The sequence below is a fragment of the Pelodiscus sinensis genome, chromosome 4 (genome assembly GCF_052426305.1).
Source record: "Pelodiscus sinensis isolate ZL-2025 chromosome 4, ASM5242630v1, whole genome shotgun sequence".
Taxonomy (NCBI): domain Eukaryota; kingdom Metazoa; phylum Chordata; order Testudines; family Trionychidae; genus Pelodiscus; species Pelodiscus sinensis.
Genome location: NC_143055.1, coordinates 35,671,547 through 35,815,725, shown reverse-complemented (window position 1 = coordinate 35,815,725; position 144,179 = coordinate 35,671,547). Strand labels below are relative to the sequence as shown.

Below are 144,179 nucleotides of genomic sequence, written 5' to 3'. Positions count from 1 at the left end.
CTCTGTCTGAGTGCTGGAGGGGACACCAGAATAGGGCTTTAAACTGGATACAGTAACAGATGGGAAAGGCTGGGATACAAAATTAGTACATTCCAATATCTGTTAACAACTGAAGTTGGAGGGGAAAAAACTCACCAGTATTTTATGAACCCTGTTTCAAAAAATTGCCAATACCTCTTTCCCACACATCTGCTCAGTACTTACCTCAACTTATGACAAATACTCTTCTCCTCTTTTTTCTAAAGTAAGGAAAGGTAGTTTCTGCTGCATATGCTACCAGAACCACTGCCTCTCTTTAACCCAAGTGAGATGCTCACCTGAGCCTTTACCAATACAACTTCAGAGTGTTTACAAAAAACTTGATTTTGCATCCAATTTGTTCTATCTTTAAACAATAATTTTTAGTCTGCAAAATTCAGCACATTTTCATATTTATCATGGATAAGCATAGAATTGCCTAAAGGCAGTACATCTTTAATTAATTTCAACCATGTGAAAAGAATCCTAGATCATTAATCATTTGCCTTTCACTGTATTTACTGGGAGTTTTTCAGTCCTGTTCTTTGCACAAATATTCATACTGAACATAGCCTTCTGTTTGCAATAGAATGCTTACAAATTGTCCTGATCCAAGCTAATCTGCTGCACCCAACGAGGATTCAACCCCAGAAAGAGCAAGATTGTTTGTGCAGATGTGGTAAGGACCACCATGAAGACCTGTGTCAACTTTACAAGTCCAATCCCTGAACTGAATCTGGCCTCTAATATTTAATCTACACTAATGTCAATCTGTAAAGTGCTATATTTAACATTTATTAGTTGGGCAGTGTAAATGAATTTACCTGGGCACGCTATTTACTGCATAGAGAATGCAATGCAAAACTATCTATACATGTTGCATATTCAAAGCATTTTACAAATATTAAATCATCCTTCAAATAACCGTTTGCACGTGGCAATTATTATTCACCCCATTATAGTTTTCTTAGGGAAAACTAAGAAAAAAAGAGTAAACAACTTGCCTATGTTAGGGTATGTCTACACTACCCCCCTAGTTCGAACTGGGGGGGGTAATGTAGTCATACAGAGTTGCAAATGAAGCCCGGGATTTGAATTTCCCAGGCTTCAATTGCATAAAGCCGTCCAGCGCCATTTTTAAATGCTGGCTAGGTTGGACCCCGTGCCGCGCGGCTACACGCGGCACAGACTAGCTAGTTTGGATTAGGCTTCCTATCCGAACTAGCTGTACGCCTCGTGGAACAAGGTGTACAGCTAGTTCGCATTAGGAAGCCTAATCCGAACTAGCTAGTCTGTGCCGCGTGTAGCCGCGCGGCACGGGGTCCAACCTAGCCAGCATTTAAAAATGGTGCCTGACGGCTTTATGCAAATGAAGCCTGGGAAATTCAAATCCCGGGCTTCATTTGCAACTCTGTATGACTACATTACCCCCCCCCCAGTTCGAACTAGGGGGATAGAGTAGACATACCCTTACTGCTTTGATTTTGGGAATTACATTCATTTTAAGGTTTTGAGAATTTTCTTGTAGAGTTAGGCAACCAATTATTTTGTGACTTCACTACAATCTGGCCTATGGAAAGGGATTCATTTAAACTTGGAAAATAAAACATATAAAAATAGTATGGATTGATTTGTGGAAGTATTTACTCAGAGCTAATTTCAAGGACCCTAGTTTGAGCCCACTTCAGCTCAGTGGAAAGTCTCTCATTGACATAAGTGGAGAAAGACCATATTTAAGCACAACAGTGAATAGATCTCTCCACTGGATTTAATTTCATTTGGTAAGAGTAGAGATAAACAATTACGAAAATATAATCTGTGTTCAATGAACTCTTCGATGTTTGCATATCCATGGATACACTGACTCACAATGCTTTGATTAGCTATGCTACCACTCAAGATAGTGGTACCACTCAACATTTATGAAACAGATTTCTAAGTCTGCTGCAGCATGTCATATCTAGTAATACTGCTTTTGGGGTGGTTCTTTTAAGGGTGACAGAAAACATAATACAGTGCCCCTTAACTTGCGTAAAAAGTGGCATTGAGTGAATAGATGTAAGTCCCACACCTCACTGATTTTACTTGGTTAGCTTGGATTTGAACAGGACCAGAGGGAGCTAACTCATAAGAAGATACCAGAAGCTTATTCACTGAGGAGCATGGTTATATAATATTGCCAGGTATCCTTTTATTTTTATTGTTTACCAGAAGTCTGCCCAAAAGCGGACATGTACAGTGTCTGGTCAGATGTATTGACCAGAAACCAAAAGTCAGGTTACCATACCATCCTCTGCTCATTCAGAACCACCTCCTGCCTGCATATTGCAAGCAGGCAGGCTCCATATCAGGAATTGCAACTCCCCTCGCAGCCCCATAGCAGGGGAAGCCCTGCTGGGTGGGAGGGGAGGGAAGTGGAGAGGATCAAGTAATGAGGAAGGGGAAGGTGGGACAGCAGCAATGGAACAGGAAGAGGAATGAGTGGAGATGGAGCCTTAGTGGAAGAAACAGAGCAGAGGCAGGGCTGTGGGGATAGAGGCAGAGTGAAGGTGGGGCCTTGAGGGGGATGAGACAGAGGAGGGGCAGAGGAGAGTCAAAGGTAAAAGACTAGTACAGTTGACCTCTTCTCTGGAGCAAGGAGGAACTAGACTCAAAATTGTAACTATGACTCAATGCACTACTCATAGGTACCACAAAGATCAACAAGTGGTCTTTGCAGCTAACTCTAAGGGTGCTTTAATCTATCCTGGAATAGAGGCTGAGTAAGCTCTGAGGGTATGTCTACACTACAACGTTAGTTCAAACTAACGGACGTTAGTTCGAACTAACATTCATAGGCGCTACACTAGCGCTCCGCTAGTTCGAATTTAAATCATTTTACGAGGATTAAGCCTAGTTCGAACTTACTAGTGTGTAGCCCCTTAATTCGAACTAGTGGGAGGCTAGCCCTCCCCAGCTTTCCCTGGTGGCCACTCTGGCCAACACCAGGGAAACTCTATGCCCCCCTCCCAGCCCCGGACCCCTTAAAGGGGCACGGGCAGGCTACGGTGCCCGTGCCAGGTGCAAGCCTGCCAGCACCCAGCCAGCAGACCCTGCACCTGGCAAGGCACAGAGCCACCCACCCGATGTCCCCCAGCCCACCCCCTCTTCCCGGGACCAGGCTGGCGGCTCCCAGGAGCTTGCCCGGGACCGCAAGAGGCGGGCACCTTCCTGGGCTAGTGCACCTCGTCCACGATCTCCGCACTAGGCACAGGAAAGTGGCTGTCTAGGGCAGGAGAGCTGCCAGCCTGGCCACCCAGGAGCAGGTGTGCATGAAAATCAAGGGGGTCCACTGAGACCCCCGACCCTGAGCCCTGAGCTTACAATGGCCGTCCTGGGTCAGACCAAAGGTCCATCTAGCCCAGTAGCCTGTCTGCCGACAGCGGCCAACCCTAGGGACCCTGGAGGGGATGGACCGAAGACAGTGACCAAGCCATTTGTCTCGTGCCATCCCTCTCCAGCCTTCCACAAACTTCGGGCAGAGACACCACTCCTACCCCCTGGCTAAGACTACTCCATGGACCCAGCCTCCATGACTTGATCTCACTTCCCTTTAAAATCTGTTCTAGTTCTAGCCTTCACAGCCTCCTGCAGCAAGGAGTTCCACAGGTTGACTCTTTGCTTTGTGAAGAACAACTTTCTCTTACTAGTTTGAAGCTTGCTACCCATTCCTTTCCTTTGGTGTCCTCTAGTCCTTCTTTATGGGAACTCATGAAGAACTTTTCTGTATGCACCCTCTCCACCCAACCCCTGCTTTTAGAGACCTCTATCCTGTCCCCGCTCCATCTCCTCTTTTCTAAGCTGAACAGTCCCTGTCTCTGTAGCCTCTCTTCATCTGGGACCTGTTCCCAACCCCTGATCATGTTAGTTGCCCTCCCCTCTTCCAGCCTTTCTCTTCCCCTCTCCCATCTCCTTTTCCCAGTCTCCCCCAGTTTTGTTCAATAAAGACAGAGTCAATGTTGGAAGAAACGTTATCTTTATTTTGTACATCAGGAAGGGGGGCTAGGGAAGGGTAAGTGGAAGGAGGTGAGGGAGGAATGGGGTACGAGCCCCCGATGGGGAGGACTGGGTTGGCTCTGTGGGCTTCTGGGGGTGGAAGCTCTCCTGCAGCCCCCCAATTGTCCCCTCTCCCCATTTGGCAGCCTGCGGCAAGTGCAGCCGGTCTGATGGCCGAGTGCTGTGATGTGCCCAGTGTGGGCACTCCGGGCACTCCAAGCCAGGACTGGTTTGCAAGCGGGGCACCCTTGAGAACTGTCTGTTCGGGGTGGGGGTCGGGTCGCTTTAAGCGCAGCCCTCGGCTAGCCTGAGACAGCATCTCCACACTCTAAGTCCTCCTCTGATGCCCTGCCAGCACTGCTTCCGGCCATCCTTAAGCCCTGTTCAGGGTCCACTTAATGTGGACATGCTAGTTCGAATTAGCAAAACGCTAATTCGAACTAGTTTTTAGTTCTAGACGCGTTAGTTCGAATTAGCTTAGTTCGAATTAACTAATTCGAACTAAGTTAGTTCGAACTAACTCTGTAGTGTAGACATACCCTGAGAGAGCTACAGGCACCTTTGCACTCAATTCTTGTAGTAAGACGACCTCAGAAGCAAGAGAGAACTTTGCCCAGTTTCTTCATCAGTGCTAGTCAGCACAGGAGGAAAAATAATCTGGAGGAAGTAACAAAGGAGGGAGAACAGTGTTGGCTATATAAAGGTTAAATATGGGGTCTGGATAACTGTGACTATGGCAGAGGCAGGCGCATGGTACAGGCGGACACTATTTTTACTGATTTATAAGCTTGGTTTGATTCTTCTTTTCCTGCTTGCTTGGGATAGAGAGAATGCAGCTGTACTCAAGATGTAACTTTTAATGAATGGCCTGTGTATGAACAATGTTATCTTCCTTACCACTTATCTGCTGTGAATTATACATTCAGGGTCACATATCCTATACCCCTTGTAAGCTTCTGTTTCCAGAAGTTTTGCGATATGAAATCTGCTGACATCAGCTAAAATGCTGTAAACAGGGGTGGGTATAATTATATTCACCACATGGTTATGATTATACATTATATGTGTATTCACATTACTAAATTAGGGTATGTCTACACTACCCCACTAGTTTGAACTAGCGGGGTAATGTAGGCATACCGCACTTGCAAATGAAGCCCGGGATTTGAATTTCCCGGGCTTCATTTGCATAGCGAGGAGCCGCCATTTTTAAATCCCCGCTGGTTCGAACCCCGTGCAGCGCGGCTACACGGGGCTCGAACTAGGTAGTTCGAACTAGGAACGAGGTGTACCGGTAGTTCGGAATAGGAATCCTAGTTCGAACTACCTAGTTCGAGCCCCGTGTAGCCGTGCTGCATGGGGTTCGAATCAGCAGGGATTTTAAAATGGCGGCTCCCCACTTATGCAAATGAAGCCCGGGAAATTCAAATCCCGGGCTTCATTTGCAAGTGCGGTATGCCTACATTACCCCGCTAGTTCGAACTAGCGGGGTAGTGTAGACATACCCTTAGGGCCTAACGAGTGATTTAATTGATAAGTGTATTTACATACTAAGATAAAAGGTGTACTTGGGTTAAAGGTGTACTGGGTTAATTCATTGCTCACTCACATCCCTGGTAGGCAGGATCTGAGACAGAACAAATATCAGCAATAAAGATGCTCTTTTACCCCATCCACCTCTGGGTCACCTGTTCTTTTCTAACAAACAGCTTGTTAGGAATTTTCAGTCGAGGGTGGGTTTTGGTTTTTTCATTTTATGAAATCTGAAATTTACAGATTTTCCATGGGAAAACCTAAACAAAATTAGTTTCAGTTTGTGTCAGCATCAATCTGCCTAAGCGGCTTTAGTATCTCATGGAACTCTTTTTTCATATCCGCATCTCTGTGACATCACCATGATGTCTACCCTCACCGAACTGTCATGGAACATCAAGAGAAGTATGTGACGCACACAGATATGGTAACTATGGGTGCAGGTGTGCTGCAGAACCTCAACTTTTACATGGGGTGCTGCTGCTTCCCTGAGCCCAGAGTCCACTGCCAGTCCTCTGCTTGCCCCCACCTGTGGCCCCAGCCCCTTCCCCTGTAACTCTATCCAGGTCCCCTGCTCTCAGAAACAAGGCCTTGCTCTTAGCCCCAGCTTTGTGATGGGAAGTTGGACAGAGGTAAGTTAAGTACCCCTAGTATTAAAAATGTTCCAGTTCCACTGGTGAGATATCATAGTAGAAGAAATCTGATTGAGGACCCGTACTCCAGAACGGGGAACTGAGTCATGTCCCATGAGAAAGCACAGGAAGACTCAGTTCATCACCAAACTGAACCAAACCAGAATGAAACATCTCAATTCAGAAGCATAGGCATATTTCAATAAAAAATATCAAAATGAAACTTTTTGAACCAAAATTTTTCAGAACCTTCCTCTCCACAAAATTTGACATTTATCTCATGGGACTCTTTTTGCACATCCTCATCTCTGTGACATCACCATGATGTCTACCCTCACTGAACCATCATGGAACATCAAGGAGCACTAATAGTTTCCATTATCTTAGAATGATCCTTTTGGTCACTAGAGCTGATATACATTACCTGCTCGTCTAACATTCTCAGCACACATAAACCATGTAAGCATAGAATTCTTGTGCCAAAGCCAAATGTCATGGAGGTGTTTCAGATGTGCTTATCCAGCAATTACACAACTTTCTACTTATATACAGATTGTGATAAAGGTCTGCCTTCCATCAGCTGCTCCTCTAATATTTGCGGTATGTGAGAGAATCAGTTTTTAAGATACCTTTGGGGCCCATTAGTATCTGTTTAACATTTTAATTTGAGAAAATCTTAGAGCAGGAGCCTGAGGTGTCCTTTACATTCAGAAAGGTTTTGAAGCTTATGCTAAAATGGATAGGTTCTGTTCCTTTATCTATTTTTCTCTTAGACTATCATGAATAGTATACTGCAAAGAGGTGAGCCACTTACAAGAATTCCCCACAATGTGGGGTTTTTTATTATTGTATAGTATTTGTTAATTAAGCCCTTAAGTCTGCGTTTCTCAAACTGTGGATCCTGACCCTCCGGGGAGTTGCAATCAACTTAGAGGGAGGTCACAGTATCACAAAGTTTGAGAACCTCTGCCTTAAGTGAATACTACATTATATTAAAACAGCTCACTTTTCTATTACTGCTTTATATGGCTTATCTGTGGAAAGCAGGATGTCTGTGACCTAGGAATCAGGAGTATTTATCACAAATGCATTCACTGCAATTTTCCCCATTCCATTCTCTTTTTTATGGATATTCCTCAGGTAGACATACTCATATTTTTCCTTGGAAATGTTGTAAAATACTCCTACCAAGTCAAGCTGTGTACAATTTTTCAGATGAAACTTTATTTTCCATGAAAAAGTGCAAATTTTGGTCTATACAAATATTTCATAAATTTTTGACTACCTTGCAGAATTGTTTCAATCAGGGAGGATTCTGAAAAAGTAAATATGTTTTGATTTTTTATTTGAAAGGACCGTTTCAAATTAGAATTCCATTTTATTTAAACAGAAAATCAAGTTATTAAGCTCTTCTAAATGAAAAGAAACATTTTGCTTTTACCAAGACATTTCAACTTGAATTAATTTTTTAAAATTTTTATTTTACCAAAAATTTTGAATATTTTTTAAATTTTGGGTCAACTGGAAACAATTATAATGGTTTTTTCCAATTTTTCAGTGTGCCCACAGAGTCAAAAGATCAAATCACTATAGTCAACCAATTTGTTCCCCCTTAATTGGTTTGACACATTTGTAGTTAATAATTTTATATAACAGCTATATTTATGACTCCTACATTTAAATTAAATTGCCATTAAATTCACTACTTCATTATGGCCATATATTCCTGGCATATGTATAAATAAAATAGTCAACGAGTCATTTGGACTTAGTCAGACAAGGGCCATTCTTTAGCTGAGACCAAACTATGAGCAACAATGTCAGATGGGACTTCAGATCAGATCAGTCCAACCAAATTCATTGAATTTAACATGAAGGATTATATCTAAACTTCAGATCATAAAAACCTGTGCATTAATATAGTCTGTTACTTAAGTAAAGTGTACAAGGTCCCTATGATGAAATGTGCAGGAGGTGTCTAAAATTATAGAATAGAGATTTCACATATAATAGAAGAAATAAGATCATAAATAGGGAAAATATCCACTTAAATTGTGTTATAGAATAGGTCAGCTCAGCAGGAAGTACAATTTGTCTAAGAGGTAATTTAAAGCCTTCTTGCTTTCTTTACTTTCAAGCACTGATGATTTTAAAGATTTTCTGTGCCTTAGATGTGTACGGCACTGTCTCACAAAACTGCTTCATCATCAAGGGAAAGTATTTAAAAATGCTAAATATACAATAATGGTAGAGACTTAAGAATGACACATTTGGTCTGTTATAACAAGCCCATCTAAAAGCATAGAAATCTTAGAGCTATTCTCAGCTCATACATATTATATACATTCCTGCCTCATATACAAGAAACTTTAAAACAACTTTCAAGAACTCCTGACATCCCTAATGTATATGAGATGTGTTTTCAACTTCTTATTTGTTGTGATTGTGACAGGTTGGATCACAGAGGCCCTTGAGACTGATCATAGCACTAAGCCCATCAACCTGCCCTCTGGGGTGCTCCATCACCTTGGTCTGCTGAGCCAGAAGCTCTGGTCTCCCCCAGCAATGGCATAGAGTTGGAATAACAGTCCACAGCAGAGTAGAGCAGCCCCTGAGAACAGCTCAGCTCTAGGAAGGCACCATTACAGGTACTTGACAGCACCCAGATGCACAGCCCCAATGGGAATGAAACCCTAAAGAAACCTATTTCACAATGCATAAAGTTTACGCAGAATGTGAGCTCATAAGATGTTTGCTTCCATTATCAATGACAGACATACACAGCTATTGTCCCCCGAGGTAACATTATTTACACTGGTTTTAATAATAAACAAAGGAGATTTTTTTAGTATAAAAATTAGTATTAATGGGTATGTCTACACTTGCAGCCTAATTCAAAATAGGGATGCAAATATAGGCATTCGAAATTGCAAATCAAGCCCGGGATCTAAATATCCTGCGCTTGATTTGCATGTTCCTGGCCAGGCGTCATTTTTTAAATTGACAAGCCCGGAATACACGCAGCAGTGAAACGGGCGTTCAAAATAAAGCCCTAGTTCGAAATACCTGTTATTCCTCCTGCAATGAGGTTTAACAGGTATTTCGAACTAGGGCTTTATTTCGAATGCCTGTTTCACTGTCGCATGTAGACACCGGCAGTTATTCCGGGCTTGTCAATTTCAAAAAATGGCACCAGGCTGGGATCATGCAAATCAAGTGCGGGATATTTAAATCCTGGGCTTGATTTGCAATTTTGAATGCCTACATTTGCAGCCCTATTTCGAATTAGGCTGCAAGTGTAGACATACCGTAAGTGGTTGCAAGTGATTGTAGACAGATCACAGTAAGATACAGAGCTAAAATAAAACAAAACACACTAGCTAAGCAGACTACACTAAGAAAAGCTTTTACAAATAATAATTGCTCACCCTAGTTCTTATTCCAGGTACAGTTCTTCTCAAATCAGAGCTGATCTTTTTTCTTATGTCGGTCTGGTAGCATCATTCCCCCTCTTTGCAATTATATTTCCAAGTCTTTTCATATGCCCTCTTTTGGCACGGAACATTCTATGAGGCCAGATGAAGACAATCATTGTTCACTTCCCATTCCTTAACTAGAAGTTTTTGTTCAATTATTCCCAGTCCTGTGGAAAATATCAAATTCAAAGTGGATTCCAGCATCAGGTGCCATAGTCACGTGTCTGTGTAGGACCAACCATAGTTTAGGTTTACAGGAAAAAGAAAACTACCTACAGATCATTATCTTGAGCACCGGGCTATTCAATTCCTTAAAAACCACTAATGAATTTCATTAGAAGACCTAGATTAATAAACAGGTTACATTTCATATTTCTAATGTCACATACAAGAATGTTACATTCACACAATAGAATATACACATTCAACAGGTTACAAACTCTTGACTGATAAGTTACATACTCTGTTTTGCATAAAGCATATTTGAGTTTGCATATTCATATTCAAACATATTTCCATAAAAATATGGGGGCACAGGGTCACAATGATTATTCAAAGTCTGAAATAAATTAAATTAATAAAAAGGGCACAAGTAAAAATATTAATTACAAAAGCTTAAGTTAATTGCTCTGCAACTATTATCTCTATTTTCCCCTTATTTTCTCCTGTTTCTTTGTACTTTGCTTTTTTTCTGAAGATGTATTATCTGTGTACAAATGAAATCTAAAAAACATAATAATACATTTGTAACCCTTCTGCCAGGTAGCACCAGTAGCAGGCAGGTCCCAGTTCAAGGGGTTCCTTTTCATCTATCCAACACAGAATTGACTCAAACCCCCACCCAGTAACCCCTGGGTGCCTCTGGGAAGCAATTCTTCATCACTTACAAGCACAGAGTCTGAGAATAGAAATGAAATTTTTAATGAAAGAGGGTGATAAGTTACATGGCACTAATTTGGGAAAATACCACAAACAGAGTTCATAACCAAACCACGAGTAAATGTCCCAGCTCAAGTAAGTTGGGCAAAGTCCTTTGCCTCTGAGGCTCACAAGTCCAGCTATGTAAGGGTCCCATTCCTATGCCCAACCCTTCTCTGCACTCCACTCACAGTTGCTGCCCTCTATCAGAGCAGATCAGAGTTCAGAGGTAATCTGCAGAGTTCACCTCCAATCACGAAGGGAGGGTAAGGAAGCATCTTACCCACTCAGCTGGTCACTCGCCATCCACCTGCTCGCTCCTTTCTGGAGCCACTTTGCTGGCCACCTGCTGGCTACTCCTACTGACTGCTCCCACCAATCACCCGCTAGCCACTCACCTCTGTTCCTGCCAGCTGCCCTGCTGGCTACCTGCCGGCTGCTCCCACCAGCTGCCTGCCAGCCACTCCTGCTGGCTGTTTGCTCCTGACAGCCACACTGCTAGCCACCTGCCACAGCTCCCACTGGCTGCTCCTGCTCGCACTGGCCATTGCCCCACTGGCCGCCTGCCAACTGCTGCCACTGGCCTTGTGATAGATTTGGCTCTGTGCCACACCTAGTGACTTCAGCTGTACATGATTTCAGCTCTTGGCCTGCAGCACACTCCAGCCAAAAAGTTCCAGCATCCATTGGAATAATTTTAAAATTATAGAGAGACCTCTTATGGATTCTGTTTTAGTTCTATCATTAGAATGGGGCAGGGGAGGTGGAAACAGGTTGAACCAGTCTTACAGTTCACTCCTGGAGGGCATGTAGACTGCTGTTTCAGAGTTCTTCCCTTTCTCCCCCTCTCCCTCATTTGACTTCACAGTGACTGGAAGAGGGAGCCTTGTCCATCTGAGATTCTTTACAATGACAGTGTCTCTCCTTTGAACTGAGTTAAACACAGTCTGCTTTCCTGTGTTAAACACTGTCATTCCCAATTACTGCAAGCATTGGTAGTTATATTTTACAATTCCTACATTTAGAGTTAACATGGTTTGTGACCCCACAACAGCCAAATTAGTTACATTATGCAAAATACCATTATAACAATTGAATATCTATCAGGCCTATAATAACTGACTGAACTGCATTTACATAACCACCCCCAGGATTTCTTTCACATTCCAGCATGAATTGTATTTACGTAACAACAGTTATGTTGTTACCTTACAGAGCTAAAAAAACTGAGGGAGTATAACCACACCCAGGATTCCTTTCCCATTCTAGCTGGTGTAATAGAAGCATTGATTCAGACCCTGGTTACACACTAATATTATTATTTATTACTTGTATTTCTATAGTGTCCAAGAGTCCCATTCCTGGACCAAGATTTCTTCTCCTTCCCCCACCCCCTTGCTAGATGCTGTACAGAAAGACATTCCCTGATCCAAAGAGCTCACAATCTAAGTATGATTCAAGAGATCAGACATAAGCAGACAGGGTAGTGCAAGGAAACAAATGAGACAAACAAAAAAAATTAAATGGCTTGTGCTGCCTGATTTGTAAACAAAAATGGACTCGATGTTGATGTACTTAATATCACACAATTATGCTGATGTATTAGAAATCAATTGTAAACACCTTGGCATATTTAACTTAATTATTGCACTAAAAAGCTATTTTTCCTCATTCTGAAAGTCACATCTGAAAATGTTAAAAACTATGTGATCCAGCTCTGCTTTTGTAATAAGCATAAGAGAAAAATCTGTACTTGTGAGAGCAAATAGGCCAACTGACTTTAAGGAGTGTGGCTTCCTTACCAGCATGGATACTGTGTCTCTTAAGCTCTGTAATGGAATGTGTAGCAGCTGACAATATCAGCACTGATAAAAGATGGACATACCTTGCTGCATTTTTCTAGGAGAATAATGACATCCTCTGCAGCAAGCTAGGTGAATTGGGGTTATCTAATAGAAGAATTCCTCTGTAAGACAGACACCAAATAATGGCATGAAGAACCTTACTATCTATTTCTGATTTGGTAGAAGATGTATAACTATTTTGGGCCCTTTACTCGGTTAATCTATCCAGGCACTTACAGGATCTCAGTCACAACAGTATCTAGCCCCTTTTTACATGTTAAATAATGTATTCCTGTAACAACAATATGAGGTAGGGAAAGTTTATAATACCCATTTTGCAGATGGGGATTTGAGATTATATGATGTAACACATTTGACCTGTTGATATAGAAAGTCTTCAAATTCCATTATCAATCCTTTGAACCATCTAAGTGCCTCTCGCCCAGAGTTTTTAAATCTTTATGAGCTACCAATAACACAGAGGAAGCTACCAGACCCCAGTACGCCTGTGGATCTTCTCCAAGCAGGGCCTCAACAGAAATTGCTTACAGAGGATAATAGGTAAACAGCCTTAGCACCAAGGCACTTTAAGCCTTTCTCATTGAGCAATTCCTATAGGAAGTGTGAGATGGAGCAGCAGGGAGAGAAGCGTATCTTTATGTTAGATAATATTCCCTCTTACTAATACACCTCCCCCACCATTTTTGTATCATTCTTCCTTTATAGATTTAAATGTGCTAGGAAGAGGTAGCATATTCATACAAAGATATAGTAGCAAAGAGTTGCTGACTTATATTATGAGGGATTTTTGGCAGCCATACTTTGGAAAATTTTGTTTCTCTCTTGGAACCACTATACACAGAGAGAAAGCAAAGGGTGTCTGTCTTGGCTGAGTGAATTTCTTCACTGAGGGAGGTTCTCTCAATTTCTTTGTCTCAGGGCTCATCAGATGATTCTGAAATGAACAAATAAGAGAAATATAAGACTGATCTCTGGCAATTATACTGCAGGAAATAAGGAAAGGTAGCTGGACTAATAGCAGTTTACAAAATGTAGAAAGGAAATGCCTGAAGGTTAAAAAAAATCTGTGGTTCAATTAAATGCTAGAACAAGTTCTGCAGAGAAAAGGAAAAGGAAAAGCAATGCTGGAGTTGTTTTTTAGGCTTTAACAAGGATTAAGAAAAATATAACAAAAATAAAAGTAAAAATCTGTACTTCTTAAAAAACAATCTAGATAATCCCTGCATGTGGTCAAGCACAGACTCTCTGGCCTTCCCAAATATGATTACACTAAATTTTTCCCCCAATGCAGAAACTAAATACACTCTGTGTTGGAACTGTAAGAGCAAGGCTCACAAAGGCGGACTGCCTCTTTTTTCCCCTCCCCATACCTTGCTGTGAAATCAAAATGGTTGCTGCAGTCAGGGATGATTGCAACCCTTTGATCCTGGGGCCTGGTTAAATGTTACTGACTCATAGTTTTCTGGGGAAAAGCTTGAAAATGTGACTATAGAAAATCCTAAAGGCTCAAAAATCAGAAGGCAAATAAAACAACCCTGAAATGTGTGATTTGGGGTCAATCTCATAATTTTTGTGGCCTCACTAGCAATTTTTTTTTAACATTGGTAACTGGCAATATTACAATTTGGGAGAGCATTTAGCTTTAAGCATGTGTTTAAGTCCCATTCATGTCAATAAGACTTCAGCAGGATATAGAAGTGGTCAATCAAGTGCTTAATTTTAAACATATACTAAGTAGTTTGCTGAATCAGAACCTGAATCAGAACCTTAGAAAGCAGAGCCATTTCTGCACTTCTATCACTTGTTTATACCTCCCAATACAATTCCTTTCATCCCTTCCTTCAACAACAATCATCCTGGTCTATTTCTCTCTCTCCCTGGCATGTTCCCCCAGCCTTCATGGCATTTCAGGACACAAGATACTAATATAGTTGGCCAAACTGTTAGGGTACGTCTACACTACAGCGCTAGTTCGAACTAACTTAGTTCGAATTAGTTAATTCGAACTAAGCTAGTTCGAACTAACGAATCTAGAACTAAAAACTAGATCGAATTAGCGTTTTGCTAATTCGAACTAGCGCGTCCACACTGATTGGACGCAGGGGGGCATTTAAGGGCATCTGAAACCGGTTCTGGCAGGGCATCAGGTCAGCAGTTGCTTTGTGTGGCTGCTGTCTGAGGCTATCTGAGGCTCGTGCTTAAAGGGACCCCCCTGGACAGCCGGTTCTCAGCTTTTCCTGCTTGCTTGCCAACCTCGCCGAGGGACAGCAAAGCGTCGGTCTCTGTCCCCGTCTGTGTCGGTGCTTCCCTTCGGGGGGGACCGCCACAGGTGGCAACATGGAGCCACGGCTCGCCCTGCACCTTCTGGTGCACGTTCTGGACTTGCTCGAGGCTGCCTGGCACCACCTGGGGAACGTCAGCCCCCTGCCTCTCCGCCTGGCCGCCCTGGGGGCCGTGGAGGAGCCGCGGCGGCGCCCCGGCACCGGCGTGCCCCGCCGCGTCTGGCGTCTGGACACCAGCAGTGACTGGTGGGACCGCATCGTCCTGGAGCGCTGGGACGACCGACAGTGGACCCAGAACTTTAGGATGAGGAGGGACACCTTCCTGGAGCTCTGCGAGTGGCTCGCCCCTGCCCTGCAAAGAAGGGACACTCGCATGAGACCCGCCATCCCCCTCCAGAAGCGGGTGGCCATCGCCCTCTGGAAGCTCTCCACGCCGGACAGCTACCGATCCGTCGGGAACCAGTTCGGCGTGGGGAGATCCATCGTCGGAGCGGTGCTCATGCAGGTACGGTGCTCGTCGGCCACCGAGCCGGGGGAGAGGGGGGCTGCGAGGAGGGGATGGGCCGCCCCAGGGACAAAGGGGGGGGTGGGAGGAGGCGAAAGCGCCCCGCACCGGAGGGGTCGGGCTGTCCCGGTCGTACTACACGCCGCCAGGGGGGTTGCTTCCGGGAGTGGGGCGCGGGGCACTGCCAGGACACGCACGCTCCCAGCCACCCGGGCGCCCCAGTGATTGGCGCTTTGCTGTGTCTCTCTCCGCAGGTGGTCAAGGCCATCAACCGGGTGCTGCTCCGCAGGGTGGTCCACCTCGCCGACCCGGACGCCGTCATCCGGGGATTCGGCGCCCTCGGCTTCCCCAACTGTGGGGGGGCCATCGATGGGACGCACATCCCCATCCGTGCCCCGGAACACCAGGCGTCCCGGTACGTGAACCGCAAGGGGTACTTCTCCATGATCCTGCAGGCCGTGTGTGACCACCGGGGACAGTTCACGGACATTAATGTGGGCTGTTCCGGCAAAGCACACGACGCACGGGTATATCGCAACTCCTCCGTGTGCCAGCAGCTGCAGGCCGGGACCTTCTTCCCCGACCGCCACATCAGGGTCAGGGACGTGGACATGCCCGTGTGCCTGGTGGGGGATGCCGCCTACCCACTGCAGCCGTGGCTCATGAAGCCCTACACGGGGCACCTCAATCCCTCCCGCCAGGCCTTCAATGCCAGGCTGACCAGGGCCCGCATTGTGGTGGAGGGGGCCTTCGGGCGACTGAAAGCCCGCTTTCGATGCCTCCTCACCCGTCTGGACCTGGCCGAGCACAACATCCCTCCCGTGGTGGCGGCATGTTGTGTGCTCCACAATTTGTGTGAGTGGAAGGGGGAGGCTTTCCTGCCAGCCTGGATGTCTGAGGCTGACCGCATGGCTGGACACTACGGTCAGCCCCGCACCGCCGCCATCCGGGAAGCCCAGCGGGGGGCCGTCCGGATCCGGGAAGCCCTGCGGGAGAGCTTCCAGGTGGAGGAGGAGGAGGACTGACCTCTCCCTGCATGCCCCACTGGGGCCTTCTTCCACCCTACCCCCCCCTTCCCCTTTCCCCTCCCTACCTACTGTCAAATAAAGACACCTGTTTTTCCAACAAAAACGTCTGTTTATTTCACAGAACTGGGGTGGGGGGAGGGAGGAATGAAGGTGGGAGAAGGGAGGGGGAAACCTGGGACGAGGGAGCTGGAAGGGAAGGGGAGGGGAGGGGAGGGAGGAAGGGAAAGGAAAGCTCAGGGGTGGGAGTCCGGCTGCCTCTCCCATCTCGCCACACTGCGGGTCTGGGGGCGTCGGTGGGGAATGGTTGTGGACGGGCGGGCAGAGGGGACAGGGGGTGTGGAGGAAGCAGGAGCGGAAGCAGAAGCGGAAGCAGGGGGAGCAGGGGGAGCAAGAGGGGGAGCAGGGGGAGGAGGAAATGGAAAGCGGTCCAGCAGGCTCTGGAGGTGGCCTCGCAGGGCACGGCCCTGCTCCTCCAGGGCCTCCAGACTCCTCCGGCGCAGCCTGAGGTCCTCCTGGACCCAGTGGTCCTGGACACGGAGCTGTCGATCCAGGAACCGGAGGTGCCGCCTCTGGTAGTCCTCCTGGTTCCTGGCTGTCCTGCTTGCCCAGGCGCGGGCGGCTGCTGCAGGCGGGGTGGAGCGCCCTGCAGGCCCAGGTGCTGCAGCTGTGGCACAAGAAGACCAGCGGTCAATTACCCCAGGGGCCCAGGTGTGTGAAACCCAGCCCCCCTTTGCAAGGCCAGGGCCCCTGCAGGATCCCCAGCTGCTGCTCCGTGGTGGGCAAGGCCCATGCGCACGGTCCCGGGGCTCCCTCTCGCCCCAGCCCCCCGTACACATAAGGGGAACACGAGGGTACTCACAGGTGGACGCCTCCCCGGCCTCTGACGATGCAGGCAAGCGGGTCTGTTGGGTGCCTCGGGGGTCCCGGGTCCCGGGCAGGCTGGCGGCAGGCTCCTGGCTCTCAGAGCCCTCTTCCTCCTCCTCCGTGTCCAGAAGCGGTCCCTCTGCCCCGGGGTCAATCACGTCCCGGGGGGCAGGGACGGCATGAGGCCCCAGGATGCGGTCCAGGGCATGGAAGTGGGGGCAGGACTCCGGGTCGGCCCCTGGCAGGCAAGCCCGGGAGTAGGACTGCCGCAAGTCCTTAATTTTGCAGCGCACCTGCTCCCGGCTGCGCTGGTGGCCCCTGGCGGCCAGACTGGCAGCCATGCGTCCGTAGACGGCCACGTTCCGGTGGCTAGTGCGGAGATCGTGGATATTGGAGGCTTCCCCCCAAACCTCGATGAGGTCCACGATCTCCGCACTTGACCAGGCGGGCGCCCGCCTTTTGAGCCCCCAGGCAGGCTCCCGGGAGCCGCCAGGCTGGTCCTGGGGAGCAGTGGAGGGCTGGGAGCCCTCGGATGGCTGGCTCATCCAGTGGCAGGTGCAGGCTGTGCAGGCACGGGTGCTTGCAGCCTTGCAACTGGCACAAAGTGAGTAGCCAGCCCGTGGCCCTTTAAGGGCTCCGGGGCCGGGAGGGGGGCAATAGAGTTTCCCTGGTGTTGGCCAGAGTGGCCACCAGGGAAACCTGGGAAGCCTTAGCCTCCCACTAGTTCAAACTAAAGGGCTACACAGCCCTTAGTTCGAACTAGGCGTTAGTCCTCGTAAAAAGAGGTTTACCTAGTTCGAACTAAGCGCTCCGTTAGTTCGAATTAAGTTCGAACTAATGGAGTGCTAGTGTATCGCCTAGGAAAGTTAGTTCGAACTAACGTCCGTTAGTTCGAACTAACTTTGTAGTGTAGACATACCCTCAGTGATGCATTGAGGAGGAACAGGAGTATGGTGAAAATGTGGCTAAAGCAGAGTGGATTCTGCAGGCCAAATGATACCCTTACTGATGCTTTCAATACTCCACTACTTTGAATGGGGCTTGAGAGAGACCTTACTGAAATTTAATAAAGAAGGAACAGAACATAGCTAGTTCTCCCTTGGGCTACGTCTACACTACAGAGTTTTTGTGTAAAAACATCTGGAACTATAGTGAGATCCTGGTATTACATGACCAGAATGCAACACTCTAGGCCCTAGTACAAGCCCAAGAAACAATTTCTACCTTCCCCCATACACACTTTTTCATCTACTGTCCATGAGCCCACGCTGCTCCATTTACTGGCCTTCACTTGTTGCTTCATCCCTGTGCCATTTTCTCTTGGAAACTGACTCCCACAAACAGAAATCATGATGTATGGGACAAGAAACTCCTGGCTATCAAAGCTGTCTTTGAGCAATTTCAGTACCATCTTGAGTGGGGCCGTATCTGCCCAAATCTGGACTAGTAAGAAGAATTTGGAACATCTACAAACGAAACTGCCAATATAAAATTTACTGGATCTTTTACCTTCTCCAATTTAATTTTATGGTTACATATTATCCAGGGACTAAGAATGGGAAGGCAGATGCTCTATCCTGAAAGAAAAAATACCATGAAGTGAAGCCGGAAATTCTCACCACTGTACTTACATCTTCCCAACATGGTCCGCATGACTACCACCCATCATCTGATGATCACCATCTGTTCCTTGCATCCAAGTGACCCATTTGTAGCCCCAATGTGCTAAACTCTAAGAAACAGCACTGTGTTCAAGTTTTCATCAACAAAAAGACCTTCTTTATCATGGGGGTCATTTTTTTATTCCTGAGTACAGCTCCTGGCTTCAGTTGTTATAACTGTGTCAATTCACCCTTGGTGGAACATTGTGGACCATTTACAACCTGGAGCCTGACCACTAAGTACTTCTGATGGTCTACCCCATGAACTGATGTAAAATCATGTAGATCATGTTATCTCTGCACCCATACCAAAAAAAATATGAGTCAAGTCTGTGGGCCTCCTTCAGCCCTTCCCCACACTTATGTGTCCTTGGTCCACTCTCTAAACAGATTCTATTGTAAAGTTTCCACACTCTAAAAGGAACTCAGGTATCATAACCACAGTGAACCTCCCTACTAAGATGTTCAGTTTATTTTCTGACACAATATTCCATCTGCCCACGAAACTGCACAGATCTTCCTTTCAGTACCACAGTATGCCTACATGTGTCATTTCAGATCAAATTGCACAATTTGTTTCTTGGTTCTGGCAGCAATCCTTCTGCCTTCTCAGTACCAAGCCTCTCAACTCAACAGCCTATTATCTATAGATAGATGGCCAAACAGAAAAAAAATTAATTATACCCGAGAGAAATATCTCTGATGTTCCCTGAATTTCCATCAGGATGATTGGCTTCCACCGCTGTGTTTGGCCAAGTTCACATACAACAACTCAAGTAAGTAGAGAAGGAACAGATTAAAGCATTGATTTTTTCACCACACAGCATCTGCCAGGATATCTGAACTAGAACAGAGGGAGAAATCAGCTGTGCCAACTACAAGGATCATGTCCCTTCTCCTGTGAAGGGAGAGAGAATCAGTGATCAACTTCTGATGTGCAGTCATAAGTTGGATCTTGATCTGACCCTAGAGCATTGCAACTGTGAGCTGATCCATAGTCAGAACTTGTGGTAACTCCATGATCAAGCCCCAAATGTTAAATAAGAGTGTGTAATGTGTGTATATGTATTGCTTTACCATAACTATGAACACATAGGAACAAACCAACCCACATCCTTCTAATCATTCATTTTGCTACTAGTGCAGGAAATGGTTTGGAAGAACAAAATCGAAGATTCAGCACACAATATTAAGAATCATGAAAAATATTGAATAGAAGGTTATAGGATTTGTAATAGGAATCAGGCATCCTACTGTCTCTAAAGTTATTGATAGACTCCTGATTTAAAGAAAAGCTGAATGCACATTATTTCAAAGCACACACAAAACTGCATTATCCATCAATTAACCAACAACTCTAAATCTAATTTTGAACAATTGCAGAGAATGGCCAGATGACAAAATACTGCCATATGTTTGTCTTGTGTTGTAATATGACATTTCTTTGCTGAATTTGCTCTCTATAACCAAATTATAATGTTTACTTTTGATCTAAACAATGCATACATTTCTGCATTTACTGCAATAATATTGCATGAGCTCTAACAGCATAAAGTGACACACAGACATAGAAACAATTTGTTTTTATATGATATTGATTTAAAAAAATGAACAAAGTTTGTGCTCATTCCACGGAGAACAGAAAGAAAACAAAACTAGATTTTTTTCAAGTTATGCATACAACTGCACCAAATCAGACTAAAAACACAGAATATAGAAAACGTTTGTAAATATTTTTGCAAAGGAAGGTTGTTGATCTCCGTCATCCAGTTTACCATTAATCAGGTTCTTAATTTCATCATTGGAGACCTTCAGGATATGTCTACATTCAGGCTAGCCAACAGACTTGCTGGGCCTCTATGCAAGATGGGAGAGGGCAGGGCCTCAGGCGACAGGGGCGGGACTGGGACTAACTTCCTCCAGCCAGCCCTTTAGCACCACTGGAAGCACATCACATGGGGCTCCAGTGGCGATCTCAGGGTTCTGCCTGCTGCTGCAGTGGTTGGGAGCCGTAGGCCCTTTTAAATCACCAGGCTCTGGACAGCTTCCCACTTTGCCCACCCCACTATTGGGAGACCTGTCTACACCCATTCCTGGCCCATGTCAGCTCATTTAGTCTTACAGGGCTCAGGCTACCACATTGTTTAATTGCAATGTTCACGGTAGACTTGTAGAAATATGTTTATGAAAGATTGTGATTTGGAGACACTACCCCATAAGGGGCTATGTCATGAATGTGGGACCTTAGAATTATAGAATCATAGATTAATAGGTAGGAAGAGACCTCAGGAGGTCAATGAGTCCAACCTGCTGCTAATAGCAGGACCTATCCCAACTAAATTATCCCAGCCAGAGCTTTGTAAATCCAGGACTTAAAAACCTCTAAGATGGAGATTTTGCTACCTCCATAAGTGACTCATTCTAGTGCTTCACCACCCACCTCGTGAAATAGTTTTTTTACCAGAGTATCCCAAAATAGCTATCCCATGTCTTCACAGCAAACCTGTTATTTCAGGCTTGTTATTCTGATCTCCCTGTAAACCTCATTCTACAAAGAGTAAGAAACATTTTGGAATAACACTTTATTCTGAAATTTGGTGCTGTGTAGACAGTGTCAAATGATGAAATAAGCTATTTCAAAATAGCTCAAATTATGTATCTTATTCCGAGTTACAGTGCTGCGTAGACACTCTCTGAGAGCAAAGCATGCTTTGAATTCTTTCTAATTACAGGTAAATGCATCATTACAATCTGGTAATTGCCATTCATTATTTGGTGGTTTAGTAAATGAGAACTCCTCAAAGAACACCTAACTTTAGCAAGAATGTCTTACATTTTGTTCATTTTCAGACCAAACCAAATAACCCTTGCTATCAAGAAAAGATTATTATATGGTAGATTTTAAATGGTCACAAAGTGTGATAATTTCACCAAAGCATCTCAAGTGAATGAACTCTTTTTCCATTCCTAAATCCAGGATACTAGAAGCCTGTAGCTAGAACACTATATATATATATATATATATCATCTGAGTGCTGGAGCTTGGTTTTTTACCATGGACATTTTTGAAATAAAAAGCATGTTCAACCTAGAAAAATTAACATTTTGAACTTCTGATTTTTTTTCCCTGAAACAAACAATTTGACAAAATATACAGGAATTCATAAAACATTCCAGAGTTGGTGAATCGCATTTTTTCCAAAAAAAGTTTTGGCCAAAATATTTCATCTTCCTCCTGCCTAAAATACTCCACTTCTTTGCCATTTCATTTACATTTTGTTTTTAGTATTCACTATCATAAAATAGCATAACCCTTAAAGAATGAGGTTACCAACCTTGCAGTCCTTTTGCAAGCTAAATTAATACTGCAGCTAAACAAAAATCCTTTAATAACATGAATACTTTCCAAATATATGGAGCTACAGAACCACATCCTGCTATCAATTACAGCCATATATTTCTAGAGTAGCCACATTGAATCTCACAGATTTTTCATGATTGCTATTTCCTCTCCTGTGTGTTCTTCACATCCAGAGTACAAGGTATTATGACTCAAGAGAAAGTTGTTTCCTGGCTGCCCAAATGACAGTTAACTGTGAAAGAACATTAAAGAGCCTGTGATTCACTATTTGCTGAATAGCTTTTCCCTAACTGCTGTGTCTGATATTGAGGTCAGCCAGGGAGAGCTTTTTATGGCACTAATTGACTTCTTCCTCCTCTATTACGGATGGAGATGTAGCTGTAAAATGACTGGATTAAGCAGTTCTTCCTGACTGACATCAGAAATAGAAGTGTCTGCTGGGGAAGAACAGTAAAAATCCATGCATGTCCTTAAAATCCTCCATTCTCTTAAAATTGTTCTTTGGTCTCATCTCTCTCATTTAAATTGTATAGGCTGGGGAGAAGACTGGGACTGTGATGAAAAACCTCAGGAATGGAGACTGGGGATGACTGTATATGGCCCATTCATCTCAAGACACGGTGGTAAGCAGCGGCAGTGACAATCTATGAGTTGTGCTTGGATCTGCAATTTCTTTCATGGCTTATGCATCAAATATTGGATTTGCACAGTCGATTACAATAGCTACATGCCAGTCTACTTCCATGATGATTAGGTGAGAAATATAGAACTAGCAGTGTGAAAGACATAGGACTGGGACAGAGAGAAAAGATGGATGAGGTAATATATTTTATTGGCTTAATTTTGTTGATGAACCCCAAAACCTTGTCCTCACTAACCTCATCTCTCTAATATTCTAGGACTAACATGGCTACAATAACACTGTATAGGACCATACGGCATAATATAGGTCTGCGTCCAAGATACTTTGAAAAGGACAGGAATAGAAGGTGGGAGAATGAAAGTCTTTGTGCTGGTAGATTACAAACACTTCCAGAACCTAGAATCAATCCCAAGATTCCTCTGCTGTCATAAATATCTGTAGAACTTATGAGCACAGTGTCTTACTCCCTTCTAATGCTGGTCCATGTAGAAGATTGTATCAATTCCACTTTTAGCTCAAGTGTGGTGCATCTAAAGGCTCCAGACTGCTGATTGTCCTTTGATGGATCAAGGTAAGATGGGCATGGGATGGAACTTTTGTTTTTTCCATTTGGTTTTTAAATATGTAGGAAATTACCCACCAAAGCCTAACATTGTTCAAGTTGCAAAGTCAAAAATTGGGAAATGCCAGAATTAATGTTTCATGGGATTGATTTAGTCTATAATGTTCATGTTTAATACTGTAGATAAAGAAGGAAGTCTACGTGGAGAAATTGAAAGAGTAACATGCTTAAGACATAGATGTCTTTGTGAGAATTATGACTGTTTTTAGGAAAACATTCTTAGGTTTTTAAAGAAGGATTTATATGCAATAGTCATTTTTACATAATCCATAAATTTACCACACAGTGAATGTTAAAGAGCTCTGACCTTTTGCAATAGACATAAATATACTTAATAATCCTGCTGAAAAGGATGTAATTTTATTTATGACATTTAAAAAGGGTTCTATGGGAGGAATAGTTATAAATCATGAGATCATCTAGCAAATTGCACATCTGTCTTCAATTTCTTTTTCAAAAATTAAGTAATATTAATAGATTGATTTTTTTACTTAATCAGTTCCCTCAATTTTGTAATACTGTTGATTTCAGAAAATATTTCTTTCCAGCAGCTGCCCTAAAATTTGGAGGACTTCAGAAGATTTCCTAGATGTCTCTGCCCCTCAGTAACCATTGTTGGTGATGCCAATTATCACACCAGAAATTAAGATGTACAGGGACTAGGTTCCTAATTCTGCTATCAGATCCCCACACCTGTGCTTTGAAGTAAACACTACTGAAGTAAACAGGGCTCCAAACAGGTGCAGGGATCAACATTTATGTGTTTGAACACAGTGTTGGGTCCTAGGAAATTAAATAATATCACAACCTAAATATGCCCATGTAAGAAACACATACCATTTTGGCAGCTTGCCATGGTATTAGTGTATATGGTACTCAACCTAATGTATGATTTTATGTAATTAAACATCTTGGTGCTGATCAGAAAACTATGAAGTCAATGAAAATTTTATCATTGACCTCAGTCAGGTGAGGACTTCATCTCCAAAATCCAGGAGTGAACAATTTCCTTGGAGGAAAGAAAAGACTTGACACAGATGGGACACACCATGGTTAAATTGGAGAGGTAATTGGTAATTATATAATTACCCTTTTTGTTGGGAGAAATCTTAAATATAACCTATTTCAAAAGATTTGTAATTGTCATGTGTCAATTAATGCTTTATTCCCTTTCCATAATCTTCATTGTCCCTTGTAAAGCTAAAATAACTTTCCTGATATCTGTCATGTTATCTAGTAATAGTAATGCATCAGCCATAAAGCAACAAAACTGAAGTTTGTTACTGAGCTCAGAACATTATTAGTATCATGGCTGAGATACTCATGTCTTGCACTTCAAAACTGTATATTATCCCATCCTGTCTCTCAGTAGAGACTTTTTCTCTCAGACTGATTTTCTCTCTGCAGAAAATAGGAGTGGCCACTTTCCAGAGATCCCTGCTGTGTTGGTCTCCTTTATTGCTCTGTTGACTACTTCCCTGAAATTTCTCTGGCCTTGCCTAACAAAGCCTTACCTCCTACATCTAACTCTGCCCACAATACAGTGCTTGAAATTCTGCTTTATTGCCTTCTGCTGTAGAAATACAGCATGTACAGACATTGTGTTCCAGATTCCACATTTGGTGCTCTCCCTACTAGCTATGCATTTCCAGGAGCATTCTCTCTGCTCTTCTGCAGTTCGGACAACTGGCTTTAAGAAGCTATGTGTAGTTCTGACAACTGGCTTTAACAAGCCAGAATGCCACAATAATTTTCTGCCTGTTGGCTACTTTTTGTGAGTAAAAAAAACTATTGGCTATGACTTCAAGTAACTACCAAATTATTAAAAAGTTTTCTTTTGAAAAAAAATGTTGTCACTGGAAATGTTGACATTAGGTTGTGCCTGCTGACATAGTGTTATCAGAAAACTATTTTTGCTTCAGAACACAAAGGTTATGTCTACACAGCAGAGTTCTTTCAGATTAACTGAAATAACATGGTCCACATCTACACAGAAAGCAGTTATTTTGACATAATGTCAAAATAATGGCGAGCTGGAGGACTTCTTACTTCAACGCCTGTAACCCTCATTTTACAAGGAATAAGGGAAGTTGGAGGAAGAGTGCTCTAACTCGGTCTTCCTGCAGTGTAGACAACACCAAAAGCCAAAATAAGCTATTTCGACTTAAGCTACACAATTGATATAGCTCAATTTGCATAGTTTATATTGGCGTTATCCCTGTGGTGTAGACATGCCCTTATAAGTTTTTACAGAATGAACCTCTCTAGTCTGGCACACTCTGGTGTGGTAACATCCATGGTTTGGCATGATTTTAGATATTCAGATTTCCACTTATCCTGGGTACGATCAAGTTTCCAGCGGTCCCATAATGTTTGTTTACAGCCAACAGACCTGACTCTCAGTGTTCTGTGCTGTGATTTAGCTCTAATTTACTCCTAAATGTCTTTTAAGAGTCCAGTAAGCCTTGGACATTATGGTCATGCTCTAGACAATATTGATATCCCCATAGTCTGGCAGTTTCAATATTGATGTCCCGTAGTCTGGTTCAGAAACAATCAGGTCCCAAAGATGTCAGACTAAAGAGGTTTAACCTGTTGTTTAAAGGAACATGGTTAAAAATTCACATTTCCATTCGAATATGTACCTGCTGTTGTTACAAATAACCCATAATATGGCTATGTCTAAAAAAGATGAAGGAAAAAATGCTTTCCGTCTTCTCCCCTCCAGTTTTTCTTTGTACATTTGATGGTATTTTGGGTTAAATCCTAACCCCGCTGAAGACACAGCAGATCTGATAAACACCTAGTTCACATTGTCCGTCTGCTGTGTACATTGGACAAACATCTCAGACACTTCGCCAAAGGATTAATGCCCACAAAACAGATATCAGACAAGATCACAAAGAGAAAACATTTTCTTGCCACTTTAACCAGAAAGGACACTCTCTAAATGACTTAGCCACCTGCATTCTGCTACAAAGACCTTTTACATCTGCACTTGAAAGGGAATCCTCTGAACTGTCATTCATGTTAAAATTCGACACTTGTCAACAAGGACTTAACAAGACTTGAACTTTCTCACCCATTACCAAGACAGTTTCCCCAATTATCACCTGTAATACCATTAACTCACAAACATCCCACTCTCCCTACCTTTAATATCAGCAATTCACAGACACTTACCTTCCTTCCTCCCCCTTCCCACCCCCCCCCCCCGCACCCCCCTTCTGTTCTGCAATGTGATTTGTCCTTTTCATATTTGTTCATTTTTTTTAATTGTATCCTTTGGTATATATGGTTGTGACTACTTTCTTCCACTATTTGATCTGAGGAAGTGGGTCTGGCCCACGAAAGCTCATCATCTAATAAACCATCTTGTTAGTCTTTAAAGTGCTACATTGTCCTGCATTTTGTATATACTGATAGGCTTAACAGAACTTTAGTATGGTCACTCTAATACAAATATGTTTGGATGGCCAAAAATGCAAGGTGCTGAATAACCTCAACTCTTATTGACTTCACTGGGAACGCGAGGTCACTTAGCACTTCACAGGGACAGAAGTCCAAAACTAACAAGACAATTGAGGCACTTAGAGTCAAAGGTCAAGCTGCAACTCTGACTACACTCCCCTCTATTATCCAAATGATTAATGGAAATATTGAATAGTTCCTGACAACCTAGGACAGAACTCTTTAGGCTCCCACTAGATATACCCACCTGGTTCACTGATGATAACTCTTTGAGTACAGTCTTTCTACCCATTGTGCACCCCATCGAAAATGCATCTAAATCATATTTCCCATCTTTGTATATGAAAACATCATGTGGGACTATGTCAAAAGCCTTGCTAAAAATCAAGATATATTGCATCTAGCACTCTCCGCAATCCACTAGTGACCAACTAGGTTATTTTTACACTGTTGATTCTTAATAAATCAGTGCTAATTATTCCCTATTACCCAATTATCCTGTAGATGTTTACAAATTGATTGTTTAATCATCTGTTTTAGTATCTTTCCAAGTATCTAAGACAAGTTGACCAGTCTATAATTATTGGGTACTCCATGTTCCTCTTTTTAAAGACTAGGACTGTATTTGCCCTTCTCCACTTCTCTGAAATCTTACACATTCTTCATGATTTCTCAGTGTTCATTGCTAATGGTTCTGAGATTGCTTCAGCTATATTCCTTAAATACCCTATGGAGAATTTCAACAATGCCTAACAAAACGAATACATCTATCGTATTTAATGTTCTTCCCCTAGGTCTTTTTACTTGGGGTTGGCTTTTGGGTGTTGTGCCTCTGGGGTACACCCGTTAACATTTTCAAGAGGTGCTTTTGCAACTACAAAAGCTAGACACTTAGGCTGCATCTAGACTGGCATGATTTTGTGGAAATACTTTTAACGGAAAAGTTTTTCCGTTAAAAGTATTTCTGCACAAGAGCGTTTAGATTGGCACGGATGCTTTTGCACAAAAAGTGCTTTTGTGCAAAAGCATCTGTGCCAGTCTAGACATGCTTTTGTGCAAGAAAGCTCCGATGGCCATTTTAGCCATCGGTCTTTCTTGTGCAAAAAATTACGGTGCCTGTCCACACTGGCCCTCTTGCACAAGTATTCTTGTGCAAGAAGGCTTATCCCTGAGCAGGAGCATCAAAGTATTTGCGCAAGAAGCACTGAATTCTTACATTAGAACATCAGTGCTCTTGCACAAATTCAAGTGGCCAGTGTAGACAGCTGGCAAGTCTAGATGCACCCTTAGGATTCTAAAATACTAAAGATGAGATTCTCACATAATTCCATTACTCCAGGAGTTGGGACTTAAAAAAAATGAATCAACTATCACATGTGTGAAGATAAAAAGTAGGAGTTGACAATACTGCGAGCTGGTTAGGAGTTTTCCACTGGAACACTTTTCTGATGGGAAATTTGGCTAAAGGAAAATTGTGATTTTCCCCTGTAAAATGGTTCCCAGTTCTCAGGTTTCCTGGTTCCTCTGGAACCTCCCAGTCAGATTACCCTGGAACCTGAGCTCCCTAAGCGCCTGAGCTTTTAGTCCCTTGACAACTCAGAGGCTATGAGAAGCTGCCATATTTCCTCAACTGCCAGGTGGGCTTCCTGGGCTCTGGTCAAAATGAAGAGTTAAAACTACAGAATTCATGTTCTGTAGGAGAGTTCTAATTTTCATTCTTTTTCAGAACAATGAATTTCTGGATTTCCCTGCAAAACAGGAATTCATTGGCCAGCTCTCACTGTGACTCACTTTCTAGAATCACAGTTGAATGCTTAATCAGAAATTTTCTCTTCCCATCTCAGTTTTTTTGTGTGCTCAGACTCATTATTTTCAAAGTAATGTTAATGGAAAGCATGAGAGATGGGCAAAGCCTCACAAACTTTGTTCTGTATATTGTACTTTGTTGTAACCAAAACAATCTCTGTAGTTTCCTAGCTGCAGTAAATGGCTTTTGAGATTGATTAAATGTCTTAGCCTTGGTTCAGTTATTAATCATTATCTCAGTACCTATTTATTGTGCTAACCATAGGCTACAAACAGGAGTGATTATCCCTTAAGTCACTGCACTGAGCTCAGCTGGAGACAATGCCCATTTGTTTGGAACCAACTCTATCAAATGCAGATTCCCCACAATTTTAACATGTCAGTTTCTATTTGTTCGTATATAAAATGCATAGGCCTCATATCATGAATAATTTGCACTTCAGAGAAAATAAACAAGGTTTCCAATTGTTTGTTTGTTACAGCATGGATGGGGAGAGGTCTAGCACATATATTCCATCTAAATTAACACAACAGGTCTCATCCAATGTGCTGTGCTCATTTTACATCAGTGTAACCTTTTTATTTCAGTGTAGTTAGAGTGGCTCAACATTGGAGTAACACTGAAATGAATCAGGGCCATTCGTCCTAGTTTATATAAAATTCCATTTTGTTCTTTTTGAAAGTGCACCGCTGCAAATTGATTTAGGTTAGCTATGTTTCAGCTTGATTAAGTTTGTTTCTAAAAAAAAACCAGGGGAACAGATACTAAGATGGTATAAATCAGTGTAGCTCCAATGATTTAAAGGTAATATGTTTCATCCAAAATGCTTTCAACGCAGTAGGTGCAAATCTAGCACATATGTTCTAATCTATTCAAATTATTTGTAATTTTCTGTCAGTAAGAGATATGTTTATAGCATGGTTAAAATATATAGGTTTTTTTTTTAATTTTTATGTTTTTTCCCATTCAATGGCACATTTCAAAAAGGGTAAGGGTTCAATGCTTGGTGTTCACTGACATGCTTTATTGAAAACAATTCTACTTTATTGCAAAATGAAAACCTTTTTTCAGAGGATTCTTTCTCTAATGCTTGAAGGATTGACATTATGTTGAGCATTCAGTGGTAAATATGCCTCCCTGGAAGTGAGAGAGTCCATAAATCAATATACTGTCATGCTAAATTTCTTCAGAAAGCAAGATAGGCTGCCAATTCCTCTTAAAAAATCTAATTATATTCTTCACTGCCTAAAATTCCCTAGCCACAGGTTAGAGAAGGCTTTATGAGCTGCTGTGTGAGCAAGTGCACCCCTAAAGAGCACCTTGCTGTGTTTACAACAGTCTCACACTCCTCTATTCTAAGTAATCCAGAGTGAGGCTTAAGTAGTAGTTGGAGGAAATGCTGCACAAGTTTAAACTATTTAGTAGCCAGTTAGAATCTCATTAACAGAAAGTCCTATTGAAGTCAACTTCAGTGGTAACTAAATTATGTTGCAGATATGTCCCCTCTCCTTGTATGACATGGTAACTTACATTAACAATGGTGAGTAAAGATAGGAGAACAGTAAATATATCAGTCAGCTATATACAAGGCCAAATGCACCTTTTGAAGCCAGTGAGATTATATCGTGGATGACTTTGACCCATAAAAATAACAAATAATAATAGTACATTATAAGGCATGATTCTACTCCCATTTAAATTGGTAGTAATTTTGCTGTTCACTTCTAAGACAGCAAGCTCAGGCCCATAAACACAAGTGGAACCCTTCTGCAAGTGTTGCTAGCAGTAGCAAGGACTGAGTTCAAATTAATAAATACCATTACTGTGAGCTTCCAACCAAAATGTTGGGGATCAATAAAAACTTTCACAGGGGGCACTTAATATGCAAAACATCCACACACCAGAGCTGAGACTGTGTGTGAAACAAGGAAGATGTTATAAAGGAGAAAGGAGCCAATGGGTTCATCTTTGGAAAACGCAACAACAAACTGTGTAAATGAATAAGTAAAACACACTATCCCACAGTGATTAGACAGCAGTTTGTCAAGTTGTTTCCCTACTTCATGGGGAACAGCTAATAAGGCAATATCTCTTTATCTCATCACTTCCCTCTTCCTTGTATATTAAACCCGCTCACTGATTGCTGTCATCAGCTAGTGTAGCCCCAGAGTCTTGAGGTGCCCTCAGACAAGCCTGCCTCCAGCTTTTTGGGAAGTTCTGTTAGCTGCTGTCCTGAGGCTCCAGGAATTTAGAATTCAGCTTTATTTTGTGGTTAGGATAATAGAAGCCTCTCCAGAGTTCAGCTAGCATCCTCTGCAATTTTAGCAAGAAGCCATCTCTGTTTAATTTTGTATTGATGAGTCCTTTCAATATCACAAAATACTGAATGAAAGAGATTCACTAGTATCTACAACCATTGAACAGAGTCTTTGCAACAAGACAGGAACCATTTTCCTATCTCTTGCTTCATTTCTACTACCCAATAAATTCTTAGTTTGTGTACAGTTATGGTGACACCCAAAGTCTCACTGGAGGAATTTTGGGAGGAAAGTTTATGCAGATTAAGTTCACTCTATAGTAATACTTCCCTAGTTCAGCAATAGATGGGGGAAAGGTGTTACTTCCTCTTGTGCACTGTCTATCTGGAATTCTGGATAAATATCTTATGCAAATTAAGGAACAATTCTCCCCCCGGTTCACCACTAGATAAGAGCAAAGAGCTCCTTTCCCCTCAGAACTTCAGGCCTTAGATTTCCTCAATAGTAGTGGAATGACAAACCAGAAAAAAAAATATTTTTAGTCTTCCTTGCAATTATACCTGAAAATGTTGTTGTGAAGTTTGTTAGTCTTCTCCTGCACTGTTCAGCATTCTGAGGATCAAAGACACTTGTTTATTGTGGATTGTCCTATCTTTCTGTCTTCACATATTTCTCATATTTTCTTTCCAGTCTTTATCCCAAACATCTGCTCAAATGAAACTTGCAAACATGGGTTGGAGTTCTTTGGAACCAAATCATATCAGTGATATCTGGAGGCAAATTAATGTTGTGCCATATTTTAGCCAAATATGTTTGCAGCATAGATGTGCTACCTGTTGTAAAGATCATCTTGTTATGAAAAGATCATTATTTTGAACTTCAAAGGAGTTGTATGCTCTTTAGAGTGCACTCCTAGCTAATAGTTTTGAAATGAAGCTACAGAAATTATGAGGCTTTTGAGACACAAATGATCTACTCCCTTAGCCTTATAGTATGTAAAGTGGATGAGAAACATGATTCTACAGTCTTCACTGGTCCACAATTTGTATCATTAGTGGATCATCTGCTTTGGAAAATCTGCTCTTGCACCTCTCTCTTCTGTATGGCTGATCTGCAAAGATTTCTGCAAACGTAGGACTAGAGAAGAGATAGTGTTAGGATTTACAGAAGACATCTAAGGTTGTGTCTACACCGCAGCGTTATTTTGGAATAACAGCCATTATTCTGAAATAACAATGCAAGAGTCTACTCAGCAATTCTGTTGTTTCAAAATAAGTTTGAAATAATGGACAGCTTATTCTGACTTCTGTAAACCTCATTCCATGAGGAATCATGCCGGTTCCGAAATTGCTATTTTGAAATAGCTGTAGTATGGATGCTCCACTGCTACTATTTTGAAATAGCTCCTCCCCAGGGTCATTCAAAGTAATTACTCCCTAGTGCTTCCAAGTAGCACATCCACATTAGGGAAGCCTGCCTTGGACTAATTTCAAGGCTTCTCTGTAGTATAGATGTACTATTTTGAAATAAGCTATTTTGGAGATTATTCCAAAATAAGTGCGGAGTGTAGACATACTATTATAAGTGAATCGAAGTGGTCATGTGTATTTTTTACACCATCCTACACCGCTTTGTGACCATGTTAGAGGCACAATCTAGTACACTGAACAGGATCTACTTCTTCCTCAAATACTTCCCCTAATCACAGTGGAACCAATCATGGAGTAACAATAAGATGCCACTCAGCATGACTTAAGGCCACCGAATCTGGCTCTGTTCTTGTCAAGGAGTTTCATCAGTTATAACAACTAATTTAAATACAACATTTTAGAATTTTTAAAAGTTACACTTCTTAATGTTCTCCACATGGGTCAAACATCTATAGCATCCGATACTTTAAATTCTTCAACAGTAGATTGTGAACCACAGGTTTTCAAATGTCCCCACCTACACAGATCATAATTTGCTAAGAAACTATGTAATTAAAGTACATCTGCCCTCTTTTGCGTGACTACTTTGCACATTGTGATTGACTCCTACCCTAAATCACACAGTATCTGACAGTTTGACAGCAATAAACAAGTTCCTAAATTTAGTTTTCAAACTGTTTCATACCTTTAAAAACATAAAATAAAACAATATATGGTTTTCATTTGTTTACGAGTCAGCTTTTATAACTTGTATTCATGGGGATTAGTATCTTACTGCCCACTAACATCAAAATAATTTTTAGTGATTTATTGTTCTGTTCAGGACCAGAGTGGTTGAAACTAATCCAAAAGAATTAAGATTTGATTATGGATCAATTGCACAATTGATGAGTCAAATTACTCTGACAATATAAGAAGAAAATAAGAGCATAAGAATGACCATACTAGGTCAGACCAAGGACCATCTAGCCCAATATCCTGTCTTCTGACAGTGGCCAATTCCAGGCATCCCAAAGGGAGTGAACAGAACAGGTAATCATCAAGGGTACATCTACATTACATACTTATTTCAAAATAAACTATTTTGGAATAATAACTCCCAGACCGGAAGGGGTACTTCTCCATGGTCCTGCAAGCTATTGGGGACCACTGAGGCCACCTCACAGACATCAATGTCTGGTGGTCATGGAATTGGCGAATAGAGTATGCTTATTAAGTTTGCAGATGATACCAAGCTGGGATGGGTTGCAACTGCTTTGGAGGATAGGGTCATAATTCAAAATCATCAGGACAAACTGGAAAAATGGTCTGAGGTAAATAGGATGAAGTTTAATAAGGACAAATGCAAAGTACTCCACTTAGAAAGGAACAATCAGTTTCACACATAGGCTGTGTCTACATTGGCATCCCTTTCCAGAAAAGGGATTGTGACTGGGTAGGCGGACCCCCCACCCAACCCTGCACTGAGAGAAGCCCCGAGGAGAGGGGCAGGGATCGGGAGGGGCAGTTGAGCGACGGGGGTTGCGCCGCCAAACGCCGGGCGGTAGCGCGGGACACCGGCGCGGCCGGCAATGGTCGGTCTGAGTTGGCACCCAGGGATGACATCAGCGGAGGCTCCAGCCAGGACACGGAGCAGGGCGGGGGCCGGGACGCCCGGGTGACGTCAGACCGGAGCGCCGGGGAGCAGGAAATTCAAAAAGGCTCCAGCCCAGGCCAAGGGGAGGGGAGTACCCGGCGCAGAGAGGAACCTGCGGACCGGCGAAAGGACCCAGCCTCCGAGGAGCCCGGGCGACCAGGAGAACCCTGAAGCAGAGGGCGGAGGGTAAGCCTGTCCCCCCGTTGGGGGAACCGATAGGGACCTCAACCGGGAAGAAGGGACCCAGGGCGCGGCCGCAAAACCCCGCAAGTGGAGGGTTTGGGGGAACTTGACCCCCTCCACTGACAGGGGACGCCCGTCCCCTTTCTCAGGGCCCTGGGTCAGGGCTCGGAGTGAGGGAGGGCCCAAGCCCCCTTCCCGGTCCCCCTTCCATTGAGGTCCGCGTAGTTGCGTCTCACGCCGTCGACGCGGGCGCGGCGCGGAGGCCAGAGGCTCAGGCGGGGGAGCCTAGCCCCCGCTTAAGACGGTGTTCCACCGGAACTCGGGGTGGCCCTTTAAGAGGGCGGTTACAGGGATGCTAATGAGACACATCGCAATTGCAAATCCACGGAGGATTTAAATATCCCCTGCGGCATTTGCATTTACATGGCTGCCACTTTTTTCCAGCTTGGGGATAAGCCGGAGAAAAGCGCCAGTCTAGATGTGATTCTCCGGAAAATAAGCCCTTTTCTGGAGGATCTCTTATTCCTACTTGAAAGTAGGAATAAGTACTTGAAAGTAGGAATAAGAGATCCTCCATAAAAGGGCTTATTTTCCGGAGAATCACGTCTAGACTGGCGCTTTTCTCCGGCTTATCCCCAAGCCGGAAAAAAGCGGCAGCCATGTAAATGCAAATGCCGCGGGGGATATTTAAATCCCCCATGGATTTGCAATTGCGATGTGTCTCATTAGCATCCCTTTTCCGGAAAGGGATGCCAATGTAGACACAGCCATACAGAATGGGAAGCGACTATCTAGGAAGGAGTACAGCAGAAAGGAATTGAGGGGTTATAGTGGACCATGAGCTAAATATGAGTCAAAAGTGTGATGCTGTTGCAAAAAAAAGCAAACATGATTCTGGGATGAATTAATAGGAGTGTTGTGAACATGGCCTCCACCGGGAACTCACTCCACAATGGCGAGGCATCTCCCAGGCAGGATGAGCACTGAAAGACGCAAGTGGATGGGCTGGCTGGAATAGACGGGTACAGGGTGTCAGCATTTCTAGCCCCCAGGGAGGAGATGCCAGGGGGACTGTGTGAAAGAAGCTATTTGCATATATTTGCATATGTACTTGTATGTATATGCAATCACCCATAAGTTGTGTCCCTCAGTACATGCTGAGAGTATCACTGTGGCCCCGGAGCGTCCAAAGTTGAGTAGCCCTGGTCTAGACTGTGTTTGGTCCTGCCATGAGGGCAGGGGACTGTACTCGGTTACCTCTCAAGGTCCCTTCCAGTTCTAGTGATCTATGATTCTGTGAAGGCACACGACACCCACATTGGCAGGAACTCCAGAGTCTTCCACAAGATGCACAATGGAACTTTTTTTCCCTGACTGCACCAACACAGTTTCCACTGTGCCTACACCTTTAAGGGTTGCAGGGGAAGGGGAACTGTATTCTTTTGATGAGTGTGGACAGAGTGGCCACCAGGAAAGCTGTGAGAATCCCTGGAGGCCACTTATTTAGAAATAACCAGAGTTGCACTGTCTACACACACCCTATTTTAAATAACTATTTTGAAATCGGTGTTATTCCTTGTGAATAGATTTTACACATTTTGGAATAAGAAGACCATTGTTTCGAAATTATTTTGAAATAATGGGCTTGCTATGTAGTCTCTCATCTTGTTATTTCCAAATAACATTGGAAATAATGCTGCAGTGTAGACATACCCCAAAAGTGAGCTATCCCCTGTTGCCTAGCTTCTGACAAACATTGTGTCTAATAGTAATTGATGGATCTAACCTCCATGAATTTATATAGCTCTTTTTTGAACCCCTTTAGGGCACATCTAGACTTGCTTTCACTTTCAAAAAGATATGCAAATACGGTGTGAATTTGTATATCTTCTTCCAAACACTTTTTTGAAAGAGGTTCTTTCAAAAGAGAAAGTAGTCTAGATGCAGTTCTTTCGGGGGAAAAAAACCCTTTTTCGAAAGAACCGTTCTTCCTAAAAAAAATGAGGTTTACATGGTTCTTTCAAAAAAGGGTTTTTTTCTTGAAAGAACCACATCGATATTACTTTCTTTTTCGAAAGAACATGTTGAATTTTCATATCTTCTTTCAAAAGTGAAAGCAAGTCTAGATGTGCCCTTAAAGTCCTGGCCTTCATAACATTCTATGGCAGGGAGTTCCATAGGTTGATTGTTCATTGTGTGAAGAAATACTTCCTTTTGTTTGTTTTAAACCTGGTACCTATTACTTTCATTTGGTGACCCCTAGTTCTTGTATTATGGGAACAAGTAAATAACTTTTCCTTATGTACTTTCTCCACATCAGTCATAATTTTATAGACCTTTATCATACTCCCTTAATTGTCTTGTTTCCAAGCTCAAAACTCTGAGCTTCACTAATCTCACCTCATATGGCAGCTGTTCCATAGCCGTAATCATTTTATTGCCATTTTTGAGCCTTTTCCAATGACAAGATATCTTTTTTGAGATGAGAGGACCACATCTGTATGCAGATGCAAGATGTAGGTGTATTATGGATTTATGTAGAAGTAATAAGACATTTTCTGCCTTATTCTCTCTCTCTTTTTAACTGCTGCTGCACATTGAGTGAATGTTTTCAGGTAACTATCCACAATGACTCCAAGATCTCTCTCTTGAGTGGTTTTAGCTAAAATAGTCCTCATAATTTTGTATGTATAGTTGGGGTTATTTTTTTTTCCAATCTGCATTACTTTGCATTTATCAACATAAAAAATCATCTGCCATTTTGTTGTCCAGTCACCTAATTTTGTGAGATCCTTTTGAAGCTCTTCACAGGATGCTTTGGACTTAAGTATCTTGAGCAGTCCGATATCAACTGCAAATTTTGCCACCTCACTGTTTAGCTGTCTCTGAAGATTATTTATGAATATGTTAAATAGGATTGGTCTCCGTATGGATTCCTGCAGGACACCACTCTCCCTTCTGAAAACTTACCATATATTCCTACCCTTTGTTTCCTGTCTTTTAACCAGTTTTCTGTCCATAAGAAGACCTTCCCATTTATACCATGACAGCTTACTTTGCTTAAGAGCCTTTGGTGAGGAAACTTGTCAAAGGCTTTCTGGAAATCTAAGTACACTATAGACACTGGATCTCCTTTGTCCACATACTTGTTGACCCCCTCAAAGAATTCTAGTTGACTGGTGAGGCATAATTTCTTTTTGTAGAAATCATGTTGATTTTTTCCCCAACATATTATGTTCATTTATGTGTCTGACAATTTTGTTCTATATTATACTTTCAGCCAATTTGCCCAGTAGTGAAGTTAGATTTACTGGCCAATATTTGCCAAGATGTCCTCTAGAGCCCTTTTTAAAAATTGGTGTCATATTAGCTATCCTCTAGTCATTTGGTATAGAAGCTGATTTAAAGGGTAGGTTACCAAACACCGTTATTAGTTCTGCAATTTCACATTTGCGTTCATTCAGAATTTTTTGGCGAATGCCATCTTGTCCTGGTCACTTATTACTCTTTTAGTTTATCAGTTTGTTCCGAAACCTCCTCTAACAACACCTCAATTTGGGACAGATTCTCAGTTTTGTCACCTAAAAAGAATGGCTCAGGTTTGGGAATCTCCCTCAAGTCCTCAGCCATGAAGACCAGTGCTGACATTTAGATTCTCCACTATGATTTTATTGTCCTAGAGTGCCCCCTTTAGTGTCTCAATCATCCAGTGGCCCCACTGGTTGTTCAGCAGGCTTGTGCTTCTAATGTACTTTCAAAATTGCTATCTACCAGTACTAATGTACTTTTTGGAATTTTTGGCTAGTTATTCTTCAGATTCCTTTTTGTCCTTCCTAATTATATTTTTACACTTCATTTGACAGAGTTTATGCTCCTTTCCATTTTCCTCACTAGGACTTAATGTCCACTTTTTAAATGATGCTTTTTTATCTCTCACTGCTTCTTTTACTTGGTTGCTAAGCCACAGTGGCACTTTCTTGGTTCTTTGGAAGAAAATGCTTCTTTGTGATATATTTAAGTTTGATCTATCACAGGCAGAACTGCTAGTGAAGGCTACAGTTACGACTGTTAAATGCTTTCAATCATAAGACTCCATTTTCAGTTGCTTGAATGTGCTTAAGGCTATGTCTACATTACACTTCTTTTTCGGAAAAAGGTATGCATATTGCACAATTGTGCAACTTTTTCCAATTCTTTTTTCAGAAGAGGCTTTTCCAAAATTTGGCCTGTCTATACTGGGCCAAATTTCGGAAAAACCTCCTCTTTCAGAACAGCCCTTCTTCCTCATGAAACGAGGTTTACAGGGCTTCCAAAAGAGCATGTCTGCTCTTCCGAAAAAAAAATTCAGAAGAGCAGACGTGTTCCCTGGATGTGGCAGAGTTAAACTCCATAATGTATATATAGGCTAAGTGTCCTATTCAGGGATCAAGTGGAAACAAAATTTGATCATGAGATTAAAGGCAGCATCATAGTGAATATATAAAAGGGGACCAAATTAATGTTGCATAGTCAACTTTACCTGTGGTATTCCCTAAATGCTGAGTTCCTGATTCTGCAACTTTAACTTTCTTTTCATGTCATATTTGCTTGTTTATAAAGTAATTATAGACAGCATAGTACAAATACAGAGAGGGCAAAGCCCCTTTCCTAAAGACCTTGCATTCCTATGTGTATACATATACGGGGCAGATATAGGGCAGGGCGAACGGGGCGGCCGCCCCGGGCCCCGCACTTAAAAAAGCCCCGCACATGCGCCGTGGTGCCACCGCGCATGCGCATGCGCATGGCATCACGGCGCATGCGCTGTGGCAAAGGGGGGGGCCCCGTGGAGTTACGCTGCCCCGGGGCCCCACAAAACAGTCATCTGCCCCTGTACATATATGATACACTTGAAAGAGTTTAGATATGCAGAGGACATTGCTTGTGAAGAAACCAGTGATCTGAAAACCTTTCTGATGTAAACAGTTTCCAAGGTGGTGTTGGAAGGCTAGTCAGAGTCTTCCTATCTATGTAAGGAAGTGTCAAGCAGGCAAATTAAGAAAGAATAAAGTCAAATTCTCCTACCCTTGTACAAGTTGAGTAATATCTTACTCCATGAGTATTCTCACTGGGTGAGATTCAAGAGGCACAGCACAAAACTTGCTTTAGATCCATTCACCTGGGCAGCAGCTTTAAGACACTTTTGTCCCTTCCCATACAAAATTTATCCAGCGGTCAGAATAGTCCTCAACATAATTGAGACTTTCACACTCTCTGCTCCTTGTTTCCTGACCCTTCCTTTCCCCCTCCTCCCTTCTCCCCTATATATTTTGGGTCTGTACATCCTAAATTCAAAACTCCGGTCATCTGAAGAAGGGGCTGTGTCCACGAAAGCTCATGATACTATCTACATGTTTTGACAGAACTGTGTAGCACTTTAAAGACTAACAAGATGGTTTATTAGGTGATGAGCTTTCATGGGCCAGACCCACAGATCTGAGGAAGTGGGTCTGGCCCACAAAAGCTCATCACCTAATAAACCATCTTGTTAGTCTTTAAAGTGCTACATAGTTCTGTCTTTTGTTTCAGCTACACCAGACTAACACGGCTGCATCTCTATCACTAATCTACATGTTTTGTTAGTCTATAACGTGCTACCAGACCATTTGTTGTTTTTTAAGTTTAGATATTGTCTAAGTGATGGCAGCCTGTCCCTGAGTGCATATAGGTATTTTTACTGCCCAGAATGTCTGCAGTATTAAATGCTGCAGTCAGGCCTTTGACATGCCTAAACAACTTCCAACCCAGTCCCTGGCATACTCTGTATGCCAGCCCTTGTGAGGAAGTCCTCAGAAGACACCCTATGTTAGTCTTCCTGAAGGCATGTGTCAAGGAAATTGTCCTCAGGCTCGATTCAGTTCTTTTGGGGTCTCTCTGTACTTCTGCAACCCTCTTAGCCATTGTACAGAGCTAAAGCAGGGGTGAGGCTCTCACCCAGTGACTTCAATGATAATCCTGATATCAAGATATTAGGCATTGGGAGTAACAGTATCAGAATCTGTACCTAAATATATTGTTTCATTTGGATATTTTTAGTTTCTGTCCTACATTAGGAGGGACAATAGCACACAAGAATTCTTTTTTTATTTTTATTTATTTGTTTGTTTTATTTATTTATATATTTTAGATATACCAAACTTTTTTGAACCTCAGAAGGTTTGGTTTCCAGTAAGGGTTGCCAGCTTTCCTGACCAGATGCCATTTGTGGCAATGGTGTCCAGTCTGTCTGGATGTTGACAATCCTATAGTTTGTATGAGTGTTTGAGCTTTTTCTTGTTTACTCATCCCTCATTAAAATGTGAAGTGTCAACAAAAACCTTTATGAAAAAATATTGTTAAAAGTACAAAACATAAGGAGACAACAAGAATATCCCTACATCACCACAGGTCTATCCACAAAAAAACACAGTACCATATCTGAAACTGAATAAATCACTGCTGTTTTGGTTTGATGTCTGAAATGCAAACATAAAAAAGTTTGTAGTTTTCAACTAAACTGATTTCTCCACATACACTTTTTTTCTTACTAAAACAAAAAAAATTCATTCAAGCCAAATAAATGCACATTGACAAAACAACATGTCAATTCAACTTGACTTTTCAAAATGAAACACTCTGTTCCAAAGCAAAATGTTGAAATGGTTCATTTTAAAATGTTGACATAAACCATTTTGACTTGTTCTTAATTTGTTTGCTTATTTTTTATTTGGCTGAAACTATTTGCCAGATTGGACTCAAATTGTATCCTTAAACACTCTAAACTACATTTTTCAGCAAATGTACTATCTGTTTAAAATAAATAAATCTTCCAACTCTAATCTAGAGGAAACATACTTATAAATTTGAATTATATTTTCAATAGTCATTCATATAAATATATATAATTTTAGCCCAAACTCCAGGCTGTCCATGTCTCCACCTTCTCTAGACTGGTGTCACTCCTGGATCATGGACTCCTCTTATATGAATTTTCACAATATAGTGATCTACCAGTATTTGGTTAGAACTAACCATTTATTCTTTTATCTATTTTAGTTAATCTGGTTTATATGATACAGGTATGTCTTATGAAATGTATATAATTTAACTTTTTGTCAAGGCAGGACTACGAAAAAGTAAATATCCTTAAACTGGGAAGATTGAAAACTATTCTGCGGCTGTAGCAAAGTTACAATTTAGAATGTCTTTAAGTTGGACATTTTTTCCAGTTTCCTCTACTCTTTCTTCCCCTCCCCTCCCTCTCTCAGCTTAGAAACTGTAGCTCCTTTCTCAGCTGCTACTTTATTTTTATTCTCTCAGACATTTTGCAGGTCACCAATGTATCAATCTGATTGAAACATGGTCAGGAAGAATAAGAAAAATCAATTTTGTAAAACCTCTGTTCACACTCTTTCATGCACATTTTTATATCTATTGTAAGCTTTTAAAAGTCAAAACCTCTGAGTTTTCTATTGCTGTCTTATGCCTTTCCTCCACTCCTGTCTGTGCTGAGAAAGGGCAAGCATAGGCAACACCTTAGTCTACATTTACAGTGGGATACATTCCCTTTAGTATTAACCTATACTAATGCAGATTTTCTTACTGAGCACAGAACTATGCAGAAAACCATAAATCTGCAATACCATACATTTTCAAAGGCAAATTAATAAAAAGCTCCAATGAGGATCTGCATTCAACACCATGTTTCACCATCCCAAAAGCTTTTCTGTCCCTTACCATATCTAAGACATATAAGCACAAGTGCACTGAAATTTAATGTTGCTTCAAGGACTTGGTAGCTGCTGTGTGATCATTTGTTAAGGTCTGTTACTGTAATGATGATCAGAGTAGAAGAGATGTCTATCAATGTGGTTGGATGGATGGATGTATCTAGAAGACCTTTGGATCTACAACCTACAGTTCATTTTTAGCTTTGTCCGTTAGCAGAGTGAGGAAGAATGAGCAGGCCTCACGGCCCTATTAGATATATCTATATAAACTGCTGGTTTTGCCTGTTTTTTTGCACAAAGGGAACACAGGGGCTCATGATTTACTGGATTGTCCATCCTCAGTTATTACATTGAGAAGTTATTATTGTGACTAATGTACTCACTGACATACCATCAACAATTAAACCACCTGGTGTCCTCTCTCTAAGGTCATTTATTCTTACTCATTTATAGAGTGAAAAGGTGAACTTTTCCACTCCAGGTGTTTCATAATGGAAATCATATTACATAATCAAGACCATCTGAGGTATATGCACGTGTTAGTGTCAGATTAGCATAGTCCTAATATCAAATAATAAGAATGTAAATGTTTACTTACAAAGGAACATTTTAGAAACATAAAAAGGTAATATACTACCCAAATTATACCAAAGGATCTTTCACTTCTGGACAAAAGTAGATGTTTTACAACGCACAGTAACACCATTCAAAAGCTTAGAGCAGGAAGTGGAACACTATTCTTGCCAAAAGTGCTCTGAGAGCATTACATTTATTTGCAATTGAAAAGAGAGAGTAAAAACTCTGTGGGATAGGGGCGGTCTTTTGCTGTGTGTTTGTACAGTGCTGAGAACAACAGGGCAAGGCCTCTCGCTGCTAACACACTCCAGCTGTGTCTACACTGGGCCACTTATTCCAGAAAATCAGCCGCTTTTCCGGAATAAGCTGCGAGCTGGCTACACTGGCTCTTGAATTTCCGGAAAAGCAACGATGCTCTACTGTACAAAATCAGCCGCTATTCCGGAAAAACTATTCTGCTCCCGCTCGAGCATAAGTCCTTATTCCGGAACACTGTTCCAGAAAAGGACCAGTGTAGACAGTCCAGTAGTCTTTTCCGGAAAAAAGCCCCGATCGCGAAAATGGCGACCAGGTCTCTTTTCCGGAAAAGCGCGTCTACATTGGCCACAGACGCTTTACCGGAAAAAGGGCTTTTCCATAAAAGCAGCCTGCCAATGTAGACGCTCCTTTTCCGGAAAAACTGAAAACGGAATAGTATTCCGTTTTAAGCATTTCCGGAAATTCATGCCAGTGTAGACACAGCCTACCAGGAAAAAAAAATTCCACTCCTCTTTAAAGTCTGCACCATTGATTCAACACTGACTCAGACTTTCCCAGAGCAAAGATTTAGCTATGATGTAATGATTTAATCTAGTTTCCTGGCCATGAGAAGCTTCCCCACATCAAATTTCATAGCAGGGACAGGGATTTGAAAGGATGATAAATGGTGAGCTAAAATTAGTGGAAAGTGACATCTTTAATTCCTCCTGTACTATGTTTATTGCCTGTTGCTCTTGCAGGGTTCAAAGAAGTGAAGGAGAGAAAAGGGGACAGCAGGTATACTACATACAGAAATGCTTCAAATCTGAGAAAAAATATGTGGCTAGACTCTTGACTTTAGAGGCAGCTTCATGTCAAAATGTAATTTAAGGCTACAGAAACAGATTGCTTTTTAAAGAGCAATTTGAATTTATTCCCAATTAATGGCAAACTATTTTCTAAAGAGACATGACTTCTTCATTGCAGTCTAATCCTACCTTCTATTAACATCAATCAACAAGGTGCTATTTGGAATTAATCCTGATTCTTTTCTGTGTTTTATGGATATATTAAGAATGGGACTGTCAAAAAATTAAAACTAATCATCACAATTAATCATAAGATTTAAAAAAATCACTTCCAATCAGCTTTAAAGGGTATTTTTCAGCAAAAATAGAATGCCAACTTAAATTTATTATAAATATTTTGAATTTTTTTTACATTTTCAAATATATTGATTTAAATTACAAAACAGAATATAAAAGACCACAGTACTCACATTATTTTATTTTACATTACAAATGTTTGCACTTCAAAAAAAAGATTGAAGTAGCAGTATTTTTTCAGTTCAGCTCATACAACTATTGTAGTGCAATTTTTTTTATCATGAAAGTGCAACTTACAAATGTAGAATATTTTGATATTTTTAACACTGATTCAGCAAAAACAACACAAGATATTTAAATTTAGAGCCTACTTGCTGAAGCATCAGGGAGCATATGGAAGTTTAGCATATCTGGCAAATACATATCTTGCAATGGCAGTTACAACAGTGGACACCTGTTCTCATTTTCAGGTGATAGTGTAAATAGGAAATGGTCAGCATTATCTTATGTAAATGTAAACAATCTGGTTTGTCTTAGCAGTGGCTGAACAAGAAGTAGGACTGACTGGACTTGTAGGTGCTAAAACTTTACTTGTTTTGGTTTTAAGTGCAATTATAAACAAGAATTATAGTATGCTTTGATAGATATGCTGCACTTTCAGAATAAAAAGATTATATTACTATATGAGCTGAATTGAGATATACTGGTTCTTTTGTTCATCTTTTTATACTGAAAATATTTGTAATCAACAATAATAATATAAAGCAGGCACTATACACTTTCTTTTCTGTGTTGTAATTGAAATCAATATCCAAATATATTTATAATAAATTTAAATTGAAATTCTATTGCTTAAAAGTGCCATTAAAATTGTGTTTAATTGTGACTATTTTTAATTCTAGTTAATGCATGCGATTAACGCAAAACAAATTAACTGAGATTAATTGACAGCCCTAATTAAGAGAAATTGGTAACGTGCAACTCACACCTTTTAGAGTTCAAATGCTTAGTGAAAACCACATGCTGTTGGCCTTTTTCCATTTTAAATCTTAGAGCAACAAAACAAACAATTGATTTAAAAAGCTCTATATTGCCAGCTATCCTGCTGTTTCTACTAGTTCTTCTGTAATTTAAATGCTTTGGGGAGAGAGAGATTTTGAGTTTTATTTGTTGTAGTTTCAATTAATGAAGTAAAGCCAGGCTGATCGGTACAAAAAAGCCCAGGTATAATTATTCAGAGGCCAGGCTGTTTTTTTCATGCAGTTCAGATTTGTGTTTACATTTTAACTCTTGATCCGGCAACCAAATGAAATGCTTGTTGCATATAAATTCATATTCTGAAAAATCAACACCTGCGTTTGGGCACTAATGTTCAGTGCCTGATTTTCTCACCCCTCATCTCATGTTCAGGGGAAGCAAAGGGCCGCCTCCTTTAGTAATACTAACAACTATTTTTTCACTATAATTTCATTGCCTCACAACTTCACTAATGCTGTTAATCTGACCTGCAGTGCATCATACATTCCTGAATGGTAAGTGGTTTGATACTTAAATCTCTGTAAAACAGGAAATATACACTTAAGAAACACACTTTTACTATCCTTAACTCTGCCCTTTGGACCACAAGAGCAGCTGAAAATATACTTGGGCTGCACTATAGTAAGCACAGATGAAAAATGACTACATATATTTGTCAAACTTGACTATGTTAGGGTCTGTCTATATCAGGGGTGGGCAATAATTTTTGCCCGGGGGTCATGTCAAACATTTTTGAAGTATCTCTGGACCACCCTCAAAAGGGGCAGGGCCTAAACAGGAAAGGGTGGGGCTACCCCACCTCCAGACCATGATTGGTCTGGGAATGGCGGAGTCCCTTTGCCCCCCCTTCCCACTGGGCACTTATGCCTTGGAAGAGGCTTGGCACACTCTCCCACCCCTAGGCCAATCAGGACCTGGGTGTGGAGGAGCATGCAAAACCTCCTCCTGCCCTGCGAGGAGCACATTGCACTTTGAAGCGCCGCAGGCTTCTCGCAGGGCCAGGGCAGGGCGAAGGAAGTTTCATGCAGCTCCCCCACCCTCAGACCCTGATTGGCCTGGGGGTGGAGGAGAGCGCAAAGCCTTCTCCACTCTCCCCCCTGCCCTACAAGCAGTGCATGCTCCTGGAAGGGCGGTGCTTTGAAATGCCACATGCTGCTCATAGGGCAGGGGCAGAGCAGAGAAGGCTTCATGCACTCCCCCAGCACCAGGTCAATCAGGCTTGGGAGCAGGGGAGCACCAGGGCCTCCATGGGCCAGATCTACCCATTGGTGGCCCAAATCCTGCCTGCGGAGGCCCTTTTGCTCACCTCTGGTCTACATGGTAATGCTCAAGAAAGATAAAGGTGCCAACTTACAGCTAGTAAATTAAACTACATCAAATCTTAAAGTGGCCCTGATCTGTTTAGTTTAATTCACTTCCAGAACTATTATTTAACAGTAAACTAGCCTCATCCTTAACTATTGTGACACTACATTCCACTACAATTATTTATTATAATGGTGCCTAGGCAGCAGCTGAGAATAGGGTCCTCTTGAGCTAGGCACTGTACAGATAGAGTAAAAGGTAGTCCTTTGTCCTGAAGAGCTCCCCTTACATCTTTCTTCCCAGGTCAGTTTCCTCTGAACAGCAGGTGCCACAGTGAAAGAGGTTCCTCTACCCTATGGAACCTAGAACCTTCTAGAACCGCAACCTATAGGTAGAAGGCGGTTCTGCATGCTGAAATATAATGGTGTAACTCACAGCAGACTCTGCCTACTGCAACTTCTACCTGCTTATTCCAGAGGAGTTCTGAGGAGGGAGAATGCAACTGAAACCTGCCAGTCACAAATTTCTCTTCTCATCAACCCGGATGTGCCTCACCTTGTACAAATCCATGGACCTTGAATCTTGTGGAGTCAGAACCAGTGATCAGAATGAATGACATGACACAGAGGCAACACTTCCTTCTGTCCCCACCCAAGTGGGATCCATAGAAGCAATGCCCCCATTCATATACATAGCAGAAGGGAGAACAAAGTTCAAAGTATCTCCCTAGGTCCTTTCCCAAAGATTTTTATTATTATTTATCTGTTAGCAAACCTTCTTTCCGTGAGACCTAAGATCTAACTGCTGCTGCTTGCAATTATAAAACTGAATCAGCAATTACCATTTTCTATTTCCTTGAAGGCTCTTAGACGTAGCACTTTATATTGGTCTTCTATTCCCATTTTCTTCACGGCAAGGTAACATAAAGCTCAGCTCTGCTCTGCTGTGATAATTAAAGTCGATTGTGAGTGATTTGATAGATACGACAACAGAGCTAACCTTCACATTCCTTTATGTTAGATACATGAAAAACTCTGCACTCACTGTCTGAGTCGGGGTCTATTAATGAACTACCTGCCAATACAGTAGTTCAGAAAATAGTGTCTTATCTATGCCTACCTCTGTGTAATGCCAGAGATTAACAGGGAAGGAGGAAGTGTGCAGCTTATTGAAAGAGACCTATCACTGGAATGACAGCATGAGACAGGGACCTGCTCAAGCAGTTCCTGAAAAAGCAAAACAAAGTGAAAACCGGGAATTGAGGTAGTCAAAGACTGCCTGTCTTCTTCATAAGGCAGTATGCTACAGACTGATACCCTTTGGAACCAGGTGCAAAACATAAGAGTTTTGTTGACATTAAGGAATTTTAGTTCTGCTTTCCCATATGATAAACTGCGATAGTATAAAGAACAGACAAAATACAATGTTTCATTTTGTTTGGGCACATAGGCTCATAACCCCTTCCAGTTCTAGTATGTCGTCATAGCATCACAGAATATGTGCTAGCTAGTCAGACCTCTGGGCACCTTAGTCAAAGGAAATTTTCACCTCTTAAAGGAAGCATAAGCAACGGGGTACACGCATGGCCCCACAGTATGCTAACATCTTTATGGCTGACCTAGAACAACGTTTCCTCAACTCCCGTCCCCTTTCACCCCTCCTCTACCTACGGTACATCGATGACATCTTTATGATCTGGACGCATGGCCAAGAAACACTGGAGATATTCCACAGAGATTTCAACAATCTACACCCCACCATCAACCTCAGCTTGGACCATTCTACATGAGAGATCCACTTCCTGGACACCACAGTACAAATCAACAATGGAAAATTAGACACCACTCTCTACAGAAAACCCACTGACTCAGTTACCTACATGCTTCCAGCTCCCATCCAGAACACACCACATGATCCATCGTCTATAGCCAAGCCCTTCGATACAACCGCATCTGCTCTAATCCCACTGACAGAGACCAGAAGCTTCAGGATCTCTACCAAGCATTTATAAACCTCAACTACCCACCCAGAGAAATAAAAAAGCAAATTGAAAGAGCCAGACGAATACCTAGAAACCATCTACTACAAGACAGACCCAAGAAAACCAACAATAGAACACCACTTGTCATCACCTACAACCCCCAACTTAAACCTGTCCAACACATTATCAATAAACTACAGCCTATACTGGAACAGGATACCATACTCAAAGAGGCTCTGGGAGACAGACCCATAGTCTCCTATAGACAACCACCTAACCTCAAGATGATTCTTACCAACCACCACAGGACATACCACACTAATACCAACCCTGGTACCTTCCCTTGCAACAAACCCCGTTGCCAGCTTTGTCCACATATTCATTCTGCTGATACCATTATTGGACCTAACCAAGTGAGTTATAAGATCTAGAACACATATTCCTGCGCATCCAGAAATATAATCTATGCTATCATTTGCCAAAAGTGTCCGTCTGCTATGTACATTGGACAAACATCTCAGACACTTCGCCAAAGGATTAATGCCCACAAAACAGATATCAGACAAGATCACAAAGAAAAAACAGTTTCTTGCCATTTTAACCAGAAAGGACACTCTCTCAATGACTTAACCACCTGCATTCTGCTACAAAGACCTTTTACATCTGCACTTGAAAGGGAATCCTCTGAACTGTCATTCATGTTAAAATTCGACACTTTCCAAAAAGGACTCAACAAACACTTGAACTCTCTCACCCATTACCAAGATAGTTTTCCCAATTATCACCTCTAATACCATTAACTCACAAACATCCCACTCTCCCTACCTCTAGTATCATCAATTCACAGACACTTACCTTCCTTCCTTCCCCCTCCTTGCATCCCCTCCTGTTCTGCAATGTGATTTGTCCTTTTCATATTTGTTCATTTTTTTAATTGTATCCTTTGGTATATATGGTTGTGACTACTTTCTTCCACTATTTGATCTGAGGAAGTGGGTCTGGCCCACGAAAGCTCATCATCTAATAAACCATCTTGTTAGTCTTTAAAGTGCTACATTGTCCTGCATTTTGCTTCAGCTACCCCAGACTAACACGGCTACATTTCTATCACTATTTTGCTAAATTCTTGTAATTAAGGGCTTCATTCCTTTTCCTTTCCCTCCTTTTTTACAGGGGCTCAACCAAATGGGGATGTGTGTCTGGTTGGCTGACAGATGATTTGGAAAAATAGGCATCTATTTCTAGGAAATAAGCCTGAATCCCAAGCTATGAGATTTTCTATTAATCCATTTTTGTCTTATATTTTGATTAACTGGAATGTGTAGAATCCTCATCTGGCCTACGTCCTATACTTCTGGATGAATGACCAAGTGCCCAAATGCCTCCAAGCCAACCCTACTGGGTCTGGATTCCCATCTCTCTTGTTCAAATCCACGTTGGTTAGGTCAAGCTCTGCCTCATCAGTGTGGAGAAGATGTGATGCCAGGCAACAGGCCTGTAGCTACAGGCAGTCCCCGGGTTACATGGATCCGACTTGCATCGGATCCCTACTTACAAATGGGGTGAGGCAACCCCGCACTAGTTGCTTCCCTCCAGCAGACCAGGGAGACGCGGAGCAGCTTTTCTCAGCAACCTCAGCTTGAGAATAAAGGACTGAGGGAAGTGAGGTGTGGGAGAATAAAACTAAGCTCTGGAGAAATGTTTGGCTAGAGTTTCCCCTACAATATGTACCAGTTCTGACTTACATACAAATTCAACTTAAGAACAAATCTACAGTCCCTATCTTGTACGTAACCCGGGGACTGCCTGTATTTTGTGGGAAACCAGAACGTAGTATCAAGCTGCCCAAGTTGTGAAAGGCCAAACCCCAGCCCCTGATAGGACTGGGTGAGCATCCTTTGCCTCTCTGCAGCAGCAGAAGTATTTAATGCTTTGAATCCTCAATTCTTGGAGTGTTAGAGAAAGGCTCTAATTCCTGGTGAATTAAGCTATAGAATATCTATGTAATAGGCTGCCGGATTGACACCATCTGATTGGTTATCAGGATCAGCAGGGTAGCTCTTAATCCCAGCAGCAGCACAACAGCTGCTCAAAGCAATCACCTATGGCTATGATTGCTCCTGCACCTGCCCTTTTCATGTTATAGCCCACCACCTGCCATTTTTCATCCTAAGGAAACCAGTTCTGACTACTGTTCCTTGGAGATTGGGCTTTCACGTTTGGCTCTGACATCTGACCTTTGACTCCACCTCCAATCCAGGACTCTGAATCTTGGCTCCTGAATATGGCTAAACCTGGGCTTGGGCACCTTGCTGATGGCTCTGACCCTGGGCTCTGATTTCTGGCTACTAACTCCTCTTCTGTGCACTGAGCACTAGGCACTTCACACCATGTCCTAGTTACCAACAAGCAGTGACTGAAAAAAAAAAATCAGTTGAACATGAGTCCCCAGTGCATAGCTGTGACCATAAATGGAGGATTCTCAAGAAGAACTAAAGACGCTATTTTACATCTGTTCCTAGCACTATTTGCTGTGGGTATATTGTGTTCTGTTCTGGTGCCCATAATTCAAGAAGGAAGCTGATCAACTGAGGAGGGCTCAGAGAAGAGCCAGGAGAATCATTAAAGGATAAGAAAACATTCCTTTATTGTGATAGATTGAGTTCCTTAAATCTAGCTAGACTAATGAATAGAAGGTTTAAGTGGTGATTTGATTGCTCTCTATATGTATGTACATGGTGAACAAATATTTGATAACTGACTCTTCAGAGAGATATATTATACAATCCAATGGCTGGAAGTTGAAGTTGAAATTAGATAAATACAAACTAAAAATAGGCTTCTTTAACACACAACCCAACATACAATTAACCAAGGGTCATGATGTGCTCTCTGTTATTGGCAATTTTAGAATCAAGATTGGATGTTTTTCTAAAAGATTGTGTCCTGGGAATTATTTTGAGGGAGTTCTACAGCCTCTCCATGATTTACCTTTTTTCTTCCCAGTGTTCTGTTTTCTCTATTGTAGCACAAGTAGTTTTCCATTTGTGAAAAATTTCATAGGGTTCATTGTTCAGTACCATTAAGATCATATCTGGAGAGTGGTGAATCAGACTGAGATACAGGACCGATGGGAAACTGTTTAACCTGCGAAGACTCCAGGCTGTCATCAAGATAAAGGAGACTGTGCTACGAGATCTCCTTTTTGCTGATGACTGAGCCCTGAATGCTGGATCAGAGCAGGAAATGCAAGCCAGCATGGACAAATTCGCAGCAGCATGCGACAACTTCAGCCTTCTCATCAACACAAAGAAAACCGAAGTGATGCACCAGCCAGCTCCGAAAGCTCAACATCAAGTGCCCACCATCACAGTGAAGGGACAAAAGCTGCAAGCAGTGGACCAATTTACATATCTTGGCAGCACCCTCTCCTGCGCAGTGACAATTGACATCGAGGTCAACTGCAGAGTCGCCAAGGCAAGCTCTGCATTCGGCAGACTGCTGACCAAAGTGTGGGACCGCCGTGGAATAAGCCTTGCTACAAAGCTTAAAGTCTATCGAGCAGTAGTGTTAACTACCCTGATGTATGCCAGTGAGACTTGGACTGTATACAGGAGGCACACTAGGCAACTGAACCACTTCCACATGATTTGCCTCCACAGACTTCTGAGGATCCGGTGGCAGGATAAGGTGCCAAACACAGAAGTCCTTTCTAGAGCAGGTCTGCCGTCAGTTTACACCCTGCTGATGAAAGCTCAGACACGCTGGGCAGGCCATGTTGCAAGGATGCCAGATCATCGCATCCCTAAACAGCTCTTCTATGGTGAGCTGTTTCAAGGGAAGCGATCGCACGGGGGACAAAAGAAGCAATACAAAGATATGCTTAAAGCCTCTCTCAAGTCCCTGGATATTGACACCACCTCCTGGGAGACCCTGGCACAAGACCGATCAACATGGCACACGCTGATCTACCAAGGCTGTCAAACATCTGAAGCCAGAAGGACAACCATAGCACAAGAGAAGCGAGCACTCCATAAAGCCAGAGTTGCAAAAGCTGCAACAGTGGTGCCCACACATGTCTGCCCGACATGTGGCAGAACATTCCGTGCCCGTATTGGCCTTATCAACCATTTGCGGACACACCGTGGACAGTCCACAACCCGTTAGATGTCAAGGTCCTCTTCGAATACAATGGACGAACAACATCAACAACAACCATTAAGAGCATATCTGGAGAGTGGTGATTGACTATTGTGCCTATTGCATTAGCAGTGTTGCTAGCTCTCATTCTTTTATTGCCAGTTTCACAATATTTGTTATTTTTGTTACAGGGTCAGGAATTATGTGATTACCTAAGAATCTCAACATACTTTCTTCCTTAAATGAAAGGTTCCAGCCCTCATGTTTGTAGAGAAAAGCTTGTCAGAGTCCAAAGCCAAGAGTACAATAGGGTTGAAAAAATAATTAGATATGTTCATGGAGAAAAGGTCCATCAATGCCTATAATTCAGAATGAGCAGGGATGTTGTCCCTAGCCTTTGTCTGCCAGAAGCTGGAAACAGGTAATAGGGGCTGGATCATTCTTCTGTTCATTCCTTCTGGGGCACCTGATGTTGGTCCCAGTCAAAAGACAGGATACTGGACTAGATTAATCTTTGGTCTGACACAGTATGGCCATTCTTATGTAAAATTCCAAATTGGCTTGAAAATCGTGAGATTTTTAAAATGTCATTTTGGGGATCAGGTTCATAATTAAACAACTCTTCTTGCTTGATCATACATCATTAGGAACATCAATGAAAATTTCGCTTTCTTCCTCTTTTTCTCCAGAACGTCCTATTTGGCTTCTGTCTCTTTCTATGTTGCTCTTGTTCTTCTCTTAGGCTACGTCTAGACCGCAAGCCTCTTTCGAAAAAGAGCATCTAAAATACAACCAGTACTTTCACAAAAAGCAAGCCACTTTTTCAGAAGAGAGCACCCAGGCAATCTGGATGCTCTCTTTCGAAAAAGCACAGTTTGCATTACATAGCTCCTTTTTTCGAAAGAGCACTTTCGAAAAAATGCGTTCTTCCTCGTAAAACGAGGTTTTCCATGGTCGAAAAAACTGCCGTGTTCTTTCTATTTACTTTTGAAAGAATGAGGCAGCAGTTTAGATGCAGGGGAAGTTTTTTTGAAAAAAGACGACTTTTTTTAAAAAAGACCCTGTAATCTATACACACACTTACAGTTATACTTTTTCCCCACCTTTTTTTAAAAAAAAATCCTGTATTGGTGCATGTCTGAGTTAATAACTACTCAGGGTTGTCAAACAGGCTCAAATGGAATTATTGAATCCAAGATTATCAACCAGAGATTAGTACAGCACTATACAAAATACAGAAAAATTAAATAAAATATCACCCTTTGACATGATAAAGAGTTGACATTGTGTCTCTTCTTTACTGTAACTGTTGGAACATGCAACTAAGTTTCAACACCACTGAATTATATAGGGTTTTTTTAATAAAAAGAACCTCTTTGCCAAAAGAAACCTATGATCTCATGTCATTTCTATTCATTCTCAGTTTACTTGATGGGTGTGTGAAGGCAATTATTTAATCCTGAGAGGACTAACAATTGATCAATATAATATCTTTCAGTGGGTCTTATTTTCCCCCCATTATCATTTATCCTATCTGTTGTGACTACCATCCCTTACCAGCTTCCAGAGTTAGACTGTATATATCAATGGGTAGGTTTACCCATCCCTTTATTCCATCACTTTATAAATATATAAAGGGATGAACAGACCTACACATTATTAAATATAATATAAAGCACAGAATTCCTGAATAGGGCTATTTATTGGTCAAGGACCAGTATTGTGAGCTTTAGAATTCAACATGCTTTTTATTAACATTCTAAAGATTCTAAAGAATGGCTAGGGATATAAATGAATCAAATATACCAAAAGAAAAAAGACTAAAAGGGTTACTGTTTATTAACAGATAGTAATAGTATTGGCTATAAAACAGAAGAAAAGAGCATCTGTGGTAATTGCCTTTTTACAGTGTGGCTACCTGGAAAGAGGGGATCTTTCCCTATACAACTCACATCAATATACAATTTACAAGGACTATAATGATAATTGTACATTTTGTATGGAAAATTATAAAAAGGGACAGACAACAAATAACAGCTATAGAAAGACTTTATACTAATCACTCTCATTATAGCATAGGCATTCTATAATCTTCAGTGGAGTTACCTACAATTAATTCCAGTCTATATAAGAGGAGAATCAGACCCTATATGTAATTTAAAAATAAGCAATGGAGTGTTGTAAAAGAAAAATTTTACACCTGTAATTTGATCACTGATTGCCTATAAAGCAATTAGAACTAAGAAGTTTTACATCATTTGTGGGGTTTTCCCAAACTATCCATTTGGCTTTTGAAATATTCTCTCTTTTCCATCATTAGTCCTGAATATTATAAAACTTACAGGATCTCATCATCACTTATGGAACATAACATAAAGACAACCAGATTTTATTATTTGTTCAGCAAATTATTAAATCATAAACTAAAGGAAATAATCCTGCAAGGTACCAAGCTGTTCCTTCTTGCTTCTGGCAAGAGGTAGAGAAATTTGGGTCTTTGCGTTGACTACTAAATTAGATTTATAGTTACGTAAGGTATTATGATATAGATACATAGCTCCCATGAAATAGCATTCTGGGAAAGCAATGGGAATTGAAAACCTCCGGCATCTCACAGCAGGTGATCCATAAGATGCAGGACTGTGTCTGCAAACTCATTAGTAGATTCTTAACAATCTTTCTTCCATCACTTATTAGGAGAGTTCTAAAACATTTAAAGTGACTTTTAAAACAGAATTAAAGTTTTTATAATTGGTTAAAAAGAGATACTCACAATCTTTAGTTCAATTTTTGCTTATTTAAGTGCTACATCTAGCTGTGTTAGTTACACCTCGTAATGTGTCCCAAATAGAGGTGAGTGCAACGTGGCAGTTTCACTTCCCAGGGGTTCATGCAAATAGGGTCTGTCAAATACTTTTTGCTTGACTAAGCAACAACTATGGGGAGCAATAAAACCTAAAAGTGTTTGATGGGTCTAAAAGAATGGAGAGAGATTATTTCTGAAGGTACAACTACAGTAGAGTAATGAGAAGAAATGACAGAAAGACTTTTTGTTGTTGTTGTTAAACATAAAGTAAAAAAAGTCTCAGCTTTGGAAATATCTGATTAGGCTGTGGAATAATCTCCAAAGAGGAATACTGGAAGCCTCTTGCAGCCCCAAGTAGACTAGCCCAAATATAATAATAATGCCCACATTGACCAAGAAATAGACTAGATGAGCAAATTCCTTATTTTCTTTCATGGCCATATCTGAGTTCCAACCTCAGAGTACTGATTTTGCTGCCATGCTTGAACAGAACCTCAAAGTGAAAACCCAGTCATAACTTCTGAACACCATCTCTCTCTGCCCAGAGACCACACTAATCAACACAGTTCACATGGCTAATGTGAAACCAAAAACATTCTATGAAGTCAGTGGGAGCTGCAGGAGTTCATCAGACTACCCTGGTGAAAAATAGGTATTCAGCTCATTGCAGAATGATTGCCCTGATTAATAATTAATCAGATTCCAGTAATAATATTAGTCCTGGAACTTTTTTTTTTTTTTGCAGCAGTATTCATTTTACAAATCAAATATACCTTAACAAAAATGGTTTCTCTTTCCTTATTTTCTCTCAAACACACATAAATGTATATACAGATAACAAAATACTGGCATATGAAGGTTTATGCACCACATTATGACATTCTTCTCAGGTTGTCTCTTCATTTTATGTCACATAGCACAATGAGACCACTGCCAGTCCTGATCACTAGTACTGCTTTATTGTTTCCTTGTAGTCCTGTACATCTATATCCATCTGTTTTCTCTTGTCTTATGTTAAAATTGTAAGCTTTGGGGGCAGGAGTGGAAGGGGGGAGCAGGAGTGGAAGGGGGGGCAGGGCCCATCTCTTTTTGTTCTGTCCAGTGCTTTGCACAATGGGGTAATGGAGTATGCCTCAGGCTACTCATGCTATAAATACAAATAAAAAATTAATACTATTGTACCATAATGAGCATAGATCAACTCAACATAAATAAAATCTCAGTATTCAGATTTTGTGGAAATACATCCAAGACTCCCCATTATGCCACACCAGTGGGACTCCCATTATGCCTTATCATGGGTAATTATGATATGAGGCTGTCTTAAATGAAAAAAGAATAGCTGTGGGTACATGCGTGGGAAACTGAGAGGAAAAGGGCAGCCGAGACAGGAGTGTGGAGGCAGAGTGAGAAGCTTCCTGTCTCTGACTTTCTACAGGGCCGTTCCTTCCCTCTGTGGACCCCTGTGATGATCACAAGTTCTGCACCATCTCAGAAATGGACCCAAGCATGTGAGACATCTGCTACAAGTGATGAAGACTAATTTTTATTGTAAACACTTTAATTTAGCTGCAGCCCCTTATCCCCTGCAACCGTTATTTTTCAGCTGTGACATAGCCTATTGAAAAAATATCACAAACTTTCAGTAATAGTGATATTATGTCAGAAAAGCTTGACTAACTAAACCTCAGTGCATTTTCTATTTAACTCATTATCTTGTGACCAGATAATCTGCAGCCACAAAGTCGTTAAAACACCAAAACATAGTAACTCAGTGAGGAGAGAGTCAGCTACCCTTATAGTGAAATGCAAGAGAGCAGAGGAGTTAGAATATTTTAACATTAATATCAGCTACATTGTTTATGTACACCCCCTCAATTCCTCATAGCCTCCTCAGTATTCTGGCTTCATCCAACTATATCCATCCACTGCAGCCTGAGGGCAACACACATCAGTGGGACAAGACAGGATACTTTTGACTGAGGCTGACGGGGGAACTCTTTATAGTAAATCTACTTGCAGAGACTCCAGAGTACAAGTACCAACATAAGGGCAAACTATTAAGATGCAAGGCGCAACCCCCCACATTGGTTGTGAATTCTGTACTTAGCTTTCACCAACTAATTATCAAGTGTAAACTTGTCAGTCATTACAGCATCTTAAACATGGAGCCACAGACTGTCCCATGGTACTCTGATTTTAAATGCCATCCACATGAGTGTACCTTTGTAATGGGTGATCTGTTGCACTAAGAATCACACTAATATTCAGGTTACTCCCAGTCCCAAAGGACCAGTCACCTATCACAGGTCAATTGCACCTCAGCTCTCAAACCTAACACTGTCTCTGTAGCTAGTCATGAAATCTACTATATATTTGAGAGCGTATGTCTGTCTGTATGTCTATCAGTTTTACAAAGAACTTCTCCAAAATGATAAGAGCGAAGGCCACCAATTGTGGTATGCAGCTTCCTCTTTTCATAACTTAAAGTAAAGTAAGGGGTTGATTGTGCCAGGAAAAGGGGATGTGCCTGGAATGGATTACTTCTTATAAAACCATACAGAAAAGACAGAATCAGCAGGCAGCTGAAAGATGCTGGCTGGGGGAAGGCCCCGCCCCACATCCAGACTGTCCCAGACTCAAGCCAGCCATCTCAAGGCATCCTTTAAGGAGGACAGGGAGGGCTGAACCTCTCCCCACCATTGGTATGGAACATTGCTTGCTATTCTCTTTCATCAGGGAATGAGGAGAAAGTGTACAGTTTGCTGCCTTTCCAACTCTGGCTGGAGAGCATAGGGGGGAGCTGAACCTGGACCTGCCCCAACTATGGGACATACACTCCAACCCTTGACTGTGCCCACTGAAATTGCATTGACTATGGAGAGACACTTGTCATCTGGCCTGAAGCTGCTGCACTGAAAAAGGGCTGGAGTAGTCTTCTCTTCCCAGGGCAGTGTGCATACTGAACCCCTCATCTCTAGTCCCATCCCAGAGCCATTATTTAAAAGAAGCATGTACATTTTCATTTTATTTTCCAAAAAGCAAAAATGAATTGAGAGGAAGACCCAAGCAAGCAGTGCTGAGTAGATCTTCTCATTAACTATATAAAACATTATTAAACAGGGAAAAGAAACAAGAGTTATTTACAAAGTTAAAAAGGATACATACATAAGTGAATTACAATCAAGTTTCAAAAAGTAATAGAAGCGTCTATAATAAACTCTTTATGTCCTTTAGAGTTAACCTAGGCTAAAAACTGGGGATTTCTTGTTCCTGCCTTGAGTCCAAGCAGCACTGAGTTCATCAATTCCATTTGTTTGGTGTTTTCTTCCTGGTCCTATCATATGCTTTGAACTGCAAACTCAGCTGATAGGAGGAATCCACTTCCATATGATTCACCTTCTCAGGCTGGAGAGCAGAAGAACAAAGTCTTTTGACTTCTTACCATCCCATAATAATATATCTGATGTAAAGAGTCCTTTCCTGCTGGGCAGGATATAATACTCATAGTACCTTGTGGTAGATCTGAATTTCACACACTAATTATTCTCTCTCACCATATGGTCATTAACTTAGTCACAGAGGCTCAAAATAAAACCACTTAAATATTACCTTACAATACAGAATATTGATGTTATAAGTGACATTGAATGCTTCTGAGTTGCTGCATGTATTAATAAAGATTAAACAAAAATTACATTTATGTAATTCTAACACTATTTTAACAATACTAAAACACAGAAGAGCTAGCCTGATTCCAGCTACGTATTGGTCAGTGTTCCACTGAAAGTTAAAATTGCTGGAGATGTTGAAAGAAAAATGCTTTGTTTAACAGATTTAGAGTCAAATTTCTCATAAGTGAAACTAGAGAAACAGTTTCAGCAAAGGAAAATGAATGTCTCACTTCCGCTGAAAGCAATCCCCTCTTACTGGTCAATTTTCCCTGTCCATCAGCACAGTGCTATCTAGGGAGACACCCTTCATTATTACTGTACTGAGGACCTGCTTATCAAGCCCCACCTTGCTTCACAAACCAGTTTTCTCTAGGCATCCCCCCAAACATATGTTTGGACTCCCTGCTTTCACTAAAAGAGGAACCATTCAGGATATAAGGACTAGAATTATGCAAATAATAGAGGTTGCTTTACTTTATTTTTTCCAGAGTTGCCAGCCAACCAAAAGCTTTTGTTTCAAACTGAACTAAAAACTAAACTTATCAGTGAATTACAAAGTTTAAAAAATTCAAGTTAGGTCAAACCAAAGGTTCATTTTAATTCAGCATAAATTCTTCCTTTTTAATATTGGACGCTTTTACAAAAATAAAGAACTAGATTATGCAATTTAGACCTTTAGCCCAATGGTCATAGTACTCCAACAGGAGTTCAACTGATTCAATTCACCCCTTTACCTGATGAGGAAAAGGGATTTGAACTGGGCTATCCTACAGCTTAGAAGACATCCTAACCACAAGGGGTATTCTGATCCGGGTCCTTCTCAATCACTTCCATTCCACTCCATATAAACAAAAGTAGCCATTGATTTTGTGTTTTCTACATCCTGAGTGAGCATCCAAATCACTAAGCTACATCTTTGGCATAATTTACTATTTGCTGTCATCATTCAGGTTACAATGGTTTTGAAGATGCTACTGAATATCTGTCTGGATGCTATTTTCCTTTACGGTGAATATAACCAACACCAGTGCTTAGTGAATGTCAAAGAAGAATGTAGTATTTAACATGACAGCTGAGTATACAGTTCAAGTGTGACTTTAAGCAAGCCCTCAGCAGGCCTGCGAATATAAGAGCAGTGCAGATGGTGCAACATTCTTTCAATGCATGGAGTCTTAGAACTGGAAGAGACCGGCATCAAATCAGTCCCTTGTATTCATGGCAGGACTAAGTATAATCTAGACTATTCCTGACAGGTGTTTGTCTGACCTGCTCTTAAAAATCTCTAATGTTGGAGATTACACAATCTCCCTGCACTTAACTCCCTGATAGGAAGGTTTTTCCTAATGTTAAATCTAAACTGCCCTTGCTACAATTTAAGCCCGTTGCTTCTTGTCTTTGCACAATGGTTAAGGAGAACAATGTTTTCCTTCCTCCTAGAAATAATCTTTCGTGTACTTGAAAACTGTAGTCATGTCCCCTCTTAGTCTTTTCTTATCCAGATTAACCCAAACCATTTTATTTCAATTTTCCCATATAGAGTATGTTTTCTAGATTTGTAATCATTTGTACTCTTCTTCTCTGGACTTTCTCCTTTTTCCTGACACTGCTCTCCAGTTGAGGCCTAATCAGCATGGAGTAAAACAGGAGAAGTACTTCTTGTGTCTTGCCTGCAACATTGCTTTATTTCTTTATGCAACTCCATATTTAGCTTGTGATTTATTGTGAAAGTACTGTTGTATTGCAATCTTCCTTGGGGGGTTGTGATACACCCCCAGCTCCTGAACCCCCTGCATTTCATCCCACTCTTAAAATTCTTACAGGCATTGTCTTATCACAACCCCACCCAGGCTATTGTAATAGGTTGGAATAGGAGAGTATCTATAAGAAATTTAAGAGTGGAGTAGAGTTCAGGGGGCTCAGGGCAAGAAGTTGGGGGATGTGAGTATGGAGCAGCTAAGGGCAGGGAGTTCTAGGGTGTGGGGGTGTGCAGGAGTCAGCGCAAGAGTTGGATTGTGGGCGGATGAAGGTTCAGGACAGGGGGTTAGGAAGTGGTGGGGGGCTCAGGTCCAAGAGTTGAGGGTGTAGGAGTCAGTCAGGGGGTGGGGGAGCAGGTGGGACTCAGGGCAAGGGACTCAGGGAATGGGGGGAGCTTGAGGCTATGTGTATGTGAGGAAACGGGGCTGGGAGTGCAGCCACCATGCTGCCCACTTGACAGATCCTTGGGGTGACAGAGAATGTGCTGCCCAGATGCACAAGCGCTGGGGCAGCAGGGACTGCACTGATCAGCAATCCAAGTGTGGGCAGTGGTGGAACTGACCACGCCATCCAGCCATCAGCAGTTCACCAGGGTGGCAGGGACCATGATCGCTGGCTGCCTAAGCACTGGGGCTTTAAAGCTTGTCTGCATAGTGGCCACACATCCCAGGATGCCATCAGCATCCAAAGGCCAGCTCACAGACCTCCAGTCTCTTCCCGGTGTGTGGCACTAGGGTGTACCAACTTCCTTTCACCTTCGTATGTAATCCTACATGCCACCAGCATGCTTTCTGTAATACCCCTTCCTAGGCAATCATTCTCTGTATTGAAGTTGTTCAGCTGATTGTTCCTTCCGAAGTGAAGTACTTTACATTTGTCCTTATTTAGTTTTATGATATTTTCATCAGACCATTTCTCCAGTTTGTCCAGACCATTTTGAATTCTAATTCCACCCTCCAAATTTGGTATCATTCACAAACTTTGTAAGTGTATTCTCTATGCTATTATCTAAATAATTGATGAATATATCAAGTGGCCTTCCAACTTGATTTCAACCATTGATAACTATTCTCTCAGAATAGTATTCCAGACAGTTATACAGATATCTTATCGCCATCTAGGTTGTATTTCTCTAATTTGTTTATGAGAATGTCATGTAAGACAGGATCAAAAGCATTACTAAAGTCAAGATATGCTACATCTACTGCTTCATAACAAAGATTGTTACCCAGTGAAAATGTACTCTCCTTCAGAAGATGCCAGCTCTGCTACATGGTTGGGATAGGGAGGGAGAGTGAAAAAAGGCCATAGCTCCACCTTTAGGGTATGGCTACACTGTAGGTTTTCTTTCTCAAAGAAGGTATGCAAATTGTGCTTGTATTTGCATATCTTCTTAAGGTTTTTTTTCTGGAAGAGGATTTTCCAATATTTGGCCCATCTACATGGGGCCAAATATCAACAAAATCCCCTCTTTCAGAAGCCCCTTTATTCCTCATAAAATGAGGTGTACAGGACGCTTCTGAAAGAGGGAGGTTTTATGACATTTGGCCCAGTGTAGATGAACCTAACATCGGAAAATCCTCTTCTGAAAAGAAAAAAAAGGAAGATGATATGCAAATCTGAGCACAATTCCCATATTGTCATAAAAAAATACAAGCTGTCCTGAGGCTCAAGACGTACGAACATAAGAATGGCCATACAGGATCAGACCAAGGGTCCATTTTCCAACAGTGGCCAATGCCAGCAGCCCAGAGGGAGTAAGCAGAACAGGCAATCATCAAATGATCCCTCTCCTGTCATCCATTTCCAGCCTCTGACAAACAGAGGCTAGGGATACTATTCCTATGCATGCTGGCTATTCACCATTGACGAATCTAATCTCCATCTAGTTCTTTTTTGAACCATGCTAAAGTCTTTCACAACATCCTCTGGCAAGGAGTTCCACAGGTTGATGAGTGCTGTTTATACTGGAGGTCTCTCTGAAAAGCTTTGCCACGTCCAAGGAACGTGTCCGCTTTATTGGAACAATTTTCAAAAAAGTGGATGTATTCTTTCACCATCCTTCTAATTCTTGTTCTATGAGGAAGAAGGGATGTACTGAAAGAGGAGGTTTTTCTGAAATTTGGCACCATGTAGACAGGCCAAATTTCGAAACAGTCTCTTTCTAAAGAAAAGCACAAAAAGAATGGTTCAGGTTCGGGAATCTTCCTAACATCCTCAGCCATGAAGACCAAAGCAAAGAATTCATTTAGTTTCTCCACAATGACCTTATCATCTTTGAGTGAGCTTTTAGCAATTCTATCATCCAGCGGCCCCTCTGGTTGTTTAACAGGCTTCCTACTTCTGATGTACTTAACATTTTGCTATTACTTTTTGAATTTTTGGCTAGCTGATCTTCAAACTCCTTGTTTACTTTTCTTATATTTTTAAACTTATTTTGACAGAGATTATGCTCCTTTCTATTTTCCTCACTAGGATTTAACTTCCACTTTTAAAATGATACCTTTTTATCTCACTACTACTTCTACTTGGTTAAGCTAAGGCACAGTGGCACTTTTTGATTCTCTTACTGTGTTTTTTGGGGCATACGTTTAAGTTGGGCCTCTACTATGGAGTCTTTGAAAAGTTTCGATGCAGCTTATAGGCTTGCAAACCTAGTGAGGAGGGCTTTAAACTAGTTTCATTGGGTGACAGTGACCAAAACCCTGGGGCGAGTGGTAAAGCTGGATACCAGGAAGAAATGCAAAGAGAAATGAGCAACAAAGGAGGACCCCCTGATTCAAATGGATAAGGGTAAGGCGATCAACTGGTTATCTAAGGTGTTTGTACACAAATGTGAGAAGCCTGGGTAACAAACAGGAAGAATTAGAGACCCTGGCCCAGTCCAAGAACTACAATTTGATTGGGATAACAAAGACTTGGTGGGATGACTAGTATGACTGGAGTACTGTCATGGTAGGGTATAAACTGTTCAGAAAGAACAGGCATGGGAGAAAAGGAGTAAGAGTTGCACTGTATGTAAGAGAGCACTATGATTGCTCAGAACTCCAGTATATAGAGAGAGCTTAGCCTGTTGAGAGTCTATGGGTCAAGTTTATAGGTGTAAGCAACAGCAGTGATGTTATGGTTGGTGTCTGCTACAGGCCGCCAAATCAAGTGGATCAAATAGACGAGGGTTTCTTCGGACAACTGAGAGAAGTTTCCAGATCACATGGTTCTCATGGGGGACTTTAATCAACCTGACATCTGTTGGGAGACCAATACGGCAGTATAAAGACAATCCAGGAAGTTTTTGGGGAATTTTGGGGATAACTTCTTGCTACGAGTGCTGAAGGATCTGTCCAGGGGCCATGCCCAGCTTGACCTGCTGCTCAGGGAACTAATAGGGGAAGTAGAGGTGGATGACAACCTGGGAAGCAGTAATCATGAGACGGTAGATTTCAGGATCCTGACCAATGGAGGAAAAGAGAGTACACACCTTAGACTTCAGAAAAGCAGACTTTGACACCCTCAGAGACCTGATGGGCAGAATCCCCTGGGATGCTAACATGAAGGGGAAAGGAGCCCAGGAGAGCTGGCAGTATTTTAAAAAAGCCTTATTGAAGGCAAAGAAAGAAACCATCCCGATGCATAGCAAGAGAAGCAAATATGGTAGGAGATCAGATTGGCTTACTGGGGAAATCTTTAGCTGAACTTAGCCACAAAAAGGGAGCTTACAAAAAGCTTGGCCAGTAGGGAGGGGTATAAATGTACAGCTCGAGAATACAGGGGAGTTATCAAGAAAGCGAAAGCGCAATTGGAATTGCGACTCGCAAAGGATGTGAAGGATAACAAGAAAGGTTTCTACAGGCATGGTAGCAAGAAGAAGGTGAGCAGAGAGGGTGTGGGGCCCCTGTTGGATGAGGGCAGTAAACTAGTGACAGATGATGTGGGGAAAGCTGAAGTACTTAATGCTTTCTTTGCTGCTGTCCTCACTGACAAGGTCAGCTCCCAGACTAATGCAGTAAGTGACACAATATGGGATAAAGGTGGGCAGCCCTTGATGGGGAAAGAACAGGTTAGGAACTATTTAAAAAATCTAAATGTACCATGGGTCCAGACTTAATACATCCAAGGATACTGAGGGAGTTGGTAAATGTCAGATTGGTAAATGGAGATTGAGAGAGATCCCGGATGATTGGAAAAAGGCAAATGTAGTGCCCATTTTTAAGAAAGGGAAGAAGGATGATCCAGGGAACTATACGCCGGTCAGTCTTACCACAGTCCCTGGAAAAATCATGGAAGGGATCCTCAAGGAATCCATTTTGAAGCACTTGGAAGAGTGGAAGGTGATCAGGAATAGTCAGCATGGATTCATGAAGGGTAAGTCATGCCTGACCAATCTGGTTAGCTTCTATGATGTGGTAACTGGCTCTGTGGCTATGGGAAAGTCAGTGGATGTGATATACCTTGACTTTAACAAAGCTTTTGATACAGTCTCCCACAATATTCCTGCCAGCAAATTAAGGGAATGTGAATTGGATAAATAGACGGTAAGATGGATAGAAAGCTGGCTGGAAGGTCGGGCCCAGTGGGTAGTGATCAATGGCTCGATGTCAGGATGGCAGTCTGTTTCTAGCAGCGTGCCCCAAGGTTCAGTTCTGGGACTGGTTTTGTTCAACATCTTTATTAATGACCTGGATGAGGGGATGGATTGCACCCTCAGCAAGTTTGCGGAAGACACCAAGCTAGGGAGAAAGGTAGATACACTTGAGGGCAGAGATAGGGTCCAGAGTGACTTAGACAAATTGGAGGATTGGGACAAAAGAAATCTGATTAGGTTCAACAAGGACTAGTGTAGGGTCCTGCACTTGGGACGGAAGAATCCCAAGCATTGTTACAGGCTGGGGACTGAATGGCTAAGTAGCAGTTCTGCAGAAAAGGACCTGGGGAATACAATGGATGAGAAGCTGGATATGAGTCAGCAGTGTGACCTTGAAGCCAAGACTAATGGCATATTAGGGTGCATTAAGAGGAGCATTGCCAGTAGATCCAGAGATGTGATTATTCCTCTTTATTCGGCTCTGGTTAGGCCACATCTGGAGTATTGTGTTCATTTCTGGGCCCCCAATTACAGGAAGGATGTGGATGCATTGAAGAGAGTCCAGAGGAAGGTGACCAAAATGATTAGGGGGCTGGAGCATATGACCTACGAGGAGAGGCTGAGGGAGTTGGATCTATTTAGTCTGCAGAAGAGAAGAATGAGGGGGGATTTGATAGCAGCCTTCAACTTCATGAAGGGAGGTTCCAAAGAGGATGGAGAAAGGCTGTCCATAGTAGTGATGGATGGCAGAACAAGAAACAATGGGCTCAAGTTGCGGTGGCAGAGGTCCAGGTTGGATATTAGGAAAAACTATTTCACTAGGAGGATGGTGAAGCACTGGAATGGGATACCTAGGGAAACAGTGGAGTTTCCATCCCTAGAAGTCTTTAAGTCTCGTCTTGACAAAGTCCTGGCGGGGTTGATTTAATTGGGGTTGATCCTGGACTTGATAGCTTTCTGTGGTCTCTTCCAGCTCTATTGGTCTATGATTCTACTTTTGTTACTGTACCATTTAATTTCTGTTTTACTAACTTCCTCATTTTTTAGTAGTTCTCCTTTCTGAAATTAAATGGCACAGTGTTGGGCTGCTGAGATGTTTCCTTCATCATAGGGATGTTAAATGTTATTACATTATGGTCACTATTTCCAAGCAGTCTAATTATATTTATCTCTTGAACGGAGATCCTGTGCTCCACTTAGGACTAAATCAAGAATTGTCTCTCCTCTTGTGGGTTCCAGAACCAGCTGATCCAAGAAGCAGTCATTTAAGGTGTCAAGAAACTTTATGTTTACATCCCATCCCAAGGTGATGTGTACCTAGTCGTTATGGGGATAGTTGAAATCCCCCAATATTATTAAGGTTTTTATTTTTATAGCCTCTGTAATCTCCCTTAGCATTTCATAGTCACTATTACTGTCCTGATCAGGTGGTCAGTAATACATTCATACTACTATATTCTTATTATGGGAGCATGGAATTACTTTCCATTGAGATTCTATGGAACATTTAGGGTCATTAAAGATTTTTATTTCGTTTGATTCTACATTTTCTTTCACGTATAGTGTCACTCCCCCCATTAGCATGGCCTGTTCTGTTCTCCTGATATATTTTGTACCCTGATACGACTGTGTGCCATTGATTGTCCTCATTCCACCAAGTTTCTGTGATGTCTATTATATCAATATTCTCCTTTAACGTGAGGCACTCTAATTCACCCATATTATTTAGACTGCTAGCATTTGTGTATAAGCACTTTAAAAATTTGTTACTATCTATCTGTCTGCCATTTCCTGATGTGTTAGACTCTTTTTCATTTGACTGTTTCTCATCTGATCTTACCCATATTTTATCATCTTACATCTTTCCTTACTAGAACATAGAAAATCTCTATTAATAGACCCTCCCCTAAGAGATGTCTCTGTCCAATCCATGTGTTCCTCCGCACCCGTTAGCTTTCCCCCACCCTTTTGTTTAAAATTCACTTCACAGGACTAGAAGTGAAGCTGGCCTCTTATGTCTTCTCTGAAATCACGAGGAGCCAAGCAAAATCTGACTTTTAATTGGCAACAACAGGTTGCAGAAATAAGCTGTTTATTGTTACTAGTTGGTAGATCATCAACTGCAAATTTCTAAGATTAACAATCCTGGATTTTCTTCTGACTTAATGGAGGTGAAATAGCTTCTTGCTATTCTCCATTCTCTTTCATTAAAAAAAATACCCATATTTTTCTTATACTGAAATATGCAAATATTTCAACAATTTGACTCGATTAGCAAAAGGAGTAAGAAGTTGCTGTAGATTAATTTCTGAATGGAAATAATAAACAGTTGTCTGCAGAGGGCAAAGGGTGGCTGTGTTCTGCAGAATCTAATTTGCTAAGCTTTGCAAGTTAGACCAAGACGACTGAATATATGTGAAGTTTTTACCAGCTTTCTGTTCTCTGCTGTTCCATAAATGGATGCAGGATAAAGCTATTCAATTAAGATAAGGTACCGTATATTGTTCAGAAATATATTATGTCCTTTTAAAGGTACATTTCTGTATTCTCATCTTTTTTTGAAGTTTTCTTTGTCTTTCTTTGAGAGGATGGTTAGAAGGAAGGAAAAAAAGCTCTGGTTACTGGCTCTCATTCAGCTCAGAAATATTCTTTGCTATGCAAAAAGTGTTTTTAAAACATAATATATTAAAATACTATGTGTACTTCTTTTGACCCCAGCTTCAATAGTAGTATAAATATATCATATTTCCATTAATAGTGTTAATCCTCTCCTTTTGTTTGAGATCTAAATTTTGACCACTTTGACCAAAGACAGAAAACAGAATACCTATTACAATACAGTAGATCTATTGTATTATACAATTCATGGCTCATGAATGAAGACAGACTTACAATTTTAATCACTCCTATTCCAGACATCCTAAATTCCTTCTTTATTTGCATAAATGATTTGCACAGAAGAAAATATGTTTATAAAATGTCCCATATTTGCCCACCTATAGTTCCTCTGCATTACAGTATACATTACTACATAAACATTAGATAATTTGTCCTCATAACACCTCATAACATAATAAATTATCTTCATTTTATAGGTGTAGAGAGAAGTCACTCACTGGTACTAGAGATTGCAACTGAACCCAATTCTTGAACCCAATTCTTGTGTGTCCTAAACCAGAGCAAGACTCTAATCACCAAGTCACCTTCACCTTCCAAGAAATTGAAAAACACAAGTTTGAGCACTTTGCAATATGCAATAATTCAGTGACAATCTATAATAGCTCTGATATGCACCAAACTGCAGCACCTCTGGTACTTTCAACATTAAGGTCTGTACAGTGAACAGTGGTCTGATTGCATCCTTGCCATCATAAACTTCTGGTCCTAGAAAAAAAATGTTACTTCTCTGTTCAGGCAAAATCTCACAAATAGTTTAACAGGTAACATTACAGACTGGGAGCGAAATGAATTGTTCATGTTGGCTGAAGTGCCTTGTTATGACAGTATCTCCAGCAGGGCCCAAGCCTGAAAAACATTCAGACATAACACAAGATCCTGGTCCACATTTTTTAGAAAGCTTCCCCTCAAGAGTAAGTCAGAAAAATGGGAAAATAATACAGGGAGATTGCACATCTCAAGTGCATCTCATCTAAGTTATTGTACCAGTTCCTTGAAATTTGTGGTTTTTTAAAGAAATCCCTGTTACAGGTTGAACCTCTATAGTCTGGCACCTTGGGACTTGACTGGTGGTGAACAAGAGAATATGCCAATATTGGAGGTCAATATTGTCTAGCAGCATTACCAACACATCGGGGAAGGGATAGCTCAGTGGTTTGAGCATTGGTCTGCTAAACCCAGGATTGTGAGTCCAATCCTTGCGGAGGCCATTTAGGGATTTGTGGCAAAAATTTGTCAGGGATGGTACTTGGTCCTGCTGTGAAGGCAGGGGACTGGACTCAATGACCATTTAAGGTCCTTTCCAGTTCTAGGAGATAGACAATCTCCATTAATTATTATCCATTACTTACTGGGCTCTGAGAAGACATTTAGGAGTAGATTAGAGCTAAATAACAGCACAGAACACTGAGAGCCAGGAATAGAAGATGAAAACAAATTTCATGGCACTGTGGAAAACTTGACCTCACTCATGATAAGTGGACATCCAGCTAACTAAAATCACGCTGGATCAGAGAGTGCTGGACTAGAGAGGTTCAACCTGTGGTACGTAAACTAATAACAATAAGTGGAACAAAATAGCAGAGTTGACAACTATATGGACAGCTTAAGTTTTTATTTAACTGTCACGTCACCCAGATAGCACAGTGATAGCCACATTAGAAAAATCAGTATGTTTAGCTACATTTCTTTGCTCAGAATAGTACTTTTAGTCATGCAATATACTGACCATTAAGGAAGTGAAATACATTCCATAAAAGAAGGCTTCACAGGGACCTTGAATTTGCAAGCTGCTCTCATTGGATTCAGGAGCTGCACAGAACCTTGCAGGATCAAAGTCCAAGATAACTTTAGGGTTGTGCCGCACGCGTAAGCACTCAAATTCAGGAAATACCAATGTTATGGTCCCATACACAAGCTCAAATCTGTCCCATGTACAGAGGAGAATGAGCCAAGGGAGAGGAAATAATCTGAAAGACTTTAGTACTGTTTTTCTCTGGATTTCTGTGTTTTTCTCATTTCTTTTCAGCTCTCTTTTTCCTTTAACTTCCCGTGAGCAGTACTTAGGGCCAGATCTTCAATATGGAGTCTAAATAGCTCGACTGCACTTCAGCAGTGTCCTCAGAAAAAATGATAGGAAAGAAATCCTCCCCATTTAGACTAAATAGCAGCTGTAGTACCAACTGCGGTCATAACACACTCCCTGCATGAGGATGTGAATCAGTATATTCATTCTTATTCTGTCCTGTTTACATTAGTAACTTATACAGAGCTCATCACCATGATAACTGAGCTGCTAGACAGCAGTGGATCCTTAAGCCTACATTTTCTATTCCCAGACACACACTTCTTTCAACACAGGAAAACAGCACCAAGGGAGCTGCTGCAGAGCTCTGTCCATCAGGGCATATGCAGCCCCTGCACAACCTCCAAAGTTCTGCTCTCAAATGCACATCAGTGGTGTACCACTTATGAAGCCCTCTGTACCCATGGAGGGTTCATCCAAGAACAACGGAGGCCAAAATGGGAGGCAGCATCTGCCTTGTTTACTATTAAAGAAGCAACGTTCTCTTGTACCACAAACTTTGCAAGAGTTTTAGCAGATTATATATCCCTCCTGAATAACATTTGATTATAAGCATGATTCCTGGTAACATTTATTTTGGATAGTAAACATTAAGCCAGCAGCAGATAAAAGATTACCTTATGCAGTGAAGAACCAGCACTAATTTAAAAAATCATCAAGTTCAGGGGGCCACAGACACTAAGTATTCAGTTTGTTTAAAGCTTCATTGCCATACAAAAAAAAATCCACATACTATTTGACTAATTTGGCTCAACAGTATGTGTGGGCACCCAACAGATATATAGTTTACAACAGGTAATTTAAGCAATCTGTGTGGAAGAATTAATGAATGGAAACACATGGAACCTGTATAATTTTTAATCAGGTAGAGTAAGTCTTTTTCCATGTTGCACAAACAGAATAAGGCAATTTAAGAAACAATTAGATGGTGCCCTGGGGTGAATAAAGCATGAAACTAGAATGAATAATGGCCAATATAACCTTTTTTTTACTTCCCATAATTGTGGGTGCATTATACAGAGTTAAGTAAAAGGACACATATAAATTAGGCCATTCAGTATGATTAGCTGCTACAAGCAAACATGATCACAACAGAGCAGACATTTGGCTCACGCAATAAAGGGGCAGCAGATGACTTAATGCATCCAACATTAAACAATATTTCCTCTAGGCTGCAGGTAGACTTTGTAAGTAGCATAACTTTTTAATTTCTACTTTGAAAAAACGTTCCTTCTCTTTCTGTGTCATTCAACAGCCTTTCAGCCTTTGTAGCAGAATGCTAACACAATAGCTATCATTGAGAAAATAATCCTAGGCAATTTTCTACCAGATAATGCAACCTACCATGTTATCTTCTCCAAGGGAGTGAAATGGCAACATCACAGGAGCTTAAATGGTGGTTTTACCTAGTGGAAGATTATTTCCGTTGTGAAACATCTCTTTTTAAAAGGTTAGAAATCCTAGAGATACTTTGCATTCTGTTAATACCACAATATGTTGATAGAAATAAAGTTTCAACAGCCTTTCCAGTTATCAAATGGCACAAAAGATACTAGTATAGCTACTAATGGTTTCTCCCTCCTACACCCCCTCCCCCAGCGCAAAGAAGGTCAGAGTCTCAGTATGTGCTACTCTAACTTGCATACACTTATGACTAAATGGTTTTGCCTCCCATTATGTTGAATAGATCATATGTCATTCTTATCAGTTGTTCAGAAAAATCTTCATTTGACAGACTATCAAAAACTCCCACAAAAAGCCTTTTAAACATTTTTATTAAATCACTGCTCTTAGGCAATTGGTCTTATATTCAATAGATAATTTAACACTTAATTAGGGTTTGTGTTTAATGAACAAGATCCACATCCCTAGACACATACAGTGACCAGTCAGTTACACATATGGCTGAATCAATTACTTCTGTCAAAATGGGAAGCTTTATGAAAGTGGAAAAAATACAGGAAAGTTGAAATGGTCAAATAAAGCCATTAGTATCATTCATGGATTCAAACATCCATGTTTAAATATAAAACTTGTTTGTGCTAAAACTTGACAGAGTTGAATTGTCATCTTTTGAAACAATTAACTCCACTGACCTGTCTTAAAATAAAGAAATATTTACAGCTCAGGCAGAGAATGTCTATTACATTCCTCCTTATATGGAGAGCACTCCAAAAAGGAGAAAAGTTGTTCACCATAAATTCATCTTTAAGTAACACAGTTCACCATTTTAATTTGTTTCTCTTCTGTTTCTTGCACCATTTTAATGATACACAATGTTACACAATGACTAAGCAACACAATGTGGCTGGATTTTTTTGTAGTATTGTAGGGGGCAATTTGTGAACAACACCATTTATTCTTATTGCAGTACTTCAAATTCTATCTGGGCACAACAGTTACCATACTTAAAATGCAACCCTCCAACCTCCATCCTGTCACACAAAGTAAGCCTGCTACAACCCCAACAACATAATATGCCTCCTCCCCATCCTGACCTCTTGCAAAAAAATACATGTACTGACATCCTGCTGTGAAGGCAGCATAGAGAGACGCAACTGCTAGCCAGGCGCCCAGCTCAGAAGACAGTGCCACACCAGCACAAACACAGAAGTAAGGGTAGCAATGAGAAAATTGATATTTGTCAAAGTCATTTTACACAACAGGCTTAGCACCTCATTGTCATTGTTTTCTTTTGTATGGCTTCTGCAGAATTACGATGGGGAAGGAGAGCCTAAGCCCTGAGGGCCGGGCTCCAGCTATCCCCTATATCCCTACTCCCCTCAGTGCGTACAGCCCTTTTACGTCTGAAGCTCTTTAAAAAGTCACACAGCTCAGATCTCCTTTGACACATTCCCATGCCTCCCTTGGGAGGCCCACTCCATAGTTTGAGAACTGCTGATATAGAGAGGGAACACATAGGCTACATCTACACTGCAACAGAAAGTTAACTTAAGCTATGCATTTCCAGTTACATAAGTAAGTAGCTGGAATCAATGTACGCTAAGTCAACTTACCTTCCACTTCTCATCCAGGATACAGTAACAGGATCAATGGGTGAGTGATTTGTGGATGATTTGACAGGTCTTCACTAAAGCCACTAAATCAACCACTGGTGGATTGATATCAGAGCATCAATCCAAGCTATAGTACAGATGTAGCCATAGATAAGATTGATAACATCACACGTCTCCTCACTCTCATGTGAATTACACCCTCTCTCACACACGCATGTTGATGATGAGACAGCTGCTAAATTTTAACTATTTTGATTTGCTATTTAAACCATGTAAGTGAGAACACTGCACATTTTTTGGTGGACAGAAACTTTTAACATTAGATAGCCCAATGTACTATGATGATTATTCTGGCAAACACATAAAAAATGCACAGGCTGGTCAAATTCCCTAATGTGTTCCCTTATGGTTCTCATCAGTATCCAAGTGTCTCACAACTTAATTAACTTAGTCTAGTAACATCTCTGTGAGATACTTATGCCTGTTTTATAGATGGAGAACTGAGGCAGAAATTAAATGATTTACCAAACATCAAACAGGAAGCCAGAAGCAGAACCAGGAAATAGATACAGTTCTCCTGACTCCAAGTTTAGCACTTTACCCATAGGGTGGCCAATTTTTGACTGCAAAGTCTAGTTGAAAAGGAAACCTAATGATGTGTGGTCAAATTTACTGGCCAGATACTCAAAGTCCAGTTACTCTGGCAGGAGAGGCACTTAGGTGCCGAGTCATAACACACAGAAGCCCCAACACAGCCAAGACCACCTCCTGCCAGTATTGGGCAGCTGCAGCTCCCAGTACTGGTTCTGCAGGCCCATCCCACAAGGAGAGGAGAGAAAAGGGAAAAGCGGTAAGTGACAGAGGAGTGAATGGAGGAAGCACCTCAGAGCAATGGACAGGTAAGGAGCAGAGCCTTGGTGGAAGACTGAGGAACACCAAGCAATATTTTTTTTGAGGAACACCAAGAATTTTTTGTTAAGCAAAAAAAAAAAAAAAAAGGTTGCCTGCCCCTTTAAGGGTGGCCATTTTGAACTCTGTTGTTCTCTGCGGTACAACGTCAACTGCCTCACAGCACACTGCTGTGCCTCGGAACACAGTTTAAGTAACACTGTGCTAGAGTATCCAGTTTTTAAATGTTACAAGGCTGACAACCCTACTTAACCAGAGGCTAATATTCCTTCCATAAAGTTGTCCATTTAAGTGAAAGCCATAATCTGAATAGGAGAGTAAAAACAGGAAAGTTGTTATCATAAGGAAAAATTCAACATTTTATAGAGTTTCCATTCCCAACATGTTCCCTTTTATACAGTTCTCCCTTTGTTCCTTACCTCACCATAGAATTATCATCATGTCTGCCTCAGAGACATTATTCACCAGATAATGCCACCATCGAGGGGAGAGATGAGCTCCTGCCCAGATTTCCTATGGGGATTCTGGCATTATACAGCAGCTATTACCACAAGCCCACTTCCTTCCTCTGTGTGACACTAGCTTCTGTCCCACTGATATTTTTAAAGGGGCACATATAATCAGGCTAGCCCTGGCCTAGAATAGTCAAATACTTTCAGATAGCCAATAGAGAGGGGTCCCTATGATATGGTATGATAAGGCAGAATTTGGTCTACAATTTTCCGTGGATAGGGCAAGCTTCCATAGCCCTACCAGTGTAAAGTAGTTATACCTCTCATCTGGCTGAATATCAAGAGCCATTAAACTAGCTTAAATAAAGATGAGCTAGAGCAGAGATGAGACTTATGCAGGTGTTTTTTCTGGCCCTTGCTTGGAGTCTGACGTAGCTCATTTTTCACTGACAGACTCATAAAATGGCTATATTCCAGAATGTTTAAATTGGAGATTATAAATCTGAATAGATATGTCTTTACTCACACCAAGAATCATACAGGACACAAAGCGAATACCATGATTTAAAAGGCCTGTATAGATTACAGAGACAAGGTGAGTGAGGTAATATCTTTATTGGAGCAATTTCTGCTCTTGAAAGAGACAAGCTTTTAAGATACCCAGAGCTCCTCTTCAGGTCTGGCTGTATGGATTTAAGCCACACAGTAGCTCATCAATGCGTTTTTCAGAAATTTATCTGAAAAAGATCAACACTGTCACAATTACCTGGAAACATCCACTTTTATTTATTCCTAGCAATTGGCCCTCAAAATCAAAGCTTCTTTTACAGCTCAATAGCCCTGCTGGAGAAGTCAGAAATGGATTCCAAGTGAAGTTAAGGGAGTATTTCGAGTCAGATGGCACCTAACTTACATCAGGAGACTACATCATAGATGACCATGCATAGTGGACACAGCAGGGATAAGGCCTAGTTGCCAGAGAGAAAGGGCAAGACAGAGCCTGAGCTAGGAATCAGAGTCAAGGATCAGAACAGCCAAGAAATAACAGCCACAAATAACAAGGTAATTCAGGAGCAGGAAATGGGATCTGAGGAAGGAAAGAGATAAGCTTAACTGTTCAGTACTAAAACATCAGCCAGTCAACCAGTTCCCCACTTCTCAATGATCCCTATCCCCAGTCCCCTCCCTTGTACCTTGCCAGGCAGATGGCATGCTAAAGAAGATCCCAGTGATGAGTTCTGCAGTGCTGTGAACATTGGCCAACTCAAAAAAACCCAAAACATAACAAAGGGCTTCTCACAGAGTCTTTGTTCCTGCATGGGGCAGAGGCCTCTTTTGGCTTAATGGTCAGCAGCTGAGCAGAGCAAATGGCAGGAAACTACTCTAGCCCCACTGTGCTACCAATGGTGGCATTAGGGACCCCTAGGACTGGTGGATACATAGTGGGGGAGCATGCAGGGAAGAAGGTAGGACTGGGGAAAGCATGGAGGGAGCTCACAGAGGCAACAAGGGGACTACAATGCACAAAGACGCCCGTGGAGGAGTCTGCATGACCTTCCTTGGCTTCACATAAGTCTGACTAAGAAGTTCAGATCCTGTTAAAGTCTGCTGCTGGCGTGCCACAGGCTAAAACATGTTTGGGGAAATGTAACTTCTTGCCCTCAGTTATTGGGTAAGGCCTGACTGTAAATCACTAACAAAATGCTCAAGTGTGATCATGAGTAACAAGCATGACTAAAATTTCCAGAATTATTATGCTACAGCTTGCAGGAATAGGGGCAACATGATGGGCACAGCTTGTATTTCTTGAAAGTCTAGCCACAAAAGGAGTAACCAAGTTAAGATTAGGGTCCAAATAAATAAAGTAAAATAAAGTAAAGGGGGCTGGCATATAAGGGTTTGCTAGAATAGGGAAGTATATATGGAGGGGACAATATGTGGCCATGAGGGGTGTAAGCAACCAAGTCTCGCTTGGTTATAAAATGAGCTTTTGCAAACATCTGTTTGGACGGTAGAGAGAAGAGTAGACCCACAAGCTGTATCTAGACTACACCTCTCTGTTGACAGAGAGATGTAGATTAGGCACTTCAAAATTGCTAATGAAGCAGGGATTTAAATATCCTGCGCTTCATTAGCATAAACATGGCCACCGCTTTTTTCGAAATTGAGCTTTTTTTTAAAAAATGGCAGTCTAGACGCAGATCTGTCAAAGATAAACCCTTTTTTGACAGATCCTGTAAGCCTCATTTTTTGAGGACATTTTTTGAGGAAACAAGCTCCGTTTTGGAAAAAAGCGGTTGCCATGTTTATCTAATGAAGCACAAGATATCCCTGCTTCATTAGAAATTTCAACGTGCCTAATCTACATCTCCCTTTTGACAGAGAGGTGTAGTCTAGACATACCCACAGACTCTGCTCATTGCAACTAGAAGCAATGACCTTTTCATTCGGCCACAAAGCGCAAGATGTCTCAGTGCATGGGAACCAAAGAGACCATGAACCTCCTATCTAGAGCACTGTTGGGGATGAATTGTAAGTGAACTAAGTTTAATATTGTAATAACAAGCTTACAATGGGAATTATGATAGAAGAGTGTATTATATCTTGTTCTGTATTCAGAGTCATTGCACTGATCCATACTATAATAAGGCTTATAGTGCTTGAAAAATATATGTGATTGTGTTAACTACTTAATGCTTGCTAATTATTTCCTTGCCTAGGCTGTAGGATTTGCAAACCTTTTTGGATTGCTGTAACTGCTCAAGCTTTATAATAAATAAGGAAGTGGTTAAGTTTCTGTCTCTGGTTTGTTCTGATTTCCCTCGGATCTAAAAATGCACTGAACCACATGACAACCTCTCTCTCTCCCCAGGAGCCGCTTCCAGAGGGAAGATGCCCCAAATAAGAATGGCATCCTCACACCTTTCCTCCACCCTCTCTTGCACCTCATTTCCTCTGATCCTATACCCTCACCCCAGTCCTCCATCCTAACCACAAATTTCCATACTCCTCGAGCCCCCAAACTCCCTCCCAGAGCCTGCCACCAGCATCTCTTCCTGCACCCACATTCCTTTCCAGATCCTGCATCCTTCACCCCTCCTGCACCTCAGTCACCCAACTTCATTAGAAAGCTTGCATCCCAACTCCATCCCTGAGTCTGTACCCCAGACAAGTGTTCCTTCTAAACTGCAGAGTGGCACAGCTTCACAGATGAATAATCAGCCCCCACTCAGTAAGAGACTCAGATCTCCCTGCAGGGAATTGACTGCTGGGACAGGGCTGATTAATCACCTGTCCTGCCCTGCAGCTTAGAGGGAACATTGCCTCAGACCCTCTCATGCATTCAGACTCCCACTCAGGGTTCCACCCCTCATCCCTCCTGAATTCAAACTCTCTCTGAGAGTCTGTGTCCCCTCCTACTCCTCTCCCTTCCCAATCCCCTGCCCTAGCCCAAAGCCTTTGGCAGGTGTGGGGAGGGAATTTGAATGTGGTCAAGGTGCAGGCTCTGGGTATGCTGGGCACCACCAAAATTTCTGCAAACCTGCCACCCTTGGCTAAGAGTCTCTGAAATAATCTGCTTCTCTCTCAGCTCCCAGACTCAAAACTGAAATTCAGATTAGTCGCCTTGTCTTTGAGTCAGGCTGTCCCCTCCAACTGGCAGTTGAGTAGCCATGTCTCATTCTTGTAAACTGGTTGCCCACATCACACCATGCAGTTTGCAGAAGCTTTCCTATTGGCCTCAGCAGAAATTTCTAATCTATTGCGTCCATCTCTGACTCCAGGAATGCTGGGAAGTGGCGTCAGAGGGCTTTGGTAGTCATTATTGTTATAGTCCAGAGGGTGGGACACCTCTAGATGCTGTTTTCCATTGCAATGCTCACGGGAAAAAATACATAGGGTACTACTAAACATTAACAGAGACATCTTTAATAAAAATAGTATCAACAAAACATATACCAAACACTGAGCATTCAACTAAAGCTCAAGTACTCTATTTACAAATGAAAAAGTTATATATAAGTACATAGAAGAACAGAAGAAAAGATATACTGATTCCCCCCAACCCCATCTCCAGCCTTCAAGCCACAGGGTGTGTCTAGACTACAGGTTTTTTTTTAAAAAAAGTAGTCTTTTTTCAAAAAAATCTTTACCTGCATCTAGACTGCTGCCGCATTCTTTCGAAAGTAAACCGCTTTCTTTTGAAAGTAAATCGAAAGAACACAGACTGCGGAAAACCTCATTTTATGAGGAAGAACGCCTTTTTTTGAAAGTGCTCTTTTGAAAAAAGGCACTATGTAATGCAAACTGTGCTTTTTCAAAAGAGAGCATCCAGACTGCCTGAGTGCTCTCTTTCGAAAAAGCAGCTTGCTTTTTTGCAAGTACTGGTTGCAGTCTAGACACTGTTTCGAAAGAGGCTTGCAGTCTAGACGTAGACACAGTGGCAAAAACACCTGGTGTCTGAAAACATGTACATTGGGCACAAGCAACATTTTTCTACCATTTAAAAAGCAATGTATATGTGCACACTCCGACCCACTTTCCTTCCACCTCTCCTCTCCTCCTCCCCCAAGGTTCCAAAGTGTCCCTGTGCAGGATAGGAACAGTCTCTAATTTTCTATGTTTTCTAGCACACTGGGACAGAAGCCTCTATGTGTTACCCACAGGTCAGCTAATAGATCATAATACTAGTAGTGATAAGAATTTTCTCTAATGCCTGTGAAAACTCTCATAATATTTTAGAGTGGGAACACTGTATTATATAAGTACTATACTGAACCTTTGATGCCTGGATCTTGAATAGCTATCACGTCCCAGAAAATTTAGACTATAGGTAGACAAACAAAATACAGTGAATAGGAAACTTAGTTTAAAAAAATAGTTCTGGTGCCATGCAAAATGTATTTGCGAATTCAGGTGGAATTTGGTAAATAGTTTCAGCTGAAAAAAAGACGGGGGAAAAATGTGAACATTACTAAATAATCTGTGTTGACATTTTGTTTTGAATCAACATTTGAAATGTTTTGCTCAACGTGAAGAATTTTTTTTCACTTTTCACATTAGTGAGAAAAGCAGAAAAGATTAGTTTTGATTCAAAATGAATCATGCTTTAAAAAAACCCAGATTTTTCAGTTCAGTCACTGAACTAAAAAAATCAATTATTCACAAAGCTCAATTTTATTCTCATTTTTTTTCTGAGCTTCCACAGTTATAATGAAATATAAACATAGAACATTTCCCTAACTATTGGTGTGCAGATCTATGGTCACAAAGCATGTTTTTGAAAGTGTTAAAAAACTCCTCTTGGATCACAATACTCAGACAATAAGAATAAGTCAGCTTCCTAACACAAACAAAGCAACAGCTACTTGGAGATCTGTCTCCAGGCCCTTCATTTATAAATTAGGTGTACCTCTATTTCTGGAAGGGGGGGGTACAAACCACTAGTTTCAAAACCACTCTTTCCCCTCCACTCCCATCACTTCCAGAGGCAGGTCCATAATGAGAGGCAACAACACATAGCAACATTTCTGCTTCATATAGCTGAAAGTCCTGGTATTAGACTCAGAGTTGTAGGCCTGGAAGGGACCTTGAGATGTTTTCTGATCTAGTCCCCTGCACTCATGGCAAGACTGAGCAGTTTGTAGACCATCCCTGGCAGGTGTTTGTCTAACCTGCTCTTAAAATTCTCCAGTGCTGGAAATTTCACAAGCACCCTCGGCAACTGTGGAATTTATATTCCGACAGCTGTCCATGGGCAAAGTTTTGTTATCACCAGGTGATTAGCAAGAAAATCAAATATAGTCTCTGGAAGAGGAAAAAAATTTATCTACTCCAAAAAATCAGGGTAGGGCTTAATCTGAAGAGTTACAAAAAATCCATGTAAATGAACACTGTTAGCAGTCAAGGCTATTCAAGGGTGAAAGATCTTCAAAAAAAGCACTGATCAGCATGTTTATTTTCTTCTCCCTGAGAGAAGAAATTATTATATTCAGGAAGTAACTTACAGTATTGCACAGAAGCTTGTCATCATCATACACTGATTACTAGTCTATCTGACAATTAGCCAATGTAGTGATTTTATCAGGGTCAAATTTCTTTTTCTGCAAAAGCATTCTCTCATATCTTATTTCTGAAACAGTTGAAGTTTATCACCTGACAATCAGAACAAGATAAGTGCCATCTGCACTAGCAACAGTTCAAGTAAAATCAAAGAATGGCTAATTGCTAAATATGTGTGGGTAGAATTTTTGAAAATTTTCAATTAAGTATAGTAACCACACTTAGGCTCTGTCTAGACTGTCTCTTTTTGTTGGAAAAAGATACGCTAATTACGCACCACAAATGCCAGAATGGATGGGTGCTGCACTGTAATCCCTGATGCATCATAAATAAGATGCCTTATGGCCTCAATGTGCATTAGACTTGAAATGCAGGAGTGGGGCAGAACTGGTCCTTTCAAGGCCAGAATATGTTTCCCCAGGTGTTTGGGGAACATTATTCCTCTTTCAAGTTTGGACCACATGAAGAGAGGCTTATGAGTTTGCTACTGCCTCCAGGCAATTGGTCTTTGTCCTGTAAGTCAAACAGTAGTTAGTGCCTCTTCATACTTTTAGATGTGAAGGTGCAATCTTGCTGTAAGGTGTTAACAAAAATGAAAGGACCAGAGTCAACAGTTAGATCCGTGGTCACCAACCAGTAGATCATGAGCTACCGGTAGATCTCAGGGGCTTTAAGAGTAGCTCTTGAGCCCTCTCTGAACTGCGCACCTGCGCAGTACATTTACATTAGATTTCCTCATTTGAGGAGCAGCTACTCACTGAGCAACAACACAGGTGAGTAGCTGCGAGGAATGGTGGGAGCTGGGAGGTCAGGAGGGCTGAAACACCCCAGCCAGCTGACTGTGGCTTTCACAGCTGGAGCTAGGTGCAGCCTCCCTGGGGATAGCAAGTGATGGAGAGGAGGAGAATAGAGAGGGCAGGGCTTCAAGGAAGGGGCGGGGCGGTAGATCTTGGCTTGGTCTGTCATTTAAAAAGTGATCTTGGGTGTAAAAAGGTTGGAGACCACTGAGTTAGATTATAGCTAGAGGATATTTTTCAACTACACAGACATTTGGCCCTAAGTATCAGAGGGGTACCCGTGTTAGTCTGAATCTGCAATAGTGGCGAGGAGTCCTGTCGCACCTTATAGACTAACAGAAGTGTTGGAGCATAAGCTTTCGTGGGCAAAGACCCACTTCGTCACGTGCATCTGACAAAGTAGGTCTTTGCCCACAAATGCTTATGCTTCAACACTTCTGTTAGTCTATAAGGTGCGACAGGACTCCTCGCCAATTTGGCCCTAGAACTTTAGTCACACTCATAAGTTTGAGAAACTGAAAAGTAAAACCATAGTCATTTTTAAGTAGAAGACTAGTGGTTAGGGCCAAGCACTTTCCTAGGACTGGGCAGATCAGAGTTTGAGTGCCCTCTCGACCACAGACTTCTTGTGTGATCTTAGGTGAAACTCCATGCTCCTTTACCTCTGTTCCCCATTGGCATAACAGGGTACTTCTCAGCTTCACAAGATTGTGGTGAGGCTCAATTTATTAAAGACAATGAGGAACTCAGATACTGAGGTAATTTCAGTATCTTTTTTATTTCCCTATGCATGCCACCACCCATCAAACCACTGCTCTCGCCTCAGACAAAACATTCCTAAAACAAAATTTTCACCATGGTACAAGAATTCACTCTCTAGTCAATGAAAAAAGAGGTTTAAATGAGAACATTAAGATGTACAACCTACATCTAAGAAACCACATACACTTTCCCTAAGGTTTGTCTTTTCTCACTTCATAGTCCCTATTGTTTGTTTCTGTCACTCATTGCATCACACTAAATCTGTTTTAAGATCATCAAGGCAGGTGCCAGGTCTTTTTATTTGTTCTCTTACTGCACCTAACTTGCTTTTGGATATTGCATCTATAACTGAATCATAATGGGAAGTACCTAACTATTCTCATTTAACAAGTTGCTCAGCTCAAGCAAGACTTGCCCAGAATCAGGACCATAACCTAGAAACTCTAATACCAGGTTGCCTGCTTTAAGCACTAAATTATACTGCTTCTAGAACAGTGCTCATTATTACTATTGATAAATAGCTCCTATGCAGGGCTCTAAAGAGAACAAATAATCCTTGTTCTATGTTTCCACTTAACAGTTATGTCTTCTAAGTTATATCATCGTCATCTTCCAGTCTTAAGCGGGATAACTGAGTGGTCCAACTAACAAATCGTGGCCACAGAAGACAGTATAACTGTAAATATTTTGAAGCATTTAGATTCTAAGGAACCATTGGGAACATCTAGTGTAACTGTGTTTTTGAAACAGGAAAACCTACTGCCTATGTAAGGACCCAAGCCCTCTGCTATCAGACAAAAAGGATGCTACTCAACCAACTAAGGTATTTGAGCTCCCTTCATAGCATTCATAGGCGCTACACTAGCGCTCCGCTAGCTCAAATTTGAATCGAACTAGCGGCGCGCTTAGTTCGAACTAGGAAAACCTCATTTTACGAGGATTAAGCCTAGTTCGAACTTACTAGTTCGAATTAAGGGGTGTGTAGCCCCTTAATTCGAACTAGTGGGAGGCTAGCCCTCCCCAGGTTTCCCTGGTGGCCACTCTGGCCAACACCAGGGAAACTCTATTGCCCCCCTCCCAGCCCCGGACCCCTTAAAGGGGCACGGGCTGGCTACGGTGCCCGTGCCAGGTGCAAGCCTGCCAGCACCCAGCCAGCAGACCCTGCACCTGGCACGGCACAGAGCCACCCACCCGATGTCCCCCAGCCCTCCCCCTCTTCCCGGGACCAGGCTGGCGGCTCCCGGGAGCTTGCCCGGGACCGCAAGAGGCGGGCACCTTCCTGGGCTAGTGCGGACCTCGTGGACCTCATCCACGATCTCTGCACTAGGCACAGGAAAGTGGCCGGCTAGGGCAGGAGAGCTGCCAGCCTGGCCACCCAGGAGCAGGTGTGCATGAAAATCAAGGGGGTCCACTGAGACCCCCGACCCTGAGCCCTGACCTTACAATGGCCGTCCTGGGTCAGACCAAAGGTCCATCTAGCCCAGTAGCCTGTCTGCCGACAGCGGCCAACCCTAGGGACCCTGGAGGGGGTGGACCGAAGGCAGTGACCAAGCCATTTGTCTCGTGCCATCCTTCTCCAGTCTTCCACAAACTTTGGGCAGGGACACCACTCCTACCCCCTGGCTAAGACCACTCCATGGACCCAACCTCCATGACTTGATCTCACTTCCCTTTAAACTCTGTTCTAGTTGTAGCCTTCACAGCCTCCTGCAGCAAGGAGTTCCACAGGTTAACTCTTTGCTTTGTCAAGAAGAACAACTTTCTCTTACTAGTTTGAAGCCTGCTACCCATTCCTTTCCTTTGGTGTCCTCTAGTCCTTCTTTATGGGAACTCATGAAGAACTTTTCTGAATGCACCCTCTCCACCCAACCCCTGCTTTTAGAGACCTCTAGCCTGTCCCCGCTCCATCTCCTCTTTTCTAAGCTGAACAGTCCCAGTCTCTGTAGCCTCTCTTCATCTGGGACCTGTTCCCAACCCCTGATCATGTTAGTTGCCCTCCTCTCTCTCAGCCTTTCTCTTCCCCTCTCCCACCTCCTTTTCCCAGTCTCCCCCAGTTTTGTTCAATAAAGACAGAGTCAATGTTGGAAGAAACGTTATCTTTATTTTGTACATCAGGAAGGAGGGCTAGGGAGGGGTAAGTGGAAGGAGGTGAGGGAGGAATGGGGTACGAGCCCCCGATGGGGAGGACTGGGCTGGCTCTGAGGGCTTCTGGGGGTGGAAATTCTCCTGCAGCCCCCCAATTGCCCCCTCTCCCCAGATGGCAGCCTGCGGCAAGTGCAGCCGGTCTGATGGCCGAGTGCTGTGATGTGCCCAGTGTGGGCACTCCGGGCACTCCAAGACAGGACTGGTTTTCAAGCAGGGCACCCCTGAGAACTGTCTGTCCGGGGTGGGGGTCGGGTCCCTTTAAGCGCAGCCCTCGGCTAGCCTGAGACAGCATCTCCACACTCTAAGTCCTCCTCTGATGCCCTGCCGGCACTGCTTCCAGCCATCCTTAAGCCCTGTTCAGGGTCCACTCAATGTGGACATGCTAGTTCGAATTAGCAAAACGCTAATTCGAACTAGTTTTTAGTTCTAGACGCGTTAGTTCGAATAAGCTTAATTCGAATTAACTAATTCAAACTAAGTTAGTTCGAACTAACTCTGTAGTGTAGACGTACCCAGATACCCCACAAAAATTACCTGAATGTTTACCAACATAAGAACATAAGAACATAAAACAGCCAGAGGGAATGAATAGAACAGGTGATCATCACGTGATCAATTCCCTGTCACTCATTCCCATTTTCTGGCAAACAGGATTCTCTTTTGAATGCTTTTATAGTCTTGGCCTCCACAACATTCTCTGGCAAAGAGTTGCAAGGTTGACTCTGCAATGTGTGACAAAGTACTTACTTTTGTTTGTTTTAAAACTCCTACCTATTCATTTCTTTTGGTGACCCTAGTTACAGTGACATAGTGAGGGAGATGGGGAGGCAGTTGCCCTGGGTGCCACATTAGGGGGGCACCAATTTAGTCCCCCTCCTCTTCCCAACTGCCCCTCAGCTCTCCTGCTCCTCCTCTGCCCACCACCACCAGCTGGAGCCTCGTCTCTGCCTCTCCGCCCCCATCCCAACCCTCCTCCATCTCCACTGGTGGGTTAGTGCATACAGGGACTCGGCCCCAAACTGGAGAGAGTGGGGGAAGATGCGATACAAGCACCACTCCTCCTCCCAGGTCGGACTCAGATGTATGACAGATTCGGGGCCCCACCACGTGACTCTGGCGGGGTGGCACAAATTTTGCCTTTGTGTGCATAACACCCTTACTATACCTCTGCCTAGTTATTGTGTTATGAGAAGTAAATAGCACATCTTCATTTATTCTCTCCACACCAGTCATGATTTTATAGATCTCAATCATATCTCCTACTTAGTTGTCTCTTTTCTAATCTGAAAAAGTCCCAGTCTTATTTATCTCTCCTTGTATGGAAGCCATTCCATACCTAACATCACTTTGTGGCCCATTTGCACTACACACGGTATTCAATACATGGGCATACTTGGATTTATATAGAAGCACTATGATATTTTCTGTCTTATTATCTATCCCCTTCTTAATGATTCCCAATATTCTGATCACTATTTTGACTACCGTTGAACATCAAGTGTATGTTTTCAGAGAACTATACAGAATGACTCCACCCTCTTAGCTAATTTAGCCCCCTGAATTTTATATGTATAGTTAGGATTATATTTTCCACTGTGCATTCCTTTACATTTATCAGTTACATTTCATCTGCCATTTTATTGCTTAGTTTTCAGAGATCCTCTTGAAGCTCTTTGACATCTTTCTGGGACTTCACTATTTAATTAGTTTGCACCATCTGCAAAATTTGCCACTTCCCTGCTTGCCCCTTTTTCCAGATAAATTATGAATATGTTGGCCGCAATCATGTATACTCAAAAGTATACAAATTAAAGAATTTAAAATAAAGGCCATATTCAGCATGTGGCCATGCAAGACAACTCATTCAGTCAAGAAGAGAAGAGTTATTTCAATTTCATTACAGCCAGTAGAAAGATAATTAAATTAAATTAAAGTATTTTTTCTTATAATGTCATTGAGGTCTTATTCTATTTGTGAGTCCTGGGGGTGGAATATATCCAGATTTCTGCCCACCTGTTATCAATGTATCTTAAGCAAAATCTTTGTGCCATCAGGAATCTAAAAGTGTCCAGTCCTTATCACTGAATGCCTTAACTCTGAAAAAGTATCTTGAAAAAAAATGAGACCTCTGGAATAGTCTAGGAAATATGCTTCCATAAAAGGAGATATTTTTCAACAAGAGCTTCCTCAATGTGATGAGAACTACAACCTCCAAGCCGCTACAATGCAAAATGTCTTTGATAGCATCTTAGGGTATGTCTACACTACAGTGTTATTTTGAAATATCTTATTTTGAAATAGTTATTTTGAAATAGCTTATTTCGAAATAACGCGTCTACAAACAAAATGCATTTCAAAATAGCTTTTTGCTATTTTGAAATAGCACATCCACACAGAGTGGACTCAATCTCATTTAAGGCTGGCTGGAACCAGTTCCAGCAGGGTACCAGGTCAGGACTTACTGTGTGGGGCTGCTGCCTGAGGCTATCTGAGGTCTGTGCTTAAAGGGACCCACCTTGAACAGCAAATTCTCAGGTTTCCCTGCTTGCTTCTCTACTTCGATGAAGGACAACAAAGTATTTTGTCTCTGTGTGCTCTGGTTGCCCTCACTCGGGACACCACAGCACTATACAACATGGAGCCAGAGCTGCCTCTGGGCATCCTTGTGCTTCTTGTGGATGCGTTGCTGTGAGCCTAGCTGCACTTTCTGCAGGCTGCCATCCGGGAAGTCCATCAGGGGGGCTGTCAGTATCCAGGAGGCCCTGCAGGAGAGCGTCCACCCTGAGAAGCACCAAGATCCTCCCTGGTCTGCCCTACTGGGGGCTTGTTCTTCATTCCTCCCTCACATCCTTCCTCTTATCCCTCCCTAGGCCCCCTTGCTGATGTCAAATAAAATACATGAATTTTCAAAAATATAAACTCTGTTTATTTAACAAAACTGGGGGGACAGTGTATGAAACTCTGGAGAGACTGGGGAAAGGAGACGGAAGAGGAGAAGAGAGTGGGTGGGAGAGGGTAAGGGGATATGTGGGAAGGGGGAGCTGGAAGATGGAAGCAAGGGGAAAAAGGGGGAGGGGAAGCTCAGGGCTCAGGGGTGGGAGTCTCTCTGGGCCAACTGTCTCCCAGCATGACTGGTGCGGGGGCCTCAGTGTCCCCAGGGGTATGGGGAGGAGGGTGTGGAGGTTGAGGAGGGAGAGGCGCGAGGGGGAGAAGGAGTGGGAGGAGGAGCGGGAGCTGGGGAGGCAGCAAGCGCTGGAGCGGCACGAGGCAGAACGCTCTGCACCAGGGTCTGCAGATGGGCACAGATGGCACAACTCTGGGCAAACATCTCCCTCTGGAACTCCCGTTCATCTTGCACCCACTGCTCCATGGTGCAGTGCAGGGCTCGCAGGGCCCCCAGGTGCTGGTCTAGGTATCCCTGCAGTGTTGCAGTGGATCTGCTGAGCCCTTGAGTGAAGGAGGATGTCCCAGGCAGGGTGGGGTGCCCTGCACGTGCAGCTGGTGCAGCTATGGAGAAAGAATAGAAGTGGTCAATTCTCCCTGGGGACACAGTGGGTAAAGCCCAGCCCCCCTCTGCAAGGTGAGGATGACTCTGCCCTGCACTGTCAAAGCCGCTGTGCTTGCACAGAAGCCATGGTCAGAATGTTCTGCTATCCCCGGGAGTGGGAGCTGCCCCAAGACCGCACCTATGCCCCTGTGCTGTGTATAGTGCAGCCGAGGTGGGGGTGGGATGTCCCCTGCCTCTGTGTAGAGGGGGCTTGTGAAGGGAGGGCGTCCTGCTGTGTCCCACGCTGGGGTCAGGAGCATGTCAAGTCTCTTCACACATGTGTGTGGCTATCAGGCCATGGCCCCTGTGTGGCTACAAAATAGTCCAGGGTTGTCAGTCTCTATCTGATCCAAAAATCCCATGAGCCAAACATTTTGGATTTTGGGAGTTTGCAGTCAGCTGTGCTCTGACTTTGCTGTATAATGGGCCAGAGAACAAACAAGCCTTCAAGGAGAACTTTCAATACCAACATAATACACACTATAGGAAGTGTCACACATATGGGAAGCTGATAAGGATTAACAAATGTTTTGCTCCCTCTCTCTCATGAATCCACAGATAATTTCCATAACACTGAGATAGGATAAAACAATTTAGAACGGCCAGTACTTGAAAAGAAAAATAAATGTTTAAGTGAAAATGAGAACTATCATTATTCAAATTTAGGGGCTACCCTCTGCCTTCCAACAAAGACATATCAAAATTATAGCTATTCTGCCACTCAAGCATAGTAATGTGTTTGCATTTTCCAGGCAGGCATAAGAGTTCACAAATGATTTTATAAAACAGACTCAATATATTAATTAATACAGTACAGAGAAGTCAGCTACAAAAATGCACCAAGCAGTTTAGCTTTAATAGTAGTTTGATAGTATTTCTCAATTACTCAGAGCTCTCTGTGTGTGTGATCTGCTTAAGGAAATTAGAATGACTTCAGTGATATGCTTCACTTACAAGATGTATGGTCAGCAAGAAAGCTTTTAAAAGGAAATAAAAATGTGTATAATCACCATAGAAATGAAAATCTATCCATTATCCACAGACTCTATCACTAAAAGGACTATAAATAGCTTCTAATAGAAGTCTAAGAGAAGTGCCCTCTGGCACAGAATTCTGAATCAGTGAAAACAGTTAAGACCAGAAACTAGCAGCATTTTATATGTGAGATTAGAATCAAACCAAATTAATACTTAAACCGAATGTCTGGCATCAGATCCTCAGTGAAATAACAGAGTAGAATGATAAATGACATCATAGAGGTGATTAATAAGTCTAAAATAAACAGAGTAAGACAGTCATTGTATTAGCTGCTTTTACTGTACCAGTGGCAGACTTCTACAGTTTCAGACCATGCTGTGCCAGTCATTTGGTTTGAATCATGACTTAAATTTCTTCTCGTGTCTTTCTCACAACACTCCTGTTAATGCATCCCCAAATCATGTTTGCTTTTTTTGCAATCGTGTCGCATTGTTGACTTAGATTTAGATTGTAGTGCACTATGGTCCATAGATCTCTTTCTGCAGTACTTCTTCCTAGACAGTCACTTACCATTCTGTATGTGGGTTTGTCTAGACAAGAGGGTTTTTTCAAAAAAAGTAGTCTTTTTTTGAAAAAAACTTCTCCTGCATCTAGACTGCTGCCATGTTCTTTCTAAAGTAAATTGAAAGAACATGGCAGTTTTTTCTATTGCGGAAAACCTCATTTTACAGGGAAGAATGCCTTTTTTCGAAAGTGTTCTTTTGAAAAAAAGGCGCTATGTAATGCAAACTGCCTGGGTGCTCTCTTTCGAAAAAGCGGATTGCTTTTTTGAAAGTACTGGTTGTAGTCTAGATGCTCTTTTTCAAAAGAGGCTTGCAGTCTAGACATAATCTGTATGAAACTGATTGTTCCTTCCTTCTAAGTGGAGTGCTTTGCGTTTGTCCTTATTAAACTTCATCCTGTTTCTCCAAATCATTTTGAATTCTGATCCTATCTGACAAAGCACTTGCAATCCCTTCCAGCTTTGTATCATCTGCAAACTTAATAAGCGTACTTCCTAAGCCAGTGGTTCTCAAACATTTTGTCCCATGGGCCACATGGCTCAATGTAACCCTTTCTGTGGACCACCAGTTTCTAATAGAAACTCACCATTAATTACATAATTACACCCAAGCCATTTTGCTAGTGCTGCAGCTAGGGAGACTTGTTTAATTTAAATTATTAAACAGGTTAAGCACTTTAACTTCCTCGTGTTAGTTTATCAAACTTCATTTTAAATACAATAAAATATTAATTTATGTCCAACATAAAGGGTTTCAATTTTTTCTTTATTTATGGCAGGTGTGGGGAACTTTTTTTATGTCAGAGGTCACTGACCCACAGAAAAATCAGTTGGGCACCACACAAGAAAGAAGCAAAAATACTCCTCCAAAAAAACCCAACCCTCACTGATGTGGCCCCCAATTGAGACACCTCACTCCTCTGGCGCTCCAACCCTGTGGTGCGGAGGGAGGGGAAGGAATAGAGAGGACTGAGGTTCAGAGCTTCCCATAGGCCAGATTTACTTTGGCGTTCCAGAATTAGTGGATTTTATTGACCCCTTAGGGTCTGGGTGGGGATAAAAATAAGGGGTTCAGTGTGTGGGACAGGGCTGCCAGTGAGTAGGATAGGGATGGGGTGCAAGATCTGGGAGGGAGGTAGGGTGCAGAAGGAGGTGAGGGCGCAAGGTCTGCGTGGGAGGTAGGGTGCAGAAGTAGGATGGGAATAGAGTGTCTGGCCAGGGGGGAGGGTGCAGAAGCATGAGAGAGTGCAAGAGCAGGCTGGGGGTAGGGTGGTTGGCCAGGAGGGAAGGTGTTTGGCCAGGGACATAGGTTCAAGGACTGCCTTGGGCTAAAGCTGGGGTACAAAGGGGGGTCAAGGAGATGGTGAGCAAGGGTGCCCCTGGGAATAGGGCTGGAGTGAAGGTGGCTCAGGAATGGTTCAGGAAAATGAAAGGGCAGGGAGGCTGGTCACAGCACAGGGTTGCCAGTCTCTCTCTGATCCAAAAGTCCCATGAGCCAAACATTTTGGGTTTGGGGAGTTTGCAGTCAGCTGTGCTCTGACTTAGGTGTCCAACACACCAGGGGGTGGGGTCCCACAGGGGTCCAATTCATAGCACCCGCAGGGGCCAAATTGCTGCTCAGCCTCTCCCCTCATACCAAGTCCCCAAGGGTGCAAAGCCCCAAAGAGCCCTGAGCCCCCACCTACCTCTTGCATGTGTAGGATCCCTAGTCCCAGTGTTGCCTCCTCTCACCACTTCAGGTTGTGGCCCACCCCAACCTGCTGCCGGGGCGGGAAGGATGCCAGCCACTCATGCACCAGAAGAGCCCACCCTGCTCAGCCAAGCCCCACACAGACCAATCTGCTATCTGCCCCATGGATCCAATCAAGGAACATGTCACTCTTACCATGGCAGTGGCATTCCTCCACCATGTAGCTCCATGGCAGTTCTTGCACAAGAAACCTGCAGTGTAGACATAGCCTTTGAGAACCATTGCTCTAAGCCAATATCTAAATCATTGATGAAGATATTTAACAGAACCAGTCCCAAAACAGACCCCTGTGGAACCTGACTTGCATCCCTTCCAGCATGATTGTGAACCTAAGGCTGGGCCTGGAGAGCTGACATCTTTTTTTCTCTTTTCTATTTCATGGCAGGCTGAAAGACATTTCAAAACAGTGAGTGGTAGGAAGTGGTAGGAACTTCTTGGTGCTGGACACTTGGAAGTCCTTTCAGAACTCTGGGCCAGAGTCCAATGGAGTGGCAGGAATCTCAGCTCCCTTGCCAATCCCTTTCATTAAGGAGGACACAAAAACCCTTGACCTCCTGATTTTGTCCTGGAGGGAAAGAAGGGAAGGATACATATCTTTTGAAACCTCCTCCCTTGCTAGGATCAGCCACTTGTAAGGGTCAATAGCTGAATCCATATCTTTAAAAAAAAAATCACACCAGGAGGAGATGACTGAGTGGTATTTTCACTGGAGGGTCAAGTCAACCCCCAGTAAGGGTATGTCTACACTACTCCCCTAGTTCGAACTAGGGGGGTAATGTATGCATACCGAACTTGCTAATGAAGCCCGGGATTTGAATTTCCCGGGCTTCATTAGCATAAAGCCGCGCCGCCATTTTTAAAAGCCGGCTAGTGCGAACCCCGTGCCGCGCGGCTACACGCGGCACGGGGTTCGCATTAGCCGGCTTTTAAAAATGGCGGCGCCGGCTTTATGCTAATGAAGCCCGGGAAATTCAAATCCCGGGCTTCATTAGCAAGTTCGGTATGCATACATTACCCCCCTAGTTCGAACTAGGGGGGTAGTGTAGACATACCCTAAGAGACAAAATAGAACCAGGTGTGAAGCTGGTCTAGGGGAAAGGGTAGATATGCTACTAACAAGGGATTAACCTCCTGGCCACCAGCAAACACCACCATTCATGTAGACATCATGTAGTGCTCTCTCTCCTTCCACACTTGTAAAGGAAATGTGGTCAATGTAGTCAGCATGACTCATAGCATCGCTTCTTGGCTGTGGCAGCTCTAAAATTCTTCTAGAGGAGCAAGAATTCCTCTAATTTGACCTGTATTCTTCAACGTGTCCATGTAACTGCTAATCTCTTTCAGAGTACCCTGATACTAACACACAGTTTCTTTTCTCTCTCCTTTAAGCTTTGGCTTTGCTTCCTGTGCACTGCCTGAGACCAGTTTCTCACCGGAGACATAGTTTGGCACAGCAGTGCAGTAAAAAAGGCATCATGATAGATTCCCCATGACGTAAATTAGAGTGCTGCAGTCCAATCACATCCCCATCAAGGTCCTCAAATGAAACCTCCTACTGAGATAGGAGCTATTGGATTTCCATCTGTATGTATCTTGCTGTCAGTGGCTATTGTTTAAATAACATTGGTTTGTGTTACTTTTTTTTTATTCAATACATGCTGATGCCTGGTTAAAGGGAAAGAAAATTGCACCATTAAAAGAGTAGTATTTTCAGAGTCATGTGATGTAAACTGCTAATTTAAAACCCAAAATATTGTTAAAGTGTCTTTATTTAATAGCAGGCGATTGCAAGCTGTAATTTGCAAGCTGTAGTTGCAGATGGCAATGTTTTTCTCTTTTCAGCATATAGTACAGTATTTACTGCAGAGATCTGCAGACAATGAAATAGCAACTGTGAAAAAAATACTCATGAGTAATACAAACTTTTAGGTTCCCACAGGTGTCCAGCTTGCAAGCTACCTGTCAATAATTCACAGAATGTAAATACTCAGAGAGGTATTAAAATAGGTACCCAGTCTCTGAGAATGGCTTTCTCAGTCATTTTGAACATTTTTAATTACCAAGTATTCTCCCAGTCCAAAACAACAGCATTTATGTTCTTTTATTAATATTATTATTATTTTTAAACCTTTTGGATTGAATACATTCCTTTCTTGATTCATGGCTGGAGATCCCAGTCTAAATTTCCACACTATCTGGAAAAATTACATGTGATTGGCCACATATCTAGCATGTTACAGTAGTTTTCATACATGAAGATGTGACTAAATGACAAGCATGCAGATTATCTTCAGTTTGTTAAACCAAATTTCTCTCTGGCTTTTATTTCATCTTGTTAAACAACTCATTAATGTTTATTTTTCAGGAAAAAACAATTAGTTAACATTGTCTATTTAACAGCATTATATAAAACATTTAAATACTGTATTCTGTAGTGCCATCTAGGGGATTTAAAATAGAGAGAGTAAAGTGCTGATCCGATAAAGAAACAATAAACACTAAGAAATCAGTTATGAGTCCCCAGGCAATTTCTTATACATGTCCTATAGTGTTTGGGATAATATTTTGTATTACAGTAAGGATATTTGAACAAGGTCACAGATGGTAGTCTATCTGTGGAATGCATAAATAGGAAAAGATGTATTGTGCTATACCCATGCTTTATGGTGCAATACTTCACAAATGCAACCTTGAAAAAAACAAAACAGTTTTCCCAGTAAAATCAATGTCAGGAACTAAAATGGGATTTAGAAAAAAATTTCCAACCTCATTTCACTTACCATGAAATGTACAAGATGCATGTATACTAAAGGCATGATTAGACAGGTTACTGGATAAAATTACAGCAAACAGGGAATAAACCCAAAGAGATACTGACACATTTCAAATCTCAGCACTATTCAATTTTTGTAGTTAAAGCTTCCTGAACTAGATACCATTACACTGCAATTTCCAATGCATCATTGAGTAAATCAGAAGAATGAATGTATTTCATATTGGTTTGAGAGCTGACATGATTTATAATCTTTTTAATCATATTTGCATTCTGTGTTCTTAAACAATCCAATTATAATATTTTCTTTCCTGAGGGCTCTCTGTGCCAGATACACAAGTTCACACATTAAATGTGTCATTCTTCAAAAGGAACACTGAATTAGAACCCAAGAACTGCCATGTACCAGTGGAGGCACTCACTCAGCATACATAACAATTCCCTTCCAAAACTCTGGAATTTTTCCATAGTAAGAACTATTTCATAAACATCACATATAAGAGAGAGAAGGCAAGTCTGTGCCAGATTCCCAGCTGCTGCCAATCACTAGCTGAGGAACTGACATCATCGTTCACACTGATTATGGTAACAGAAGATTTATCTCCATGAGTTGCAAAGAGATACAGGGCCCAGTTTTTCAGTGGGATGTCAAAATTGACTTAGGCATAGGCCTGGGAAGTAGAAGTGGAGGGGTGTTAGAGCACCTCCACTTTTTGTGCATTACTTACTCCTTATGATGGGCAAAATTATCACTAAAGTAGGGTGTGATAAAGAAGAAATAAATGGAAAGGGCAACAGAGAAACACTAAGTTGGAAATCATTGACCAAAATCGTAAAAACTCATTGGATTGTGGTTGGTGTCCAATCTAATGCTTGCAAGCACAATGATGCCTCACAAAAGTATAGACAAAGAAACACAGAATTTGCCAGATGGCAAAACAAAAAAACAGATTGACCAGTTCTGCATTAGCTCAAGATTCAGGTAATCTACCCGAGATGTAAAAGCATATCAAGCAGTAGACAACAGCTGTGACCACAATCTTTGCATTGCCAACCCAAAATTAAAATGGAGCATGATCAGTTTTAATCGGAAAGTGGTAAGGAAAATCATGTCATACAAAACTGAAATCCAAAGAGTACTGTGAGAAATTCCAGCTTGAATTAAAGAACAATATTTTGAGATTCTGCCAGGGGCAGAAGATGATGAGACACAGGCTGGACCTGAGGAAAAATGGGTGGTGATCAAAGACAATGAAATTAAGGATCAGCAGTCAGAGTTGGATATCAACATAGAGCAATAAATGAACAAGACAAGAGACATGGAATTTTACTGAGGAAAGAGAGGTACTGAAAAAAAAACCCTGAATGCTAAGACCAAGGATTGGAAAAAGCAAAGGATGAGTACAAGAAAGCAGACAGAGCAGTGGAGAGCAATGCAAGGAAGGATAAATGGGCATCTGCTGAAGGCCTAGTAGTTGATGCTGCTTGTATAATAGGAAATCGCAGGGCCATTTACCAAGTCACTGTGTGGAAATTTCAAAACAGGAAATGGGCCGATAAAAAGCAAGAGATGGAAAAATGCTTACAACCTGAAACCAGACAGGCAGAGTATTTCAGAAAAATCATCAACACCTTCAGCCCCTCTTCAGAACCAGATTTGGATTAAACAAGCAAACCTGGTAAGTCTGATGTCAACATAGGTACAATGGAGGGCTGTGTCTACATTGGCCCCTATTTCGTAATAGGGATGAAAATGTAGCACTTTGGAATAGGCAAATCCGCGGGGGATTTAAATATCCCCCGCAGCATTTGCATTAACATGGCTGCTGCTTTTTTCCGGCGTGTAGATAAGCGCTTGTAGAAAAGCGCTTTCAAGTAGGAATAAGAGATCCTCCGGAAAAGAGCTTATTTTCTGGAGGATCGCGTCCAGACTGGCGCTTTTCTCCGGCTTATCTACAAGCTGGAAAAAAGTGGCAGCCATGTTAATGCAAATGCCACGGGGGATATTTAAATCCCCCGCGGATTTGCCTATTCCAAAGTGCTACATTACGGAATAGGGGCCAATGTAGACACAGCCGAGATGTCAGAAATAGCAGCTGCCATCAGGAAGTTGAAAAATAACAAAGCTGTGGGAGATGATCAACATAGAGCTGAAATGCTAAAAGCACTTGATACCATCATCCTAAGGAAACTGACTATGTTGTGAAATGAAGTTTGGGAAAAGAGACATCTGTCCCCCAACCAATGGAGGGTCCCCAGAAGTGAGGCAAGAAATGCTAAGTTTGTGACTCCCACCAGGGAATAGGAATGAGACAGATACAAGGCTGCTGGGTGGTGTCAGAACTGCAGTAGTTTTGCACATGCACAGCAGCAGAGAGACACCTAGGGCATGTCTACAATGCAGTGTTATTTCAAAATAATGTTATTTCGAAATAAGGTGAGAGTCTACACAGCAAGCCCGTTATTTCAAAATTATTTTGAAATAATAGGCTTCTTATTCGGGAGTAATAAACCCTCATTTCACAAAAAATAATGCCTATTCTGAAATAGTTATTTCGAAATAGGGGGTGTATGGACAGCACAGCTGTGATTATTTTGAAATAATTGGCTTCCAGGGCTTCTCACAGCAGCCCGGGTGGCCACTTTGTCCATACCTCTCAAACCTCTATAGCTTCCTTTCCCCTGTAGCCTTTAAAGATTCAGGCAGAAGGGAAACTGCCTGTAGCAGAAGGAAGGCCCTGACAGTCCTCTGCCACAGAGCAGCACCCCTTACTGCCACCATGAGTCACCCCAGGGCTCCCAATGAGCCCTCCACGGCTGCAACCAAGCCAGCACAGAGCTCCCAAGCCTCTGCCCAGGGGCAGAAGAGGGCCCCTTCCTGATCTGGTGTGGAAATCCTGGATCTCATCGAGGTCTGGGGAGAGGAGGCAAACCTACAGGATTTCCACACACGGGAATGCTGATGTGTATGACTGGATGGTCACCAGCCTGAGCTAGAAGAGCCACATGTGCACCCAAGAGCAGGTTCGCATGAAAATTAAAAAACTCAGGCAGGCCTGCACCAAGGCCAGGGAACACAGTTCCCGATCAGGAGTGGCACCCCAATCATGTCGCTATTATGAGCAGCTGCACTGCATCCTGGGAAGGGGGTGGGTCTCTTGGACCCTCTTGTCATGGACTCTGGCCTGGAGATACCCATTGTCAGCCTCTAGAGCACGAGCCCATGGACAAGGAGGAGGCGGAGAAAGATGAGACCATCATGGACACGATGCCAAACAGCCAGGAGCTGGTACCCCCCTTCCAGGATGTCACCCCGGGTTTGGATGAAGCCAGGGAAAGACCATCAGGTGAGTTCTATTACTTTCCCATGACACACGTTGAGGGAGGAAGCAGGCAGAGAGGGGCTGCACACTCCTCACTCTGCCTTGTCGGCCTGGGGATCGCACAGCAGCCCATGCATGGTGAGCACCAGTCCAGAGCAGACCACCACATTAGACTGCCACAAAGGAACCCTGCTCACAGCATTTCTGGAGAGGTATTCTTTACTCCTGACACTGTGGTGGAACACCTTTCCACCACAAGCCACCAGTGAGAAGGATGAGATCATGGACACACACAGCAGTGCTACACATGCCACAGTCATGCCTACAATCCTGGAACAGCATTCGCTCCCAGGCAAGTGCGGCGAGGTGGAAGACACCAAACACCTGCATGGGAACCTTCCAGGGGAAAAGAAGTGGAGGGGACCCCAGCAGTACCCTTCCCAGCAAGCGGCATCTGCCACTCACACACACCACTCCTATCACCAACCCCCGCTCTCCTCCAGCAGGCAGAGATAGAAGTCCTCTCTCTGTGGGAAGCCGCCACTGTTAGACCTGGCATGTGCATAGCACGGAGGGAAGGCAAGCTGCCTTATCCCCATTTTGCACACAGGGGAGCACCTTCTCATGACTGCTTGTCCTGAGGACATGGGGTAGTGAGGCTCCCCTTGGACATCTGTGCCCCTGAAAGAAAGTGTCCACCATCTAGGCTACAGATGGCCTTGCTTCAAGCACATCACCAATGGCTGACCCAAGGCCTTTTGGTGTGGGGTCAGAGATGATGGCTAGGCTTCATCCACAGTGTCTCCTAGGATGACTGCCTCTCTCACTGTTCTGTACAGCTGAACCAGTTCCGAGTGGGGTGCGAGCCACACCTCTCTCATCAGCCTCCCAACCCCACGAGACCCACAGGTGCCAGCAACCCTGTGAAGACCTGGAGCAGGAATATATTGCTTGCCTGCATGCCCAGCAGCAGTCTCTTGAACAGCAGGAGCAGAGGTTGGACACTGACCTGGAGCTGCACCACACCACCTGGCAGAAGCTGTCACAGCAGGCCTGAAGCATGTCCACAGCATACATCACTGCCATTGCCTGCCGGCTGGCTGCCATTGAATGGTCCATCACCCACCACCCCTTCCCGCACCCGCTTCTTTCCAAGTCTCCTGGCTCCCACTCTTGCCCTGCCCCCCACCCGACTTCTCTTCCTAGTCTCCCGTGGCTGCTCAGGGCCCTGCACATAAGGTGGTGAGACCACCCCAGACAGGAGCCAGTCTCAGCCCTGAGTCCCACCTCCCTTCTCCTACCCTTTCTCGGGTTCTTTCCCCAGTCCCTCCCCAGTTACATTTACTCCAAATAATAAAAACAGTTGATTGTTTCAGACCAAAAAGTCTGGTGTATTGTATCTGCAGTTGAGGGGAAAGGGAGGTGAACGTAGCAAGGGAGGGCAGGAGAAGAGAGCAGTGTGAGAGAAAAGGCACACAGGGGCAATGCAGAGGTCCCTTGTAGGAAGGCACAATGGAGTGTCATAGCTGGCCTTGTCTGAATCTCTCTCTCAGGGCCTCCTGGATACATACATAGCCCCCTGATGAGCCTGCCAGTTGGTAGCAGACCATGGCTGCTCAAAGGCCCTGGCCAGCTGCTCAGCCTGTGCTCCCACCCTGGCAGGAAACTCTCCCCCTTGTTTTCACAAAGGTTGTGCAGGACACAACAGGCTGCCAACACGTGGGGGTGGGTGAGAAAAGAGTGAACCCTCCCCCTTGAGGTGGCCAAAGGCGCCCTCCACCGTGATGGGGGCCCTACTGAGCCTGCCACTGAAAGGTTCCTTCATGGGATCTAGGTATCCTGTGTACAGCTTCGTTAGCCATGGGAGCAAAGGGTAGTCTGCGTCCCCCACGATGCACCTTGGCATGTTCACGTCCCCAATCCTGATGGTGCAGTCAGGAAAAAAAGTGCTGGCATGCATCTTCTGGAACAGGCTGGAGTTCCTGAAGACACAGGCGTTGTGCGCCTTCCCTGACCACCCAACATTTATGTCGGTGAATCAGCCTTGGTGGTCAACGAGGGCCTGCAGGATCATTGAAAAGTACCCCTTTCAATTGATATAATCAGCGTCCCAGTGATCAAGAGCCCGGATGGGGATCTGCCCCTGCAGTTGGGGAAACCCATTGTGGCAAAGCCAATGTGGGATCCACATTGGCCAGCAATGACGAAACCCTGCACAGTAGGATGGTTTTGATGGTCTTCACCACCTGTGGAAGGATATAAACAGAGAATCACAGGGTTGCCAGAGCCCTTAGGAATTCCCTGAGCCCAACCCCCTTCCCACACCAGGAGCAGCCCCCTACTTATTCCGTTCCTGGCAGGGCTTTGTGAAGGTGGGACTGAAAAAACCTCCAGAGAGGGAGAACCAACATTCCCCTTCCCTATGAAACCCCATTCCAGTAGTTCACCATACTCCCAGGACAATAGCAGTACCTACATGAGCATGGCCCCAACCTTTGTAGGGAAGCCTACAATAACCAGGTGGAACTGGTTCCCGATGGAGCAATAGCTGTCCCACTTGGCAAGCTTCCAGAGTGCAACGGCAACCTGCTTCTAGAAGAGGATGGCACGTTGCATGTGGGTGTCCCATCGCTGGAGAGCAGGGACAAGCCACTCGCAAAGCTCCAGGAAGTTGTCCTTCCACATGCAAAAATTCTGGAGCCACTGCTGGTCATCCCACCACTCCATGAGGATCCGGTCCCACCCGTCAGAACTGGTATCTGTCGCCAGAAGTGGCAATGTATTGTGTGCAGCAGAGGGTGGGAGGGGCTGTGCTGCATAAACAGCATGTAAAGTGGGAGGAGGAGGTGCCTTGCAGGGAGCTGCTGATCCTGATCCTGCAGTGCCATGAGGGCAGCCTACAATAACTGTGCCACGAAGTGCAGCATGAGGTCTAAGAGCCAGTGAGAGCTTTGCACCAGGTCCAGCTCCATGGTGTTCACAAAGGCAACCAGAGCATGCAGAGAGTTGAGTTTGCTGTCCCTCAAGGAGGTAGGCAAAGGTGAAGAGCCTGATACACAATTATAGAGAGGGATCCCTTTAAGTATGAACCTCAAATAGCCTCAGGCAACAACTACAGGAAGTGACTGCTGTCCTGTTGCCCTCCTGGAGTGCTTCCAGGGTTTTTTAAATGTGATACAGGCTTCAATCAGGGTGGATGTGCTATTTCAATATATCTCTGCGCTATTTCAATGGGGATCTGTAATGTGGATGTGCTATTTCAAAATAGCTATCTCTGGAGTTATTATTCTGAAATAGCTTACTTTGAAATAAGTGTGTAGTGTGGACATCCCCAGGGACTTTGTGTGCCTATAGTGTTAGGCAGTGGCAGTGCAGAGGTTTTGAGCATGCCAGTGGCACCTACATGTTGGACTTGGGCATCTCAAGGGGCAGTTAGACTGTAAATCCTTCTCAAGTATCTGTGCCTTGAGTGTTTAACATTCTTCCCATCCCCACACACATTGTTTCATGGCATACCAACAGAGAAGTTAGTTAGTTAGAAGCAGAAAATACCCTTTCTGGAAGGTGGCAATAAAAATTACTTTGCATCTTAGAATTCAGAAGGACAGCATACAAAAACAGGGAGAGAGAGAGAGAGCAGGCTGCTCTCTGGCAGGGAAGCACCACTCATCCCACTTTAGTTGAAGCTGGCAGGCAAGCTGCTAACTGCCTATTGCCTACTTCCTTACAGAACCCTGTAGCCTAAATCAGTCCCAGAAAAAATTATTGAAATGTAAAGCAACAGCCTACAATTTTAACACAGGTTAAGGACACAATAGTACATATGCATATAATAATCAGATGGTGTCCGAACTATTGGCATAGGGTGAAAAGGCAAGAAACTGTTTTTTCTTTGTGATACTGTCTGATATCCGTTTTGTGTGCATTGATTCTTTGGCGAAGCGTCTGAGACGTTTGTCTAATGTACATAGCAGACGGACACTTTCGGCACATGATGACAAATTATATTTCTGGATGAGCAGGAATATGTGTTCTTGATCTTATAACTGAATTGGTTAGGTCCAATAATGGTGTCAGCAGAGTAAATATGTGGACAAGGCAGGCAACGGGGTTTGTTGCAAGGAGAAGTTCCAGGGTTGGTATTAGTATGGTATGTCCTGTGGTTGTTGGTAAGAATCATCCTGAGGTTAGGTGGTTGTCTGTAGGAGACAACTCAGTCATGGTCATTTTTATTTCCTATTGTTTACAATCTTGATGAATACTAACAGGCTGATGAGGCTCATGAAAGTTATGCTTGTTTGACCCTATCAGGCTTTATTTTAACTGTCGTACAAATTCCATCCTTAATTAGGCTCTTAATTAGTTTCCCTGAAACCAAGGTGAGTCTCACTGCTCTGTAATTCCCCTGATCTCCCATGACTTCTTTTTAAATATAGATGGCATGTTATGTGAACACTTTATTATCTTCAAGGATAATTGCTGTTTTAAAGAATATATTGCACATGCTTGTCAATATCAATACTGTTTCAAACTTTATTTAATTCAAAGTTTTCAAACCTATCCAGTCCTGGTGCACTTGGGAAATCTTGAACATACTGACTGGATTTATATTGTTGTATTGTACCCTTCATAACAATTCTGCTATTGAGAAATAACAGAAAATGCCTATTGCCAATAATGCGCTAATCAAATCCAACCCTGTCCTTTTTCCTCTTCCCATTGACTAGGCAAATAAATACCCTCTAGTCAAATGAAGAAAAAGCCACAGTGAACAAATGCTTATTGTTCAATAGCCTAAAAAATGACAAAATCTAGGCTGTAGGAAAGAGCAGGAGGTATTGACTGGCAGAATGAAGGACTCTCTATTGAGAATGTCCTGCTTTATTGCACCTGGACTCCAATTCTGGAAACAGACTTCAGAAATTTTTCAAAAATTACTTGTCCCCATACACATGCCCAGGGAAGTCAACAATCTTGCCAAGCCCCTGGGCAAGGTGGGAGTGGTACTTCTGCACTCCTGGATGAGATAGACCCTCAAGCAGAAGGAGCAGAGCTGGGGCAGCCAGCCCTCAGTGTTGCCTGAATTATGCCACCTCCCCCCGCCACACCATCCCTCAGTGCCATCTGTAGTGCACCACCCGGGGCGCTGGAGTGTGGCAGTCTGGTGGCTCTTTAAAAGGCCTAAGGTTCTGGGCCTCTCTGAATCACAAGGCCCTGGGACAGTTTCCCCCTTTTCCTCCTCCCCCACTTCCCATAAGTAGGCCTTCACATTCCCTTCACAAATACCAGAAATCAACCCTTCATGAGGCAACTCTCATAGGATCACAGAAATTAGAGACTGAAAGTTGCATTCAGTCCCTTAGGCTCAAATACTCTGTTTTTGTGCCATTCAACATTGAAAGGCTTAAATCCCTGCACTCTAGGGAATTCCACAATCCTGAGATAGCCACACAGGTTTCCCATACAATGCATAGGGAGAGTTAGACATTTAAAAAAGATCTTAGAAGCCACCTAAGCTAGTCAGAAATGAAACACCAAGCAGAGATGCTTGGAGAGAGGAGAAGAGCTTAATCACTTAAGTGCCTGAACTGGTATGCCTGGCTGCTCACCTACTGCTATTTGGGATCCTCAGCCATGAAATCATTTCTGGAGTTAGACACCTAAACCAAATCAATTGCTTAGGTAGTTCTTCTGGGGTCTACCTCAGCCAAGGCCTGAGTAGGCAAAAATTAACAAGGGGTGCCTTTTAGAGGGGATGATGCTGTAGCTCTCCCGTCCCCCGCCCCCCACCAACACACCCCCCCCCTCAAAATTTTGTACGAAGGGTCTACTCATTCTATCCCCAGATAGAGTTCTTACCTGAAACACAGCCAGAGTGTGATATGTGAGGAATCTGGAAGCTGGGAACAGCACATGTTTTGTGTCAAGGAGTTTATTATAAACAAAACCAGAATGATTAAAATAACAAAAGGCTTGTCATGAAAGTAAACTAAGAATCATTAGATGATCCTGAAAACATTCTCAGGTACTCCAGTAAAAAAGATAGGAAACAAAGGGTGGGAATAAATGGTGGAAATGGAGAGAAGTAAATAGTGATGCCACCAGCGGTCTTTCCTGGGACCAGCGCTATTCAATATATTTATAAATGAATATATTGTCATAAAAAAGCTTTAACAGAATATTGGAACTCTGGGGGCTTTATTTTTTTATTTTTTTGTATTGCTACTGAGTCACAAAGAGGTAGTAAAACTAAGTCCACAGACACAGGGAAAGAGACACTGTTGGACAAGCAACCAAAGGATGGGGTGAATCAGACCAGTTAAGAGGTAATCTCCATAGGAACTAGGAGGACACATGCCAGTAATGAGTAGAAAACTCTGTGGCAGTAGCCCATGGCCTCGCAGTCAAACCTATCTTTGTCTCCTATTCACACTTGATACCTCTGTTATGTTTTCCCTATGTGTCCATTATGCCATATATCCTCTCCATTCACCAATCAGTGGCCTGCATCCCCTGCTTCCTGCTGCGGAATGTAACGAGAGGTGCTGGAACAGCTTTTATAGTAGGGATGCTGGAAGCTATAGAACCAAACTGTAAACCCTGTATATATTGGAATCCACTTCTAGCCAGAGAGCACAGCAGCATCACCCGCATCACTAAGTTTCAGCACCAATGAGTCTGAAAGGTGTCAGGTCTTAGATGTACTCAGAATCCAGCTCTGTGGGTAAGGCAGGCATTTTCCTGGCTAGTTTAAGAATCCCACATCAGGGCTTGTAGGGCTCCAGAGTGCTTGTTAGCTATGTTTATCGGTGATTTTCTAAGAAGCAAAAGGAGATCAGCCACTCAATGCTTGTGGGTTTAAGTCAGTCTTACTTGTGGAAACATAAGAACATAAGAACAGCCGCACTAGGTCAGACCAAAGGTCCTTCTAGCCCAGTATCCTGTCTGTCGACAGTGGACAGCACCAGGTGCCCCAGAGAGGATGGACTGAAGACACAATCAAGCGATTTGTCTTCTGCCATCCTTCTCCAGCCTCTGACAAACAGAGGCCAAGGACACCATTTTATCCCCTGGCTAATAGCCTTTTATGGACCTAACCTCCATGAAATTATCTAGCTTCTCTTTAAACTCTACTATAGTCCTAGCCTTCACTGCCTCCTCTGGCAAGGAGTTCCACAGGTTGCCTACACGCTGTGTAAAGAAGAACTTTCTTTTATTAGTTTTAAACCTGCTACCCATTAATTTCATTAGATGTGTTCCTGGCTAGTACTGGATATGGTTTTGTCTATCACCATGGAGGAGGCCGTTTTGCAGAGCACACTGCTCTACCCTACCATCATGACTTTACATGCACCATGCATCTGAGATCACACTGGCAGGGATAGACACTGAAAATGTCACAATGGCTACTGTTCTGGAATGCATAAGTAGCCAACCTAAACTAGGGGGATTTTCAAAAGTGTCCATGCATTAGCTGCCCAAAGGGATTTATGTACTTACCTGCTACTTTTAAATACCAAAATACAAACTTTAGGTCCTCAAAACCTCTGCTTAGCTGCCACTTAACCTGTAGGTGTCTAAAATCCAAAATTGCTTACTTTTCCATTGGTAGGATTCCTTGGGCACCTAAAAATCTGCCACAGGCCATGAATTCAGAGGTGTCAGTGCTAATCCCCAACAGTCTCTCCCCCCTCCCCCATCAAAGAGGCATGCTCAGAGATCATCTAATTATAGATTAGTCACTGTACAAAACAGCAAAAAGGAGTATTCAGAGATCACTCAGTTGGGATGTGGGCTCTTATCTTCCCTCTGCCTCATTCAGAAAGTAATTCAAACCAATGCCTCCCAGTCCCACATCCTAGGAGAGTGGCCTAATCTCAGGCCTCTGGGGTGCTCTGCTGAGGGGAATCTCTGTCTCTCCTGTTGACACTGTGCCACTTTGTATAAAATCCTTAGTCTTTGAAGCAGGCACTTTAACTGGTATCTCTCCCTCCCTGGTGATTCCTGTGACTACTGGGTCATAAAGTCAATACATGGGATTCATTGACTATTTACACAAAGGGGAATGGCTTCAACTGGAAAGACAAAGAAAAAATCATTTGAGGTGCATAGTATAAGACTCCCTCTTCTCAGTATTCCCCATAGGCTAGCTGAGACAGCTTCCTGTTCAGCATGAGAGTTAGTGCTTTTGAAAAATATCACTAGGAACCTATCTGCATCTTTACGTACCTAAATACCTTTAGAAATCTGGCCTTAACCGCTGGAGGCTCTTTTCAAAATCCCAGCATGGGTTTCTTTATGAATGAAAACTATTTGAATTTTAGCTAAGGAAAAAAATAACCCATGCAGAGGATCAACAAATTAACCACAATTATGGGCTTAACATTCTTCAAGAGATAGGACACATCAGGAAGCTTATTAACTAAGATAACAATTATTTTCAAAATAATTCTTCCAGCCTGATTTTGACAGCTCTGTTAAATCATTTAATGTTTTTGATCAGAACACAGTACTTTTTCCTCCTGCCTTTCTGTAACTGACATAAGAAATATAGCTGTGCCTCAGTTTTATAAGGTTTTCATTTTATCTTAGCTTTAAAATTAGAGGATTGATCATGCAGAAAACTAAAGTTCAGTGATTGGAATGGATGGTATTAAATAAGAAATAACTGAAAATAATATATTTTTAAACAAAGACACTATCGAGACTTCATGGATGCTGTTACTAACCAATTAATTTACATCTATCAAACTGAATGAATAACCCTTTTAATGATATTCAGAAAGCCCTAACTGAGGAACATGCAGGGTAAATGTAATAACATTTTGTTCTGACAATATTTTTCATAAAAGGCTCCCAAAGTACTTTCACAAACATTTAATTTCATAAAACCTCACCACCCCTCTGTGATATTTATTATAAATATTCAATGACAGGTGCAGAGTGTCTAAAATATCTCAAGTGTCCTGATTCCTATTCCTGTGATTTAACATAGGCAACTCCTTCTCTGAAAAAAGAATGGAAGGTCTTCTGAAACAAGTGGACACTGACTTCTCTCTCTTTCAAGCCCTGATCCAAAACCCAGTATAATCAGTAACAAAAATTCCATTAACTTCAGTGCCATTTTTACTCTGCTGCTAGATTTATTTTAAAGCTCTTTTGAGAAAGATGATGACAGATTTGTGTAACACACTTAGAATCATAGGGCTGGAAGAGACCTCAGAAGATCATTGAGTCCAGCTCCCCGCCCAAAGCAGGACCAATCCCAACTAAATCATCCCAGCCAGGGCTTTGTCGAGCTGAGACTTAAAAACCTTTAGGGATAGAGATTCCACCACCTCCCTAGGTAACCCATTCCAGTACTTCACTACCCTCCTGGTGAAATAGTTTTTCCTAATATCCAACCTAGACCTCCCCCACTGTAACTTGAGACCAGTGCTCCTTTGTTCTGCCATCCGTCACTACTGAGGACAGTCTCTCTCCATCCTCTTTGGAATCTCCCTTCAGGAAGTTGAAAGCTGCTATCAAATCCCCCCTCACTTTTCTTTTCTACAGAGTAAATAAGACCAAATCCCTTAGCCTCTCCTTGTAGGTGATGTGCTCCAATCCCTGAATCATTTTGGTTGCTCTCCACTGGACCCTATCCAATGTGTCCATATTCTTTCTGTAGTCAGAGGCCCAGAACAAGACAAAATACTTCAGATGTGGCCTCACCAGTGCCGAATTAAAAACATTAATTACATCTCTGGATCTGCTGGCAGTGCTCCTTCTAATGCACCCTAATATGCCATTAGCTTTCTTGGCTACCAGGGCACACTGTTGACTCATATCCAGCTTCTCATCCACTGTTATCCCCAGGTCCTTTTCCGCAGAACTGCTACTTAGCTATTCGATCTCCAGCCTGTAACAATGCTTGGGTTTCCTCTGTCCCAAGTGGAGGACTCTACACTTGTCCTTGTTTAACTAATCAGATTTCTTTTGGCCCAATCCTCTAATCTGTCTAGGTCACACTGGACCCTGTCCCTGCCCTCCAACATATCTACCTCTCCTCCTAGCTTAGTGTCCTCTGCAAATTTGCTGAGGGTTCAGTCCATCCCCTCATCCATGTCATTAATAAAGATGCTGAACAAAAATGGCCCTAGAACCGAACCTTGGGGTACTCCACTTGAAACTGACCTCCAACCTGACAGTGAGCCATTGATCAGTACCCGTTGGGCCCAACAATCTATCCAGCTTTCTATCCACCTTACAGTCCATTTACCCAATCCATATTTCCTTAACTTGCTGGCAAGAATATTGTGGGAAACCATATCAAAAGCTTTGCTAAAGTCAAGGTATATCACATCCACTGACTTCTCCATGTCCACAGAGCCTGTTATCTCATCATAGAAGCTAATCATATTAGTCAGGCATGACTTGCCCTTGGTGAATCCATGTTGACTATTCCTGATCACATTCCCCTCTTCCAAGTGCTTCAGAATGGATTCCTTGAGGATCCCCTCCATGATTTTCCTGAGGACTGAGGTAAGGCTGACTGGTCTGTAGTTCCCTAGATTGTCCTTCTTCCCTTTTTTAAAGATGGGCACTACATTTGCCTTTTTCCAATCATCCGGAATCTCTCCCGATCTCCACAAGTTTTCAAAGATAATGGCCAAGGGCTCTGCAATGACATGTGCCAATTCCCTCAGTACTTCGAGGTGCATTAAATCCAGACCCATGGATTTGTGCATGTCTAGCTTTTCTAAATAGTTCTTAACCTCTTTTTCTCCACCAAAGGCTGCCCACCTCCTTTCCATACTGTGTTGCCTAATGCAGTAGTCTGGGAGCTGACCTTGTCTGTGAAGACAGAGGCAAAAAAAGCATTGTGTATTTCAGCTTTTCCTACATCATTTGCCACTAGGTTACCCCTCCTTATCCAGTAAGGGTTTCACACCATCTCTGATCACCCTCTTATTACTAACATTTCTGTAGAAACCTTTCTTGTTACCCTTTACATCCTTGCCAGTTGCAATTCCAATTTGTGCTTTCGCCTTCCTGATTACGCCCCTGCATTCTCAAGCAATATATTATATAGTTATCTGCCCAAGTTTACACTTCTTATACATTTGCTTTTTGTGTTAAGCTCACCAAGGATTTCCCTGGTAAGCCAATCTGGTCGTCTATCATATTTGCTTTTCTTACTGTGCATTGGGATGGTTTCATCCTGTGCCTTTAATAAGGCTTCTTTAAAATACTGCCAGCTCTCCTGAACTCCTTTCCCCTTGATGTTAGCATCCCAGGGGATCCTGCCCATCAGTTCTCTGAGGGAGTCACAGTCTGTTATCTCTGCTCCATGAGAAGGCAGGCAATTTACACAACTAACAATTGGAGTGTGCATATATAATGACTTGATACTGCCACATTTTGGGTACAATCCAGACCATGGAGAGGTTTATCACTGCCTATCCTGTAATGTAAACCATGGGTGTCTTGAAGTACTCTGTTGCTACAAGTCTTGTGTTTGGCACTTCCTGCCAGCATATAAGCATCCACACTGAATGTCTGTGAAACACAGACTTGGTTCCATATCACTGATGCCAGTAGCCTGCTTGTTACACTAAAGACACACTCTAGTCTCCACTAGACTTGATTACGATTAGCCAAATGACCCCAACATAACCCCAGTCCTGAATTTCCCTGTGACCATCTGACTTGAAGTATATGGCCCTTTTCTCGGACACTGATAATAATAAGGTTTGTTGGCACCTTTAAAGAGACAGTATCCAGGAACTTGCCACATTAACGGGACTTAACAGTTACTTCAGTTCAAACATTACTTGGTTGGTTTAGATGAAAATAAAACAAAGCATTTAACAACAGGTGATTAACAACAATTAAGTGATGCCAAATAAAAAACAAAGTATGGCTACAAGCATGTAAAAGTAAAAATATCACTCAAAGCCTACATTTTAATGAATCTGGGCACAGTCTTTGTTTAAGGTGGTTTAGCCCACGGTTTTTAAACAGAGCCTCACAGATCCTATTGCCTGTGATTCACCATTTCCAGCCAAGGGGAGCTGCGCAACCCTAGTTTGAAAAATGGTGGTTTAGCTCACCACTTACTCTTAGTTCAAAATAGCTGATTGTCTCTGTCATAATCATCCACCAAAATATTTGATCCTGGTTTTCCTTTTTATATTAAGAGCAAGATAACTTTGGAGTTCATTTCCCCTCTCTTAGGGTACGTCTACACTACAGCGCTAATTCGAACTACTTTAGTCTAGTGCAGCTAGACTTAAAAACTAGTTTGAATTAGCGTTTTGCTAATTCGAACTAGCATGTCCACACAGAGTGGACTCTGATCGGAGATTGAGGATGGCCGGAAGCAGTGCCGGCAGGGCATCAGATGAGGACTTAGAGTGTGGAGCTGCTGTCTCAGGCTAGCCGAGGGCTGTGCTTAAAGGGACCCGACCCCCACCCCGGACAGACAGTTCTCAGGGTTCCCCACTTGCAAAGCAGTCCTGGCTTGGAGTGGCCATGAGTGCCCACACGCGGAACATCACAGCACTCCACCATCACCCCGGCTGCACTTGCCACAGGCTGCCATCCGGGCGGAGGGGGCAATCGGGGGGCTGCAGGATAGCTTCCACCCCGAGAAGCCCGCAGAGCCAGCCCAGTCCTCCCCATCAGGGGCGCATACCCCATTCCTCCCTCACCTCCTTCCACTTACCCTTCCCTAGCCCCCCTTCCTGATGTACAAAATAAAGAAAACGTGTGTTCAAAAATAGAATCTTTCTTTATTGAACAAAACTGGGGGAGACTGGGAAAAAGAGGTGGGAGAAGGGAAGAGAGAAGCTGGGAGAGGGGAGGGCAACTAAAATCATCAGGTGTTTGGAACAGGTCCCATATGAAGAGAGGCTAAAAAGACTGGGACTTTTCTGCTTAGAGAAGAAGAGACGGAGGGGGGGATATGATAGAGGTCTATAAAAGCAAGAGTGGTGTGGAGAGGGTGCATAAAGAAAAGTTCTCCATTAGTTCCCATAATAGAAGGACTAGAGGACACCAAAGGAAAGGAATGGGTAGCAGGCTTCAAACTAGTAACAGAAAGTTCTTCTTCACAAAGCAAAGAGTCAAACTGTGGAACTCCTTCCTGCAGGAGGCTGTGAAGGCTAGAACAGAGTTTAAAGAGAAGTTAGATCAAGTCATGGAGGTTGGGTCCATGGAGTGGTATTAGCCAGGGGGTAGAAATGGTGTCGCTGCCCAAAGTTTGTGGAAGGCTGGAGATGGATGGCACGAGACAAATGGCTTGGTCACTGTCTTTGGTCCATCCCCTCCAGAGTACCTAGGATGGGCTGCTGTCGGCAGACAGGCTACTGAACTAGATGGACCTTTGGTCTGACCCAGTACGGCCATTCTAAGCTCAGAGTCAGGGGTCTCAGTGGACCCCCTTGATTTTCATGCAAACCTGCTCCTGGGTGGCCAGGCTGGCAGCTCTCCTGCCCTAGACGGCCACTTTCCTGTGCCTAGTGCGGAGTTCGTGGACGAGGTCCACGATGTCTGCACTAGACCAGGCGGGTGCCCACCTCTTGCGGTCCTGGCCAGGCTCCCGAGAGCCGCCAGCCTGTTCCCGGGAAGAGGCGGAGGGCTGGGGGGCATCGGGTGGCTGGCTCATGGCGTGCCAGGTGCAGGATCTGCTGGCTGGGTACTGGCAGGCTTGCACCTGGCACTGGCACCGTAGCCAGCCCGTGCCCCTTTAAGGGCTCCGGGGCTGGGAGGGGGGTATATGAGTTTCCCTGGTGGTGCCCAGAGTGGCCACCAGGGAAAGCTGGGGAGGGCTAGCCTCCCACTAGTTCGAATTAAGAGGCTACACAGCCCTTAATTCGAACTAGTAAGTTCGAACTAGGCTTAGTCCTCATGCAATGAGGTTTACCTAGTTCGAACTAAGCGCTCCGCTAGTTCGAATTAAATTCGAACTAGCGGAGCGCTAGTGTAGTGCCTATGAAAGTTAATTCGAACTAACGTCCATTAGTTCAAATTAACTTTGTAGTGTAGACATACCCTTAAAGACCAGTAAACCTTTGAAAAACATCTCTCCTAAAGTTTAGTGGGTCTGCTACAGAGCAGGAAGGATGCTTCCTGGGACTGCAGTCTCCACCTCCATTGCTATGAGTCATTATTTCCTCCCCTTGTTACCTTGATGGTTTTGTTTACTTTTTACGTAAATGAATCTTCATTATCTCTGCCATCTGACCAGGTTAGACAAGCAAATGCACAATTCTTTGAGACCCAGATATGCTGACTTCCTGACTCACATTGAGAGCTTTGATAGTTTTTACTGCATATGAAAATTACGGTTCATTTGTAACTGATCACTATTTCACTTGTGTTCAAGATCTGGGAAGACCTCTCATTACTTTGTTCATATACACACTTGAATATATAATATCAGAGTATGTCAATAATTCCACATGTAGCAATGTCTTATATATTCCACAATGATGTTACTGACCCGTGTGTTAGTTTTCAAATGATATCTCACAAGGTGCAGTTTTATACAAATATTATTGCAGTAGCGTGTGGATACAAGGGTGCTTACAGGCAGAACATTTATCTCCAACTTATCTTAGATATAAGCAACCCCAATGTTCACAGTCTTATAATTCCATGCCATTGTTAGTAATCTTTTGCAGTTGGAAATAATTCTGGTGACACTCATCATCCAAGCCTTTTACTTTAATTTACAGTGGCATCAGCAAGGCAGAATTAAGGCAAAAGCTGCATTTTTCTAAAGCTATCTCTACAGAATAAACTGACTGATTTCTTACTTTCAATTCATATATTTTCTCTTGCAGCAAGAAACTACTTACAAATTTATGGTACAGCAACAGTGTCGGCTAATGTTTTCATCTCTTAATACACTGCATAGCAACACTAATGAGACAATTTGAAATGCAGCTGTAAAAGTGCTACTGTGGATGAAACATATTGAAAACCTAATCTAATGAGAACTTGTGCAAAGAATCTTATCTTGAGTAAATAAATTGAGACTCTTGGAGTTAGATCCACAAATGAATTTAGATGCCCAACTGCCTCTTTAGGCACATAAATCTGTTTTGTTGTTGTTGTTGTTTTATTTTGTTTTTTAGAAATGGCTGACCTGTCTCAGGCATCTAACTCAAGGTCAGGATTCAGGGATGTGTATCTCAAGGAGAGATAGGCACCTCCCTGCAGCCTGTGCTTAGATGCTTAACCTACCTGCTCTGCTGGCTTGCGTGAATCCCTTTCATATGTACCTAACCCATGTGTTCTATAGGAAACCTAAGCACCTAATTCAGAATTGTGGATTCCACCAATTGGCAGAGTTCCTAACTGTGAAGTGTTGCAATACTGAGCAGTTGTCAGATGGCTGCCAAGTGGAGAGTTGAAGTGTGGCTGCTGCTGCAGACCTCGGTTTGACGCCTTTAATGACAGCCTCACTGATCACACATTCATTTTTCACCCTCTACTCTGCCTGGCAGACTCACCCATCTTTGGTCCTTGCCGTCTTCCATATACCTCAGCCCTGGTGGCTTTCTGCAGTGGATGACAGCAGGATAGCTGTGTCCCTCAGAGTGCAAGAAAACCTTTAGAAGTGTGCTTCTTTGTGATCTCTCAGCCTAGAACCAAGATTTACAGATCCATGGATAGTGCATAATTCAACCTGTGCCTGTGACACACACTCAATCTGTCTTATTGTAGGTGCTTAGACACTGCAGTGAAGGTGGCAGATAGATATACATTCAGGTTTCAAATCTGTTTGTCCAGTTTGGTCCAGAATCATATATATATATGTTAATTGGCCCTCCATCAATGAGATAGTATGGCTTTATTTTCACAGGAGGTAAGACTTGCATTTTTTTTTGTCTGCAAAGGTAACAATGCTCTTAATAAGGGGGCAACATAGGTGGCATGAAAAAAATCACACAGCTCATTACCCTCACCTTGAAGTTCAGAAATGTCAATAGTGTCCTAAAATAGGTAGATCCTGTTTCTAAGGTCACTTTTTCAGTCAAATAATAGAAGCTAATGAGTGAATATATCAATCTAGGGAGGTCACTGCTTGTCTGACACCTGTGAAAATTACTTACCTAATGCTTCATCTATGGTAGGTTAATCCTAGATATGATTCTTTTGCACCACTGAAGAAAGTTGCAATAACGGGGAAGGTAAAAAATAAAAAGCACTAAACTGTGTAATATACACTCTAGAGAAGCCATTAGTTTATATTTCTAAAAACTAAACAAACTCTAGGTACATTGATTGTATGACTGATATTTCTAGAAACCTGAAAAGGAAACTAATTATGGGCTCAGCTCTGTAAAAAGTCTTCAGCATTTTATAGGATCATACCTTGACTATATAGATATAAGATATATAATGCTAGAGGATCTGTTTAGAGTTTGTGAACTGAATGAGTTAAGAGTTCTGTGTGTTCCATGAAATATCTGCACAGATGCCAAAAATTCTTCTAGCAGTTCACAGCTTTAATGAGTTCATCAATTTGCACACTTTGTAAGCATACTGCAAACTATTTCTAACTATTTAATTGTTGTTTGTTATATAATGCTGTAGATATACATGAAGCTATGGGAAAAGCTTCGGCAAATAGTTTCAAGGCACAATCCATATAGTACAGAAGATTATAAATAGAACACAAAGAAAGTGATTTGTATAGCATACTGCAGACAATGAACTAGTGGGTGAGAAAAAGCAGGAGAGAAGGAAACAAATAAGGAAAATTGTAGAAGTAAAGGAAAAGTGAAAGGGGAAGAAAAAAGGTGGAGGGGGTAAGAAATACATGTGTGTTTATTAAATTGGTGAAGTTATGCATAATTAGTCCCCAAAGCAAAGTGTCAGTGACTAAAGTACTTCATTATATTTCTAGTTCTGCCACCCATTATCTAATAAGTCAATAGTCACAAAAAACAAACAAACATTGAGAACTCAACCAAGTATGATACCCAGTTTTGAAGAAATATTTATAGACTAGTAAGATAATTTGTTTTCATACACTGTCTCAGGGAAAATGTAGATTTTAAAATCCTTATCTGAAAACTGTTATGTGGTAGCAGATAATGTGCTCTGGACTCCTAAGGCCAAATTCTGAATTCAGTTATTCATTGTTTCTGAGATACAAAAGTCGGAGGGCAAAAACCAACCACTACAATTTATATCACAATTTTTTTTTTGCCAAATTAAAAGCAAGACAAGCAATTAACTGTTAGAGCCACCAGAATAAAAACAATTCTGCAACTATAGCCCTTTCTTCTATGTGTGAACAATCTGCAAACATTTTGATTTTGATCTTTGATAGTTTTAATTGTGCTATCAAATTCCATTCTATTTGTAGTGGATGATTGGTCACCTAGATCACACTCTATTGTTTTTGTTCTCTGACTGGAGCTTTTCAGCCAGGAGAGAATTGAACTTTGAACAATGAAATATCAAATGCATTGTTCCTACATGACTGCCCATGTTCTACTCCAAATATAAGCATTCATACAAAAATTACCATTCCCCAAATATTTATGCAACCAAAAACCTATTAGTGGAAAAGTGCATCAATAACTATTTAACAGGGACATAGTCAAAACAATTAAATTGAAATTCAAATATTTGGAATTCATTAACATCTTGGGAGTATTTGAAGCACTCTCAATAGGTTCATTTTCCAGAGACTGGATCATGTAACTCATAGCAATAACTCAAAATGAAGGGAGGCTCTCATCCTGTAACACTGAACTCAACTGGCATTTGCTATTGATTTCAATAGGAGGAGGATCAGGTTCCAAATTAACTAACCCATGTTGCCTTGTACTTAATCTTAGTGACAGCACTGATTATGTACTTGTCCTCACTGTTTTAACATGTTTCTCCCTCAGAGTTGGATTAAACCCGGGCCCTTCAAATTTGTCTGAAGCCTGCTCTTATTGAAGATCTGAAATCTCAGCTTTTAGTAAGAAAAACTGGTAAACATCAATTAAGAGTAATCCATGCAAGGATACCTTCCCCTGTTGCACAAAGCCTGAAACAATAGCTCTAAGTATGAATTGACCCATTCATCTTCTGGGGTTGTTACATCAGGTGTAAATTAACGTAAGTCATCTTCTTCAGTTAATACTTCTATAGGGAGCTCTGCCAATACTATCCTAGTTGGAGACCTGGTGTGTGGGAGAAGACCACCTCTTATGTCAGCTACCACCTACCTCTCATGGCTCTGGTAGGACACTGTTGGGAGGATGGACAGATGAACATGCATGCAAAAGCATGTCAGGGTTGAGTCTTTCCCCCTCCAAAACAGACTGCAGCTTGATGGAAAATGGGAAACGGAGGCCCAATCTATCCAAAGAGGAGAGGTTGAAAGTGTGACCCCCAAGCCCACCGTCAGTCCTCTTTTGTGTAAATGGCCGCTGACATTAACACTGCAAGGACAGATAGGGACACAATGTATGGATATGGTCATAGCAAAGGGAATGGACATGGAGCAGGGGATGGACAAGTCAAAGTAAAGCACATTTCCACAGTGTATTCATGATCACAGATTGCCTTACCTCATTTTGTCTCCCCTTCAGTCAGCTGCCTGGATTATCCCTACAATTCTTTCCCCTGCATTGATCTTCAGTGCTTTTTCTCCTTTCAAATGCCCTGCTCCAACTCACTCTAGTTTCAGACAAGTTTTATGCCTAAATCCCACAACAATGCACTCCTTGTGGAGCTACCCATTTCTGTTGGTTTTCAGCATAAGTCAGAACAGAGACAAAGAAAGTAGGGATCCCATACCAACAATCAGTAAGCCTCATTCCAGGCAAGTATCACTCTACATTGCTATGCCTCAGCTAAACCCCTTTTCTCTGATCTCTTGGATATTGCTCCTAAACTGTCACTGAAAAATAACTTTTGTTTTAAAAAGCTAGTTTCTTGGGCTAAGCTCCTGGAAAGCAGTCAGTTTCCCATCAAAGATTTGACAGTGCAAAACTAACAAAAATAATAAAGTGAAAAATAATGTGCATTGGAAAACAAAATCCCAGCTATACATATAATAAAATGATGTAGTCTAAATTAGCTGTTACCACTCAAAAAAGAGATCTTAGAGTCATTGTGGATAAGTTTTCTGACAACACCTGCTGAATGTGCAGCGGCAGTCAAAAAGGTGTACAAAATGTTTGGAGTCATTAGAAAAGAGATTGATAAGACAGAAAATACAATATTGCCTCTATACAAATCCATGGTATGTCTACATTCACATCTTGAATACTGCATGCAGATCTGTTCATAAAAAAAAAGAATATTGGAACTGGAAAAGGTTCCAAAAAGGGCAACAAAAATAATTAGGAGTATGGAACAGCTTCTGCATGAGGAGAGATTAATAAAACTGGGACTTTCAGAAAAGAAACAACTAAGGGGAGATATGACAGGGCTCCATAAAATCATGACCGGTGTGGAGAAAGTAAATAAGAAAGTGTTGTTTAAACCTTCTAATAAACACAAGAAACTAGGGGTTACTAGTTAAAATTAATAGGCAGCAGTTTTAAAATAAACAACAGAAAGTTTTTTTGTTTTGCACATTGCACAATCAACCTGTTGAACTCTTTGCCAGAGGATAATGTGAAGACCAAGAGAATAATAAGGTTTAAAGAAGAACTTGATAACTTGATGGAGGATAGGAACATCAACCCCTATTTGCAAGGGTGGGCAGGGATGGTGCCCCTAGTCTCTATTTGTCAGAAACTGGGAATGGGTGGTAGGGGATGGATTACTTGCTGTTTACCTATTCTGTTTATTCCTTCTGTGGCACCTGGCAATGGCCACTCTTGGAGGACAGGATACTGGGCTAGATGGACCTTTGGTCTGACCCAGTATGCCTTTTCTTATGTTCTTATATTAAAAAAGGCATTGCATTTTCAACCTTCCAAACAATAGAGAATAAGAGATTCAAATTTTAAAAATTACATGAAATAGTCCCTGATAAAACAATTCCTTTTAAAACCTACACATTCGTGCACACACCAAAAAAAACCCCAAACCCAAACAAACCAAAGCCCTTCCCAGTATTCCTCTAGGATACACAAATGCTAGAAATATTGATTTTTGTATTTGTCCAAAATAGTCTCTTTTTTGTTTGTTTGTTTTACTCAGAAATAGTAGGGGAAAAAAGCATACAAAACAAAAAAGGAAAGCAAGCTGTCGTTATTTTTATAGTCCCCAAGCAGAAAATGCAATATGCCTGGATTGGAAACTGCAGTAAGTGTAGTTCAAAGATGTATGTCTTAGTTTTTAATAAGGTCCACTTTATTTGCCAATGCAGGATTCCTCTAGGATGTGAGAGAGAAACACCATAATTTGCTCTCTGGAAACTGCAAACATGGCCCTAGGTGCATATTAATGCAGTTCAGTCCTGTCAATGAGGTGATTATTTGCTCCCCAGAGAGCTCATCTCACAGCTAGCCCTTAGGAGTTTTTCATTCATGTAGTGCAAGGTTAGAATTCTAGTCCACAGGCATACTGTGCTAATGTACACTCTCACAAAACAGACAACGGTCCTTCTTCTTATAGGCCCTGATTCAGCAAACCTACCTAATCATGCATGTAACTCTAAGCATTTTACAGGTTTGATGGAAATCATTCAGTTCATTATGCCTGTGCAAACTCATTGACTACAAGAGGGCTGCTTGGTTCAGTAAAATGAGGATTCAGGACTAGAGTTTAGGTCGAGGTCTTGCTATATCTGCATCACTGAGGGCTTGATCCAGCTCCCGTAAAGATCAATGGTCTCATTGACTATGTTACAGGTTCAAAACTCTGAGCTGATAACATAATACTATAACATTGAGCATTTGCTGTTGCAGCTCATCTCCTTGTATACATACAATTAAATTGCATTTCAGCTAGTACTCTGTGCTTTCATACTACTATGAGATCAAAGAGACCCTTAGCATAATTTGTCATGGTTTAAATCCAAGGTTGTTTATGAATGTGTAAAGTAGATTGTCCATACAAACCGGATTTCATTTTTAATTACTTCCCCAATGTCCATAATTTATTACTTGTAATATAGAAGCGCCTACCTACAGGGTACCTTTGAGACCTGGACCCTGTTGCACTTAAACATAGTAAGAGACTGTACCTATCCTGAAGTGCTTGCAATCTAAACAAACAAGAAAAGGGCTTGGAAAAGAAAGTATCATTTCAAATGTGAGGCACTGAGAGACAAAAAAGATTGAAGCTCAGTCAAGGACTAAAACATATAACTTGGGTCCCATGCTAGTGTCTAGATCACTGGCTATGCTTCCTTGACCTCAAACCTTCATCTTCCTACTTCTGGGCCTCACATTCCTGCTCCTACAACTAGCCAGCAGTATCCATCACTAGAGACCTAGCTGTGATATAGTTTTACCTAGGACTTGATTAGAATAAGGAAAAACATCCTTTTTTAATGTTATGTCTTTTCCTTGCTACTTCACCACATAGAATTTATGCTTCAAACCTTCCAAAGCCCTTACTGTGTGGCTTCCTGCTGTCAATTTCAAGAAATAATATACACATCCTCATACCTTCCCTCCTTTTTCATGAGTAAACAATCTTACTTGATGAGTAAACTAAATTAATATTTAATAACCGTTATATGAAGTGTTGTAGCTCTGTCGGAGTGAGGATAGTAGACACACAAGACAGGTGAGCTAATGTTTTTTATTGACCCAACTTCTATTGTCTGTCTCATCAACACTTTTACCATCAACCTGCAAAAGCTGCAGATTTACCCAGTCATAATCCTGGAAACCTGTTCTTAAGAAACTCAGTGAAAAAAATATTGGGCAACTCCAACTGCTGTCACTTGACATGGCTGTTTCTCCATGGTTGCCTTCGATCAACAATATACTAAATTTCTGTGCGGCCTTAGTAGGATGGTGCTCATATCACAGCTAATGAATAAAGAGGATCCAGTTAGGAAAAATCATAACCCTATTGAAGAGGAGTACATACCTTTTGGATTTGATAATCCAAGTGAATTAACTTCAGAACAGAGGGATGATGAAGTGAGTTGTCCAAATATATATTTTGTTGTTAAATGGAGAGAAAGTAGGTGAGGTAATATCTTTTATTGGATCAAATTTTTAATAGAGTCACACATACACTTATTTCAGTCCCAGATTTCTGCTTGCTGATGGAGAGATGGATTCAGGTGTGCAGTCACCTTGAATATGTATTCCCAAACAAACAACTGCACAAGAGTACTTTCTTGGTATGAGAAAAACATGGCATCTGCGGTCTCACAACTCTCCATGGTTTCATGCTAATTAAAAGTGAAATAGTTATTAAACAAAGGTTGGGTTGGAGGATTTTTCAACTAACTAATGTTATTCACCACCTACATTATTAAAATGAGAAGGAAATAGTATGCATTAATAAACACCTTTTCAGAGGCTTGCTTTTAATATCTCATAAACATGTTGCATTCTTGTCACTTGGAAGATTTAATCATCTCCTCTCGCTTTGTATTCCACAATTTTAACTTTTTGTGCTGGCATTTCCTCTTCTAGGCATAGGCTGCAACACTAGTTGTGGAAATTAGCTCTGTCTCTACCAGTACTCATTTTAAAATAGCATTATCACTACAGTTTTGTGGCACATCAATTACTGCCAGTGTTTGAATATGTTCCTGTAAGCAGTCCCTTGTTAATCTTCTAGATGCAGAGACTATACAATCCTGTTGTAAAAAGGAAATATGAAAAAATGTCTGTGATCACAATTCTCTGAAGATATATATTTCTGAAGGACTTTAAACAATCCCCTATATCTATTGAATCTAACTGTGCTGTGTCTCCAGGAATACAGCATTTCATGTGTGCTATTGCTATATATGTACTCTAGTTACCATTTTTTATCATCAGTTACTATTTTCTAGTCTCACATAGCAGCGTGTGGCAATTTAGAAATAAACAGCTCTTGCGTAGAATGTCTTCTGAAAAAAAACAATGAACTGCTTTCCCCACACACACACTAAGTAAATTTACAACAGTCGCTTGTTCATCTCCATTAGCTAAGCCACAAGAATGTCCAGACAGCATTTACTACCTAAGCCCACAGAAAGCAAAGCCCTGCCCTGGACAGAGACTTGCAGGATCAAGTTTTTGATAATTGGTTGTGAAAAATCTTTTTTCCAAATAACTCATTTAAATTATAACAAATATTTCTCAAATTAATTCCAATTGTTCTATTGATGGTAGAATAAAGCACAGTAATTAGTGATCTATGCAGAGCACTGGGAAATATAATTTTCCTACCAAAAAAAAAACCATTTTCTACGCAAACAATTATACATGCCAGGGTTAGAATTTACCCGAAACAAACCTGTCAAGGTCATAGGCCATGTATACACTGCAGACTGGCATTGACACAGATTACAGCAGCATAAAGCCGCCACAGTTAGTACATGGCTTATGCATGTACATACTTGTCTCCTTGTGGACAATGCCCATCCCATGCTTACCAGGCAGGTTAGTATTGATGCATGGAGCAATGCACAAAGGTGAGGTATTCCAGTATACAACTTGCCACCAGCCAGAACTCTTTTAGGAAGTTTTGGTGAATTCATGATGGGGCCAAAATTAATCAAATGGGATGACTGGAAGCATGGTTTGCGACTGTCTCCAATCCATAATGTTATCTGTGTCCCATTAATTTTCACATCTCATTTTCAAAATCTCACAAACCCACATCACCTTCCTTACTGTCCACCATCTGTGACAGAGGCATGGAGCCTTCACAGCTCTGCACTATTGTCACAAGCACTGAAAGCAGAAGGTGCCCTATCCTGCAGTATTTAAAGAACCAGATCAGAAGGGAACATGATGATTTCTTGGAGAACAGGTCTCTGTGGGACATAGCGAGACCAATTCAAGGTTTTGGTAGAATGCAGAGCGAAGCTGCAGATGGTGGAACACTGTTTCTAGGCCCAAGATATGAGCACTGACATTGGGGATCACAATGTAATGCAAGTTTTTGAGATGAACAGCGGCTGCAGAACTTTCAGAGGCACAATGTCACATTCCTGGATCTATGAGCTGTACTCCCCCACCACACCCTCCAACATAGCAATATCAAAATGAGAGCTGCACTGATGGGGAAGAAGTGAGTGGCAATGGCTCTATGGAAATTTGCAATGCCAGCTTACTACCTATTAGTGAGAAATCAATTTGAAGTTTGGAAATCTACTCTGGGATCCATGAATTGCCTCTTGATATGAAAGGTGTGACTCTGAGCAATGTGCAGGACATAATGGATGGATTTGCAGCAATGGGGTTCCCAAACTGTGGTGAAGCGACAGATGGCAGGCATATCCCAATTTTGGCATCAGACTACGTTAACAGAAAGGGCTATTTTTCTATGGTTATGCAAATGGATTACCGAGGATGCTTTACTGATATAATTGTGGGCTGTCAGACAAGATGCATGATGCTTATACCTTTAAGAACACAGGAATTTTCAGGAAGCTGCAAGCAGGGACTTCTATCCAACTCTTGGATTAGCATGGAGAATATTGAAATGCTAATAGTGATCCTGCACACTCCTGCTTCATCCCATTGCTCCCCTGGCCATACACTAATCCTCTCAAAAGCACCAAGGAAAGCTGAAATCTCACTCCTGAGGGCAACAAAGGCGCAAATGCACAGTTGCTGATGGCATGTTGAAGCTGTGCAGGGCCATATGCTACTAGCCAGGGTACTGCAATGAAGTGATCACTGAGTGCTATACCAGTGTCCTACCGCAGAGGAAGAAATAAGGCAGTCCTTCCTAGAAACTGTCAGTGGAAGATTGAAGAGCATCTCTATGAAATTTTCATGGAGATATCTCAGGAGGACACAAGAGACATCCTTGTGTACATAAACAAATTGCTCTGCATGCCCCTCTCAACTTTAAAGGAAAGTGGAAAGCAGATTGGTGTACCTCTCTTGGTTGTACCACTACTTAATGTAGCACAAGTATAGGAATGAAAACTCACAAGCTGTGTCCTGCTATTCTGGGGGGGGACCATCCCTGTAATGGCAAATGTAGCTACATACTTTCCCAAGATGTCTTCCCCAGCATCAAGCTCACCCATTCTCAACATCAGGCATTGCTTGGACTATGGTAGAGTAAAAAATATGAAGAATATAATGGTGACTAGAATCATCAGCAGGGCCATCCCTATGGGGGCATGAGGCCTAAGACAGTCATACCCCTCTTCCCATGCCTGGGACCCAGTGTGACACACACACATCTGCCACAAGCCCCGCCCTGACTCTGCTCTGTACCCATCCCATTCCTGCTTCATCCCTTCCTCAAGCATTGCCCCTGCTCTCTCCCTCCGCTGATCAATGCAAACCAGTGGATTAGGGGCACATGGTATGGAGTACTCTGCTTCCCACCTCTACAGTGAAGCCAAGCACAGTGGGATGGAGGTGAACAGTGGGGCAGGGTGAAGCAGGCTGCTGGGTCATTCCAACTTCTACCACTGCAGTGAGTGCAGGTGGGGAGAATAAACCCTGCTACTTCCCCACACCAGGCTCCTCTGTCTAGGCTCCTCCCTTGGGCCACCCTGAGACCCATCCATAGGATGACTGAGGCAGCTACCACAGGGCCCTCCCAAACATGGAGCCTGGAGCAGCCACCCTCAGCCATCCTATAAATGAGACAGTTCTGGTCGCCAGTGTGGAGTATTATGGGACAGTTGACAGAGTGTTAGGGTCAGCATAAGTAACGCCATGTCTACACTGAGGCTGCATTTACCTCAATGCATCAACAACGGCTCAGTATTGCTGGGGCAGGTGATGTCATATTTTCAGTATAACAGGCACTTACATCAGTAAAAATAATTTAAGTATAGACATGTATAACTAGCCCAATGCAATAGGGCTTATATTGACCCCGTGTTTATAATAGTTTGTCAGCAGGAGGCCATGTTGACTCATGATAAGCCCCAGAGTCAGGAGCCTCAGTGGCCTGACTGCCAGCCAAATAACAGTTCTAGCGGCCCACCCTTGGTCAGAGCAGAGCAGAGCAGCAAATTAACAGTTAAACCATGGTCGGATGGGCTGCACAACAGTTTGTGTGCCCAGGTCCTGAGTCAGGGCAAAGCAACAAAAACAATTACACAGTAATTCAGGGGGCTGCACAACAGTTTGTGAGCCGAGGCCCAATGGAGGTGGCAGAAAGCATTATTTATAAATGCTGCTACATGAACATGTAACACCAGTCAATAATCTAGCTCCTTCCACACAACCCTGGGGAGCAAGGGGCAGATGTATACTTATTTTTTTCATCCCTTATCCAAGCAGGCTTCACTACGTGAAAGGAAGGTACAGCATGCATTATTATCCTTAAGATTCAGTCAGTCTGCTTGCTTCTCCTTGGGCCAAATGGTTTACTCCATCAAAGTGCTGTTCCTAAACATCACCTAATTGAACAACTAAATAATATATTACTATAGGCTAAGAAAAAAATCAAGTCAAGGCTGAGCCATTTTCCTTCACACTCAAAGTTCAAATGTTCCTGTGCAAATGTGCTCTTTTTGTTAAACAATGTCAGCATTTTTCATTCTGTAAACTTTTGGGAGTGTGGCCTCTTATAGTTAGCTCATTAGTGAACAGCTCATGTAATCAATAAGTTGCCAACTGTGAGACTAAGAGTTTCTTATCCACAGCTTTGCATGTTGCACAGCACTCAGAAATATTGATGAAACAGCATTCTGCTTTACTTGAAACAGCATCTCTCCTTTTGCTCTGTTTTAGCTTGTGTATCACAATAATTAACATTTTCTTGACATCGCAACTACCCCATCTACGCTTACAGTGTATTTTTTCCCATTCACACTGTCTATTTTGCAGCTTTTCTATTAGCTACATTTTGTTATTCAAGAGAAATTACTCTTGCTATCCTCTCCCAAAAATACAGCAAGTTTTGAGGTGTTTCATACTTCCACAGGATTTATTAGGAGATATCTTAGGGTACGTCTAGACTACAGGGTTTTGTTAGCAGAAGTTTTGTCGACAGATAGGCTGTGTCTAGACTACATGCCTCTGTCGGCAGAGGCATGTAGATTAGACACATAGGCAAAGGCAAATGAAGCCACGATTTAAATGATCACGGCTTCATTTACATTTACATGGCTGCCGCGCTGAGCCGACAAACAGCTGATCAACGTTCCCCCTGTCGACATCAAAGCCCTTTGTCGGCAGCCCCATTATTCCTCGTGGAATGAGGTTTACCAGGGCTGCCGACAAAGGGCTTTGATGTCGACGGGGAACGTCCAGACTAGCGCGCGAGCCGACAAACAGCTAATCAGCTGTTTGTCGGCTCAGCGCGGCAGCCATGTAAATGTAAATGAAGCCGCGATCATTTAAATCGCGGCTTCATTTGCCTTTGCCAAAAAAAAAATCTACATGGCTCTGCCGACAGAGGCATGTAGTTTAGACGTACCCATACTGTTGACAAAGCTTCTGTCGACAGAGCGTCTAGACTACATTCAGTTCTGTCGACAAAGCAAGCTGCTTTGTCGACAAAACCCTGTAGTCTAGACACAACCCTACATGCAATAACACCTTCTGTCGACAGAACTCCATCGACAGAAGGCGTTATGCCTCGTAAAATGAGGTTTACCAGTGTCGACAAAACTGCTGAGTTCTGTTGACGTTATGTCGATAGAACTCAGCGATAGTGTAGACGCAGGTATAGTTTTGTTGACAAAAGTCCACTTTTGTCGACAAAACTCTGTAGTCTAGACACTCCCTTATAGTATGTATATGCTAAAACTATGGGCCAGATCTTTTCAGAGATGCTTTTAGATACATTTGCACCTTCCAGATTCTGGATAGTCCAGCATAGCTCTGTCTACAGCGATACTAAGTCATGGCAGCTTTAAAGATTTGTCAATATGCTGCTCTGCCCTCTATCATTTATTATACCACCAGCATACTCCTACAGCAGGAATTGAGATGGTGAAGGCAAAGCCATTTACTTGCCAAACTCACCTTGAGCCTATGCTTGTAACATTCCTTGGGGGCCATTTCTGCAAGAGTAAAGAGGCCATAATAGGACTTAGAGCAGGGGTGGGCAAAAGGGCCTCTGTGGGATGAATCCAGCCCATGGATGCTCTAGTGCTCCCCCACCCCCCAGGCCAATCAGGTCCTGGGGGGCAGGAAGGGAGCGCACAAAGTCTCTTCCCACCCTGTGAGGGGTACGGCACTTCTAAGCACTGTACGCTCCTTACAGGACGGGAGCAGGGTGGGAGGAGACTTCACGTGCTCCCCCCACACCCAGGCCAATCAGGGCTTGGGGATGGGGGCAGCACACAAAGTCTCCTCCTACCAAGCCGGAAGCACTCAGTGCTTCTAAACACCATGCACTCCTTGCAGGGTGGGGGTTAGGATGGGAAGACATTTCATGTACTCCTCCCATCCCCAGGCCAATCAGGGGTTGGTGGTAGGGGGAGCACACAAAGTCTCCTTCTACCCTGCAAGGGGCTCAGCAAAAAGTCAACCGCCAGCTGCTGCTTAGCTGGCGGTTGACTCTAAGCATGGTTCTCCTTTGCACGGCAGGGGCAGAGAGCAAGAAACTTCACATGCTCCCCCTCCCCAGGCCCTGATTGACCTAGAGGCAGCAGTGGGGAGCATGCGAAGTCTCCTCCCACCACCAGGGGCACAAGTACCTAGAGGGAACCACCAACTGTTCAGAACAGCTGACGGTTCTCTCTGGAGGGGAGGGGGAAGACTTTGTGCGCTTCCCTACCCCCAGAGCAATCAGGGTCTCTGGCTGGGGAAGCAGGAAATGTCCTGGCCCCACCCCTTGCAGTGGGCTGGCCCAGGGCCACTTCAAAAATTTCTGAAGTGGCCCCCAGTCAAAAATTATTGCTCACCCCAAACTTGAGTCTGGTCCTATACAGTTCTATACACATTTCATCAATATCTAAATTGTGTATACCTAGAAGATAGCATTAAACCAAATTTTACTTTAGGTTTATTTTGAATAAAATGTGTGCTGCTTAAATCTTTACTCCCTGCTCCTCTCTCCCCCCTGTTATTTTTTTTAAAGCCAGTAACCAGGTTTTTCAGTTCTTTCCTTTATATATTTGAATTTCAAGATTTCCAATTACAACTTCTTTTTACAAATAATCTAGAACATGGGCACTGTGTAATGGAAGTTGGAGGGAGGCTAAGCCTCCATCCCTCAAACCTTGTACCACTGACTAGTAGTAATGACAGATTTGGCCCCCAGAAATATCTGACCCCATCATGGCCCGAGGGCACAGGGCTTTACCAGTGTCAGAGCCGTAGTGCGGGGATGAGGAGGAAGGAGCAAGTGGAGGGACAGGGGATGCAGGGAAGGAAGAGGCAGAGTGAGGGCAGAACAAAGATGGGGCCATGGGCAAAATGGGGTGAGATCATGAGGGAAAGGGCAGAATGGGTGGGAACATGGGTGGGTCTATGGGCAGAAGAGAAGCAATGGAGGAACTACAGCCAGGGATGAGAGTTCTGCCACAGTTTCTGCTAAGGCTGAGAGCTCATTCCCAGCTGGAGATGATCTCTCAGAGCTCCCGATCTCCATGGCCTTGACTGAACTCTCAGTCAACCTCCCACCTGAGCCAAGGCCATGACAGGGCTCAGAACCTAGTCTCAACCAGAAGAAGTAAGGCAGGATCCCAGCCTCCTCAAGGGGAAAAATCATTTCTACAAACCACAGACACATGAATCAATAGGGCATCTGATTAAAGATATAAAAGACTTAAGGTTTAAACTATATGAGTTTATAAGAAGGATCTGACTTGTTGGAAACAATTGAGATGTAATAAATGGGCCCAAAGAGCTAAAGGTGTTAATGTAATCCAGCCACTGTCTAACATTAAACAGCTCTAAGCAAGTTCGAGGGCTTGCTAGACAGAGGCCCGTCAGCCTACTTAATACCAGGGCAAACTCTCCTTTAAAAAGCCTGTTAGGCATTCATTAAAGATATACCAAAGAAAGGAAAACAGTTAACATATTTGAAATGTGAAGTATTAAATAGAGCTTTTATATTAACAACACCCTTTGTTTCCTTTCCCTTTAGGTGAGGAGAGTTTTTAGAAAGAAAAATCCCTTTGGCTGATGGTGTTTTAGGTAGTATTAAAATGGTAATTGTTGTTCTGGGAGAAAGAGAAGAGATTAATGGAGATGGGCAGGAGCTGTCATTGCTGTAGTTGTTAAAATCTGATCCCATTGTCTGCAATTCAAACACACACACAAAGGGGAGAGAAATTACCTCAAGGATAGAAAATGCACTCCTGTCTCTAGTGTTGACTTTCACTTTCTATCTCATTGCTAAAAAATATAGGCACAACACATGGTCTTATCAGCCACTCTGCGGCCTGCCAAACTTGTACCTGCATTAGGCTGGTTAGGGCATTATTTTTCGCTTCCTTTTCTGGTCACAGCTTTACAGCAGTGTTGCAAAATATATAATCTTTGACAGCTAAGTCAGCATCTTTTTAGACAGTAGGAAAAGGAAGGAAAAGAAATAAGATGGGACAGGAAAAGGATGTGTTGCAAGAAATTGCCCTGTCTATCACAATGGTATCACTCAATAGTATGAAGTTATTAAAGTTGCATGTGGTTTTCCATTCAGATCTCCTGTTTCGGTCATTGTGATTTTTTAGTTTCCACCTATGGGATTATCCAGCTTTGGGGTAAAGTTCTGACTCCACTGATGCCAATACATATATTTTCCTTTAACTTCAGATGAACAGGATTCTTGGGCTCTATCTGAAGCTGAACTGATTTGGAAATTTTGAGCAAATTCAGTTTGATCAATATTGAGTAGGATGACACTGAAAAACAAAACACACATTCCCCATTATAAAATATTCTTGAGATATGTATTTGAACTGATTTACAACTAAAACAGCTGGTAGAAGAAAGTTGAAATTTCACAGATAAAATAGTCTTAACCATAACAGTTTTTCAGTATTCTGCAGAAATTTGTTTTGATCAGATATTTATACCCTTTGAAAATAACATGTACAGCACAGTTCATATAAAATTTTCTTGGAAAATGAACATAGCTATAGAAGATTGTACGTAAGAACATAAGAATGGCCGTATTGGGTCAGACCAAAGGTCTATCTAGCCCAGCAGCCTGTCTGCCAACAGTGGCGAGCACCAAGTTCCCCGGAGGGGGTGGACCGAAGACAATGATCAAGCGATTTGTCTCGTGCCACCCATCTCCAGTCTCTGACAAACAGAGGCCAGGGACACCATTCCTACCCCATTGCTAATAGCCTTTTATGGACCTAACCTCCATGAATTTATCTAGCTTCTCTTTAAACTCTGTTATAGTCCTAGCCTTCACAGCCTCCTCTGGCAAGGAATTCCACAGATTGACTATGCGCTGTGTGAAGAAGAACTTTTGCTTATTAGTTTTAAACCTGCTACCCATTTATTTCATTTGGTGTCCTCTAGTCCTTATATTATGGGAACTAATGAAGAACTTTTCTCCTCTCCATACCACTCATGATTTTATATACCTCTATCATCTCCCTCCTCAGTCTCCTCTTTTCCAAACTGAAAAGTCCCAGTTGCTTTAGCCTCTCTTCATATGGGACCTGTTCCAAACCCCTAATCATTTTAGTTGCCCTTTTCTGAACCCTTTCCAAGGCCAAAATATCTTTTTTGAGGTGAGGAGACCACTTCTGTACACAGTATTCAAGATGTGGGCGTACCATGGTTTTATACAGGGGCAGTAAGATATTCTGTGTCTTATTTTCTATCCCTTTCTTAAGAATTCCTAACATTCTATTTGCCTTTTTGACCGCCGCTGCACTCTGTGTGGATATTTTCAGAGAACTATCCATGATAACTCCAAGATCTCTTTCCTGATTTGTCGTAGCCAAATTAGCCCCCATCATACTATATGTAAAATGTACTTTCAAAAAAGGGAGAGTGGAAATGAGTATGCTACTGTCACATCTTTCAAAACACTCTTGGAAACGCCTCTAAGAAAATACATTCAAGCTATGTCTGCACTACAAGGCTTTTGCACAAAAACAGCTGTTTTTGTGCAAAAACCAGTGGAGCATCCACACCTCAAGCATGTTCTTGCGCAAACAAACAAAAAATACAGTAAATCGACAAGACAGAGAGTTTTTGCTGGTAGAGTTATTCCTCTTCCCATGAGGAATAACTCCTTTTTGTGCTACAGCTTTTGTGCAAAAAGGCATGTGTGGATGCTCCATAGGGGTTTCTTGTGCAAAAAAAGCCTATCACAAAAAGCACAGGTGCTCTAATGGTCATTCTGTGAATGGCCATCAGAGCTTTCTTGCACAAGATTGTCCATGCAGTGTGGACACTCTCTTGCACAAAAACACACTTTTTGCTTTTGCGATGCACTTTTGAGGGGTGGATGCGTTTCTGCACAATACGTTTGTGTGGAAGATCTCTTCCGCAAAAAGCTTCTTGCACAAAACCCCTGCAGTGTAGATAAAGCCTAAGAGAAAGGCCGCAGCCCAGCACCCTGCCTGCACAGGTTGGAATCCTCCCGGGCTGCCACTCAGCTGGTTCCTTTTTCCCATATGTATTACAACATGATCTTACATGATTGCTTACTATTTATCAAATACTATATAGTGCCATACAAATTTTGTTGCCACCTTGGATACACATACAGAGCATTTTCATCTATGAAAGTCATTTATTTGAAATATTATGCTTAATACATGACCTACAACTACTGCCAGTAATTATTATTATTATTTTATTATATTATATTACCATGCTAATAAGTATTACAGACTACATAGATCTGTTGTTTGATTCAGTGTGGCAATCTCACGTTGCTACTTTAGTGACACTTTTATGGACTTGAAAGGTACATAAAATACAACACAGTGGGTTGTATGCACTTTAAGTGTAATGCAGTTACACCAAGAATGATTTTGGCCCAGCATATCTCATCATTCTGATTCAGTGATGAAAATGAACAAAATGGACACTCGAAAAGGTGGCAGGAAGATGGCTTCTAAGAATGAAATCCTGGCCCTAATGACGTCAATGGTATTTTTGTTGTTATTGTCAGTGGAGCCAGAATTTCACCACAAGTAAAGTTATACTCTAAAAGAAAAGAATAAGGCAAACTTGCAGGGTTTATAAAAGATTTTTTTTCCTACCTAGATGTCTTGGTGATGCAAATCACTGCTGTCACACCTTTTCTCTCATGTGATTAATTAGGCCATCTTGATATTATTCTGACATGCATACATTGAAAAACTCCAAGCAAATGCAGGGTAGTTTTTTAAATGTCATTTTTGTATCCAGACAGAGGGATTGTGCAGGATTTTTTAGAAGGTTTAGCAGCTCCATCATTCTTTAATTCTTAGTTTTCACTACTAAGAAAGTGCTGTGAAGGATAAAGGGAAAAAATCAGTCTATAAGCTGTGAATCAGGCTGGCACCTTTAGGAGTGAAAACCTGCTATTTTCCCTTATACACACAAAAGAGAAGGCTGATTGTATCCCTGTATACTCACTTTTCTACTTTCAAAAACATTAACAGTTATAGCATACCAGTGCGGTCAGCAAGGCAGTCTGGTATTTTCAAGTTCTTTCCTGCCTGTGCTCAAATACTTACCCTAGTCAATAAACCTAAATGTAAAGAACAAACTGCAGCTTCAGTTATTTTCTATATCAGAGTTGATTAAAACTCAGTATGAGCTCATAAGACATGAACATTTCGTACTGGCAGAGCAGGTGTTCATCTTCATGGTTAAAAACAAAAGCCAATGGGAAGAGACAAACGGGTTATGACAGATCACTGCATGAATTAGAAGGGATCAGTAGGAGTTTCTGCAGTCATCAGATAGGACATGAGTAATGTCCTTCACCGAAAAGTTAGAAACTAGTTCCCCAAAATTGAATCAAACTGTGGCATTTACAGCATGTTGATTTGTATTAATTCTTCAGCTGAATATGCATCTCTCTGCTGTTTTTTAACATTTCTTTAGATTTTTTCCCCAGTGAATGATTTTTTTCCTTCTCAAGTCTCTTTTTTAAATTCCCTTAGGCATCCAAATTTGCTATTTTGAGACTTCCCTTCAAACATGAACAATGTAAATATTTGTTTTGCTCCTGTTCCTGATATAATGGTAGATAAGAGCTCTTCCTTCCTAATACTCAACCCTTTTTTCCTGGAGCAGCTTGGTCCTTTAAAAAATAGGTTACTAAAAATCAGAACAGAGTAATATAAAGTAACCCACCTGTAGTGCCAAAAGTATATTAGAATGTTCAAATAGAGAAGAAAATATCTATATATATACAATATAAAACACATGTGGAGAAGTCCCCATAGGGGGTATAGTTTGCTGCCATAACACTCTGGCTATGTTGGCCAATCTTGGGCAAGAACATATGCAAATGAGGCACCATTTTTGCACAAGGTGCTTTTGCACAAGAACAAGCAGTCTACACTGATCCTTCTTGCACAAAAAACTGCAAGAGCCGTTCTGAAAATAAGCGGCAGAACGGCTCTTGTGCAAGAGGGAAGTTTTGCGCAAAAATGACAGCTCATTAAGTGTACAAATGAGGCATGGTGATATTCATCACCACGCCTCATTTCCACATGTTCTTGTGCAAGACTGGCCTGTTTAGATGTAGCCTCTATATACTAATAATGTGATAATTTTTCACATGTTTTAGGAAACACATTTTACACATCTTTCATTAAGCAAATTACCATGGCATGAAATGTATCACTCCAGACTATAAGTCGTCTTTCCTTTCCTTTGTGTTCTCAATTATTTTCTCTATCATTTAGTCCCTATAGTCATCTTATTGTTCCTTTCCTGTACTGAGTCAGATCCAGGGTCTACCTAGCTCAGTATCTTTTCTCCAACAGTGGTCAATGCAGACCTCCTGGGTAATATAAAAAATAGGGTAGCAGGAGTGATCCACTCCTGTTTTCCAGTTCCCTTTCCCCATTCTCTTTAGTGTGTTTCCACGTTTATTTCCCCTGGTTTTCTTTTCTAGTCCATAGATTGTTTTCTTTGACTTTTTTTGTAATTTAAGAATATAAATTGGCCGTACTGGGTCAGTGCAAAAATCCACCTAGTCCAGTATCCAGTCTTCCAACTGTGGCCAATGTCAGGTACCCCAGAGGGAATGAACAGAACAGGTAATCATCAAGTGATCCAACTTCTGTCACTCATTCCCAGATTCTAGCAAACAGAGCCTAGGGACACCATTTCTGCCCCACCCTGGCTAATAGGACCTATCCTCAATGAACATATTGTTACCAGATTTGCCCAATACTCCGTGGTATGCTTATTTATTGGGGCTACTCTTATGGGACTGGGGGAAGGTTAACAATTCTATCAGTGTGCTGCTTGTGCATATGGAGCTGAATTCTCCCTGCTGCCAATTCCCCCTCCCACTGGAGCTCTCCTGCAGGAACTAGGTTCCTCAGGAGGGGGTTCTTCCCACCTTAGCAACACACACAGACACTCATACCCACTAACAGAGCACGTCTGAGAGGACTGGGTAATCAGCACTCACAAGCTGACTCCTCATATGTCCCTGGGCTCAGCAGGTTGGGTTTAACAGCAATGCCACACTGCACCCTCATGTGCCCTTGGACTCAGTGGGCTGGATTAAACAGGACTTTAAGCTGCCATCCTCATATGCTCCCAGGTTCAGCACCTCATAATCCCCACTTTCACACCACAATCATTCACTAGTAAACCACACGATGAGCAAACCCCCACAGGATTTTAAGCACTACGGGGATCTTTAGCTTGGGTACAAGAAGCGTTGTTGCAGAGCAAATGGGGAAGCCAAAACAACACCCCTTGAGGAAGAGTGAGCGAAAGAGAAAGAAAGAGAGAGAAGCAACCAGCTTAACAATGGAAGTTATTTATTATATATATAGGGAGCCAGACACACAAAACAGTTACAATATTAAATCTAAATTGGAACTGATTACAAATGTTAGGGCTAGCTAACCATATAACAGTTTACATAGGTCAGAGTCAGAAGGCTAGGCTTAGAGATAGGTAGTTGGTGGAAGGGAGGGAGGGAAAAAGACCTCACCACTCCATGGAGCGTTCACTGATCGGGGTTCCCAGATGGTGATGGTAGCTGGGGGTCCAGAGGGCAGGAGACAAGCAGAGCAGAGCCCCCAGCATGATCAGACAGGAGATGAAGAAATCTCAATGGAACTGATGTAGTTTAAATCCAGAGATCAGAACAGTTTTTCTTGGGGCAAGGATAGGAGTTTTTATAGGGATAGGACAATAGTTCAAAGCGAAAGAAGCGAGACAATAGAGACTGATCACCCCTGGTTATGGGTGATGTTCCTTGAACCAACTCACAATGCAACTAGACAATTTCAGTATTTTGGATGTCATTAGGATCGTTACTAGAATTGTCTGATAATGATTAATTTGGGTGCGAGCAGGCCTGGGTTCATTAGCATCTGGAGTAGAGATTTCCCATCAGGCAGTGCTTCTCTGCTTTTGGTATCCCATAGTTCACTGCAGTTCCTGCCTTGAAAGAGCTGGTCTCCATTCTGTATGCTAATGAGTTCTATCTTCAATGCAGATGAGGCTGGGGTATTTCCTTAATTAGTTTAGGTGGGTCTTCCCTGGCCTTTTCCTTGCTTTGTCTGATTCTAGCAGAGGCCTAGCGGTAGGGGGGCATGGTTTTCCATGAATGTCACTCCCTGGCTTCCCAAGAGCACAGGGCTGGTACGTAACAATATCTAATTCTTTTTTTAATCCTTTTAAAGTTCTGGTATGTGTTAGATGCTGATTCCTCACTGTCAGAGACCTTGGGAAGCAGGCCAGTCCTTGTTTAAGGACATCCCCCTAATCTGAAACACATGCTCACCACCAAACATGTCCCCCAGAACAGAAACACTAACCCAGGAACCTATAACAAACTCCTGTCTACACATCTACTCATAGAACCTAACTACATTAGCCATTTAATCAAAAGCTTGTTTACCTGCACATATACTAATGTGATATATGCCATTATGTGCCAGCAATGCCCCTCTGCCATGTACATTGGACAAACAGGACTGTCTCTATGCAACAAAATAAATGAACAAAAATCAGACATCATGAATGGTAACATACAAAAAACAGTGGGACAACATTTTAACTTCCCTGGACACACAGTTTAACAGACTTGAAAGTTGCCATTCTCAAGCAAAAAACCTTCAAAACCATACTGCAATGGGAAACTGCAGATCTGGAATTCATATGCAAATTTGACACTCTCAGAATGGGTCTGGTGGGTTTTGCCCACAGAAGCTCATGATGCTATATTTATTTTTGTTAGTCTCTGAGGTGCCACAGGACTATTCATCTCTCATTACAATAGGTAATTTCCCCCTATATGTATTCTCACATTCTTATCCACATCCACCCTGATTGAATTAGCTCTGATGTTGCTCTCCCAGCTCTGTATCCCTGTTTTTTTTCTTTCACTTCACGCATCTGATGAAGAGAGCTGCAACTCATGAAAGCTTATGACATAATAAATTTGTTAGTCTTTAAGGTGACACACACGTCTTTTGTTTTTGCTGAAGCAAACTGATATGGCTACCTCTCTGAAACCTTTGTTTCATGTGTAAATTTTCCCACCTCCCTGTTTACTCCGTTTCCCAGATCATTTATAACTATGTTGAGTGGGATCCTAGAACGGACCGATGAGGGATGCCACTATTTTCTACTCTCCAGTCTGAAAAATGACCATTTATTCCTACCCTTTGTTTCCTATATTTTAACTAGTTACACCCATGAGGGGAACTTCCCTCTTATCCCAGATGGATTACTTTGCTTAAGGGCCTTTGGCGAAGGATTCTGACAAAGGCTTTCTGAAAAATCTAAGTACACTCTCTAAGTACACTGGATCACTCTTGTCCACATGTGTGTTGACCCCTCATGAAATTCTACTAGTTTGATGAAGCATGAATTTCCTCTAGAGAAACCATGTATGTTTGACATTTCCCCAATAAGTTGTCTTGATCTATCATTTAAGCAATCATTTAAGGTGATGAGATTACTTTTTCTCTGCATCCCATCCTTAGGTGACATGTACCCAGTCAATGCGGGGACAGTTGACAACCCTATTATTATTAAGGGTTTTTTTTAATAGCCTCTGTAATTCACATGAGCATTTCATAGTCTATCACCATCCTATTCAAGTGGCTAGTAATATATTGTTACTGCCTTATCCTTATTGTTAGAGCATAGAATTATTATCTAAAGAGATTTTATGGTACAGATTGGTTCATTTAAGATTTTTACTTCATTTATTCCTATGCTTTCTTTCACATAAAGTGTCACTCCCCCAGCAGCATGACCCTGTTCTAGCCTTCCTATAAATTTTGCATCCAGATATTTCCGTGGCCCATTGATTATACTTATTCCACTAAGTTTCTGTGCTGCCTACTATATTAATATCCTCATTTAACATGAGGATATTGATATAACTCACCCATCCTATTATTTAAATGTTAGCGTTTAATTGCTCTTCTGTAGCATAAACTGTCCTTAATTCATAGTAAGTCACTAGAAAGAATGAGGGAGTTACTTGCTGATAGGCAGAGCACAGTAAATGAGTGGAAGATTCATTACTAGATGCAGTGGGAAGTCCTGGAAGAATATATACAAAAATACCTTCCCCTCCATCATGTAACTCAATGCTAGAAATTTCTCTCTGTAGGTTTGGAATAAAAACCATTCCTGTTTTTTGACCCTCAGATTCATTTTAGGTATAATAGACCATAGTCTAACAGCGCCTCCAATGGTGGGGGAAGTTGTCTTAAAATCCAACAATTTAGGAAAGCCAAGGGCTCCGGCCCCTTTAAATCATTGCTGGAACCCTGGGCCCTTTAAATTGCTGGGCCACACAAGGTTCTGGCAGTCTGGGCAGCACAGAGTTAGCTGCTCCTAGCCTTGTGCCTTCCACCCAAGGCCCTGCCCCTTCTTGGGCCCAGAGCCAAACCTCCCTCCCCACATTGCTCAGAAGTTTCAGTCACCAGCCCTGTATTTTACTCAGTTTAGTGAAGTTGCTCTTGATTTATTGAAGTCTAAAAACATTGACTTAGGACAGCTGTATTTGTGTGCATTGTGTCAAGGGCCCCATGCAAAGAGATTGAAGATTTGAGCTATTAGGCTACACTGCAAATCCCAAAATAGCTATCCTGCTTCTTCACAAAAAGCCCATTATTTCAGGCTCGCTATTCAAATGTCCCTGTGAAACTCATTCTGCAAGGAGTAAGGGACATTTCAGAATAGTGCTTTATTTCGAAATTTGGTGCTGTGTAGACAGCGCCAAATGACGAAATAAGCTATTTTGAAATAGCATCAAAATAAGATAAGCAATTTGCATATCTTATTTTGAGTTACGGTGAAGAGTAAACACACCCTTAGTGAGCAAGATCTCATTAGCACCAATACACTGCATTGCAGGAACAAGAACAGACAGGTAGAACACCATCACAGTCTTGTCTCTTTTTATTTATTTATTTATGCTTTTCCAGAGTAGTTGTGGCATCTTAGATTTATTTTGAAAATACAATTGGGCCTAAGTCTTTCTCTCATTCTACTTTCAGCAGGTCCTGAAGATGACTATGGAGAGGCTTGAAAGCAGTGGATGAATACTGGGAATACTGGGAACAGACTAGAACCCTGGAAATCTGTAGATATCTTCTTTATATCGCAGGTATCTGCATCCGTGGATGTCAATGCAGATATCTGAAGCTCATTTTTGTGGATAAGGTGCAGATGCGGATGTAAATTTTGTATCCATACAGGACTCTAGAACTGACACTCTAAGATTGTTTAAGAGCTGCTGAAAGGGAGAGATGGAATTACTATGTTGCCCATTAAGTCATGCAGAGAATAGGAATGATAAAGTGTATAATGCAAGTCATGACATCAAGTCAAAATCTTGTTAATAATGAATGGAGACTGTACTATGCGGAGTACCAGGAAAGGGTTCTTTCAGTGCCTTATTAGATATTGCTAGAAAGTTCTTGTCTGATACTCAGTCACTGTAGTAAATGCATAAATTGATAAGAAGGCATTTTTCTTCTAGTATTGTATTGCATTTAAAAAGCTTCAAATTCAAAGCAATCAGGCAATGGAAGATGAATAAATACAGAGAATGTACTTAAAATTTGCATAAATGCACACATTTTGTGCCTATAATCAAGATAATTGAGGAGAAATGTTCAACTAATCCATTGTGATTCTATACAGTGTTCCAGTAACTATTCAGAAAGTCAGTATTAAAAAACTAGTCTAGATGTATTTTTTCAAGCATTTGAAATGGAATACAAAAATTACTACCTGAACCTACAATATATTAATATTAACTGAGGGTGAATGCCTTGACTCAAATAAGAACTAAACCAGCTTTAGACCAGAAAGTGAGAAAACAAATATGGGTTCAGAAATGTTCTGCTCATTTTTACAATTAAGCTTCAATATTCACCCAGGCCTATAAGCAAAAGTGCTGAAGAAGTGCTATCTTAAGAGCCAAGTGGCTTTTCCTTTGATTTCGGCAGTGCTCCATGCAAGTGCTGCATTCCTTCTGTGCACCTTTAATTGCAGGACCAGGACCCTAGTGCTGTAACTGACTCCACTGTGGCTGTGCAAAGATACAAGGGCAGGCCTGTGCAGAGAAACTCACAGAGCTGCTGTTTGCTTTTAGACACGATACAATGCAGTTGGTAAGAAAATAATAGAGAAGGAATAGTGAAGGGGAAGATAGGGGATAACAGCAGGTTTATGTGATTAGGTGAAAATTTAACTCCAGATGGAAAGAAGCCTGTTGGTTCGAACAGAACTAGATTAGGTCTGTCCCAAGGTGACACTGGTGCTTGAAGAAGAGAGACGAGCCAATGCACCTGTGAATCATCACCTCACTCCAATTGAGTAGGGACACCTGGGCTAAATACATGCGGGTACCTGAGGTGAAAGAGTGAGTCTGTGAGGAAAAGAAGCAGGAGAGAGCTGCCTGGGAGTCAGGGACTTGAGGAATTATCTGGGGAAAACAGAAGTGAGCAGAAAGCTGGAAAGAGAAATCATCAGTGATTAACTGGCTGGCTGACTTACCAGAGCCAATGCTAGGAGGACAAAAAGGTCTGAAAGCTAGGAGCCAGTAAAAAGGCTAGTCTGCTTACACTCCTAAGCCAGAAAAGGCTGAAGTGGTCTGAAGATGTTTAATGGCCATCAGAATGAGCTTAAGCTGGAAGGCTGGAGAGGGCTAAAGGCATGAAGGGAGAAACACATGTTGAGGCACACCAGAGCTGTACTAGAGAGCTGGGGTATGGTGAGAGATTCCCATGATGTATTCGATTCATGCTCCCAACATTTCCAGTGGCTAAACCAGGCAGGTCCTGATTTGAGACTGGGTGGCCCTGAAGGGAAAGATTTACAGTGAGAGCTGGCCCTGTGCACTGACCCCGCAGTGGCAGCTCCTGTCCTATGGGAGGGGGGCTCAGTTCCCCACTCTTGGCAGTTCAGCCTGCTGCATAGTACCACTCAGGTTTAAGCTGGCTCCCATAACACCACAAAATGCCCCAGGCAAGGGCCACCCTATGACAAGTGATTTGCAGCAAAGAAAATTTAAATCAGGGGAGGATGTGCATGTGTATGTGCATTTTGTTAAAGTTAAGAGATTTAAAGTCATCCGAATGTTAAGATGAATAAATGTCAGAAGTAGATCTTCAGATGGAATTAACAATACAAAATGTATCCACTGCAGGCAGTCATGAATATTTATAGAAATGTATTTCCAGAGCTGAGAGTAAGGTGGTACAGGCAGGTACGGTGTATCAATAAGAAAGCAACCAGAATGGCATTTATAGCAGGTATGGCATATTGGAAAGACATGGTACTGTCCCTAACCCCACCTGGAAGCTGCTTATCAGGTGAACAGGGCGGGCAACTGGGAGTAAGATGGCAACCAGAGGATCTGCTGGTGTTCTGTTATTTTTCTCCATGTGCTGTTGCCCCTCCCAGTGTGCAAAGGAGAAGCATCACTAACTCAGTCCCTGTATAGAGCTGGAGGAGATGGAGCTCCATGGAAGCATAGAAGATGGGTGGAGGTTCTGTTCCTCTGGGAAGGGCAGCAGGGAAAGGAGAAGAAGGCCAGGAGCTCCTCCTGCTGTTTTACTGCTCGCAGCCCCTCTACCCCTCAGGCAATATGTGCTGGAAAGGGAAGGGTAAGACCATGGGAGGTAGGAGCGGGGCAGACCACTTAGGTGGTGTGCCTCCTCCCCTACACTGAAAATACATTAATTTTACTTTCATCACTGAGTATTTCATAGACAAGGATGCCCAAAAATGCAGCTCAAATAGCCTCATGCTGCTACAGCAGATTACAAAAGAAATGATGACATTTTTCAATGCAAAACACCTCCAGATATTTTAAAATAAAGACTAAATGTTATTATATTAGATGAAAAGAGAGCATAGAAAATCAATACTTAACATAATGAAAAACACAGCTAATCTTTCAACACCCAACTGCCGTCCTCATGGACAAAAATAGCCATTACCCTGAGGCGGGGAGAAAACTAATTTATACTAAAACTTCAGGTCATTAACAGGAAATAAAGCTCCACATGGTCATTAAAACCAACCCATGTCGATCATGCAAATAATCACTACAAATAGAACAACTTCAATAAGGAGCTTTGGCATTTAAAAAAAAGGACCCCGGGAGACAATTTTTGAATAAAACACACAATCAATCACCTTAAAACTCAATTATTGATCCAGATTAATCAGATAAAAATTGCAAGTGATAAATAGTAACTGAGGGCTCTAAACTGAACAGCAAAATTCATTAATAGGAGGAAGAGTAGGAAGAGATAAAAACAAAGAGCCAGATTTTCTAAGGAAGTCACAGCACCCAAACAAACCCAATTATTCACCTTAGTGAAGTGGCTGGATCTTTCAAAAAACTGATTTATCCAGAAATAACATCACCCTTTGCTCTCCCCCTTAGCAGCATATGCTCCTTCTCCCTCCTGTATTTTCAAGTACTTTTTCTACACCTGAATCTAAAACTCTAAGGCAACGGAGGGAAACATAAGGTCCAAAGGCTGGATGTGCATCAGTTACCCACTGTGGGGTGGACCCTGAGACCTGTGGCAGGTGCGGGGGGAGGAAGGGGCTCTTTACAGTACTGCTCTCTTTTTTGCTCCTCCCAGCTGGGGAAACAGCAATGCTACAAATATGCTGCCTGGGGGCTTTTTCCTCACTGCTCCGATTGGTGATAATCGTGGCCAATAGGAGCAGCAGGGAGCAGTGCCTAAGCGTGCTGGTGGACACAGAGCCATGTATGTCCCCGCTGAGTTGCAGCAGTTAGCACCCCCCATCAAGCAGACCTTACACTGCCACCTCGCTCCTGCACCCCTCCCACACAGACCTCCACCCTCGTCCCACTCCTGCACTCCCTTCTCACCCAGACCCACCATTTCCACTTCTCTCCTACAGTCCCCTCCCACCAAGACTTCCACCTCCAATCCCCAGCCTGCTCCTGCACCCCCTCCTTCTGCACAGAACCTGCACCTTCTCTCCACTCCTGCACTCTACCTCCCATCCAGACCCCAAACCCACGTCCTGGCAGCCTCCTCCCACACAATGAACCCCTCATTTTTGGCTCCACATTGGATCCTAAGGGGGACTCACAAAATCTACTAGACCGAGCCCCTCTAGGTGTGCAAGGGGAATGTGCGGGGACAATATTTGGGAGTGTCCTTCTACTTCTCAATTGGGTTTCTGCTTCTCAGTTCAGGGACAGGTTAGTGAAGTTTGTTTTTGTTTTTGTTTTGCTTCTCACTTTTGTGAGGCCCTCAACGGATTCTTTCTGTGGGTCAGTGGCTCTCACTCCAAAAAATGTTCCTCGCCCCTGTTTTAAGGTCTATTGCTATCTGCCTCCTATACCTGAACCTGTTTCCTAAAACCCAGATTCCCACTTTCAAGCTGTCTCTAGTTTCTCCTTCCACACTCTAACCAAAATCTTTTTTTTTAATATATCCATTACTTACACCCATGTCATCTTTCAGCCTGATTAGTGTGCTCTTCTTCACTCCAGACTCCATAGCTCTTACTGTCCCCAAGCACTACTAAGGTTCTCTTCCTCTGCTTCATCTCTAAGGGTATGTCTACACTACAAAGTTAATTCGAACTAACAGCCGTTAGTTCGAATCAACTTTCATAGCATCTATACATACAAACTGCTAGTTCGAACTTAATTCTACGAGGACTAACACCTAGTTTGAATTAAGTAGTTCGAATTAAGAGCTGTGTAGCCACTTAATTCAAACTAGTTGGAGGCTAGCCCTTCCCAGCTTGCCCTGGTGGCCACTCTGAACACAACCAGGGAAACTCTTCTGCCCCCCTCCTGGCCCCAGAGCCCTTAAAGGGGCACGGTCTGGCTACGGTGCTTGTGCCAGTTGCAAGCCTGCCAGCACCCAGCCAGCAGACCCTGCACCTGGCACAAGATGAGCCAGCCATCTGTTCCCACCCAGCCCTCCGCCTCTTCCCAGGACCAGGCTGGCGGCTCACAGAAGCCTGCCTGAGGCTGCAAGAGGTGGGTGCCCACCTGGTCTAGTGCGGAGATCATGGACCTCATTGAGGTTTGGGGGGAGGCCTTCAACGTCCACGACCTCCGCACTAGGCACAGGAATGCGGCTGTCTAGGGCAGGCTAGTTGCCAGCCTGGCCAGCAAAGGCCACATGCGAACCCAGGAGTAGGTTTGCATGAAAATCAAGTTGGTCCAGTGAGACCCCCAGCCTTGAGCCTTGAGCTTTGAACATAAGAACATAAGAATGGCCGTACTGGGTCAGACCAAAGGTCCATCTAGCCCAGTAGCCTGTCTGCCGACAGCGGCCAACACCAGGTACCCCAAAGGGGATGGACTGAAGACAACGACCAAGCCATTTGTCTCATGCCATCCATCTCCAGTCTTCCACAAACAGAGGCCAGGGACACCATTCCTACCCCCTGGCTAATAGCACTCCATGGACCCAACCTCCATGAATTTATCTAACTTCTCTTTAAAGTCTGGCATAGTTCTAGCCTTTACAGCCTCCTGTGGCAAGGAGTTCCACAGGTTGACTATGTGCTGTGTGAAGAAGAACTTTCGCTTATTAGTTTTAAACCTGCTGTCCATTCATTTCATTTGGTGTCCTCTAGTCCTTCTATTATGGGAACTAATGAAGAACTTTTCTTTATGCACCCTCTCCACACCACTCATGCTTTTATAGACCTCTATCATATCCCCCCTCAGCCTCCTCTTTTCTAAGCTGAAAAGTCCCAGTCTTTTTAGCCTCTCTTCATATGGGACTTGTTCCAAACCACTAATCATTGTAGTTGCCCTTTTCTGAACCCTTTCCAAGGCCAAAATATCTTTTTTGAGGTGAGGAGACCACATCTGTACACAGTACTGAAGATATGGCGTACCATAGTTTGATACTTCCCCTCCTCCTTCTTCCCCTGGCTCCCCCTTCCAGCTCCCTCCTCCCAGGTTTCCCCCTCTCCTCTCCCACCCTCTCTCTTCCCTTCTCCCAACTCCTTTTCCCAGTCTCCCCAGAGGTTAATCCCCCCCCTCCAGTTTTGTTAAATAAAGAGCGTTTATTTTTGAACACACGTGTCCTTTATTTTTTACATCAGGAAGGGGGGCTAGGGAGGGGTAAGTGGAAGGAGGTGAGGGAGGAATGGGGCACGAGCCCCCGATGGGGAGGACTGGGGTCTCCTGCATGGCTGCCTGGATCCTGACAGTCCCCTGATTGACACCCTCCTCTCCCGGATGGCAGCCTACGGCAAGTGCAGCTGGGCTGATGGTCGAGTGCTCTGATTGTAGAATGTGAGCACTCAGGGCACTCCAAGACAGGACTGCTTTGCTGTCCCTCATCGAGGTAGACAAGCAAGTGGGGAACCCTGAGAACTGTCTGTCCGGGGTGGGGGTCGGGTCCCTTTAAGCACAGCCCTCGGCTAGCCTGAGGCAGCAGCTCCACACTCTAAGTCCTAAGCTGATGCCCTGCCAGCACTGGTTCCAGCCATCCTTAACTTTGGTTCAGGGTCCACTCAATGTGGACGTGCTATTTTGAATTAGCAAAACGCTAATTCAAATTAGTTTTTAGGTCTAGATGCACTAATTTGAATTAGCTTATTTCAAATTAACTAATTCAAATTAAGTTAGTTCGAATTAGTGCTGTAATGTAAACATACCCTAATATAGTAACCACATCCTTGAAGTCCCTTTATTCTCTTCTTGTCTTTCAATGTATTACATTCTAACTCCTCAAACACACCTTCAAGGCCTATACAATTTCATACAGTGTCTTGTCTCAATCTACTTTTCTTTCCCTCTTTCATCTCTTTCTCCCTCTCCTTACTTCATGCTTTCTATATTGCAACATCTATACTTGGAGGATTCTACTCATCCTTGTCCATCAACCACCTACATTTTCTGCCTTCGAATACTTCTTTAAACTAGAAGTCTTTATCCCTTTTCCTCACTTGCAATAATCTCTCCAAACTTTCCCATACATGAATCATTATCCCACGTCTCATCTTGTCTGTCAGAGGGCCCTAACTGGAGAGATACAGAACATTGTAATGCCAAATGAAGTCAATATATGCTGTAATTTTTCTTCATTAGCTGTTGAGAGCTCATGCTCTAAACTGTTCAAAGAGATGTTTTGCTTTGTTTTGTACAAGTGTATACAGTATTTATGCAATTGTGTTATACATGACAACTTCTACTGTTTAAAAAGCAACAGTTCTCACAAAATCCCTCCATATTTGAAGTACTTAATATTTTGATGCATTAAAAATGCAAGGACATATTTTATCACATCTCAAAATTACTGCATTTCTGCACTTTCAATGTACAGTAATTTTTGTTGCTTGCAACCAAATGTGAGTACAATGTTAAGTGACTGAAATATTATCTCAGCTAATTGTATCTCAGGATCAGGCCATCAGTTTATAATTTCAGCCAGGTAAAGAACATGTCTATTTGACTGAATACCACATACATTTCTGGTTCTATGTTAGCTATAATTAATAATTATTTAAAAGTTTAGATAGATATTTTAAGAGTATATTACAGTTAAAATAT

The 144,179-nt window shown here is 42.4% G+C and overlaps 1 long non-coding RNA gene across 2 annotated transcripts; it reads left to right on the top strand.

Annotated features, from left to right (window-relative positions):
* Positions 1-23,083: 23,083 nt before the first annotated feature.
* LOC112543869 (uncharacterized) lies at positions 23,084-137,325 on the top strand. 2 transcript variants are annotated; one of them, XR_012903896.2, is made up of 4 exons: positions 23,084-23,392; positions 24,409-24,509; positions 127,110-127,173; positions 136,648-137,325. It is a non-coding gene; the product is annotated as an uncharacterized LOC112543869 (long non-coding RNA). The 2 variants fall into 2 exon arrangements; XR_012903897.2 differs by lacking the exon at positions 127,110-127,173.
* The last annotated feature ends 6,854 nt before the right edge of the window (positions 137,326-144,179 follow it).